Below are 101,166 nucleotides of genomic sequence, written 5' to 3'. Positions count from 1 at the left end.
TAACCTAAAAAACTTAAGGGGACTTCTTCCTATTTCGGGGAACGGAAACAAGGACAGGTGGCCTGGGAGGATGGGGACAAGGGGAGGGAAGCTGGGGACAAGGGTGGGAAAGCCAAGGCCCGGCTCGACTGGAGTCTGGCCGGAGCTCTTCAGGAGAACAGGAAGGGCCTCTACAGCTATCTTGCTAAAGACGGACTAGGGATAAGGTGGGCCCTCTCCAGAAGGAACTGGCAGACGTGGCTGTCCGGCACAAAGAGAAGGCTGAGGCTCTCGATGCCTTCTGTGCTTCAGCCTTGGACAGCAAGCGCTCCAGCCACGCCGCCCGAGTGGAGAAAGGCAAAGGCAGGGACTGGCAGAAGAAGAGCCCAAGTCCCCTGCAGCAGAGGATCAGGTTGGAGAGCGTGTAAGGAACCTGAATGTGCACAAGGCACCCGCTGAGGTTCATCCCCAGGTCCTGAGGGAGCTGGCAGACAAAGGGGCTAGTCCACTGCCCATGGTTTTGGAGCAATGGTGGCAGTCAGGTGAAGTCCTGGAGGACTGGGCAAAGGGCAATCCGAGCCAAGAGACCAGCAGGACTGGCCCCACCACTGAGCCCTGGGCGACACCACTGGTGACCGGCCATCAGGTGGATGTCAGTCTGGTCACCACCACAGCTTGGGAGCCGCCATCCCATCCCGCCAGGCAGGGCCAGCGGAACGCCCTGCCCAGAGCCCAGAGTGCCTCCCTGAAGAGAGAGGGCCGCTGTGCTGAGAGAGCTGTAGGTGAGGGCTTGACTTGCCAGCGCTCCAAAGACTGTCCGTCCCACGCCAGCAAGTCGTCCTCCCAGCAAGTGGCCCCCCTGAGGGTCTGCAGTTGCCCCAAGTTCTTCTTTGGGCTTTGTCTCGTTGGAAAAAGGCCTCTTCCTTCAAGTGCAGCTGCAGGTGGTAAGGCCACGTGCCAGCCTGCCCCCAGCAGCTCAGTCCGTGGAGGTGGAGGTGGAGGTGGCTGAGGAAGAGTCCCAGGGCTCTGCCCACTCCTCAGACGGGAGGGAGCCAGAACTACTTGCTCCGCCAGTACTCCAGCTTCGGGCTGTGTTTTCTTGCCCTTGGCAGCGCTCTAAGAGGCTGGAGATGTCCCAGAGACTCTCATCCTCAGAGCAGGCCCCCTCCTGGCTCTGTGGCAGGGGCAGGACCGTCTCTGCTGCTGCCCCTGCCCGCTGCCCCCTGCCAGCTTCCAGCTGGCCCGGCGAGAGGCTGGGGGGGCGGCAGGGGCCGCGCAGGGCAGCTGCCTGGCTCTCTGCCCCTGCTGCTGGGGCTGTTGCCAGCATGGCTGCATCCATGCCTTGAGCCGGGTGCTGCTGTTCCCCCGGCCGCCGGCCCCGTCGCCGGATCACAGCTGCGATCCTGCTCAGGGTGGCACGTGCCGTGCGCTGCAGCGTGTCCAGCACGGCGGGGCAGCAGCCTGTGGGGCGCTGCGGGGCAGCAGCCGTTGGCCGGCTGTGCCTGGGACCCGCCGGGGCAGGAGATGTGCCGCGCGGGTCCCCGACTGCCTCTTGGGCCGCCTCTGCGCAGATGACGCAGGGACATTTGGGCCCTTCCGGGCCAGCAGGCTGAGGCTCCAGCAGCACCGGAATGAGGGAGGGCTTGACCCAGATGGTGTATATTTGGACGCCTTGCCCTTTGTTCTCTGACAGCTCCTCGCCGTGGCTGTCTTCTTCCGGGGACAGCGGTGGGTCTGCGTTTTCTTGCCCTCGGGACTCCCTGGAGACGTGCGGGAGCCCTGCCCACTGCCCACTGGGAGCTGACAGCTGGCTTGGCGAGGGGCTGGGGGGGCAGGCGTCCGGGCTCGGGGCCTGTGGCCTGGTGGAAGGGCTGCCGAGGCACGGGCGAACTGGGGCACGGGCTGTCGCTGTGGGCACTTGAAGGCCCCAGGGCTCTGACCATGCCTCCCGTGGCATGGGCACGGGGAGCCTCTTTTCTCTCCTCCTCCACCTTTGGTCTCCGCTGCGTTCTTCTTGGGGCAGCTCTAGGAGGCTGCAGATGTCTGAGAGCTCCTCGCAGCACGCCCCATCCTCGCTCGCTGCCACTGGCAGGACGGCCTCGGCTGCTGTCCCTGCCCACTGCCCACTGAGAGCTTCCAGGTCACTTGGCAAGGGGCTGAGGGCGCAGCGGTCTGGAAAGCCGTCCGGGGTGGGGGTCTTTGCCCTGGTGGAAGGGCTTGTGAGACTGAGCCCTGGGCCGTGGACTGGGGTTGTGCCTGCTTGAGAGCTCCCGGGCTCTGCCCATGCCTGGCACGGGAGGGACCCTGAGCTACATTCTTGCCCACTGCTCCAGCTTTCCTCTGGGCTTTCATCCCCCGTTGACAGCTCGAAGAGGCTGTAGATGTCCCAGAGGCTCTCGTCCTCGGAGCAGGCCTGGTCCTCCCTCTCTGCCACTGGCAGCACTGCCCCCGCTGCTGCCCCGGCCCACTGCCCACGGAGGGCTTCCAGATGGCTTGGGAAGGGGCTGGGGGGACAGCAGGGGCTTTGCAGGGCAGAGTCCTGCCTCTCTGACCCTGCTGCTGCGGATGTTCCTGCTCTGGCTGCCTCCCTACCTTGTTCCACCTCCCTCTGTGGCTCCGGCTTCTGGCCACGTCGCCGCATCCCAACCGCCAGCCTGCTGCGGGCGGCGCGTGCCACGCGCTGCAGGGTGCCCAGCACAGCGCGGCCGCGGCCTCTGGGGCTGCGCGGGGCAGCTGCCTGGCTCTCTGCCCCTGCTGCTCTCACCTGCTCAGCTGCGGCAGCAGCAGAAGAGGCGCTCTTCTCCTCTTCCTGCGCTGCTGCCTGCGTCTGCCAGTTGTCCACCTGCGGCGAGGAGGAGGAGGAGAAGGCGCTGTGAGAGGCAGGCGGTTGCCATGGCACGGCAGGCCCCTCCGTGCCCACAAGCCCAGCCCTGGCCCCAAGGCAGCTCTCTGCTCCCCCATCCTTCACCTTGTGCTTCCTCTGCCAGCTCGACAGCCACTTGCGTGGCTGCAAGTCGGTGAACTTCTTCGTCGTCCACATCTTCCGCGTCGGCTACTTCCTCTGCCGCTGAGGTCCCCGAGAGAGATGCTGCCTCGTGAGACAGATGCTCTCCTGGGAGAAAGAGGGTACTGCAGGGCTCTGCCCTCCTAAATAGCCTCCCGGGCAGGGCGGGGCCCCGCGCTGTCACAATGGCCCGCGGGCCCAAGGAGGCCCCGCATCACAAAGGGCCCGGCAACGCGCCGCCGCTGTCACAATGGGCCGTTTCCCGGCGCCCCGAGGACGGCAGCGCAGGGGGCGCACAACTGGCTGTGGCTGGCTGCAACTACTTGCAACCGCCTGTGCCCGGCACAGGGCTCCCCCGCTTTCCCCTCACAGACGCTCCAGCCGGCCCCAGCCAACAGCTCCCGCACGACCCCGCTGCCCGCGGCCTCCCCGCACTTCAGCCCTGTCTGCATCCCGCAGCTGGCGCTGCCACCGCCCTGGGCAGCCAGCCGTGGCCGCGGGATGTCCCAGGCTCGGAGAGACAAGTCACTTGTGGCTCGAATTGCCTTGCGAAGGTTTCGGGATTGCCAACCAGCACGCCCTTCTGTGCACAACTGGCAATAAAGCAAACCCCTCGACCGCGTGTGTGTGGATCGGCCTCTTGCACTCAGCGGGAAAGAACCCGCTTTGGGACAACGGGGGGTCCTGGGGACTTGCGGGGGCAGGACACGTGCTGTGCAGCTCAGCGTCTCTGCCCACACTGCTGGGGGAACTGGGCCCCTCCTGGCAACCAGTGCGGGGCTTCAGCAACACGGCCGGCTACAAGGGCCCAACCCAGACAGCGTGCCCTTGGCTGGCTTTCCTGCTTTCCTGAGACAGCTTTTTCTCCTTCTTTCTTCCCCGTGGGACACCGCTTGCTCTCAGATTTCTTGCCCTTGGCACAGCTCTAGGAGGCTGCAGATGTCCCAGAGCCACTGCCATCAGGCCCCATCCTGGGGGCTCGGGGCCACTGGCAGCACTGCCTCCACTGCTGCCCCTGCCCGCTGCCCACTGCGAGCTTCCAATGGCCTTGGCGACGGCCTGGAGGTCCAGCAGGAAAAGTTGGGCGGAGTCAGAGCCTTTGCCCACAGGGGAGGCCTTCTGATGGGAGAGCTGGGCCATTGACTGTGGGGCTGCACCGTTGAAGGTGCCAGGGCTCTGCCCATGCCTGGCGCTGGAAGGAAACTCAGCTCCCCTCCTGCCCAGTGCTCCAGCTTGGCTGTGGGTTTTCTTCCCCTTTGGGACAGCTCTAGCAGCATGCAGATGGAAACAAAGTAACCAGAGGGTAGAACATCCTAGCTAGCACTCCTAGATCCGGGGGAGATCCACCTAACACCAATCCCCAGAGGTCAGAGCCACCAGCACCAAAGGGCCGCCTGGTGCTGCTTTTCTTTGCTCTGGCCTCCTGTGGCCACTGCCGCCCCTCAGGCAGCGCTTCCAGGGTGCCAGCCATTCTCAGACTGGCTTAGGGGCTGCGGGGGCTGTGCTGTGGGGCGGTGCTCCCGGGCTGCTTCGGACTTCAGCTGCTCCAGGCAGCAGCTCCAAGAGCCTCCCAAGGAGGCTCCAAGGGGCTGCATTGGGGCAGGGCATCCTTTCACCCTCCTGCCATTCCACCTCTCCATTCCCCACACGGACACACTTGACTTGCTCAGTCCCCTCTGGCACCGCCGGCCGGGATCCCCCCACTCACAGGCCCAGCCCCGTGTGGCCACTCTGCCCCAGCCCGCAGCAGGACTTCCCCCTCTCCTCCACGCATCCCTCCCACCCCAGGCAGCGCCCTTCTCCTTCGCCCCACCCAACGCACGCCGGCCCCAGCAACTAAAAGCCTTGGGTCTTCAGGAGGCTTTCTTGCCCCCAAATCAAGGACTACAGCCTGACCAAAAGAACCACCAGCGCTGCTTGTGGATCAAACCACTAGTTTTATTTCAAGAAAGGCATCTAGATATTCTGTTGTCCTTTAGCAGCGGCCCAGCCCCGCAAGACACCTCTTCCAAGAACTCCTCCTTCTAAAAGGGAGGGCAGCAACACACGAACTTCGGGAGATCCTGAAAAACTAACTTCTACTTCCAAGAAAGGAAGACCCACTCGCTGGCTGTTCCCCAGCTCTGCTTACAGACGTCCCTGGGCTGCCTTCAGCCTCCAGGACAGCTCTATTGCACACACCCGCACCAAGGGACACAGCTCAGCTGCCTAAGGAACAAGTCCTAGCCCAACCCCCAAATATTATTCGCTTTCAAAACACAACCTTCCTGAGCCTTTTCTTTCCAAACCAATCTTTATTTTAAACTTCCACAAGTCTATCTTAAATACTAGGCTCTCCTAGGTCAGCGCCCATGCTAAAGCACCCTTTGTCATTTTGGTCATGAAACGGGACTAGAAAGCATGAGGCGGCCTTTAGCTTGTCCTTTGAAATTCCAGTGGAGAGCACTGCTAACACCTAGCCCTACTTTATCCTACGCAACTTAACTCGACTAATTCTTCCCTACCCCTACTTTAACCTAAAAAACTTAAGGGGACTTCTTCCTATTTCGGGGAACGGAAACAAGGACAGGTGGCCTGGGAGGATGGGGACAAGGGGAGGGAAGCTGGGGACAAGGGTGGGAAAGCCAAGGCCCGGCTCGACTGGAGTCTGGCCGGAGCTCTTCAGGAGAACAGGAAGGGCCTCTACAGCTATCTTGCTAAAGACGGACTAGGGATAAGGTGGGCCCTCTCCAGAAGGAACTGGCAGACGTGGCTGTCCGGCACAAAGAGAAGGCTGAGGCTCTCGATGCCTTCTGTGCTTCAGCCTTGGACAGCAAGCGCTCCAGCCACGCCGCCCGAGTGGAGAAAGGCAAAGGCAGGGACTGGCAGAAGAAGAGCCCAAGTCCCCTGCAGCAGAGGATCAGGTTGGAGAGCGTGTAAGGAACCTGAATGTGCACAAGGCACCCGCTGAGGTTCATCCCCAGGTCCTGAGGGAGCTGGCAGACAAAGGGGCTAGTCCACTGCCCATGGTTTTGGAGCAATGGTGGCAGTCAGGTGAAGTCCTGGAGGACTGGGCAAAGGGCAATCCGAGCCAAGAGACCAGCAGGACTGGCCCCACCACTGAGCCCTGGGCGACACCACTGGTGACCGGCCATCAGGTGGATGTCAGTCTGGTCACCACCACAGCTTGGGAGCCGCCATCCCATCCCGCCAGGCAGGGCCAGCGGAACGCCCTGCCCAGAGCCCAGAGTGCCTCCCTGAAGAGAGAGGGCCGCTGTGCTGAGAGAGCTGTAGGTGAGGGCTTGACTTGCCAGCGCTCCAAAGACTGTCCGTCCCACGCCAGCAAGTCGTCCTCCCAGCAAGTGGCCCCCCTGAGGGTCTGCAGTTGCCCCAAGTTCTTCTTTGGGCTTTGTCTCGTTGGAAAAAGGCCTCTTCCTTCAAGTGCAGCTGCAGGTGGTAAGGCCACGTGCCAGCCTGCCCCCAGCAGCTCAGTCCGTGGAGGTGGAGGTGGAGGTGGCTGAGGAAGAGTCCCAGGGCTCTGCCCACTCCTCAGACGGGAGGGAGCCAGAGCTACTTGCTCCGCCAGTACTCCAGCTTCGGGCTGTGTTTTCTTGCCCTTGGCAGCGCTCTAAGAGGCTGGAGATGTCCCAGAGACTCTCATCCTCAGAGCAGGCCCCCTCCTGGCTCTGTGGCAGGGGCAGGACCGTCTCTGCTGCTGCCCCTGCCCGCTGCCCCCTGCCAGCTTCCAGCTGGCCCGGCGAGAGGCTGGGGGGGCGGCAGGGGCCGCGCAGGGCAGCTGCCTGGCTCTCTGCCCCTGCTGCTGGGGCTGTTGCCAGCATGGCTGCATCCATGCCTTGAGCCGGGTGCTGCTGTTCCCCCGGCCGCCGGCCCCGTCGCCGGATCACAGCTGCGATCCTGCTCAGGGTGGCACGTGCCGTGCGCTGCAGCGTGTCCAGCACGGCGGGGCAGCAGCCTGTGGGGCGCTGCGGGGCAGCAGCCGTTGGCCGGCTGTGCCTGGGAGCCGCCGGGGCAGGAGATGTGCCGCGCGGGTCCCCGACTGCCTCTTGGGCCGCCTCTGCGCAGATGACGCAGGGACATTTGGGCCCTTCCGGGCCAGCAGGCTGAGGCTCCAGCAGCACCGGAATGAGGGAGGGCTTGACCCAGATGGTGTATATTTGGACGCCTTGCCCTTTGTTCTCTGACAGCTCCTCGCCGTGGCTGTCTTCTTCCGGGGACAGCGGTGGGTCTGCGTTTTCTTGCCCTCGGGACTCCCTGGAGACGTGCGGGAGCCCTGCCCACTGCCCACTGGGAGCTGACAGCTGGCTTGGCGAGGGGCTGGGGGGGCAGGCGTCCGGGCTCGGGGCCTGTGGCCTGGTGGAAGGGCTGCCGAGGCACGGGCGAACTGGGGCACGGGCTGTCGCTGTGGGCACTTGAAGGCCCCAGGGCTCTGACCATGCCTCCCGTGGCATGGGCACGGGGAGCCTCTTTTCTCTCCTCCTCCACCTTTGGTCTCCGCTGCGTTCTTCTTGGGGCAGCTCTAGGAGGCTGCAGATGTCTGAGAGCTCCTCGCAGCACGCCCCATCCTCGCTCGCTGCCACTGGCAGGACGGCCTCGGCTGCTGTCCCTGCCCACTGCCCACTGAGAGCTTCCAGGTCACTTGGCAAGGGGCTGAGGGCGCAGCGGTCTGGAAAGCCGTCCGGGGTGGGGGTCTTTGCCCTGGTGGAAGGGCTTGTGAGACTGAGCCCTGGGCCGTGGACTGGGGTTGTGCCTGCTTGAGAGCTCCCGGGCTCTGCCCATGCCTGGCACGGGAGGGACCCTGAGCTACATTCTTGCCCACTGCTCCAGCTTTCCTCTGGGCTTTCATCCCCCGTTGACAGCTCGAAGAGGCTGGAGATGTCCCAGAGGCTCTCGTCCTCGGAGCAGGCCTGGTCCTCCCTCTCTGCCACTGGCAGCACTGCCCCCGCTGCTGCCCCGGCCCACTGCCCACGGAGGGCTTCCAGATGGCTTGGGAAGGGGCTGGGGGGACAGCAGGGGCTTTGCAGGGCAGAGTCCTGCCTCTCTGACCCTGCTGCTGCGGATGTTCCTGCTCTGGCTGCCTCCCTACCTTGTTCCACCTCCCTCTGTGGCTCCGGCTTCTGGCCACGTCGCCGCATCCCAACCGCCAGCCTGCTGCGGGCGGCGCGTGCCACGCGCTGCAGGGTGCCCAGCACAGCGCGGCCGCGGCCTCTGGGGCTGCGTGGGGCAGCTGCCTGGCTCTCTGCCCCTGCTGCTCTCACCTGCTCAGCTGCGGCAGCAGCAGAAGAGGCGCTCTTCTCCTCTTCCTGCGCTGCTGCCTGCGTCTGCCAGTTGTCCACCTGCGGCGAGGAGGAGGAGGAGAAGGCGCTGTGAGAGGCAGGCGGTTGCCATGGCACGGCAGGCCCCTCCGTGCCCACAAGCCCAGCCCTGGCCCCAAGGCAGCTCTCTGCTCCCCCATCCTTCACCTTGTGCTTCCTCTGCCAGCTCGACAGCCACTTGCGTGGCTGCAAGTCGGTGAACTTCTTCGTCGTCCACATCTTCCGCGTCGGCTACTTCCTCTGCCGCTGAGGTCCCCGAGAGAGATGCTGCCTCGTGAGACAGATGCTCTCCTGGGAGAAAGAGGGTACTGCAGGGCTCTGCCCTCCTAAATAGCCTCCCGGGCAGGGCGGGGCCCCGCGCTGTCACAATGGCCCGCGGGCCCAAGGAGGCCCCGCATCACAAAGGGCCCGGCAACGCGCCGCCGCTGTCACAATGGGCCGTTTCCCGGCGCCCCGAGGACGGCAGCGCAGGGGGCGCACAACTGGCTGCGGCTGGCTGCAACTACTTGCAACCGCCTGTGCCCGGCACAAGGCTCCCCCGCTTTCCCCTCACAGACGCTCCAGCCGGCCCCAGCCAACAGCTCCCGCACGGCCCCGCTGCCCGCGGCCTCCCCGCACTTCAGCCCTGTCTGCATCCCGCAGCTGGCGCTGCCACCGCCCTGGGCAGCCAGCCGTGGCCGCGGGATGTCCCAGGCTCGGAGAGACAAGTCACTTGTGGCTCGAATTGCCTTGCGAAGGTTTCGGGATTGCCAACCAGCACGCCCTTCTGTGCACAACTGGCAATAAAGCAAACCCCTCGACCGCGTGTGTGTGGATCGGCCTCTTGCACTCAGCGGGAAAGAACCCGCTTTGGGACAACGGGGGGTCCTGGGGACTTGCGGGGGCAGGACACGTGCTGTGCAGCTCAGCGTCTCTGCCCACACTGCTGGGGGAACTGGGCCCCTCCTGGCAACCAGTGCGGGGCTTCAGCAACACGGCCGGCTACAAGGGCCCAACCCAGACAGCGTGCCCTTGGCTGGCTTTCCTGCTTTCCTGAGACAGCTTTTTCTCCTTCTTTCTTCCCCGTGGGACACCGCTTGCTCTCAGATTTCTTGCCCTTGGCACAGCTCTAGGAGGCTGCAGATGTCCCAGAGCCACTGCCATCAGGCCCCATCCTGGGGGCTCGGGGCCACTGGCAGCACTGCCTCCACTGCTGCCCCTGCCCGCTGCCCACTGCGAGCTTCCAATGGCCTTGGCGACGGCCTGGAGGTCCAGCAGGAAAAGTTGGGCGGAGTCAGAGCCTTTGCCCACAGGGGAGGCCTTCTGATGGGAGAGCTGGGCCATTGACTGTGGGGCTGCACCGTTGAAGGTGCCAGGGCTCTGCCCATGCCTGGCGCTGGAAGGAAACTCAGCTCCCCTCCTGCCCAGTGCTCCAGCTTGGCTGTGGGTTTTCTTCCCCTTTGGGACAGCTCTAGCAGCATGCAGATGGAAACAAAGTAACCAGAGGGTAGAACATCCTAGCTAGCACTCCTAGATCCGGGGGAGATCCACCTAACACCAATCCCCAGAGGTCAGAGCCACCAGCACCAAAGGGCCGCCTGGTGCTGCTTTTCTTTGCTCTGGCCTCCTGTGGCCACTGCCGCCCCTCAGGCAGCGCTTCCAGGGTGCCAGCCATTCTCAGACTGGCTTAGGGGCTGCGGGGGCTGTGCTGTGGGGCGGTGCTCCCGGGCTGCTTCGGACTTCAGCTGCTCCAGGCAGCAGCTCCAAGAGCCTCCCAAGGAGGCTCCAAGGGGCTGCATTGGGGCAGGGCATCCTTTCACCCTCCTGCCATTCCACCTCTCCATTCCCCACACGGACACACTTGACTTGCTCAGTCCCCTCTGGCACCGCCGGCCGGGATCCCCCCACTCACAGGCCCAGCCCCGTGTGGCCACTCTGCCCCAGCCCGCAGCAGGACTTCCCCCTCTCCTCCACACATCCCTCCCACCCCAGGCAGCGCCCTTCTCCTTCGCCCCACCCAACGCACGCCGGCCCCAGCAACTAAAAGCCTTGGGTCTTCAGGAGGCTTTCTTGCCCCCAAATCAAGGACTACAGCCTGACCAAAAGAACCACCAGCGCTGCTTGTGGATCAAACCACTAGTTTTATTTCAAGAAAGGCATCTAGATATTCTGTTGTCCTTTAGCAGCGGCCCAGCCCCGCAAGACACCTCTTCCAAGAACTCCTCCTTCTAAAAGGGAGGGCAGCAACACACGAACTTCGGGAGATCCTGAAAAACTAACTTCTACTTCCAAGAAAGGAAGACCCACTCGCTGGCTGTTCCCCAGCTCTGCTTACAGACGTCCCTGGGCTGCCTTCAGCCTCCAGGACAGCTCTATTGCACACACCCGCACCAAGGGACACAGCTCAGCTGCCTAAGGAACAAGTCCTAGCCCAACCCCCAAATATTATTCGCTTTCAAAACACAACCTTCCTGAGCCTTTTCTTTCCAAACCAATCTTTATTTTAAACTTCCACAAGTCTATCTTAAATACTAGGCTCTCCTAGGTCAGCGCCCATGCTAAAGCACCCTTTGTCATTTTGGTCATGAAACGGGACTAGAAAGCATGAGGCGGCCTTTAGCTTGTCCTTTGAAATTCCAGTGGAGAGCACTGCTAACACCTAGCCCTACTTTATCCTACGCAACTTAACTCGACTAATTCTTCCCTACCCCTACTTTAACCTAAAAAACTTAAGGGGACTTCTTCCTATTTCGGGGAACGGAAACAAGGACAGGTGGCCTGGGAGGATGGGGACAAGGGGAGGGAAGCTGGGGACAAGGGTGGGAAAGCCAAGGCCCGGCTCGACTGGAGTCTGGCCGGAGCTCTTCAGGAGAACAGGAAGGGCCTCTACAGCTATCTTGCTAAAGACGGACTAGGGATAAGGTGGGCCCTCTCCAGAAGGAACTGGCAGACGTGGCTGTCCGGCACAAAGAGAAGGCTGAGGCTCTCGATGCCTTCTGTGCTTCAGCCTTGGACAGCAAGCGCTCCAGCCACGCCGCCCGAGTGGAGAAAGGCAAAGGCAGGGACTGGCAGAAGAAGAGCCCAAGTCCCCTGCAGCAGAGGATCAGGTTGGAGAGCGTGTAAGGAACCTGAATGTGCACAAGGCACCCGCTGAGGTTCATCCCCAGGTCCTGAGGGAGCTGGCAGACAAAGGGGCTAGTCCACTGCCCATGGTTTTGGAGCAATGGTGGCAGTCAGGTGAAGTCCTGGAGGACTGGGCAAAGGGCAATCCGAGCCAAGAGACCAGCAGGACTGGCCCCACCACTGAGCCCTGGGCGACACCACTGGTGACCGGCCATCAGGTGGATGTCAGTCTGGTCACCACCACAGCTTGGGAGCCGCCATCCCATCCCGCCAGGCAGGGCCAGCGGAACGCCCTGCCCAGAGCCCAGAGTGCCTCCCTGAAGAGAGAGGGCCGCTGTGCTGAGAGAGCTGTAGGTGAGGGCTTGACTTGCCAGCGCTCCAAAGACTGTCCGTCCCACGCCAGCAAGTCGTCCTCCCAGCAAGTGGCCCCCCTGAGGGTCTGCAGTTGCCCCAAGTTCTTCTTTGGGCTTTGTCTCGTTGGAAAAAGGCCTCTTCCTTCAAGTGCAGCTGCAGGTGGTAAGGCCACGTGCCAGCCTGCCCCCAGCAGCTCAGTCCGTGGAGGTGGAGGTGGAGGTGGCTGAGGAAGAGTCCCAGGGCTCTGCCCACTCCTCAGACGGGAGGGAGCCAGAGCTACTTGCTCCGCCAGTACTCCAGCTTCGGGCTGTGTTTTCTTGCCCTTGGCAGCGCTCTAAGAGGCTGGAGATGTCCCAGAGACTCTCATCCTCAGAGCAGGCCCCCTCCTGGCTCTGTGGCAGGGGCAGGACCGTCTCTGCTGCTGCCCCTGCCCGCTGCCCCCTGCCAGCTTCCAGCTGGCCCGGCGAGAGGCTGGGGGGGCGGCAGGGGCCGCGCAGGGCAGCTGCCTGGCTCTCTGCCCCTGCTGCTGGGGCTGTTGCCAGCATGGCTGCATCCATGCCTTGAGCCGGGTGCTGCTGTTCCCCCGGCCGCCGGCCCCGTCGCCGGATCACAGCTGCGATCCTGCTCAGGGTGGCACGTGCCGTGCGCTGCAGCGTGTCCAGCACGGCGGGGCAGCAGCCTGTGGGGCGCTGCGGGGCAGCAGCCGTTGGCCGGCTGTGCCTGGGACCCGCCGGGGCAGGAGATGTGCCGCGCGGGTCCCCGACTGCCTCTTGGGCCGCCTCTGCGCAGATGACGCAGGGACATTTGGGCCCTTCCGGGCCAGCAGGCTGAGGCTCCAGCAGCACCGGAATGAGGGAGGGCTTGACCCAGATGGTGTATATTTGGACGCCTTGCCCTTTGTTCTCTGACAGCTCCTCGCCGTGGCTGTCTTCTTCCGGGGACAGCGGTGGGTCTGCGTTTTCTTGCCCTCGGGACTCCCTGGAGACGTGCGGGAGCCCTGCCCACTGCCCACTGGGAGCTGACAGCTGGCTTGGCGAGGGGCTGGGGGGGCAGGCGTCCGGGCTCGGGGCCTGTGGCCTGGTGGAAGGGCTGCCGAGGCACGGGCGAACTGGGGCACGGGCTGTCGCTGTGGGCACTTGAAGGCCCCAGGGCTCTGACCATGCCTCCCGTGGCATGGGCACGGGGAGCCTCTTTTCTCTCCTCCTCCACCTTTGGTCTCCGCTGCGTTCTTCTTGGGGCAGCTCTAGGAGGCTGCAGATGTCTGAGAGCTCCTCGCAGCACGCCCCATCCTCGCTCGCTGCCACTGGCAGGACGGCCTCGGCTGCTGTCCCTGCCCACTGCCCACTGAGAGCTTCCAGGTCACTTGGCAAGGGGCTGAGGGCGCAGCGGTCTGGAAAGCCGTCCGGGGTGGGGGTCTTTGCCCTGGTGGAAGGGCTTGTGAGACTGAGCCCTGGGCCGTGGACTGGGGTTGTGCCTGCTTGAGAGCTCCCGGGCTCTGCCCATGCCTGGCACGGGAGGGACCCTGAGCTACATTCTTGCCCACTGCTCCAGCTTTCCTCTGGGCTTTCATCCCCCGTTGACAGCTCGAAGAGGCTGGAGATGTCCCAGAGGCTCTCGTCCTCGGAGCAGGCCTGGTCCTCCCTCTCTGCCACTGGCAGCACTGCCCCCGCTGCTGCCCCGGCCCACTGCCCACGGAGGGCTTCCAGATGGCTTGGGAAGGGGCTGGGGGGACAGCAGGGGCTTTGCAGGGCAGAGTCCTGCCTCTCTGACCCTGCTGCTGCGGATGTTCCTGCTCTGGCTGCCTCCCTACCTTGTTCCACCTCCCTCTGTGGCTCCGGCTTCTGGCCACGTCGCCGCATCCCAACCGCCAGCCTGCTGCGGGCGGCGCGTGCCACGCGCTGCAGGGTGCCCAGCACAGCGCGGCCGCGGCCTCTGGGGCTGCGTGGGGCAGCTGCCTGGCTCTCTGCCCCTGCTGCTCTCACCTGCTCAGCTGCGGCAGCAGCAGAAGAGGCGCTCTTCTCCTCTTCCTGCGCTGCTGCCTGCGTCTGCCAGTTGTCCACCTGCGGCGAGGAGGAGGAGGAGAAGGCGCTGTGAGAGGCAGGCGGTTGCCATGGCACGGCAGGCCCCTCCGTGCCCACAAGCCCAGCCCTGGCCCCAAGGCAGCTCTCTGCTCCCCCATCCTTCACCTTGTGCTTCCTCTGCCAGCTCGACAGCCACTTGCGTGGCTGCAAGTCGGTGAACTTCTTCGTCGTCCACATCTTCCGCGTCGGCTACTTCCTCTGCCGCTGAGGTCCCCGAGAGAGATGCTGCCTCGTGAGACAGATGCTCTCCTGGGAGAAAGAGGGTACTGCAGGGCTCTGCCCTCCTAAATAGCCTCCCGGGCAGGGCGGGGCCCCGCGCTGTCACAATGGCCCGCGGGCCCAAGGAGGCCCCGCATCACAAAGGGCCCGGCAACGCGCCGCCGCTGTCACAATGGGCCGTTTCCCGGCGCCCCGAGGACGGCAGCGCAGGGGGCGCACAACTGGCTGCGGCTGGCTGCAACTACTTGCAACCGCCTGTGCCCGGCACAAGGCTCCCCCGCTTTCCCCTCACAGACGCTCCAGCCGGCCCCAGCCAACAGCTCCCGCACGGCCCCGCTGCCCGCGGCCTCCCCGCACTTCAGCCCTGTCTGCATCCCGCAGCTGGCGCTGCCACCGCCCTGGGCAGCCAGCCGTGGCCGCGGGATGTCCCAGGCTCGGAGAGACAAGTCACTTGTGGCTCGAATTGCCTTGCGAAGGTTTCGGGATTGCCAACCAGCACGCCCTTCTGTGCACAACTGGCAATAAAGCAAACCCCTCGACCGCGTGTGTGTGGATCGGCCTCTTGCACTCAGCGGGAAAGAACCCGCTTTGGGACAACGGGGGGTCCTGGGGACTTGCGGGGGCAGGACACGTGCTGTGCAGCTCAGCGTCTCTGCCCACACTGCTGGGGGAACTGGGCCCCTCCTGGCAACCAGTGCGGGGCTTCAGCAACACGGCCGGCTACAAGGGCCCAACCCAGACAGCGTGCCCTTGGCTGGCTTTCCTGCTTTCCTGAGACAGCTTTTTCTCCTTCTTTCTTCCCCGTGGGACACCGCTTGCTCTCAGATTTCTTGCCCTTGGCACAGCTCTAGGAGGCTGCAGATGTCCCAGAGCCACTGCCATCAGGCCCCATCCTGGGGGCTCGGGGCCACTGGCAGCACTGCCTCCACTGCTGCCCCTGCCCGCTGCCCACTGCGAGCTTCCAATGGCCTTGGCGACGGCCTGGAGGTCCAGCAGGAAAAGTTGGGCGGAGTCAGAGCCTTTGCCCACAGGGGAGGCCTTCTGATGGGAGAGCTGGGCCATTGACTGTGGGGCTGCACCGTTGAAGGTGCCAGGGCTCTGCCCATGCCTGGCGCTGGAAGGAAACTCAGCTCCCCTCCTGCCCAGTGCTCCAGCTTGGCTGTGGGTTTTCTTCCCCTTTGGGACAGCTCTAGCAGCATGCAGATGGAAACAAAGTAACCAGAGGGTAGAACATCCTAGCTAGCACTCCTAGATCCGGGGGAGATCCACCTAACACCAATCCCCAGAGGTCAGAGCCACCAGCACCAAAGGGCCGCCTGGTGCTGCTTTTCTTTGCTCTGGCCTCCTGTGGCCACTGCCGCCCCTCAGGCAGCGCTTCCAGGGTGCCAGCCATTCTCAGACTGGCTTAGGGGCTGCGGGGGCTGTGCTGTGGGGCGGTGCTCCCGGGCTGCTTCGGACTTCAGCTGCTCCAGGCAGCAGCTCCAAGAGCCTCCCAAGGAGGCTCCAAGGGGCTGCATTGGGGCAGGGCATCCTTTCACCCTCCTGCCATTCCACCTCTCCATTCCCCACACGGACACACTTGACTTGCTCAGTCCCCTCTGGCACCGCCGGCCGGGATCCCCCCACTCACAGGCCCAGCCCCGTGTGGCCACTCTGCCCCAGCCCGCAGCAGGACTTCCCCCTCTCCTCCACGCATCCCTCCCACCCCAGGCAGCGCCCTTCTCCTTCGCCCCACCCAACGCACGCCGGCCCCAGCAACTAAAAGCCTTGGGTCTTCAGGAGGCTTTCTTGCCCCCAAATCAAGGACTACAGCCTGACCAAAAGAACCACCAGCGCTGCTTGTGGATCAAACCACTAGTTTTATTTCAAGAAAGGCATCTAGATATTCTGTTGTCCTTTAGCAGCGGCCCAGCCCCGCAAGACACCTCTTCCAAGAACTCCTCCTTCTAAAAGGGAGGGCAGCAACACACGAACTTCGGGAGATCCTGAAAAACTAACTTCTACTTCCAAGAAAGGAAGACCCACTCGCTGGCTGTTCCCCAGCTCTGCTTACAGACGTCCCTGGGCTGCCTTCAGCCTCCAGGACAGCTCTATTGCACACACCCGCACCAAGGGACACAGCTCAGCTGCCTAAGGAACAAGTCCTAGCCCAACCCCCAAATATTATTCGCTTTCAAAACACAACCTTCCTGAGCCTTTTCTTTCCAAACCAATCTTTATTTTAAACTTCCACAAGTCTATCTTAAATACTAGGCTCTCCTAGGTCAGCGCCCATGCTAAAGCACCCTTTGTCATTTTGGTCATGAAACGTTCCAGTGGAGAGCACTGCTAACACCTAGCCCTACTTTATCCTACGCAACTTAACTCGACTAATTCTTTCCCTACCCCTACTTTAACCTAAAAAACTTAAGGGGACTTCTTCCTATTTCGGGGAACGGAAACAAGGACAGGTGGCCTGGGAGGATGGGGACAAGGGGAGGGAAGCTGGGGACAAGGGTGGGAAAACCAAGGCCCGGCTCGACTGGAGTCTGGCCGGAGCTCTTCAGGAGAACAGAAGGGGCCTCTACAGCTATCTTGCTAAAGACGGGACTAGGGATAAGGTGGGCCCTCTCCAGAAGGAACTGGCAGACGTGGCTGTCCGGCACAAAGAGAAGGCTGAGGCTCTCGATGCCTTCTGTGCTTCAGCCTTGGACAGCAAGCGCTCCAGCCACGCCGCCCGAGTGGAGAAAGGCAAAGGCAGGGACTGGCAGAAGAAGAGCCCAAGTCCCCTGCAGCAGAGGATCAGGTTGGAGAGCGTGTAAGGAACCTGAATGTGCACAAGGCACCCGCTGAGGTTCATCCCCAGGTCCTGAGGGAGCTGGCAGACAAAGGGGCTAGTCCACTGCCCATGGTTTTGGAGCAATGGTGGCAGTCAGGTGAAGTCCTGGAGGACTGGGCAAAGGGCAATCCGAGCCAAGAGACCAGCAGGACTGGCCCCACCACTGAGCCCTGGGGCGACACCACTGGTGACCGGCCATCCAGGTGGATGTCAGTCTGGTCACCACCACAGCTTGGGAGCCGCCATCCCATCCCGCCAGGCAGGGCCAGCGGAACGCCCTGCCCAGAGCCCAGAGTGCCTCCCTGAAGAGAGAGGGCCGCTGTGCTGAGAGAGCTGTAGGTGAGGGCTTGACTTGCCAGCGCTCCAAAGACTGTCCCGTCCCACGCCAGCAAGTCGTCCTCCCAGCAAGTGGCCCCCCCTGAGGTCTGCAGTTGCCCCAAGTTCTTCTTTTGGGCTTTGTCTCGTTGGAAAAAGGCCTCTTCCTTCAAGTGCAGCTGCAGGTGGTAAGGCCACGTTGCCAGCCTGCCCCCAGCAGCTCAGTCCGTGGAGGTGGAGGTGGAGGTGGCTGAGGAAGAGTCCCAGGGCTCTCGCCCACTCCTCAGACGGGAGGGAGCCAGAGCTACTTGCTCCGCCAGTACTCCCAGCTTCGGGCTGTGTTTTCTTGCCCTTGGCAGCGCTCTAAGAGGCTGGAGATGTCCCAGAGACTCTCATCCTCAGAGCAGGCCCCCTCCTGGCTCTGTGGCAGGGCAGGACCGTCTCTGCTGCTGCCCCTGCCCGCTGCCCCCTGCCAGCTTCCAGCTGGCCCGGCGAGAGGCTGGGGGGGCGGCAGGGGCCGCGCAGGGCAGCTGCCTGGCTCTCTGCCCCTGCTGCTGGGGCTGTTGCCAGCATGGCTGCATCCATGCCTTGAGCCGGGTGCTGCTGTTCCCACGGCCGCCGGCCCCGTCGCCGGATCACAGCTGCGATCCTGCTCAGGGTGGCACGTGCCGTGCGCTGCAGCGTGTCCAGCACGGCGGGGCAGCAGCCTGTGGGGCGCTGCGGGGCAGCAGCCGTTGGCCGGCTGTGCCTGGGACCCGCCGGGGCAGGAGATGTGCCGCGCGGGTCCCCGACTGCCTCTTGGGCCGCCCTCTGCGCAGATGACGCAGGGACATTTGGGGCCCTTCCGGCCAGCAGGCTGAGGCTCCAGCAGCACCGGAATGAGGGAAGGGCTTGGACCCAGATGGTGTAAATTTGGACGCCTTGCCCTTTGTTCTCTGACAGCTCCTCGCCGTGGCTGTCTTCTTCCGGGGACAGCGGTGGGTCTGCGTTTTCTTGCCCCTCGGGACTCCCCTGGAGACGTGCGGGAGCCCTGCCCACTGCCCCACTGGGAGCTGACAGCTGGCTTGGCGAGGGGCTGGGGGGGCAGGCGTCCGGGCTCGGGGCCTGTGGCCTGGTGGAAGGGCTGCCGAGGCACGGGCGAACTGGGGCACGGGCTGTCGCTGTGGGCACTTGAAGGGCCCCAGGGCTCTGACCATGCCTCCCGTGGCATGGGCACGGGGAGCCTCTTTTCTCTCCTCCTCCACTTTGGTCTCCGCTGCGTTCTTCTTGGGGCAGCTCTAGGAGGCTGCAGATGTCTGAGAGCTCCTCGCAGCACGCCCCATCCTCGCTCGCTGCCACTGGCAGGACGGCCTCGGGCTGCTGTCCCTGCCCACTTGCCCACTGAGAGCTTCCAGGTCACTTGGCAAGGGGCTGAGGGGCGCAGCGGTCTGGAAAGCCCGTCCGGGGTGGGGGTCTTTGCCCTGGTGGAAGGGCTTGTGAGACTGAGCCCTGGGCCGTGGACTGGGGTTGTGCCTGCTTGAGAGCTCCCGGGCTCTGCCCATGCCTGGCACGGGAGGGACCCTGAGCTACATTCTTGCCCACTGCTCCAGCTTTCCTCTGGGCTTTCATCCCCCGTTGACAGCTCGAAGAGCTGGAGGGGGGGGGGGGTGGAGGGGGATGTCCCAGAGGCTCTCGTCCCTCGGAGCAGGCCTGGTCCTCCCTCTCTGCCACTGGCAGCACTGCCCCCGCTGCTGCCCCGGCCCACTGCCCACGGAGGGCTTCCAGATGGCTTGGGAAGGGGCTGGGGGGACAGCAGGGGCTTTGCAGGGCAGAGTCCTGCCTCTCTGACCCTGCCTGCTGCGGATGTTCCTGCTCTGGCTGCCTCCCTACCTTGTTCCACCTCCCTCTGTGGCTCCGGCTTCTGGCCACGGTCGCCGCATCCCAACCGCCAGCCTGCTGCGGGCGGCGCGTGCCACGCGCTGCAGGGTGCCCAGCACAGCGCGGCCGCGGCCTCTGGGGCTGCGTGGGGCAGCTGCCTGGCTCTCTGCCCCCTGCCTGCTCTCACCTGCTCAGCTGCGGCAGCAGCAGAAGAGGCGCTCTTCTCCTCTTCCTGCGCTGCTGCCTGCGTCTGCCAGTTGTCCACCTGCGGCGAGGAGGAGGAGGAGAAGGCACTGTGAGAGGCAGGGCGGTTGCCATGGCACGGCCAGGCCCCTCCGTGCCCACAAGCCCAGCCCTGGCCCCAAGGCAGCTCTCTGCTCCCCCATCCTTCACCTTGTGCTTCCTCTGCAGCTCGACAGCCACTTGCGTGGCTGCAAGTCGGTGAACTTCTTCGTCGTCCACATCTTCCCGCGTCGGCTACTTCCTCTTGCCGCTGAGGTCCCCGAGAGAGATGCTGCCTCGTGAGACAGATGCTCTCCTGGGAGAAAGAGGGGTACTGCAGGGCTCTGCCCTCCTAAATAGCCTCCCGGGCAGGGCGGGGCCCCGCGCTGTCACAATGGCCCGCGGGCCCAAGGAGGCCCCCGCATCACAAAGGGCCCGGCAACGCGCCGCCGCTGTCACAATGGGCCGTTTCCCGGCGCCCCGAGGACGGCAGCGCAGGGGGCGCACAACTGGCTGCGGCTGGCTGCAACTACTTGCAACCGCCTGTGCCCGGCACAAGGCTCCCCCGCTTTCCCCTCACAGACGCTCCAGCCGGCCCCAGCCAACAGCTCCCGCACGACCCCGCTGCCCGCGGCCTCCCCGCACTTCAGCCCTGTCTGCATCCCGCAGCTGGCGCTGCCACCGCCCTGGGCAGCCAGCCGTGGCCGCGGGATGTCCCAGGCTCGGAGAGACAAGTCACTTGTGGCTCGAATTGCCTTGCGAAGGTTTCGGGATTGCCAACCAGCACGCCCTTCTGTGCACAACTGGCAATAAAGCAAACCCCTCGACCGCGTGTGTGTGGATCGGCCTCTTGCACTCAGCGGGAAAGAACCCACTTTGGGACAACGGGGGGTCCTGGGGACTTGCGGGGGCAGGACACGTGCTGTGCAGCTCAGCGTCTCTGCCCACACTGCTGGGGGAACTGGGCCCCTCCTGGCAACCAGTGCGGGGCTTCAGCAACACGGCCGGCTACAAGGGCCCAACCCAGACAGCGTGCCCTTGGCTGGCTTTCCTGCTTTCCTGAGACAGCTTTTTCTCCTTCTTTCTTCCCCGTGGGACACCGCTTGCTCTCAGATTTCTTGCCCTTGGCACAGCTCTAGGAGGCTGCAGATGTCCCAGAGCCACTGCCATCAGGCCCCATCCTGGGGGCTCGGGGCCACTGGCAGCACTGCCTCCACTGCTGCCCCTGCCCGCTGCCCACTGCGAGCTTCCAATGGCCTTGGCGACGGCCTGGAGGTCCAGCAGGAAAAGTTGGGCGGAGTCAGAACCTTTGCCCACAGGGGAGGCCTTCTGATGGGAGAGCTGGGCCATTGACTGTGGGGCTGCACCGTTGAAGGTGCCAGGGCTCTGCCCATGCCTGGCGCTGGAAGGAAACTCAGCTCCCCTCCTGCCCAGTGCTCCAGCTTGGCTGTGGGTTTTCTTCCCCTTTGGGACAGCTCTAGCAGCATGCAGATGGAAACAAAGTAACCAGAGGGTAGAACATCCTAGCTAGCACTCCTAGATCCGGGGGAGATCCACCTAACACCAATCCCCAGAGGCCAGAGCCACCAGCACCAAAGGGCCGCCTGGTGCTGCTTTTCTTTGCTCTGGCCTCCTGTGGCCACTGCCGCCCCTCAGGCAGCGCTTCCAGGGTGCCAGCCATTCTCAGACTGGCTTAGGGGCTGCGGGGGCTGTGCTGTGGGGCGGTGCTCCCGGGCTGCTTCGGACTTCAGCTGCTCCAGGCAGCAGCTCCAAGAGCCTCCCAAGGAGGCTCCAAGGGGCTGCATTGGGGCAGGGCATCCTTTCACCCTCCTGCCATTCCACCTCTCCATTCCCCACACGGACACACTTGACTTGCTCAGTCCCCTCTGGCACCGCCGGCCGGGATCCCCCCACTCACAGGCCCAGCCCCGTGTGGCCACTCTGCCCCAGCCCGCAGCAGGACTTCCCCCTCTCCTCCACGCATCCCTCCCACCCCAGGCAGCGCCCTTCTCCTTCGCCCCACCCAACGCACGCCGGCCCCAGCAACTAAAAGCCTTGGGTCTTCAGGAGGCTTTCTTGCCCCCAAATCAAGGACTACAGCCTGACCAAAAGAACCACCAGCGCTGCTTGTGGATCAAACCACTAGTTTTATTTCAAGAAAGGCATCTAGATATTCTGTTGTCCTTTAGCAGCGGCCCAGCCCCGCAAGACACCTCTTCCAAGAACTCCTCCTTCTAAAAGGGAGGGCAGCAACACACGAACTTCGGGAGATCCTGAAAAACTAACTTCTACTTCCAAGAAAGGAAGACCCACTCGCTGGCTGTTCCCCAGCTCTGCTTACAGACGTCCCTGGGCTGCCTTCAGCCTCCAGGACAGCTCTATTGCACACACCCGCACCAAGGGACACAGCTCAGCTGCCTAAGGAACAAGTCCTAGCCCAACCCCCAAATATTATTCGCTTTCAAAACACAACCTTCCTGAGCCTTTTCTTTCCAAACCAATCTTTATTTTAAACTTCCACAAGTCTATCTTAAATACTAGGCTCTCCTAGGTCAGCGCCCATGCTAAAGCACCCTTTGTCATTTTGGTCATGAAACGGGACTAGAAAGCATGAGGCGGCCTTTAGCTTGTCCTTTGAAATTCCAGTGGAGAGCACTGCTAACACCTAGCCCTACTTTATCCTACGCAACTTAACTCGACTAATTCTTCCCTACCCCTACTTTAACCTAAAAAACTTAAGGGGACTTCTTCCTATTTCGGGGAACGGAAACAAGGACAGGTGGCCTGGGAGGATGGGGACAAGGGGAGGGAAGCTGGGGACAAGGGTGGGAAAGCCAAGGCCCGGCTCGACTGGAGTCTGGCCGGAGCTCTTCAGGAGAACAGGAAGGGCCTCTACAGCTATCTTGCTAAAGACGGACTAGGGATAAGGTGGGCCCTCTCCAGAAGGAACTGGCAGACGTGGCTGTCCGGCACAAAGAGAAGGCTGAGGCTCTCGATGCCTTCTGTGCTTCAGCCTTGGACAGCAAGCGCTCCAGCCACGCCGCCCGAGTGGAGAAAGGCAAAGGCAGGGACTGGCAGAAGAAGAGCCCAAGTCCCCTGCAGCAGAGGATCAGGTTGGAGAGCGTGTAAGGAACCTGAATGTGCACAAGGCACCCGCTGAGGTTCATCCCCAGGTCCTGAGGGAGCTGGCAGACAAAGGGGCTAGTCCACTGCCCATGGTTTTGGAGCAATGGTGGCAGTCAGGTGAAGTCCTGGAGGACTGGGCAAAGGGCAATCCGAGCCAAGAGACCAGCAGGACTGGCCCCACCACTGAGCCCTGGGCGACACCACTGGTGACCGGCCATCAGGTGGATGTCAGTCTGGTCACCACCACAGCTTGGGAGCCGCCATCCCATCCCGCCAGGCAGGGCCAGCGGAACGCCCTGCCCAGAGCCCAGAGTGCCTCCCTGAAGAGAGAGGGCCGCTGTGCTGAGAGAGCTGTAGGTGAGGGCTTGACTTGCCAGCGCTCCAAAGACTGTCCGTCCCACGCCAGCAAGTCGTCCTCCCAGCAAGTGGCCCCCCTGAGGGTCTGCAGTTGCCCCAAGTTCTTCTTTGGGCTTTGTCTCGTTGGAAAAAGGCCTCTTCCTTCAAGTGCAGCTGCAGGTGGTAAGGCCACGTGCCAGCCTGCCCCCAGCAGCTCAGTCCGTGGAGGTGGAGGTGGAGGTGGCTGAGGAAGAGTCCCAGGGCTCTGCCCACTCCTCAGACGGGAGGGAGCCAGAGCTACTTGCTCCGCCAGTACTCCAGCTTCGGGCTGTGTTTTCTTGCCCTTGGCAGCGCTCTAAGAGGCTGGAGATGTCCCAGAGACTCTCATCCTCAGAGCAGGCCCCCTCCTGGCTCTGTGGCAGGGGCAGGACCGTCTCTGCTGCTGCCCCTGCCCGCTGCCCCCTGCCAGCTTCCAGCTGGCCCGGCGAGAGGCTGGGGGGGCGGCAGGGGCCGCGCAGGGCAGCTGCCTGGCTCTCTGCCCCTGCTGCTGGGGCTGTTGCCAGCATGGCTGCATCCATGCCTTGAGCCGGGTGCTGCTGTTCCCCCGGCCGCCGGCCCCGTCGCCGGATCACAGCTGCGATCCTGCTCAGGGTGGCACGTGCCGTGCGCTGCAGCGTGTCCAGCACGGCGGGGCAGCAGCCTGTGGGGCGCTGCGGGGCAGCAGCCGTTGGCCGGCTGTGCCTGGGAGCCGCCGGGGCAGGAGATGTGCCGCGCGGGTCCCCGACTGCCTCTTGGGCCGCCTCTGCGCAGATGACGCAGGGACATTTGGGCCCTTCCGGGCCAGCAGGCTGAGGCTCCAGCAGCACCGGAATGAGGGAGGGCTTGACCCAGATGGTGTATATTTGGACGCCTTGCCCTTTGTTCTCTGACAGCTCCTCGCCGTGGCTGTCTTCTTCCGGGGACAGCGGTGGGTCTGCGTTTTCTTGCCCTCGGGACTCCCTGGAGACGTGCGGGAGCCCTGCCCACTGCCCACTGGGAGCTGACAGCTGGCTTGGCGAGGGGCTGGGGGGGCAGGCGTCCGGGCTCGGGGCCTGTGGCCTGGTGGAAGGGCTGCCGAGGCACGGGCGAACTGGGGCACGGGCTGTCGCTGTGGGCACTTGAAGGCCCCAGGGCTCTGACCATGCCTCCCGTGGCATGGGCACGGGGAGCCTCTTTTCTCTCCTCCTCCACCTTTGGTCTCCGCTGCGTTCTTCTTGGGGCAGCTCTAGGAGGCTGCAGATGTCTGAGAGCTCCTCGCAGCACGCCCCATCCTCGCTCGCTGCCACTGGCAGGACGGCCTCGGCTGCTGTCCCTGCCCACTGCCCACTGAGAGCTTCCAGGTCACTTGGCAAGGGGCTGAGGGCGCAGCGGTCTGGAAAGCCGTCCGGGGTGGGGGTCTTTGCCCTGGTGGAAGGGCTTGTGAGACTGAGCCCTGGGCCGTGGACTGGGGTTGTGCCTGCTTGAGAGCTCCCGGGCTCTGCCCATGCCTGGCACGGGAGGGACCCTGAGCTACATTCTTGCCCACTGCTCCAGCTTTCCTCTGGGCTTTCATCCCCCGTTGACAGCTCGAAGAGGCTGGAGATGTCCCAGAGGCTCTCGTCCTCGGAGCAGGCCTGGTCCTCCCTCTCTGCCACTGGCAGCACTGCCCCCGCTGCTGCCCCGGCCCACTGCCCACGGAGGGCTTCCAGATGGCTTGGGAAGGGGCTGGGGGGACAGCAGGGGCTTTGCAGGGCAGAGTCCTGCCTCTCTGACCCTGCTGCTGCGGATGTTCCTGCTCTGGCTGCCTCCCTACCTTGTTCCACCTCCCTCTGTGGCTCCGGCTTCTGGCCACGTCGCCGCATCCCAACCGCCAGCCTGCTGCGGGCGGCGCGTGCCACGCGCTGCAGGGTGCCCAGCACAGCGCGGCCGCGGCCTCTGGGGCTGCGTGGGGCAGCTGCCTGGCTCTCTGCCCCTGCTGCTCTCACCTGCTCAGCTGCGGCAGCAGCAGAAGAGGCGCTCTTCTCCTCTTCCTGCGCTGCTGCCTGCGTCTGCCAGTTGTCCACCTGCGGCGAGGAGGAGGAGGAGAAGGCGCTGTGAGAGGCAGGCGGTTGCCATGGCACGGCAGGCCCCTCCGTGCCCACAAGCCCAGCCCTGGCCCCAAGGCAGCTCTCTGCTCCCCCATCCTTCACCTTGTGCTTCCTCTGCCAGCTCGACAGCCACTTGCGTGGCTGCAAGTCGGTGAACTTCTTCGTCGTCCACATCTTCCGCGTCGGCTACTTCCTCTGCCGCTGAGGTCCCCGAGAGAGATGCTGCCTCGTGAGACAGATGCTCTCCTGGGAGAAAGAGGGTACTGCAGGGCTCTGCCCTCCTAAATAGCCTCCCGGGCAGGGCGGGGCCCCGCGCTGTCACAATGGCCCGCGGGCCCAAGGAGGCCCCGCATCACAAAGGGCCCGGCAACGCGCCGCCGCTGTCACAATGGGCCGTTTCCCGGCGCCCCGAGGACGGCAGCGCAGGGGGCGCACAACTGGCTGCGGCTGGCTGCAACTACTTGCAACCGCCTGTGCCCGGCACAAGGCTCCCCCGCTTTCCCCTCACAGACGCTCCAGCCGGCCCCAGCCAACAGCTCCCGCACGGCCCCGCTGCCCGCGGCCTCCCCGCACTTCAGCCCTGTCTGCATCCCGCAGCTGGCGCTGCCACCGCCCTGGGCAGCCAGCCGTGGCCGCGGGATGTCCCAGGCTCGGAGAGACAAGTCACTTGTGGCTCGAATTGCCTTGCGAAGGTTTCGGGATTGCCAACCAGCACGCCCTTCTGTGCACAACTGGCAATAAAGCAAACCCCTCGACCGCGTGTGTGTGGATCGGCCTCTTGCACTCAGCGGGAAAGAACCCGCTTTGGGACAACGGGGGGTCCTGGGGACTTGCGGGGGCAGGACACGTGCTGTGCAGCTCAGCGTCTCTGCCCACACTGCTGGGGGAACTGGGCCCCTCCTGGCAACCAGTGCGGGGCTTCAGCAACACGGCCGGCTACAAGGGCCCAACCCAGACAGCGTGCCCTTGGCTGGCTTTCCTGCTTTCCTGAGACAGCTTTTTCTCCTTCTTTCTTCCCCGTGGGACACCGCTTGCTCTCAGATTTCTTGCCCTTGGCACAGCTCTAGGAGGCTGCAGATGTCCCAGAGCCACTGCCATCAGGCCCCATCCTGGGGGCTCGGGGCCACTGGCAGCACTGCCTCCACTGCTGCCCCTGCCCGCTGCCCACTGCGAGCTTCCAATGGCCTTGGCGACGGCCTGGAGGTCCAGCAGGAAAAGTTGGGCGGAGTCAGAGCCTTTGCCCACAGGGGAGGCCTTCTGATGGGAGAGCTGGGCCATTGACTGTGGGGCTGCACCGTTGAAGGTGCCAGGGCTCTGCCCATGCCTGGCGCTGGAAGGAAACTCAGCTCCCCTCCTGCCCAGTGCTCCAGCTTGGCTGTGGGTTTTCTTCCCCTTTGGGACAGCTCTAGCAGCATGCAGATGGAAACAAAGTAACCAGAGGGTAGAACATCCTAGCTAGCACTCCTAGATCCGGGGGAGATCCACCTAACAACAATCCCCAGAGGCCAGAGCCACCAGCACCAAAGGGCCGCCTGGTGCTGCTTTTCTTTGCTCTGGCCTCCTGTGGCCACTGCCGCCCCTCAGGCAGCGCTTCCAGGGTGCCAGCCATTCTCAGACTGGCTTAGGGGCTGCGGGGGCTGTGCTGTGGGGCGGTGCTCCCGGGCTGCTTCGGACTTCAGCTGCTCCAGGCAGCAGCTCCAAGAGCCTCCCAAGGAGGCTCCAAGGGGCTGCATTGGGGCAGGGCATCCTTTCACCCTCCTGCCATTCCACCTCTCCATTCCCCACACGGACACACTTGACTTGCTCAGTCCCCTCTGGCACCGCCGGCCGGGATCCCCCCACTCACAGGCCCAGCCCCGTGTGGCCACTCTGCCCCAGCCCGCAGCAGGACTTCCCCCTCTCCTCCACGCATCCCTCCCACCCCAGGCAGCGCCCTTCTCCTTCGCCCCACCCAACGCACGCCGGCCCCAGCAACTAAAAGCCTTGGGTCTTCAGGAGGCTTTCTTGCCCCCAAATCAAGGACTACAGCCTGACCAAAAGAACCACCAGCGCTGCTTGTGGATCAAACCACTAGTTTTATTTCAAGAAAGGCATCTAGATATTCTGTTGTCCTTTAGCAGCGGCCCAGCCCCGCAAGACACCTCTTCCAAGAACTCCTCCTTCTAAAAGGGAGGGCAGCAACACACGAACTTCGGGAGATCCTGAAAAACTAACTTCTACTTCCAAGAAAGGAAGACCCACTCGCTGGCTGTTCCCCAGCTCTGCTTACAGACGTCCCTGGGCTGCCTTCAGCCTCCAGGACAGCTCTATTGCACACACCCGCACCAAGGGACACAGCTCAGCTGCCTAAGGAACAAGTCCTAGCCCAACCCCCAAATATTATTCGCTTTCAAAACACAACCTTCCTGAGCCTTTTCTTTCCAAACCAATCTTTATTTTAAACTTCCACAAGTCTATCTTAAATACTAGGCTCTCCTAGGTCAGCGCCCATGCTAAAGCACCCTTTGTCATTTTGGTCATGAAACGGGACTAGAAAGCATGAGGCGGCCTTTAGCTTGTCCTTTGAAATTCCAGTGGAGAGCACTGCTAACACCTAGCCCTACTTTATCCTACGCAACTTAACTCGACTAATTCTTCCCTACCCCTACTTTAACCTAAAAAACTTAAGGGGACTTCTTCCTATTTCGGGGAACGGAAACAAGGACAGGTGGCCTGGGAGGATGGGGACAAGGGGAGGGAAGCTGGGGACAAGGGTGGGAAAGCCAAGGCCCGGCTCGACTGGAGTCTGGCCGGAGCTCTTCAGGAGAACAGGAAGGGCCTCTACAGCTATCTTGCTAAAGACGGACTAGGGATAAGGTGGGCCCTCTCCAGAAGGAACTGGCAGACGTGGCTGTCCGGCACAAAGAGAAGGCTGAGGCTCTCGATGCCTTCTGTGCTTCAGCCTTGGACAGCAAGCGCTCCAGCCACGCCGCCCGAGTGGAGAAAGGCAAAGGCAGGGACTGGCAGAAGAAGAGCCCAAGTCCCCTGCAGCAGAGGATCAGGTTGGAGAGCGTGTAAGGAACCTGAATGTGCACAAGGCACCCGCTGAGGTTCATCCCCAGGTCCTGAGGGAGCTGGCAGACAAAGGGGCTAGTCCACTGCCCATGGTTTTGGAGCAATGGTGGCAGTCAGGTGAAGTCCTGGAGGACTGGGCAAAGGGCAATCCGAGCCAAGAGACCAGCAGGACTGGCCCCACCACTGAGCCCTGGGCGACACCACTGGTGACCGGCCATCAGGTGGATGTCAGTCTGGTCACCACCACAGCTTGGGAGCCGCCATCCCATCCCGCCAGGCAGGGCCAGCGGAACGCCCTGCCCAGAGCCCAGAGTGCCTCCCTGAAGAGAGAGGGCCGCTGTGCTGAGAGAGCTGTAGGTGAGGGCTTGACTTGCCAGCGCTCCAAAGACTGTCCGTCCCACGCCAGCAAGTCGTCCTCCCAGCAAGTGGCCCCCCTGAGGGTCTGCAGTTGCCCCAAGTTCTTCTTTGGGCTTTGTCTCGTTGGAAAAAGGCCTCTTCCTTCAAGTGCAGCTGCAGGTGGTAAGGCCACGTGCCAGCCTGCCCCCAGCAGCTCAGTCCGTGGAGGTGGAGGTGGAGGTGGCTGAGGAAGAGTCCCAGGGCTCTGCCCACTCCTCAGACGGGAGGGAGCCAGAGCTACTTGCTCCGCCAGTACTCCAGCTTCGGGCTGTGTTTTCTTGCCCTTGGCAGCGCTCTAAGAGGCTGGAGATGTCCCAGAGACTCTCATCCTCAGAGCAGGCCCCCTCCTGGCTCTGTGGCAGGGGCAGGACCGTCTCTGCTGCTGCCCCTGCCCGCTGCCCCCTGCCAGCTTCCAGCTGGCCCGGCGAGAGGCTGGGGGGGCGGCAGGGGCCGCGCAGGGCAGCTGCCTGGCTCTCTGCCCCTGCTGCTGGGGCTGTTGCCAGCATGGCTGCATCCATGCCTTGAGCCGGGTGCTGCTGTTCCCCCGGCCGCCGGCCCCGTCGCCGGATCACAGCTGCGATCCTGCTCAGGGTGGCACGTGCCGTGCGCTGCAGCGTGTCCAGCACGGCGGGGCAGCAGCCTGTGGGGCGCTGCGGGGCAGCAGCCGTTGGCCGGCTGTGCCTGGGACCCGCCGGGGCAGGAGATGTGCCGCGCGGGTCCCCGACTGCCTCTTGGGCCGCCTCTGCGCAGATGACGCAGGGACATTTGGGCCCTTCCGGGCCAGCAGGCTGAGGCTCCAGCAGCACCGGAATGAGGGAGGGCTTGACCCAGATGGTGTATATTTGGACGCCTTGCCCTTTGTTCTCTGACAGCTCCTCGCCGTGGCTGTCTTCTTCCGGGGACAGCGGTGGGTCTGCGTTTTCTTGCCCTCGGGACTCCCTGGAGACGTGCGGGAGCCCTGCCCACTGCCCACTGGGAGCTGACAGCTGGCTTGGCGAGGGGCTGGGGGGGCAGGCGTCCGGGCTCGGGGCCTGTGGCCTGGTGGAAGGGCTGCCGAGGCACGGGCGAACTGGGGCACGGGCTGTCGCTGTGGGCACTTGAAGGCCCCAGGGCTCTGACCATGCCTCCCGTGGCATGGGCACGGGGAGCCTCTTTTCTCTCCTCCTCCACCTTTGGTCTCCGCTGCGTTCTTCTTGGGGCAGCTCTAGGAGGCTGCAGATGTCTGAGAGCTCCTCGCAGCACGCCCCATCCTCGCTCGCTGCCACTGGCAGGACGGCCTCGGCTGCTGTCCCTGCCCACTGCCCACTGAGAGCTTCCAGGTCACTTGGCAAGGGGCTGAGGGCGCAGCGGTCTGGAAAGCCGTCCGGGGTGGGGGTCTTTGCCCTGGTGGAAGGGCTTGTGAGACTGAGCCCTGGGCCGTGGACTGGGGTTGTGCCTGCTTGAGAGCTCCCGGGCTCTGCCCATGCCTGGCACGGGAGGGACCCTGAGCTACATTCTTGCCCACTGCTCCAGCTTTCCTCTGGGCTTTCATCCCCCGTTGACAGCTCGAAGAGGCTGGAGATGTCCCAGAGGCTCTCGTCCTCGGAGCAGGCCTGGTCCTCCCTCTCTGCCACTGGCAGCACTGCCCCCGCTGCTGCCCCGGCCCACTGCCCACGGAGGGCTTCCAGATGGCTTGGGAAGGGGCTGGGGGGACAGCAGGGGCTTTGCAGGGCAGAGTCCTGCCTCTCTGACCCTGCTGCTGCGGATGTTCCTGCTCTGGCTGCCTCCCTACCTTGTTCCACCTCCCTCTGTGGCTCCGGCTTCTGGCCACGTCGCCGCATCCCAACCGCCAGCCTGCTGCGGGCGGCGCGTGCCACGCGCTGCAGGGTGCCCAGCACAGCGCGGCCGCGGCCTCTGGGGCTGCGTGGGGCAGCTGCCTGGCTCTCTGCCCCTGCTGCTCTCACCTGCTCAGCTGCGGCAGCAGCAGAAGAGGCGCTCTTCTCCTCTTCCTGCGCTGCTGCCTGCGTCTGCCAGTTGTCCACCTGCGGCGAGGAGGAGGAGGAGAAGGCGCTGTGAGAGGCAGGCGGTTGCCATGGCACGGCAGGCCCCTCCGTGCCCACAAGCCCAGCCCTGGCCCCAAGGCAGCTCTCTGCTCCCCCATCCTTCACCTTGTGCTTCCTCTGCCAGCTCGACAGCCACTTGCGTGGCTGCAAGTCGGTGAACTTCTTCGTCGTCCACATCTTCCGCGTCGGCTACTTCCTCTGCCGCTGAGGTCCCCGAGAGAGATGCTGCCTCGTGAGACAGATGCTCTCCTGGGAGAAAGAGGGTACTGCAGGGCTCTGCCCTCCTAAATAGCCTCCCGGGCAGGGCGGGGCCCCGCGCTGTCACAATGGCCCGCGGGCCCAAGGAGGCCCCGCATCACAAAGGGCCCGGCAACGCGCCGCCGCTGTCACAATGGGCCGTTTCCCGGCGCCCCGAGGACGGCAGCGCAGGGGGCGCACAACTGGCTGCGGCTGGCTGCAACTACTTGCAACCGCCTGTGCCCGGCACAAGGCTCCCCCGCTTTCCCCTCACAGACGCTCCAGCCGGCCCCAGCCAACAGCTCCCGCACGGCCCCGCTGCCCGCGGCCTCCCCGCACTTCAGCCCTGTCTGCATCCCGCAGCTGGCGCTGCCACCGCCCTGGGCAGCCAGCCGTGGCCGCGGGATGTCCCAGGCTCGGAGAGACAAGTCACTTGTGGCTCGAATTGCCTTGCGAAGGTTTCGGGATTGCCAACCAGCACGCCCTTCTGTGCACAACTGGCAATAAAGCAAACCCCTCGACCGCGTGTGTGTGGATCGGCCTCTTGCACTCAGCGGGAAAGAACCCGCTTTGGGACAACGGGGGGTCCTGGGGACTTGCGGGGGCAGGACACGTGCTGTGCAGCTCAGCGTCTCTGCCCACACTGCTGGGGGAACTGGGCCCCTCCTGGCAACCAGTGCGGGGCTTCAGCAACACGGCCGGCTACAAGGGCCCAACCCAGACAGCGTGCCCTTGGCTGGCTTTCCTGCTTTCCTGAGACAGCTTTTTCTCCTTCTTTCTTCCCCGTGGGACACCGCTTGCTCTCAGATTTCTTGCCCTTGGCACAGCTCTAGGAGGCTGCAGATGTCCCAGAGCCACTGCCATCAGGCCCCATCCTGGGGGCTCGGGGCCACTGGCAGCACTGCCTCCACTGCTGCCCCTGCCCGCTGCCCACTGCGAGCTTCCAATGGCCTTGGCGACGGCCTGGAGGTCCAGCAGGAAAAGTTGGGCGGAGTCAGAGCCTTTGCCCACAGGGGAGGCCTTCTGATGGGAGAGCTGGGCCATTGACTGTGGGGCTGCACCGTTGAAGGTGCCAGGGCTCTGCCCATGCCTGGCGCTGGAAGGAAACTCAGCTCCCCTCCTGCCCAGTGCTCCAGCTTGGCTGTGGGTTTTCTTCCCCTTTGGGACAGCTCTAGCAGCATGCAGATGGAAACAAAGTAACCAGAGGGTAGAACATCCTAGCTAGCACTCCTAGATCCGGGGGAGATCCACCTAACACCAATCCCCAGAGGTCAGAGCCACCAGCACCAAAGGGCCGCCTGGTGCTGCTTTTCTTTGCTCTGGCCTCCTGTGGCCACTGCCGCCCCTCAGGCAGCGCTTCCAGGGTGCCAGCCATTCTCAGACTGGCTTAGGGGCTGCGGGGGCTGTGCTGTGGGGCGGTGCTCCCGGGCTGCTTCGGACTTCAGCTGCTCCAGGCAGCAGCTCCAAGAGCCTCCCAAGGAGGCTCCAAGGGGCTGCATTGGGGCAGGGCATCCTTTCACCCTCCTGCCATTCCACCTCTCCATTCCCCACACGGACACACTTGACTTGCTCAGTCCCCTCTGGCACCGCCGGCCGGGATCCCCCCACTCACAGGCCCAGCCCCGTGTGGCCACTCTGCCCCAGCCCGCAGCAGGACTTCCCCCTCTCCTCCACGCATCCCTCCCACCCCAGGCAGCGCCCTTCTCCTTCGCCCCACCCAACGCACGCCGGCCCCAGCAACTAAAAGCCTTGGGTCTTCAGGAGGCTTTCTTGCCCCCAAATCAAGGACTACAGCCTGACCAAAAGAACCACCAGCGCTGCTTGTGGATCAAACCACTAGTTTTATTTCAAGAAAGGCATCTAGATATTCTGTTGTCCTTTAGCAGCGGCCCAGCCCCGCAAGACACCTCTTCCAAGAACTCCTCCTTCTAAAAGGGAGGGCAGCAACACACGAACTTCGGGAGATCCTGAAAAACTAACTTCTACTTCCAAGAAAGGAAGACCCACTCGCTGGCTGTTCCCCAGCTCTGCTTACAGACGTCCCTGGGCTGCCTTCAGCCTCCAGGACAGCTCTATTGCACACACCCGCACCAAGGGACACAGCTCAGCTGCCTAAGGAACAAGTCCTAGCCCAACCCCCAAATATTATTCGCTTTCAAAACACAACCTTCCTGAGCCTTTTCTTTCCAAACCAATCTTTATTTTAAACTTCCACAAGTCTATCTTAAATACTAGGCTCTCCTAGGTCAGCGCCCATGCTAAAGCACCCTTTGTCATTTTGGTCATGAAACGGGACTAGAAAGCATGAGGCGGCCTTTAGCTTGTCCTTTGAAATTCCAGTGGAGAGCACTGCTAACACCTAGCCCTACTTTATCCTACGCAACTTAACTCGACTAATTCTTCCCTACCCCTACTTTAACCTAAAAAACTTAAGGGGACTTCTTCCTATTTCGGGGAACGGAAACAAGGACAGGTGGCCTGGGAGGATGGGGACAAGGGGAGGGAAGCTGGGGACAAGGGTGGGAAAACCAAGGCCCGGCTCGACTGGAGTCTGGCCGGAGCTCTTCAGGAGAACAGGAAGGGCCTCTACAGCTATCTTGCTAAAGACGGACTAGGGATAAGGTGGGCCCTCTCCAGAAGGAACTGGCAGACGTGGCTGTCCGGCACAAAGAGAAGGCTGAGGCTCTCGATGCCTTCTGTGCTTCAGCCTTGGACAGCAAGCGCTCCAGCCACGCCGCCCGAGTGGAGAAAGGCAAAGGCAGGGACTGGCAGAAGAAGAGCCCAAGTCCCCTGCAGCAGAGGATCAGGTTGGAGAGCGTGTAAGGAACCTGAATGTGCACAAGGCACCCGCTGAGGTTCATCCCCAGGTCCTGAGGGAGCTGGCAGACAAAGGGGCTAGTCCACTGCCCATGGTTTTGGAGCAATGGTGGCAGTCAGGTGAAGTCCTGGAGGACTGGGCAAAGGGCAATCCGAGCCAAGAGACCAGCAGGACTGGCCCCACCACTGAGCCCTGGGCGACACCACTGGTGACCGGCCATCAGGTGGATGTCAGTCTGGTCACCACCACAGCTTGGGAGCCGCCATCCCATCCCGCCAGGCAGGGCCAGCGGAACGCCCTGCCCAGAGCCCAGAGTGCCTCCCTGAAGAGAGAGGGCCGCTGTGCTGAGAGAGCTGTAGGTGAGGGCTTGACTTGCCAGCGCTCCAAAGACTGTCCGTCCCACGCCAGCAAGTCGTCCTCCCAGCAAGTGGCCCCCCTGAGGGTCTGCAGTTGCCCCAAGTTCTTCTTTGGGCTTTGTCTCGTTGGAAAAAGGCCTCTTCCTTCAAGTGCAGCTGCAGGTGGTAAGGCCACGTGCCAGCCTGCCCCCAGCAGCTCAGTCCGTGGAGGTGGAGGTGGAGGTGGCTGAGGAAGAGTCCCAGGGCTCTGCCCACTCCTCAGACGGGAGGGAGCCAGAGCTACTTGCTCCGCCAGTACTCCAGCTTCGGGCTGTGTTTTCTTGCCCTTGGCAGCGCTCTAAGAGGCTGGAGATGTCCCAGAGACTCTCATCCTCAGAGCAGGCCCCCTCCTGGCTCTGTGGCAGGGGCAGGACCGTCTCTGCTGCTGCCCCTGCCCGCTGCCCCCTGCCAGCTTCCAGCTGGCCCGGCGAGAGGCTGGGGGGGCGGCAGGGGCCGCGCAGGGCAGCTGCCTGGCTCTCTGCCCCTGCTGCTGGGGCTGTTGCCAGCATGGCTGCATCCATGCCTTGAGCCGGGTGCTGCTGTTCCCCCGGCCGCCGGCCCCGTCGCCGGATCACAGCTGCGATCCTGCTCAGGGTGGCACGTGCCGTGCGCTGCAGCGTGTCCAGCACGGCGGGGCAGCAGCCTGTGGGGCGCTGCGGGGCAGCAGCCGTTGGCCGGCTGTGCCTGGGACCCGCCGGGGCAGGAGATGTGCCGCGCGGGTCCCCGACTGCCTCTTGGGCCGCCTCTGCGCAGATGACGCAGGGACATTTGGGCCCTTCCGGGCCAGCAGGCTGAGGCTCCAGCAGCACCGGAATGAGGGAGGGCTTGACCCAGATGGTGTATATTTGGACGCCTTGCCCTTTGTTCTCTGACAGCTCCTCGCCGTGGCTGTCTTCTTCCGGGGACAGCGGTGGGTCTGCGTTTTCTTGCCCTCGGGACTCCCTGGAGACGTGCGGGAGCCCTGCCCACTGCCCACTGGGAGCTGACAGCTGGCTTGGCGAGGGGCTGGGGGGGCAGGCGTCCGGGCTCGGGGCCTGTGGCCTGGTGGAAGGGCTGCCGAGGCACGGGCGAACTGGGGCACGGGCTGTCGCTGTGGGCACTTGAAGGCCCCAGGGCTCTGACCATGCCTCCCGTGGCATGGGCACGGGGAGCCTCTTTTCTCTCCTCCTCCACCTTTGGTCTCCGCTGCGTTCTTCTTGGGGCAGCTCTAGGAGGCTGCAGATGTCTGAGAGCTCCTCGCAGCACGCCCCATCCTCGCTCGCTGCCACTGGCAGGACGGCCTCGGCTGCTGTCCCTGCCCACTGCCCACTGAGAGCTTCCAGGTCACTTGGCAAGGGGCTGAGGGCGCAGCGGTCTGGAAAGCCGTCCGGGGTGGGGGTCTTTGCCCTGGTGGAAGGGCTTGTGAGACTGAGCCCTGGGCCGTGGACTGGGGTTGTGCCTGCTTGAGAGCTCCCGGGCTCTGCCCATGCCTGGCACGGGAGGGACCCTGAGCTACATTCTTGCCCACTGCTCCAGCTTTCCTCTGGGCTTTCATCCCCCGTTGACAGCTCGAAGAGGCTGGAGATGTCCCAGAGGCTCTCGTCCTCGGAGCAGGCCTGGTCCTCCCTCTCTGCCACTGGCAGCACTGCCCCCGCTGCTGCCCCGGCCCACTGCCCACGGAGGGCTTCCAGATGGCTTGGGAAGGGGCTGGGGGGACAGCAGGGGCTTTGCAGGGCAGAGTCCTGCCTCTCTGACCCTGCTGCTGCGGATGTTCCTGCTCTGGCTGCCTCCCTACCTTGTTCCACCTCCCTCTGTGGCTCCGGCTTCTGGCCACGTCGCCGCATCCCAACCGCCAGCCTGCTGCGGGCGGCGCGTGCCACGCGCTGCAGGGTGCCCAGCACAGCGCGGCCGCGGCCTCTGGGGCTGCGTGGGGCAGCTGCCTGGCTCTCTGCCCCTGCTGCTCTCACCTGCTCAGCTGCGGCAGCAGCAGAAGAGGCGCTCTTCTCCTCTTCCTGCGCTGCTGCCTGCGTCTGCCAGTTGTCCACCTGCGGCGAGGAGGAGGAGGAGAAGGCGCTGTGAGAGGCAGGCGGTTGCCATGGCACGGCAGGCCCCTCCGTGCCCACAAGCCCAGCCCTGGCCCCAAGGCAGCTCTCTGCTCCCCCATCCTTCACCTTGTGCTTCCTCTGCCAGCTCGACAGCCACTTGCGTGGCTGCAAGTCGGTGAACTTCTTCGTCGTCCACATCTTCCGCGTCGGCTACTTCCTCTGCCGCTGAGGTCCCCGAGAGAGATGCTGCCTCGTGAGACAGATGCTCTCCTGGGAGAAAGAGGGTACTGCAGGGCTCTGCCCTCCTAAATAGCCTCCCGGGCAGGGCGGGGCCCCGCGCTGTCACAATGGCCCGCGGGCCCAAGGAGGCCCCGCATCACAAAGGGCCCGGCAACGCGCCGCCGCTGTCACAATGGGCCGTTTCCCGGCGCCCCGAGGACGGCAGCGCAGGGGGCGCACAACTGGCTGCGGCTGGCTGCAACTACTTGCAACCGCCTGTGCCCGGCACAAGGCTCCCCCGCTTTCCCCTCACAGACGCTCCAGCCGGCCCCAGCCAACAGCTCCCGCACGGCCCCGCTGCCCGCGGCCTCCCCGCACTTCAGCCCTGTCTGCATCCCGCAGCTGGCGCTGCCACCGCCCTGGGCAGCCAGCCGTGGCCGCGGGATGTCCCAGGCTCGGAGAGACAAGTCACTTGTGGCTCGAATTGCCTTGCGAAGGTTTCGGGATTGCCAACCAGCACGCCCTTCTGTGCACAACTGGCAATAAAGCAAACCCCTCGACCGCGTGTGTGTGGATCGGCCTCTTGCACTCAGCGGGAAAGAACCCGCTTTGGGACAACGGGGGGTCCTGGGGACTTGCGGGGGCAGGACACGTGCTGTGCAGCTCAGCGTCTCTGCCCACACTGCTGGGGGAACTGGGCCCCTCCTGGCAACCAGTGCGGGGCTTCAGCAACACGGCCGGCTACAAGGGCCCAACCCAGACAGCGTGCCCTTGGCTGGCTTTCCTGCTTTCCTGAGACAGCTTTTTCTCCTTCTTTCTTCCCCGTGGGACACCGCTTGCTCTCAGATTTCTTGCCCTTGGCACAGCTCTAGGAGGCTGCAGATGTCCCAGAGCCACTGCCATCAGGCCCCATCCTGGGGGCTCGGGGCCACTGGCAGCACTGCCTCCACTGCTGCCCCTGCCCGCTGCCCACTGCGAGCTTCCAATGGCCTTGGCGACGGCCTGGAGGTCCAGCAGGAAAAGTTGGGCGGAGTCAGAGCCTTTGCCCACAGGGGAGGCCTTCTGATGGGAGAGCTGGGCCATTGACTGTGGGGCTGCACCGTTGAAGGTGCCAGGGCTCTGCCCATGCCTGGCGCTGGAAGGAAACTCAGCTCCCCTCCTGCCCAGTGCTCCAGCTTGGCTGTGGGTTTTCTTCCCCTTTGGGACAGCTCTAGCAGCATGCAGATGGAAACAAAGTAACCAGAGGGTAGAACATCCTAGCTAGCACTCCTAGATCCGGGGGAGATCCACCTAACACCAATCCCCAGAGGTCAGAGCCACCAGCACCAAAGGGCCGCCTGGTGCTGCTTTTCTTTGCTCTGGCCTCCTGTGGCCACTGCCGCCCCTCAGGCAGCGCTTCCAGGGTGCCAGCCATTCTCCGACTGGCTTAGGGGCTGCGGGGGCTGTGCTGTGGGGCGGTGCTCCCGGGCTGCTTCGGACTTCAGCTGCTCCAGGCAGCAGCTCCAAGAGCCTCCCAAGGAGGCTCCAAGGGGCTGCATTGGGGCAGGGCATCCTTTCACCCTCCTGCCATTCCACCTCTCCATTCCCCACACGGACACACTTGACTTGCTCAGTCCCCTCTGGCACCGCCGGCCGGGATCCCCCCACTCACAGGCCCAGCCCCGTGTGGCCACTCTGCCCCAGCCCGCAGCAGGACTTCCCCCTCTCCTCCACGCATCCCTCCCACCCCAGGCAGCGCCCTTCTCCTTCGCCCCACCCAACGCACGCCGGCCCCAGCAACTAAAAGCCTTGGGTCTTCAGGAGGCTTTCTTGCCCCCAAATCAAGGACTACAGCCTGACCAAAAGAACCACCAGCGCTGCTTGTGGATCAAACCACTAGTTTTATTTCAAGAAAGGCATCTAGATATTCTGTTGTCCTTTAGCAGCGGCCCAGCCCCGCAAGACACCTCTTCCAAGAACTCCTCCTTCTAAAAGGGAGGGCAGCAACACACGAACTTCGGGAGATCCTGAAAAACTAACTTCTACTTCCAAGAAAGGAAGACCCACTCGCTGGCTGTTCCCCAGCTCTGCTTACAGACGTCCCTGGGCTGCCTTCAGCCTCCAGGACAGCTCTATTGCACACACCCGCACCAAGGGACACAGCTCAGCTGCCTAAGGAACAAGTCCTAGCCCAACCCCCAAATATTATTCGCTTTCAAAACACAACCTTCCTGAGCCTTTTCTTTCCAAACCAATCTTTATTTTAAACTTCCACAAGTCTATCTTAAATACTAGGCTCTCCTAGGTCAGCGCCCATGCTAAAGCACCCTTTGTCATTTTGGTCATGAAACGGGACTAGAAAGCATGAGGCGGCCTTTAGCTTGTCCTTTGAAATTCCAGTGGAGAGCACTGCTAACACCTAGCCCTACTTTATCCTACGCAACTTAACTCGACTAATTCTTCCCTACCCCTACTTTAACCTAAAAAACTTAAGGGGACTTCTTCCTATTTCGGGGAACGGAAACAAGGACAGGTGGCCTGGGAGGATGGGGACAAGGGGAGGGAAGCTGGGGACAAGGGTGGGAAAACCAAGGCCCGGCTCGACTGGAGTCTGGCCGGAGCTCTTCAGGAGAACAGGAAGGGCCTCTACAGCTATCTTGCTAAAGACGGACTAGGGATAAGGTGGGCCCTCTCCAGAAGGAACTGGCAGACGTGGCTGTCCGGCACAAAGAGAAGGCTGAGGCTCTCGATGCCTTCTGTGCTTCAGCCTTGGACAGCAAGCGCTCCAGCCACGCCGCCCGAGTGGAGAAAGGCAAAGGCAGGGACTGGCAGAAGAAGAGCCCAAGTCCCCTGCAGCAGAGGATCAGGTTGGAGAGCGTGTAAGGAACCTGAATGTGCACAAGGCACCCGCTGAGGTTCATCCCCAGGTCCTGAGGGAGCTGGCAGACAAAGGGGCTAGTCCACTGCCCATGGTTTTGGAGCAATGGTGGCAGTCAGGTGAAGTCCTGGAGGACTGGGCAAAGGGCAATCCGAGCCAAGAGACCAGCAGGACTGGCCCCACCACTGAGCCCTGGGCGACACCACTGGTGACCGGCCATCAGGTGGATGTCAGTCTGGTCACCACCACAGCTTGGGAGCCGCCATCCCATCCCGCCAGGCAGGGCCAGCGGAACGCCCTGCCCAGAGCCCAGAGTGCCTCCCTGAAGAGAGAGGGCCGCTGTGCTGAGAGAGCTGTAGGTGAGGGCTTGACTTGCCAGCGCTCCAAAGACTGTCCGTCCCACGCCAGCAAGTCGTCCTCCCAGCAAGTGGCCCCCCTGAGGGTCTGCAGTTGCCCCAAGTTCTTCTTTGGGCTTTGTCTCGTTGGAAAAAGGCCTCTTCCTTCAAGTGCAGCTGCAGGTGGTAAGGCCACGTGCCAGCCTGCCCCCAGCAGCTCAGTCCGTGGAGGTGGAGGTGGAGGTGGCTGAGGAAGAGTCCCAGGGCTCTGCCCACTCCTCAGACGGGAGGGAGCCAGAGCTACTTGCTCCGCCAGTACTCCAGCTTCGGGCTGTGTTTTCTTGCCCTTGGCAGCGCTCTAAGAGGCTGGAGATGTCCCAGAGACTCTCATCCTCAGAGCAGGCCCCCTCCTGGCTCTGTGGCAGGGGCAGGACCGTCTCTGCTGCTGCCCCTGCCCGCTGCCCCCTGCCAGCTTCCAGCTGGCCCGGCGAGAGGCTGGGGGGGCGGCAGGGGCCGCGCAGGGCAGCTGCCTGGCTCTCTGCCCCTGCTGCTGGGGCTGTTGCCAGCATGGCTGCATCCATGCCTTGAGCCGGGTGCTGCTGTTCCCCCGGCCGCCGGCCCCGTCGCCGGATCACAGCTGCGATCCTGCTCAGGGTGGCACGTGCCGTGCGCTGCAGCGTGTCCAGCACGGCGGGGCAGCAGCCTGTGGGGCGCTGCGGGGCAGCAGCCGTTGGCCGGCTGTGCCTGGGACCCGCCGGGGCAGGAGATGTGCCGCGCGGGTCCCCGACTGCCTCTTGGGCCGCCTCTGCGCAGATGACGCAGGGACATTTGGGCCCTTCCGGGCCAGCAGGCTGAGGCTCCAGCAGCACCGGAATGAGGGAGGGCTTGACCCAGATGGTGTATATTTGGACGCCTTGCCCTTTGTTCTCTGACAGCTCCTCGCCGTGGCTGTCTTCTTCCGGGGACAGCGGTGGGTCTGCGTTTTCTTGCCCTCGGGACTCCCTGGAGACGTGCGGGAGCCCTGCCCACTGCCCACTGGGAGCTGACAGCTGGCTTGGCGAGGGGCTGGGGGGGCAGGCGTCCGGGCTCGGGGCCTGTGGCCTGGTGGAAGGGCTGCCGAGGCACGGGCGAACTGGGGCACGGGCTGTCGCTGTGGGCACTTGAAGGCCCCAGGGCTCTGACCATGCCTCCCGTGGCATGGGCACGGGGAGCCTCTTTTCTCTCCTCCTCCACCTTTGGTCTCCGCTGCGTTCTTCTTGGGGCAGCTCTAGGAGGCTGCAGATGTCTGAGAGCTCCTCGCAGCACGCCCCATCCTCGCTCGCTGCCACTGGCAGGACGGCCTCGGCTGCTGTCCCTGCCCACTGCCCACTGAGAGCTTCCAGGTCACTTGGCAAGGGGCTGAGGGCGCAGCGGTCTGGAAAGCCGTCCGGGGTGGGGGTCTTTGCCCTGGTGGAAGGGCTTGTGAGACTGAGCCCTGGGCCGTGGACTGGGGTTGTGCCTGCTTGAGAGCTCCCGGGCTCTGCCCATGCCTGGCACGGGAGGGACCCTGAGCTACATTCTTGCCCACTGCTCCAGCTTTCCTCTGGGCTTTCATCCCCCGTTGACAGCTCGAAGAGGCTGGAGATGTCCCAGAGGCTCTCGTCCTCGGAGCAGGCCTGGTCCTCCCTCTCTGCCACTGGCAGCACTGCCCCCGCTGCTGCCCCGGCCCACTGCCCACGGAGGGCTTCCAGATGGCTTGGGAAGGGGCTGGGGGGACAGCAGGGGCTTTGCAGGGCAGAGTCCTGCCTCTCTGACCCTGCTGCTGCGGATGTTCCTGCTCTGGCTGCCTCCCTACCTTGTTCCACCTCCCTCTGTGGCTCCGGCTTCTGGCCACGTCGCCGCATCCCAACCGCCAGCCTGCTGCGGGCGGCGCGTGCCACGCGCTGCAGGGTGCCCAGCACAGCGCGGCCGCGGCCTCTGGGGCTGCGTGGGGCAGCTGCCTGGCTCTCTGCCCCTGCTGCTCTCACCTGCTCAGCTGCGGCAGCAGCAGAAGAGGCGCTCTTCTCCTCTTCCTGCGCTGCTGCCTGCGTCTGCCAGTTGTCCACCTGCGGCGAGGAGGAGGAGGAGAAGGCGCTGTGAGAGGCAGGCGGTTGCCATGGCACGGCAGGCCCCTCCGTGCCCACAAGCCCAGCCCTGGCCCCAAGGCAGCTCTCTGCTCCCCCATCCTTCACCTTGTGCTTCCTCTGCCAGCTCGACAGCCACTTGCGTGGCTGCAAGTCGGTGAACTTCTTCGTCGTCCACATCTTCCGCGTCGGCTACTTCCTCTGCCGCTGAGGTCCCCGAGAGAGATGCTGCCTCGTGAGACAGATGCTCTCCTGGGAGAAAGAGGGTACTGCAGGGCTCTGCCCTCCTAAATAGCCTCCCGGGCAGGGCGGGGCCCCGCGCTGTCACAATGGCCCGCGGGCCCAAGGAGGCCCCGCATCACAAAGGGCCCGGCAACGCGCCGCCGCTGTCACAATGGGCCGTTTCCCGGCGCCCCGAGGACGGCAGCGCAGGGGGCGCACAACTGGCTGCGGCTGGCTGCAACTACTTGCAACCGCCTGTGCCCGGCACAAGGCTCCCCCGCTTTCCCCTCACAGACGCTCCAGCCGGCCCCAGCCAACAGCTCCCGCACGACCCCGCTGCCCGCGGCCTCCCCGCACTTCAGCCCTGTCTGCATCCCGCAGCTGGCGCTGCCACCGCCCTGGGCAGCCAGCCGTGGCCGCGGGATGTCCCAGGCTCGGAGAGACAAGTCACTTGTGGCTCGAATTGCCTTGCGAAGGTTTCGGGATTGCCAACCAGCACGCCCTTCTGTGCACAACTGGCAATAAAGCAAACCCCTCGACCGCGTGTGTGTGGATCGGCCTCTTGCACTCAGCGGGAAAGAACCCACTTTGGGACAACGGGGGGTCCTGGGGACTTGCGGGGGCAGGACACGTGCTGTGCAGCTCAGCGTCTCTGCCCACACTGCTGGGGGAACTGGGCCCCTCCTGGCAACCAGTGCGGGGCTTCAGCAACACGGCCGGCTACAAGGGCCCAACCCAGACAGCGTGCCCTTGGCTGGCTTTCCTGCTTTCCTGAGACAGCTTTTTCTCCTTCTTTCTTCCCCGTGGGACACCGCTTGCTCTCAGATTTCTTGCCCTTGGCACAGCTCTAGGAGGCTGCAGATGTCCCAGAGCCACTGCCATCAGGCCCCATCCTGGGGGCTCGGGGCCACTGGCAGCACTGCCTCCACTGCTGCCCCTGCCCGCTGCCCACTGCGAGCTTCCAATGGCCTTGGCGACGGCCTGGAGGTCCAGCAGGAAAAGTTGGGCGGAGTCAGAACCTTTGCCCACAGGGGAGGCCTTCTGATGGGAGAGCTGGGCCATTGACTGTGGGGCTGCACCGTTGAAGGTGCCAGGGCTCTGCCCATGCCTGGCGCTGGAAGGAAACTCAGCTCCCCTCCTGCCCAGTGCTCCAGCTTGGCTGTGGGTTTTCTTCCCCTTTGGGACAGCTCTAGCAGCATGCAGATGGAAACAAAGTAACCAGAGGGTAGAACATCCTAGCTAGCACTCCTAGATCCGGGGGAGATCCACCTAACACCAATCCCCAGAGGCCAGAGCCACCAGCACCAAAGGGCCGCCTGGTGCTGCTTTTCTTTGCTCTGGCCTCCTGTGGCCACTGCCGCCCCTCAGGCAGCGCTTCCAGGGTGCCAGCCATTCTCAGACTGGCTTAGGGGCTGCGGGGGCTGTGCTGTGGGGCGGTGCTCCCGGGCTGCTTCGGACTTCAGCTGCTCCAGGCAGCAGCTCCAAGAGCCTCCCAAGGAGGCTCCAAGGGGCTGCATTGGGGCAGGGCATCCTTTCACCCTCCTGCCATTCCACCTCTCCATTCCCCACACGGACACACTTGACTTGCTCAGTCCCCTCTGGCACCGCCGGCCGGGATCCCCCCACTCACAGGCCCAGCCCCGTGTGGCCACTCTGCCCCAGCCCGCAGCAGGACTTCCCCCTCTCCTCCACGCATCCCTCCCACCCCAGGCAGCGCCCTTCTCCTTCGCCCCACCCAACGCACGCCGGCCCCAGCAACTAAAAGCCTTGGGTCTTCAGGAGGCTTTCTTGCCCCCAAATCAAGGACTACAGCCTGACCAAAAGAACCACCAGCGCTGCTTGTGGATCAAACCACTAGTTTTATTTCAAGAAAGGCATCTAGATATTCTGTTGTCCTTTAGCAGCGGCCCAGCCCCGCAAGACACCTCTTCCAAGAACTCCTCCTTCTAAAAGGGAGGGCAGCAACACACGAACTTCGGGAGATCCTGAAAAACTAACTTCTACTTCCAAGAAAGGAAGACCCACTCGCTGGCTGTTCCCCAGCTCTGCTTACAGACGTCCCTGGGCTGCCTTCAGCCTCCAGGACAGCTCTATTGCACACACCCGCACCAAGGGACACAGCTCAGCTGCCTAAGGAACAAGTCCTAGCCCAACCCCCAAATATTATTCGCTTTCAAAACACAACCTTCCTGAGCCTTTTCTTTCCAAACCAATCTTTATTTTAAACTTCCACAAGTCTATCTTAAATACTAGGCTCTCCTAGGTCAGCGCCCATGCTAAAGCACCCTTTGTCATTTTGGTCATGAAACGGGACTAGAAAGCATGAGGCGGCCTTTAGCTTGTCCTTTGAAATTCCAGTGGAGAGCACTGCTAACACCTAGCCCTACTTTATCCTACGCAACTTAACTCGACTAATTCTTCCCTACCCCTACTTTAACCTAAAAAACTTAAGGGGACTTCTTCCTATTTCGGGGAACGGAAACAAGGACAGGTGGCCTGGGAGGATGGGGACAAGGGGAGGGAAGCTGGGGACAAGGGTGGGAAAGCCAAGGCCCGGCTCGACTGGAGTCTGGCCGGAGCTCTTCAGGAGAACAGGAAGGGCCTCTACAGCTATCTTGCTAAAGACGGACTAGGGATAAGGTGGGCCCTCTCCAGAAGGAACTGGCAGACGTGGCTGTCCGGCACAAAGAGAAGGCTGAGGCTCTCGATGCCTTCTGTGCTTCAGCCTTGGACAGCAAGCGCTCCAGCCACGCCGCCCGAGTGGAGAAAGGCAAAGGCAGGGACTGGCAGAAGAAGAGCCCAAGTCCCCTGCAGCAGAGGATCAGGTTGGAGAGCGTGTAAGGAACCTGAATGTGCACAAGGCACCCGCTGAGGTTCATCCCCAGGTCCTGAGGGAGCTGGCAGACAAAGGGGCTAGTCCACTGCCCATGGTTTTGGAGCAATGGTGGCAGTCAGGTGAAGTCCTGGAGGACTGGGCAAAGGGCAATCCGAGCCAAGAGACCAGCAGGACTGGCCCCACCACTGAGCCCTGGGCGACACCACTGGTGACCGGCCATCAGGTGGATGTCAGTCTGGTCACCACCACAGCTTGGGAGCCGCCATCCCATCCCGCCAGGCAGGGCCAGCGGAACGCCCTGCCCAGAGCCCAGAGTGCCTCCCTGAAGAGAGAGGGCCGCTGTGCTGAGAGAGCTGTAGGTGAGGGCTTGACTTGCCAGCGCTCCAAAGACTGTCCGTCCCACGCCAGCAAGTCGTCCTCCCAGCAAGTGGCCCCCCTGAGGGTCTGCAGTTGCCCCAAGTTCTTCTTTGGGCTTTGTCTCGTTGGAAAAAGGCCTCTTCCTTCAAGTGCAGCTGCAGGTGGTAAGGCCACGTGCCAGCCTGCCCCCAGCAGCTCAGTCCGTGGAGGTGGAGGTGGAGGTGGCTGAGGAAGAGTCCCAGGGCTCTGCCCACTCCTCAGACGGGAGGGAGCCAGAGCTACTTGCTCCGCCAGTACTCCAGCTTCGGGCTGTGTTTTCTTGCCCTTGGCAGCGCTCTAAGAGGCTGGAGATGTCGCAGAGACTCTCATCCTCAGAGCAGGCCCCCTCCTGGCTCTGTGGCAGGGGCAGGACCGTCTCTGCTGCTGCCCCTGCCCGCTGCCCCCTGCCAGCTTCCAGCTGGCCCGGCGAGAGGCTGGGGGGGCGGCAGGGGCCGCGCAGGGCAGCTGCCTGGCTCTCTGCCCCTGCTGCTGGGGCTGTTGCCAGCATGGCTGCATCCATGCCTTGAGCCGGGTGCTGCTGTTCCCCCGGCCGCCGGCCCCGTCGCCGGATCACAGCTGCGATCCTGCTCAGGGTGGCACGTGCCGTGCGCTGCAGCGTGTCCAGCACGGCGGGGCAGCAGCCTGTGGGGCGCTGCGGGGCAGCAGCCGTTGGCCGGCTGTGCCTGGGACCCGCCGGGGCAGGAGATGTGCCGCGCGGGTCCCCGACTGCCTCTTGGGCCGCCTCTGCGCAGATGACGCAGGGACATTTGGGCCCTTCCGGGCCAGCAGGCTGAGGCTCCAGCAGCACCGGAATGAGGGAGGGCTTGACCCAGATGGTGTATATTTGGACGCCTTGCCCTTTGTTCTCTGACAGCTCCTCGCCGTGGCTGTCTTCTTCCGGGGACAGCGGTGGGTCTGCGTTTTCTTGCCCTCGGGACTCCCTGGAGACGTGCGGGAGCCCTGCCCACTGCCCACTGGGAGCTGACAGCTGGCTTGGCGAGGGGCTGGGGGGGCAGGCGTCCGGGCTCGGGGCCTGTGGCCTGGTGGAAGGGCTGCCGAGGCACGGGCGAACTGGGGCACGGGCTGTCGCTGTGGGCACTTGAAGGCCCCAGGGCTCTGACCATGCCTCCCGTGGCATGGGCACGGGGAGCCTCTTTTCTCTCCTCCTCCACCTTTGGTCTCCGCTGCGTTCTTCTTGGGGCAGCTCTAGGAGGCTGCAGATGTCTGAGAGCTCCTCGCAGCACGCCCCATCCTCGCTCGCTGCCACTGGCAGGACGGCCTCGGCTGCTGTCCCTGCCCACTGCCCACTGAGAGCTTCCAGGTCACTTGGCAAGGGGCTGAGGGCGCAGCGGTCTGGAAAGCCGTCCGGGGTGGGGGTCTTTGCCCTGGTGGAAGGGCTTGTGAGACTGAGCCCTGGGCCGTGGACTGGGGTTGTGCCTGCTTGAGAGCTCCCGGGCTCTGCCCATGCCTGGCACGGGAGGGACCCTGAGCTACATTCTTGCCCACTGCTCCAGCTTTCCTCTGGGCTTTCATCCCCCGTTGACAGCTCGAAGAGGCTGGAGATGTCCCAGAGGCTCTCATCCTCGGAGCAGGCCTGGTCCTCCCTCTCTGCCACTGGCAGCACTGCCCCCGCTGCTGCCCCGGCCCACTGCCCACGGAGGGCTTCCAGATGGCTTGGGAAGGGGCTGGGGGGACAGCAGGGGCTTTGCAGGGCAGAGTCCTGCCTCTCTGACCCTGCTGCTGCGGATGTTCCTGCTCTGGCTGCCTCCCTACCTTGTTCCACCTCCCTCTGTGGCTCCGGCTTCTGGCCACGTCGCCGCATCCCAACCGCCAGCCTGCTGCGGGCGGCGCGTGCCACGCGCTGCAGGGTGCCCAGCACAGCGCGGCCGCGGCCTCTGGGGCTGCGTGGGGCAGCTGCCTGGCTCTCTGCCCCTGCTGCTCTCACCTGCTCAGCTGCGGCAGCAGCAGAAGAGGCGCTCTTCTCCTCTTCCTGCGCTGCTGCCTGCGTCTGCCAGTTGTCCACCTGCGGCGAGGAGGAGGAGGAGAAGGCGCTGTGAGAGGCAGGCGGTTGCCATGGCACGGCAGGCCCCTCCGTGCCCACAAGCCCAGCCCTGGCCCCAAGGCAGCTCTCTGCTCCCCCATCCTTCACCTTGTGCTTCCTCTGCCAGCTCGACAGCCACTTGCGTGGCTGCAAGTCGGTGAACTTCTTCGTCGTCCACATCTTCCGCGTCGGCTACTTCCTCTGCCGCTGAGGTCCCCGAGAGAGATGCTGCCTCGTGAGACAGATGCTCTCCTGGGAGAAAGAGGGTACTGCAGGGCTCTGCCCTCCTAAATAGCCTCCCGGGCAGGGCGGGGCCCCGCGCTGTCACAATGGCCCGCGGGCCCAAGGAGGCCCCGCATCACAAAGGGCCCGGCAACGCGCCGCCGCTGTCACAATGGGCCGTTTCCCGGCGCCCCGAGGACGGCAGCGCAGGGGGCGCACAACTGGCTGCGGCTGGCTGCAACTACTTGCAACCGCCTGTGCCCGGCACAAGGCTCCCCCGCTTTCCCCTCACAGACGCTCCAGCCGGCCCCAGCCAACAGCTCCCGCACGGCCCCGCTGCCCGCGGCCTCCCCGCACTTCAGCCCTGTCTGCATCCCGCAGCTGGCGCTGCCACCGCCCTGGGCAGCCAGCCGTGGCCGCGGGATGTCCCAGGCTCGGAGAGACAAGTCACTTGTGGCTCGAATTGCCTTGCGAAGGTTTCGGGATTGCCAACCAGCACGCCCTTCTGTGCACAACTGGCAATAAAGCAAACCCCTCGACCGCGTGTGTGTGGATCGGCCTCTTGCACTCAGCGGGAAAGAACCCGCTTTGGGACAACGGGGGGTCCTGGGGACTTGCGGGGGCAGGACACGTGCTGTGCAGCTCAGCGTCTCTGCCCACACTGCTGGGGGAACTGGGCCCCTCCTGGCAACCAGTGCGGGGCTTCAGCAACACGGCCGGCTACAAGGGCCCAACCCAGACAGCGTGCCCTTGGCTGGCTTTCCTGCTTTCCTGAGACAGCTTTTTCTCCTTCTTTCTTCCCCGTGGGACACCGCTTGCTCTCAGATTTCTTGCCCTTGGCACAGCTCTAGGAGGCTGCAGATGTCCCAGAGCCACTGCCATCAGGCCCCATCCTGGGGGCTCGGGGCCACTGGCAGCACTGCCTCCACTGCTGCCCCTGCCCGCTGCCCACTGCGAGCTTCCAATGGCCTTGGCGACGGCCTGGAGGTCCAGCAGGAAAAGTTGGGCGGAGTCAGAGCCTTTGCCCACAGGGGAGGCCTTCTGATGGGAGAGCTGGGCCATTGACTGTGGGGCTGCACCGTTGAAGGTGCCAGGGCTCTGCCCATGCCTGGCGCTGGAAGGAAACTCAGCTCCCCTCCTGCCCAGTGCTCCAGCTTGGCTGTGGGTTTTCTTCCCCTTTGGGACAGCTCTAGCAGCATGCAGATGGAAACAAAGTAACCAGAGGGTAGAACATCCTAGCTAGCACTCCTAGATCCGGGGGAGATCCACCTAACAACAATCCCCAGAGGCCAGAGCCACCAGCACCAAAGGGCCGCCTGGTGCTGCTTTTCTTTGCTCTGGCCTCCTGTGGCCACTGCCGCCCCTCAGGCAGCGCTTCCAGGGTGCCAGCCATTCTCAGACTGGCTTAGGGGCTGCGGGGGCTGTGCTGTGGGGCGGTGCTCCCGGGCTGCTTCGGACTTCAGCTGCTCCAGGCAGCAGCTCCAAGAGCCTCCCAAGGAGGCTCCAAGGGGCTGCATTGGGGCAGGGCATCCTTTCACCCTCCTGCCATTCCACCTCTCCATTCCCCACACGGACACACTTGACTTGCTCAGTCCCCTCTGGCACCGCCGGCCGGGATCCCCCCACTCACAGGCCCAGCCCCGTGTGGCCACTCTGCCCCAGCCCGCAGCAGGACTTCCCCCTCTCCTCCACGCATCCCTCCCACCCCAGGCAGCGCCCTTCTCCTTCGCCCCACCCAACGCACGCCGGCCCCAGCAACTAAAAGCCTTGGGTCTTCAGGAGGCTTTCTTGCCCCCAAATCAAGGACTACAGCCTGACCAAAAGAACCACCAGCGCTGCTTGTGGATCAAACCACTAGTTTTATTTCAAGAAAGGCATCTAGATATTCTGTTGTCCTTTAGCAGCGGCCCAGCCCCGCAAGACACCTCTTCCAAGAACTCCTCCTTCTAAAAGGGAGGGCAGCAACACACGAACTTCGGGAGATCCTGAAAAACTAACTTCTACTTCCAAGAAAGGAAGACCCACTCGCTGGCTGTTCCCCAGCTCTGCTTACAGACGTCCCTGGGCTGCCTTCAGCCTCCAGGACAGCTCTATTGCACACACCCGCACCAAGGGACACAGCTCAGCTGCCTAAGGAACAAGTCCTAGCCCAACCCCCAAATATTATTCGCTTTCAAAACACAACCTTCCTGAGCCTTTTCTTTCCAAACCAATCTTTATTTTAAACTTCCACAAGTCTATCTTAAATACTAGGCTCTCCTAGGTCAGCGCCCATGCTAAAGCACCCTTTGTCATTTTGGTCATGAAACGGGACTAGAAAGCATGAGGCGGCCTTTAGCTTGTCCTTTGAAATTCCAGTGGAGAGCACTGCTAACACCTAGCCCTACTTTATCCTACGCAACTTAACTCGACTAATTCTTCCCTACCCCTACTTTAACCTAAAAAACTTAAGGGGACTTCTTCCTATTTCGGGGAACGGAAACAAGGACAGGTGGCCTGGGAGGATGGGGACAAGGGGAGGGAAGCTGGGGACAAGGGTGGGAAAGCCAAGGCCCGGCTCGACTGGAGTCTGGCCGGAGCTCTTCAGGAGAACAGGAAGGGCCTCTACAGCTATCTTGCTAAAGACGGACTAGGGATAAGGTGGGCCCTCTCCAGAAGGAACTGGCAGACGTGGCTGTCCGGCACAAAGAGAAGGCTGAGGCTCTCGATGCCTTCTGTGCTTCAGCCTTGGACAGCAAGCGCTCCAGCCACGCCGCCCGAGTGGAGAAAGGCAAAGGCAGGGACTGGCAGAAGAAGAGCCCAAGTCCCCTGCAGCAGAGGATCAGGTTGGAGAGCGTGTAAGGAACCTGAATGTGCACAAGGCACCCGCTGAGGTTCATCCCCAGGTCCTGAGGGAGCTGGCAGACAAAGGGGCTAGTCCACTGCCCATGGTTTTGGAGCAATGGTGGCAGTCAGGTGAAGTCCTGGAGGACTGGGCAAAGGGCAATCCGAGCCAAGAGACCAGCAGGACTGGCCCCACCACTGAGCCCTGGGCGACACCACTGGTGACCGGCCATCAGGTGGATGTCAGTCTGGTCACCACCACAGCTTGGGAGCCGCCATCCCATCCCGCCAGGCAGGGCCAGCGGAACGCCCTGCCCAGAGCCCAGAGTGCCTCCCTGAAGAGAGAGGGCCGCTGTGCTGAGAGAGCTGTAGGTGAGGGCTTGACTTGCCAGCGCTCCAAAGACTGTCCGTCCCACGCCAGCAAGTCGTCCTCCCAGCAAGTGGCCCCCCTGAGGGTCTGCAGTTGCCCCAAGTTCTTCTTTGGGCTTTGTCTCGTTGGAAAAAGGCCTCTTCCTTCAAGTGCAGCTGCAGGTGGTAAGGCCACGTGCCAGCCTGCCCCCAGCAGCTCAGTCCGTGGAGGTGGAGGTGGAGGTGGCTGAGGAAGAGTCCCAGGGCTCTGCCCACTCCTCAGACGGGAGGGAGCCAGAGCTACTTGCTCCGCCAGTACTCCAGCTTCGGGCTGTGTTTTCTTGCCCTTGGCAGCGCTCTAAGAGGCTGGAGATGTCCCAGAGACTCTCATCCTCAGAGCAGGCCCCCTCCTGGCTCTGTGGCAGGGGCAGGACCGTCTCTGCTGCTGCCCCTGCCCGCTGCCCCCTGCCAGCTTCCAGCTGGCCCGGCGAGAGGCTGGGGGGGCGGCAGGGGCCGCGCAGGGCAGCTGCCTGGCTCTCTGCCCCTGCTGCTGGGGCTGTTGCCAGCATGGCTGCATCCATGCCTTGAGCCGGGTGCTGCTGTTCCCCCGGCCGCCGGCCCCGTCGCCGGATCACAGCTGCGATCCTGCTCAGGGTGGCACGTGCCGTGCGCTGCAGCGTGTCCAGCACGGCGGGGCAGCAGCCTGTGGGGCGCTGCGGGGCAGCAGCCGTTGGCCGGCTGTGCCTGGGACCCGCCGGGGCAGGAGATGTGCCGCGCGGGTCCCCGACTGCCTCTTGGGCCGCCTCTGCGCAGATGACGCAGGGACATTTGGGCCCTTCCGGGCCAGCAGGCTGAGGCTCCAGCAGCACCGGAATGAGGGAGGGCTTGACCCAGATGGTGTATATTTGGACGCCTTGCCCTTTGTTCTCTGACAGCTCCTCGCCGTGGCTGTCTTCTTCCGGGGACAGCGGTGGGTCTGCGTTTTCTTGCCCTCGGGACTCCCTGGAGACGTGCGGGAGCCCTGCCCACTGCCCACTGGGAGCTGACAGCTGGCTTGGCGAGGGGCTGGGGGGGCAGGCGTCCGGGCTCGGGGCCTGTGGCCTGGTGGAAGGGCTGCCGAGGCACGGGCGAACTGGGGCACGGGCTGTCGCTGTGGGCACTTGAAGGCCCCAGGGCTCTGACCATGCCTCCCGTGGCATGGGCACGGGGAGCCTCTTTTCTCTCCTCCTCCACCTTTGGTCTCCGCTGCGTTCTTCTTGGGGCAGCTCTAGGAGGCTGCAGATGTCTGAGAGCTCCTCGCAGCACGCCCCATCCTCGCTCGCTGCCACTGGCAGGACGGCCTCGGCTGCTGTCCCTGCCCACTGCCCACTGAGAGCTTCCAGGTCACTTGGCAAGGGGCTGAGGGCGCAGCGGTCTGGAAAGCCGTCCGGGGTGGGGGTCTTTGCCCTGGTGGAAGGGCTTGTGAGACTGAGCCCTGGGCCGTGGACTGGGGTTGTGCCTGCTTGAGAGCTCCCGGGCTCTGCCCATGCCTGGCACGGGAGGGACCCTGAGCTACATTCTTGCCCACTGCTCCAGCTTTCCTCTGGGCTTTCATCCCCCGTTGACAGCTCGAAGAGGCTGGAGATGTCCCAGAGGCTCTCGTCCTCGGAGCAGGCCTGGTCCTCCCTCTCTGCCACTGGCAGCACTGCCCCCGCTGCTGCCCCGGCCCACTGCCCACGGAGGGCTTCCAGATGGCTTGGGAAGGGGCTGGGGGGACAGCAGGGGCTTTGCAGGGCAGAGTCCTGCCTCTCTGACCCTGCTGCTGTGGATGTTCCTGCTCTGGCTGCCTCCCTACCTTGTTCCACCTCCCTCTGTGGCTCCGGCTTCTGGCCACGTCGCCGCATCCCAACCGCCAGCCTGCTGCGGGCGGCGCGTGCCACGCGCTGCAGGGTGCCCAGCACAGCGCGGCCGCGGCCTCTGGGGCTGCGTGGGGCAGCTGCCTGGCTCTCTGCCCCTGCTGCTCTCACCTGCTCAGCTGCGGCAGCAGCAGAAGAGGCGCTCTTCTCCTCTTCCTGCGCTGCTGCCTGCGTCTGCCAGTTGTCCACCTGCGGCGAGGAGGAGGAGGAGAAGGCGCTGTGAGAGGCAGGCGGTTGCCATGGCACGGCAGGCCCCTCCGTGCCCACAAGCCCAGCCCTGGCCCCAAGGCAGCTCTCTGCTCCCCCATCCTTCACCTTGTGCTTCCTCTGCCAGCTCGACAGCCACTTGCGTGGCTGCAAGTCGGTGAACTTCTTCGTCGTCCACATCTTCCGCGTCGGCTACTTCCTCTGCCGCTGAGGTCCCCGAGAGAGATGCTGCCTCGTGAGACAGATGCTCTCCTGGGAGAAAGAGGGTACTGCAGGGCTCTGCCCTCCTAAATAGCCTCCCGGGCAGGGCGGGGCCCCGCGCTGTCACAATGGCCCGCGGGCCCAAGGAGGCCCCGCATCACAAAGGGCCCGGCAACGCGCCGCCGCTGTCACAATGGGCCGTTTCCCGGCGCCCCGAGGACGGCAGCGCAGGGGGCGCACAACTGGCTGCGGCTGGCTGCAACTACTTGCAACCGCCTGTGCCCGGCACAAGGCTCCCCCGCTTTCCCCTCACAGACGCTCCAGCCGGCCCCAGCCAACAGCTCCCGCACGGCCCCGCTGCCCGCGGCCTCCCCGCACTTCAGCCCTGTCTGCATCCCGCAGCTGGCGCTGCCACCGCCCTGGGCAGCCAGCCGTGGCCGCGGGATGTCCCAGGCTCGGAGAGACAAGTCACTTGTGGCTCGAATTGCCTTGCGAAGGTTTCGGGATTGCCAACCAGCACGCCCTTCTGTGCACAACTGGCAATAAAGCAAACCCCTCGACCGCGTGTGTGTGGATCGGCCTCTTGCACTCAGCGGGAAAGAACCCACTTTGGGACAACGGGGGGTCCTGGGGACTTGCGGGGGCAGGACACGTGCTGTGCAGCTCAGCGTCTCTGCCCACACTGCTGGGGGAACTGGGCCCCTCCTGGCAACCAGTGCGGGGCTTCAGCAACACGGCCGGCTACAAGGGCCCAACCCAGACAGCGTGCCCTTGGCTGGCTTTCCTGCTTTCCTGAGACAGCTTTTTCTCCTTCTTTCTTCCCCGTGGGACACCGCTTGCTCTCAGATTTCTTGCCCTTGGCACAGCTCTAGGAGGCTGCAGATGTCCCAGAGCCACTGCCATCAGGCCCCATCCTGGGGGCTCGGGGCCACTGGCAGCACTGCCTCCACTGCTGCCCCTGCCCGCTGCCCACTGCGAGCTTCCAATGGCCTTGGCGACGGCCTGGAGGTCCAGCAGGAAAAGTTGGGCGGAGTCAGAACCTTTGCCCACAGGGGAGGCCTTCTGATGGGAGAGCTGGGCCATTGACTGTGGGGCTGCACCGTTGAAGGTGCCAGGGCTCTGCCCATGCCTGGCGCTGGAAGGAAACTCAGCTCCCCTCCTGCCCAGTGCTCCAGCTTGGCTGTGGGTTTTCTTCCCCTTTGGGACAGCTCTAGCAGCATGCAGATGGAAACAAAGTAACCAGAGGGTAGAACATCCTAGCTAGCACTCCTAGATCCGGGGGAGATCCACCTAACACCAATCCCCAGAGGCCAGAGCCACCAGCACCAAAGGGCCGCCTGGTGCTGCTTTTCTTTGCTCTGGCCTCCTGTGGCCACTGCCGCCCCTCAGGCAGCGCTTCCAGGGTGCCAGCCATTCTCAGACTGGCTTAGGGGCTGCGGGGGCTGTGCTGTGGGGCGGTGCTCCCGGGCTGCTTCGGACTTCAGCTGCTCCAGGCAGCAGCTCCAAGAGCCTCCCAAGGAGGCTCCAAGGGGCTGCATTGGGGCAGGGCATCCTTTCACCCTCCTGCCATTCCACCTCTCCATTCCCCACACGGACACACTTGACTTGCTCAGTCCCCTCTGGCACCGCCGGCCGGGATCCCCCCACTCACAGGCCCAGCCCCGTGTGGCCACTCTGCCCCAGCCCGCAGCAGGACTTCCCCCTCTCCTCCACGCATCCCTCCCACCCCAGGCAGCGCCCTTCTCCTTCGCCCCACCCAACGCACGCCGGCCCCAGCAACTAAAAGCCTTGGGTCTTCAGGAGGCTTTCTTGCCCCCAAATCAAGGACTACAGCCTGACCAAAAGAACCACCAGCGCTGCTTGTGGATCAAACCACTAGTTTTATTTCAAGAAAGGCATCTAGATATTCTGTTGTCCTTTAGCAGCGGCCCAGCCCCGCAAGACACCTCTTCCAAGAACTCCTCCTTCTAAAAGGGAGGGCAGCAACACACGAACTTCGGGAGATCCTGAAAAACTAACTTCTACTTCCAAGAAAGGAAGACCCACTCGCTGGCTGTTCCCCAGCTCTGCTTACAGACGTCCCTGGGCTGCCTTCAGCCTCCAGGACAGCTCTATTGCACACACCCGCACCAAGGGACACAGCTCAGCTGCCTAAGGAACAAGTCCTAGCCCAACCCCCAAATATTATTCGCTTTCAAAACACAACCTTCCTGAGCCTTTTCTTTCCAAACCAATCTTTATTTTAAACTTCCACAAGTCTATCTTAAATACTAGGCTCTCCTAGGTCAGCGCCCATGCTAAAGCACCCTTTGTCATTTTGGTCATGAAACGGGACTAGAAAGCATGAGGCGGCCTTTAGCTTGTCCTTTGAAATTCCAGTGGAGAGCACTGCTAACACCTAGCCCTACTTTATCCTACGCAACTTAACTCGACTAATTCTTCCCTACCCCTACTTTAACCTAAAAAACTTAAGGGGACTTCTTCCTATTTCGGGGAACGGAAACAAGGACAGGTGGCCTGGGAGGATGGGGACAAGGGGAGGGAAGCTGGGGACAAGGGTGGGAAAGCCAAGGCCCGGCTCGACTGGAGTCTGGCCGGAGCTCTTCAGGAGAACAGGAAGGGCCTCTACAGCTATCTTGCTAAAGACGGACTAGGGATAAGGTGGGCCCTCTCCAGAAGGAACTGGCAGACGTGGCTGTCCGGCACAAAGAGAAGGCTGAGGCTCTCGATGCCTTCTGTGCTTCAGCCTTGGACAGCAAGCGCTCCAGCCACGCCGCCCGAGTGGAGAAAGGCAAAGGCAGGGACTGGCAGAAGAAGAGCCCAAGTCCCCTGCAGCAGAGGATCAGGTTGGAGAGCGTGTAAGGAACCTGAATGTGCACAAGGCACCCGCTGAGGTTCATCCCCAGGTCCTGAGGGAGCTGGCAGACAAAGGGGCTAGTCCACTGCCCATGGTTTTGGAGCAATGGTGGCAGTCAGGTGAAGTCCTGGAGGACTGGGCAAAGGGCAATCCGAGCCAAGAGACCAGCAGGACTGGCCCCACCACTGAGCCCTGGGCGACACCACTGGTGACCGGCCATCAGGTGGATGTCAGTCTGGTCACCACCACAGCTTGGGAGCCGCCATCCCATCCCGCCAGGCAGGGCCAGCGGAACGCCCTGCCCAGAGCCCAGAGTGCCTCCCTGAAGAGAGAGGGCCGCTGTGCTGAGAGAGCTGTAGGTGAGGGCTTGACTTGCCAGCGCTCCAAAGACTGTCCGTCCCACGCCAGCAAGTCGTCCTCCCAGCAAGTGGCCCCCCTGAGGGTCTGCAGTTGCCCCAAGTTCTTCTTTGGGCTTTGTCTCGTTGGAAAAAGGCCTCTTCCTTCAAGTGCAGCTGCAGGTGGTAAGGCCACGTGCCAGCCTGCCCCCAGCAGCTCAGTCCGTGGAGGTGGAGGTGGAGGTGGCTGAGGAAGAGTCCCAGGGCTCTGCCCACTCCTCAGACGGGAGGGAGCCAGAGCTACTTGCTCCGCCAGTACTCCAGCTTCGGGCTGTGTTTTCTTGCCCTTGGCAGCGCTCTAAGAGGCTGGAGATGTCCCAGAGACTCTCATCCTCAGAGCAGGCCCCCTCCTGGCTCTGTGGCAGGGGCAGGACCGTCTCTGCTGCTGCCCCTGCCCGCTGCCCCCTGCCAGCTTCCAGCTGGCCCGGCGAGAGGCTGGGGGGGCGGCAGGGGCCGCGCAGGGCAGCTGCCTGGCTCTCTGCCCCTGCTGCTGGGGCTGTTGCCAGCATGGCTGCATCCATGCCTTGAGCCGGGTGCTGCTGTTCCCCCGGCCACCGGCCCCGTCGCCGGATCACAGCTGCGATCCTGCTCAGGGTGGCACGTGCCGTGCGCTGCAGCGTGTCCAGCACGGCGGGGCAGCAGCCTGTGGGGCGCTGCGGGGCAGCAGCCGTTGGCCGGCTGTGCCTGGGACCCGCCGGGGCAGGAGATGTGCCGCGCGGGTCCCCGACTGCCTCTTGGGCCGCCTCTGCGCAGATGACGCAGGGACATTTGGGCCCTTCCGGGCCAGCAGGCTGAGGCTCCAGCAGCACCGGAATGAGGGAGGGCTTGACCCAGATGGTGTATATTTGGACGCCTTGCCCTTTGTTCTCTGACAGCTCCTCGCCGTGGCTGTCTTCTTCCGGGGACAGCGGTGGGTCTGCGTTTTCTTGCCCTCGGGACTCCCTGGAGACGTGCGGGAGCCCTGCCCACTGCCCACTGGGAGCTGACAGCTGGCTTGGCGAGGGGCTGGGGGGGCAGGCGTCCGGGCTCGGGGCCTGTGGCCTGGTGGAAGGGCTGCCGAGGCACGGGCGAACTGGGGCACGGGCTGTCGCTGTGGGCACTTGAAGGCCCCAGGGCTCTGACCATGCCTCCCGTGGCATGGGCACGGGGAGCCTCTTTTCTCTCCTCCTCCACCTTTGGTCTCCGCTGCGTTCTTCTTGGGGCAGCTCTAGGAGGCTGCAGATGTCTGAGAGCTCCTCGCAGCACGCCCCATCCTCGCTCGCTGCCACTGGCAGGACGGCCTCGGCTGCTGTCCCTGCCCACTGCCCACTGAGAGCTTCCAGGTCACTTGGCAAGGGGCTGAGGGCGCAGCGGTCTGGAAAGCCGTCCGGGGTGGGGGTCTTTGCCCTGGTGGAAGGGCTTGTGAGACTGAGCCCTGGGCCGTGGACTGGGGTTGTGCCTGCTTGAGAGCTCCCGGGCTCTGCCCATGCCTGGCACGGGAGGGACCCTGAGCTACATTCTTGCCCACTGCTCCAGCTTTCCTCTGGGCTTTCATCCCCCGTTGACAGCTCGAAGAGGCTGGAGATGTCCCAGAGGCTCTCGTCCTCGGAGCAGGCCTGGTCCTCCCTCTCTGCCACTGGCAGCACTGCCCCCGCTGCTGCCCCGGCCCACTGCCCACGGAGGGCTTCCAGATGGCTTGGGAAGGGGCTGGGGGGACAGCAGGGGCTTTGCAGGGCAGAGTCCTGCCTCTCTGACCCTGCTGCTGCGGATGTTCCTGCTCTGGCTGCCTCCCTACCTTGTTCCACCTCCCTCTGTGGCTCCGGCTTCTGGCCACGTCGCCGCATCCCAACCGCCAGCCTGCTGCGGGCGGCGCGTGCCACGCGCTGCAGGGTGCCCAGCACAGCGCGGCCGCGGCCTCTGGGGCTGCGTGGGGCAGCTGCCTGGCTCTCTGCCCCTGCTGCTCTCACCTGCTCAGCTGCGGCAGCAGCAGAAGAGGCGCTCTTCTCCTCTTCCTGCGCTGCTGCCTGCGTCTGCCAGTTGTCCACCTGCGGCGAGGAGGAGGAGGAGAAGGCGCTGTGAGAGGCAGGCGGTTGCCATGGCACGGCAGGCCCCTCCGTGCCCACAAGCCCAGCCCTGGCCCCAAGGCAGCTCTCTGCTCCCCCATCCTTCACCTTGTGCTTCCTCTGCCAGCTCGACAGCCACTTGCGTGGCTGCAAGTCGGTGAACTTCTTCGTCGTCCACATCTTCCGCGTCGGCTACTTCCTCTGCCGCTGAGGTCCCCGAGAGAGATGCTGCCTCGTGAGACAGATGCTCTCCTGGGAGAAAGAGGGTACTGCAGGGCTCTGCCCTCCTAAATAGCCTCCCGGGCAGGGCGGGGCCCCGCGCTGTCACAATGGCCCGCGGGCCCAAGGAGGCCCCGCATCACAAAGGGCCCGGCAACGCGCCGCCGCTGTCACAATGGGCCGTTTCCCGGCGCCCCGAGGACGGCAGCGCAGGGGGCGCACAACTGGCTGCGGCTGGCTGCAACTACTTGCAACCGCCTGTGCCCGGCACAAGGCTCCCCCGCTTTCCCCTCACAGACGCTCCAGCCGGCCCCAGCCAACAGCTCCCGCACGACCCCGCTGCCCGCGGCCTCCCCGCACTTCAGCCCTGTCTGCATCCCGCAGCTGGCGCTGCCACCGCCCTGGGCAGCCAGCCGTGGCCGCGGGATGTCCCAGGCTCGGAGAGACAAGTCACTTGTGGCTCGAATTGCCTTGCGAAGGTTTCGGGATTGCCAACCAGCACGCCCTTCTGTGCACAACTGGCAATAAAGCAAACCCCTCGACCGCGTGTGTGTGGATCGGCCTCTTGCACTCAGCGGGAAAGAACCCGCTTTGGGACAACGGGGGGTCCTGGGGACTTGCGGGGGCAGGACACGTGCTGTGCAGCTCAGCGTCTCTGCCCACACTGCTGGGGGAACTGGGCCCCTCCTGGCAACCAGTGCGGGGCTTCAGCAACACGGCCGGCTACAAGGGCCCAACCCAGACAGCGTGCCCTTGGCTGGCTTTCCTGCTTTCCTGAGACAGCTTTTTCTCCTTCTTTCTTCCCCGTGGGACACCGCTTGCTCTCAGATTTCTTGCCCTTGGCACAGCTCTAGGAGGCTGCAGATGTCCCAGAGCCACTGCCATCAGGCCCCATCCTGGGGGCTCGGGGCCACTGGCAGCACTGCCTCCACTGCTGCCCCTGCCCGCTGCCCACTGCGAGCTTCCAATGGCCTTGGCGACGGCCTGGAGGTCCAGCAGGAAAAGTTGGGCGGAGTCAGAGCCTTTGCCCACAGGGGAGGCCTTCTGATGGGAGAGCTGGGCCATTGACTGTGGGGCTGCACCGTTGAAGGTGCCAGGGCTCTGCCCATGCCTGGCGCTGGAAGGAAACTCAGCTCCCCTCCTGCCCAGTGCTCCAGCTTGGCTGTGGGTTTTCTTCCCCTTTGGGACAGCTCTAGCAGCATGCAGATGGAAACAAAGTAACCAGAGGGTAGAACATCCTAGCTAGCACTCCTAGATCCGGGGGAGATCCACCTAACAACAATCCCCAGAGGCCAGAGCCACCAGCACCAAAGGGCCGCCTGGTGCTGCTTTTCTTTGCTCTGGCCTCCTGTGGCCACTGCCGCCCCTCAGGCAGCGCTTCCAGGGTGCCAGCCATTCTCAGACTGGCTTAGGGGCTGCGGGGGCTGTGCTGTGGGGCGGTGCTCCCGGGCTGCTTCGGACTTCAGCTGCTCCAGGCAGCAGCTCCAAGAGCCTCCCAAGGAGGCTCCAAGGGGCTGCATTGGGGCAGGGCATCCTTTCACCCTCCTGCCATTCCACCTCTCCATTCCCCACACGGACACACTTGACTTGCTCAGTCCCCTCTGGCACCGCCGGCCGGGATCCCCCCACTCACAGGCCCAGCCCCGTGTGGCCACTCTGCCCCAGCCCGCAGCAGGACTTCCCCCTCTCCTCCACGCATCCCTCCCACCCCAGGCAGCGCCCTTCTCCTTCGCCCCACCCAACGCACGCCGGCCCCAGCAACTAAAAGCCTTGGGTCTTCAGGAGGCTTTCTTGCCCCCAAATCAAGGACTACAGCCTGACCAAAAGAACCACCAGCGCTGCTTGTGGATCAAACCACTAGTTTTATTTCAAGAAAGGCATCTAGATATTCTGTTGTCCTTTAGCAGCGGCCCAGCCCCGCAAGACACCTCTTCCAAGAACTCCTCCTTCTAAAAGGGAGGGCAGCAACACACGAACTTCGGGAGATCCTGAAAAACTAACTTCTACTTCCAAGAAAGGAAGACCCACTCGCTGGCTGTTCCCCAGCTCTGCTTACAGACGTCCCTGGGCTGCCTTCAGCCTCCAGGACAGCTCTATTGCACACACCCGCACCAAGGGACACAGCTCAGCTGCCTAAGGAACAAGTCCTAGCCCAACCCCCAAATATTATTCGCTTTCAAAACACAACCTTCCTGAGCCTTTTCTTTCCAAACCAATCTTTATTTTAAACTTCCACAAGTCTATCTTAAATACTAGGCTCTCCTAGGTCAGCGCCCATGCTAAAGCACCCTTTGTCATTTTGGTCATGAAACGGGACTAGAAAGCATGAGGCGGCCTTTAGCTTGTCCTTTGAAATTCCAGTGGAGAGCACTGCTAACACCTAGCCCTACTTTATCCTACGCAACTTAACTCGACTAATTCTTCCCTACCCCTACTTTAACCTAAAAAACTTAAGGGGACTTCTTCCTATTTCGGGGAACGGAAACAAGGACAGGTGGCCTGGGAGGATGGGGACAAGGGGAGGGAAGCTGGGGACAAGGGTGGGAAAGCCAAGGCCCGGCTCGACTGGAGTCTGGCCGGAGCTCTTCAGGAGAACAGGAAGGGCCTCTACAGCTATCTTGCTAAAGACGGACTAGGGATAAGGTGGGCCCTCTCCAGAAGGAACTGGCAGACGTGGCTGTCCGGCACAAAGAGAAGGCTGAGGCTCTCGATGCCTTCTGTGCTTCAGCCTTGGACAGCAAGCGCTCCAGCCACGCCGCCCGAGTGGAGAAAGGCAAAGGCAGGGACTGGCAGAAGAAGAGCCCAAGTCCCCTGCAGCAGAGGATCAGGTTGGAGAGCGTGTAAGGAACCTGAATGTGCACAAGGCACCCGCTGAGGTTCATCCCCAGGTCCTGAGGGAGCTGGCAGACAAAGGGGCTAGTCCACTGCCCATGGTTTTGGAGCAATGGTGGCAGTCAGGTGAAGTCCTGGAGGACTGGGCAAAGGGCAATCCGAGCCAAGAGACCAGCAGGACTGGCCCCACCACTGAGCCCTGGGCGACACCACTGGTGACCGGCCATCAGGTGGATGTCAGTCTGGTCACCACCACAGCTTGGGAGCCGCCATCCCATCCCGCCAGGCAGGGCCAGCGGAACGCCCTGCCCAGAGCCCAGAGTGCCTCCCTGAAGAGAGAGGGCCGCTGTGCTGAGAGAGCTGTAGGTGAGGGCTTGACTTGCCAGCGCTCCAAAGACTGTCCGTCCCACACCAGCAAGTCGTCCTCCCAGCAAGTGGCCCCCCTGAGGGTCTGCAGTTGCCCCAAGTTCTTCTTTGGGCTTTGTCTCGTTGGAAAAAGGCCTCTTCCTTCAAGTGCAGCTGCAGGTGGTAAGGCCACGTGCCAGCCTGCCCCCAGCAGCTCAGTCCGTGGAGGTGGAGGTGGAGGTGGCTGAGGAAGAGTCCCAGGGCTCTGCCCACTCCTCAGACGGGAGGGAGCCAGAGCTACTTGCTCCGCCAGTACTCCAGCTTCGGGCTGTGTTTTCTTGCCCTTGGCAGCGCTCTAAGAGGCTGGAGATGTCCCAGAGACTCTCATCCTCAGAGCAGGCCCCCTCCTGGCTCTGTGGCAGGGGCAGGACCGTCTCTGCTGCTGCCCCTGCCCGCTGCCCCCTGCCAGCTTCCAGCTGGCCCGGCGAGAGGCTGGGGGGGCGGCAGGGGCCGCGCAGGGCAGCTGCCTGGCTCTCTGCCCCTGCTGCTGGGGCTGTTGCCAGCATGGCTGCATCCATGCCTTGAGCCGGGTGCTGCTGTTCCCCCGGCCGCCGGCCCCGTCGCCGGATCACAGCTGCGATCCTGCTCAGGGTGGCACGTGCCGTGCGCTGCAGCGTGTCCAGCACGGCGGGGCAGCAGCCTGTGGGGCGCTGCGGGGCAGCAGCCGTTGGCCGGCTGTGCCTGGGACCCGCCGGGGCAGGAGATGTGCCGCGCGGGTCCCCGACTGCCTCTTGGGCCGCCTCTGCGCAGATGACGCAGGGACATTTGGGCCCTTCCGGGCCAGCAGGCTGAGGCTCCAGCAGCACCGGAATGAGGGAGGGCTTGACCCAGATGGTGTATATTTGGACGCCTTGCCCTTTGTTCTCTGACAGCTCCTCGCCGTGGCTGTCTTCTTCCGGGGACAGCGGTGGGTCTGCGTTTTCTTGCCCTCGGGACTCCCTGGAGACGTGCGGGAGCCCTGCCCACTGCCCACTGGGAGCTGACAGCTGGCTTGGCGAGGGGCTGGGGGGGCAGGCGTCCGGGCTCGGGGCCTGTGGCCTGGTGGAAGGGCTGCCGAGGCACGGGCGAACTGGGGCACGGGCTGTCGCTGTGGGCACTTGAAGGCCCCAGGGCTCTGACCATGCCTCCCGTGGCATGGGCACGGGGAGCCTCTTTTCTCTCCTCCTCCACCTTTGGTCTCCGCTGCGTTCTTCTTGGGGCAGCTCTAGGAGGCTGCAGATGTCTGAGAGCTCCTCGCAGCACGCCCCATCCTCGCTCGCTGCCACTGGCAGGACGGCCTCGGCTGCTGTCCCTGCCCACTGCCCACTGAGAGCTTCCAGGTCACTTGGCAAGGGGCTGAGGGCGCAGCGGTCTGGAAAGCCGTCCGGGGTGGGGGTCTTTGCCCTGGTGGAAGGGCTTGTGAGACTGAGCCCTGGGCCGTGGACTGGGGTTGTGCCTGCTTGAGAGCTCCCGGGCTCTGCCCATGCCTGGCACGGGAGGGACCCTGAGCTACATTCTTGCCCACTGCTCCAGCTTTCCTCTGGGCTTTCATCCCCCGTTGACAGCTCGAAGAGGCTGGAGATGTCCCAGAGGCTCTCGTCCTCGGAGCAGGCCTGGTCCTCCCTCTCTGCCACTGGCAGCACTGCCCCCGCTGCTGCCCCGGCCCACTGCCCACGGAGGGCTTCCAGATGGCTTGGGAAGGGGCTGGGGGGACAGCAGGGGCTTTGCAGGGCAGAGTCCTGCCTCTCTGACCCTGCTGCTGCGGATGTTCCTGCTCTGGCTGCCTCCCTACCTTGTTCCACCTCCCTCTGTGGCTCCGGCTTCTGGCCACGTCGCCGCATCCCAACCGCCAGCCTGCTGCGGGCGGCGCGTGCCACGCGCTGCAGGGTGCCCAGCACAGCGCGGCCGCGGCCTCTGGGGCTGCGTGGGGCAGCTGCCTGGCTCTCTGCCCCTGCTGCTCTCACCTGCTCAGCTGCGGCAGCAGCAGAAGAGGCGCTCTTCTCCTCTTCCTGCGCTGCTGCCTGCGTCTGCCAGTTGTCCACCTGCGGCGAGGAGGAGGAGGAGAAGGCACTGTGAGAGGCAGGCGGTTGCCATGGCACGGCAGGCCCCTCCGTGCCCACAAGCCCAGCCCTGGCCCCAAGGCAGCTCTCTGCTCCCCCATCCTTCACCTTGTGCTTCCTCTGCCAGCTCGACAGCCACTTGCGTGGCTGCAAGTCGGTGAACTTCTTCGTCGTCCACATCTTCCGCGTCGGCTACTTCCTCTGCCGCTGAGGTCCCCGAGAGAGATGCTGCCTCGTGAGACAGATGCTCTCCTGGGAGAAAGAGGGTACTGCAGGGCTCTGCCCTCCTAAATAGCCTCCCGGGCAGGGCGGGGCCCCGCGCTGTCACAATGGCCCGCGGGCCCAAGGAGGCCCCGCATCACAAAGGGCCCGGCAACGCGCCGCCGCTGTCACAATGGGCCGTTTCCCGGCGCCCCGAGGACGGCAGCGCAGGGGGCGCACAACTGGCTGCGGCTGGCTGCAACTACTTGCAACCGCCTGTGCCCGGCACAAGGCTCCCCCGCTTTCCCCTCACAGACGCTCCAGCCGGCCCCAGCCAACAGCTCCCGCACGGCCCCGCTGCCCGCGGCCTCCCCGCACTTCAGCCCTGTCTGCATCCCGCAGCTGGCGCTGCCACCGCCCTGGGCAGCCAGCCGTGGCCGCGGGATGTCCCAGGCTCGGAGAGACAAGTCACTTGTGGCTCGAATTGCCTTGCGAAGGTTTCGGGATTGCCAACCAGCACGCCCTTCTGTGCACAACTGGCAATAAAGCAAACCCCTCGACCGCGTGTGTGTGGATCGGCCTCTTGCACTCAGCGGGAAAGAACCCGCTTTGGGACAACGGGGGGTCCTGGGGACTTGCGGGGGCAGGACACGTGCTGTGCAGCTCAGCGTCTCTGCCCACACTGCTGGGGGAACTGGGCCCCTCCTGGCAACCAGTGCGGGGCTTCAGCAACACGGCCGGCTACAAGGGCCCAACCCAGACAGCGTGCCCTTGGCTGGCTTTCCTGCTTTCCTGAGACAGCTTTTTCTCCTTCTTTCTTCCCCGTGGGACACCGCTTGCTCTCAGATTTCTTGCCCTTGGCACAGCTCTAGGAGGCTGCAGATGTCCCAGAGCCACTGCCATCAGGCCCCATCCTGGGGGCTCGGGGCCACTGGCAGCACTGCCTCCACTGCTGCCCCTGCCCGCTGCCCACTGCGAGCTTCCAATGGCCTTGGCGACGGCCTGGAGGTCCAGCAGGAAAAGTTGGGCGGAGTCAGAGCCTTTGCCCACAGGGGAGGCCTTCTGATGGGAGAGCTGGGCCATTGACTGTGGGGCTGCACCGTTGAAGGTGCCAGGGCTCTGCCCATGCCTGGCGCTGGAAGGAAACTCAGCTCCCCTCCTGCCCAGTGCTCCAGCTTGGCTGTGGGTTTTCTTCCCCTTTGGGACAGCTCTAGCAGCATGCAGATGGAAACAAAGTAACCAGAGGGTAGAACATCCTAGCTAGCACTCCTAGATCCGGGGGAGATCCACCTAACACCAATCCCCAGAGGCCAGAGCCACCAGCACCAAAGGGCCGCCTGGTGCTGCTTTTCTTTGCTCTGGCCTCCTGTGGCCACTGCCGCCCCTCAGGCAGCGCTTCCAGGGTGCCAGCCATTCTCAGACTGGCTTAGGGGCTGCGGGGGCTGTGCTGTGGGGCGGTGCTCCCGGGCTGCTTCGGACTTCAGCTGCTCCAGGCAGCAGCTCCAAGAGCCTCCCAAGGAGGCTCCAAGGGGCTGCATTGGGGCAGGGCATCCTTTCACCCTCCTGCCATTCCACCTCTCCATTCCCCACACGGACACACTTGACTTGCTCAGTCCCCTCTGGCACCGCCGGCCGGGATCCCCCCACTCACAGGCCCAGCCCCGTGTGGCCACTCTGCCCCAGCCCGCAGCAGGACTTCCCCCTCTCCTCCACGCATCCCTCCCACCCCAGGCAGCGCCCTTCTCCTTCGCCCCACCCAACGCACGCCGGCCCCAGCAACTAAAAGCCTTGGGTCTTCAGGAGGCTTTCTTGCCCCCAAATCAAGGACTACAGCCTGACCAAAAGAACCACCAGCGCTGCTTGTGGATCAAACCACTAGTTTTATTTCAAGAAAGGCATCTAGATATTCTGTTGTCCTTTAGCAGCAGCCCAGCCCCGCAAGACACCTCTTCCAAGAACTCCTCCTTCTAAAAGGGAGGGCAGCAACACACGAACTTCGGGAGATCCTGAAAAACTAACTTCTACTTCCAAGAAAGGAAGACCCACTCGCTGGCTGTTCCCCAGCTCTGCTTACAGACGTCCCTGGGCTGCCTTCAGCCTCCAGGACAGCTCTATTGCACACACCCGCACCAAGGGACACAGTTCAGCTGCCTAAGGAACAAGTCCTAGCCCAACCCCCAAATATTATTCGCTTTCAAAACACAACCTTCCTGAGCCTTTTCTTTCCAAACCAATCTTTATTTTAAACTTCCACAAGTCTATCTTAAATACTAGGCTCTCCTAGGTCAGCGCCCATGCTAAAGCACCCTTTGTCATTTTGGTCATGAAACGGGACTAGAAAGCATGAGGCGGCCTTTAGCTTGTCCTTTGAAATTCCAGTGGAGAGCACTGCTAACACCTAGCCCTACTTTATCCTACGCAACTTAACTCGACTAATTCTTCCCTACCCCTACTTTAACCTAAAAAACTTAAGGGGACTTCTTCCTATTTCGGGGAACGGAAACAAGGACAGGTGGCCTGGGAGGATGGGGACAAGGGGAGGGAAGCTGGGGACAAGGGTGGGAAAGCCAAGGCCCGGCTCGACTGGAGTCTGGCCGGAGCTCTTCAGGAGAACAGGAAGGGCCTCTACAGCTATCTTGCTAAAGACGGACTAGGGATAAGGTGGGCCCTCTCCAGAAGGAACTGGCAGACGTGGCTGTCCGGCACAAAGAGAAGGCTGAGGCTCTCGATGCCTTCTGTGCTTCAGCCTTGGACAGCAAGCGCTCCAGCCACGCCGCCCGAGTGGAGAAAGGCAAAGGCAGGGACTGGCAGAAGAAGAGCCCAAGTCCCCTGCAGCAGAGGATCAGGTTGGAGAGCGTGTAAGGAACCTGAATGTGCACAAGGCACCCGCTGAGGTTCATCCCCAGGTCCTGAGGGAGCTGGCAGACAAAGGGGCTAGTCCACTGCCCATGGTTTTGGAGCAATGGTGGCAGTCAGGTGAAGTCCTGGAGGACTGGGCAAAGGGCAATCCGAGCCAAGAGACCAGCAGGACTGGCCCCACCACTGAGCCCTGGGCGACACCACTGGTGACCGGCCATCAGGTGGATGTCAGTCTGGTCACCACCACAGCTTGGGAGCCGCCATCCCATCCCGCCAGGCAGGGCCAGCGGAACGCCCTGCCCAGAGCCCAGAGTGCCTCCCTGAAGAGAGAGGGCCGCTGTGCTGAGAGAGCTGTAGGTGAGGGCTTGACTTGCCAGCGCTCCAAAGACTGTCCGTCCCACACCAGCAAGTCGTCCTCCCAGCAAGTGGCCCCCCTGAGGGTCTGCAGTTGCCCCAAGTTCTTCTTTGGGCTTTGTCTCGTTGGAAAAAGGCCTCTTCCTTCAAGTGCAGCTGCAGGTGGTAAGGCCACGTGCCAGCCTGCCCCCAGCAGCTCAGTCCGTGGAGGTGGAGGTGGAGGTGGCTGAGGAAGAGTCCCAGGGCTCTGCCCACTCCTCAGACGGGAGGGAGCCAGAGCTACTTGCTCCGCCAGTACTCCAGCTTCGGGCTGTGTTTTCTTGCCCTTGGCAGCGCTCTAAGAGGCTGGAGATGTCCCAGAGACTCTCATCCTCAGAGCAGGCCCCCTCCTGGCTCTGTGGCAGGGGCAGGACCGTCTCTGCTGCTGCCCCTGCCCGCTGCCCCCTGCCAGCTTCCAGCTGGCCCGGCGAGAGGCTGGGGGGGCGGCAGGGGCCGCGCAGGGCAGCTGCCTGGCTCTCTGCCCCTGCTGCTGGGGCTGTTGCCAGCATGGCTGCATCCATGCCTTGAGCCGGGTGCTGCTGTTCCCCCGGCCGCCGGCCCCGTCGCCGGATCACAGCTGCGATCCTGCTCAGGGTGGCACGTGCCGTGCGCTGCAGCGTGTCCAGCACGGCGGGGCAGCAGCCTGTGGGGCGCTGCGGGGCAGCAGCCGTTGGCCGGCTGTGCCTGGGACCCGCCGGGGCAGGAGATGTGCCGCGCGGGTCCCCGACTGCCTCTTGGGCCGCCTCTGCGCAGATGACGCAGGGACATTTGGGCCCTTCCGGGCCAGCAGGCTGAGGCTCCAGCAGCACCGGAATGAGGGAGGGCTTGACCCAGATGGTGTATATTTGGACGCCTTGCCCTTTGTTCTCTGACAGCTCCTCGCCGTGGCTGTCTTCTTCCGGGGACAGCGGTGGGTCTGCGTTTTCTTGCCCTCGGGACTCCCTGGAGACGTGCGGGAGCCCTGCCCACTGCCCACTGGGAGCTGACAGCTGGCTTGGCGAGGGGCTGGGGGGGCAGGCGTCCGGGCTCGGGGCCTGTGGCCTGGTGGAAGGGCTGCCGAGGCACGGGCGAACTGGGGCACGGGCTGTCGCTGTGGGCACTTGAAGGCCCCAGGGCTCTGACCATGCCTCCCGTGGCATGGGCACGGGGAGCCTCTTTTCTCTCCTCCTCCACCTTTGGTCTCCGCTGCGTTCTTCTTGGGGCAGCTCTAGGAGGCTGCAGATGTCTGAGAGCTCCTCGCAGCACGCCCCATCCTCGCTCGCTGCCACTGGCAGGACGGCCTCGGCTGCTGTCCCTGCCCACTGCCCACTGAGAGCTTCCAGGTCACTTGGCAAGGGGCTGAGGGCGCAGCGGTCTGGAAAGCCGTCCGGGGTGGGGGTCTTTGCCCTGGTGGAAGGGCTTGTGAGACTGAGCCCTGGGCCGTGGACTGGGGTTGTGCCTGCTTGAGAGCTCCCGGGCTCTGCCCATGCCTGGCACGGGAGGGACCCTGAGCTACATTCTTGCCCACTGCTCCAGCTTTCCTCTGGGCTTTCATCCCCCGTTGACAGCTCGAAGAGGCTGGAGATGTCCCAGAGGCTCTCGTCCTCGGAGCAGGCCTGGTCCTCCCTCTCTGCCACTGGCAGCACTGCCCCCGCTGCTGCCCCGGCCCACTGCCCACGGAGGGCTTCCAGATGGCTTGGGAAGGGGCTGGGGGGACAGCAGGAGCTTTGCAGGGCAGAGTCCTGCCTCTCTGACCCTGCTGCTGCGGATGTTCCTGCTCTGGCTGCCTCCCTACCTTGTTCCACCTCCCTCTGTGGCTCCGGCTTCTGGCCACGTCGCCGCATCCCAACCGCCAGCCTGCTGCGGGCGGCGCGTGCCACGCGCTGCAGGGTGCCCAGCACAGCGCGGCCGCGGCCTCTGGGGCTGCGTGGGGCAGCTGCCTGGCTCTCTGCCCCTGCTGCTCTCACCTGCTCAGCTGCGGCAGCAGCAGAAGAGGCGCTCTTCTCCTCTTCCTGCGCTGCTGCCTGCGTCTGCCAGTTGTCCACCTGCGGCGAGGAGGAGGAGGAGAAGGCGCTGTGAGAGGCAGGCGGTTGCCATGGCACGGCAGGCCCCTCCGTGCCCACAAGCCCAGCCCTGGCCCCAAGGCAGCTCTCTGCTCCCCCATCCTTCACCTTGTGCTTCCTCTGCCAGCTCGACAGCCACTTGCGTGGCTGCAAGTCGGTGAACTTCTTCGTCGTCCACATCTTCCGCGTCGGCTACTTCCTCTGCCGCTGAGGTCCCCGAGAGAGATACTGCCTCGTGAGACAGATGCTCTCCTGGGAGAAAGAGGGTACTGCAGGGCTCTGCCCTCCTAAATAGCCTCCCGGGCAGGGCGGGGCCCCGCGCTGTCACAATGGCCCGCGGGCCCAAGGAGGCCCCGCATCACAAAGGGCCCGGCAACGCGCCGCCGCTGTCACAATGGGCCGTTTCCCGGCGCCCCGAGGACGGCAGCGCAGGGGGCGCACAACTGGCTGCGGCTGGCTGCAACTACTTGCAACCGCCTGTGCCCGGCACAAGGCTCCCCCGCTTTCCCCTCACAGACGCTCCAGCCGGCCCCAGCCAACAGCTCCCGCACGGCCCCGCTGCCCGCGGCCTCCCCGCACTTCAGCCCTGTCTGCATCCCGCAGCTGGCGCTGCCACCGCCCTGGGCAGCCAGCCGTGGCCGCGGGATGTCCCAGGCTCGGAGAGACAAGTCACTTGTGGCTCGAATTGCCTTGCGAAGGTTTCGGGATTGCCAACCAGCACGCCCTTCTGTGCACAACTGGCAATAAAGCAAACCCCTCGACCGCGTGTGTGTGGATCGGCCTCTTGCACTCAGCGGGAAAGAACCCGCTTTGGGACAACGGGGGGTCCTGGGGACTTGCGGGGGCAGGACACGTGCTGTGCAGCTCAGCGTCTCTGCCCACACTGCTGGGGGAACTGGGCCCCTCCTGGCAACCAGTGCGGGGCTTCAGCAACACGGCCGGCTACAAGGGCCCAACCCAGACAGCGTGCCCTTGGCTGGCTTTCCTGCTTTCCTGAGACAGCTTTTTCTCCTTCTTTCTTCCCCGTGGGACACCGCTTGCTCTCAGATTTCTTGCCCTTGGCACAGCTCTAGGAGGCTGCAGATGTCCCAGAGCCACTGCCATCAGGCCCCATCCTGGGGGCTCGGGGCCACTGGCAGCACTGCCTCCACTGCTGCCCCTGCCCGCTGCCCACTGCGAGCTTCCAATGGCCTTGGCGACGGCCTGGAGGTCCAGCAGGAAAAGTTGGGCGGAGTCAGAGCCTTTGCCCACAGGGGAGGCCTTCTGATGGGAGAGCTGGGCCATTGACTGTGGGGCTGCACCGTTGAAGGTGCCAGGGCTCTGCCCATGCCTGGCGCTGGAAGGAAACTCAGCTCCCCTCCTGCCCAGTGCTCCAGCTTGGCTGTGGGTTTTCTTCCCCTTTGGGACAGCTCTAGCAGCATGCAGATGGAAACAAAGTAACCAGAGGGTAGAACATCCTAGCTAGCACTCCTAGATCCGGGGGAGATCCACCTAACACCAATCCCCAGAGGTCAGAGCCACCAGCACCAAAGGGCCGCCTGGTGCTGCTTTTCTTTGCTCTGGCCTCCTGTGGCCACTGCCGCCCCTCAGGCAGCGCTTCCAGGGTGCCAGCCATTCTCAGACTGGCTTAGGGGCTGCGGGGGCTGTGCTGTGGGGCGGTGCTCCCGGGCTGCTTCGGACTTCAGCTGCTCCAGGCAGCAGCTCCAAGAGCCTCCCAAGGAGGCTCCAAGGGGCTGCATTGGGGCAGGGCATCCTTTCACCCTCCTGCCATTCCACCTCTCCATTCCCCACACGGACACACTTGACTTGCTCAGTCCCCTCTGGCACCGCCGGCCGGGATCCCCCCACTCACAGGCCCAGCCCCGTGTGGCCACTCTGCCCCAGCCCGCAGCAGGACTTCCCCCTCTCCTCCACGCATCCCTCCCACCCCAGGCAGCGCCCTTCTCCTTCGCCCCACCCAACGCACGCCGGCCCCAGCAACTAAAAGCCTTGGGTCTTCAGGAGGCTTTCTTGCCCCCAAATCAAGGACTACAGCCTGACCAAAAGAACCACCAGCGCTGCTTGTGGATCAAACCACTAGTTTTATTTCAAGAAAGGCATCTAGATATTCTGTTGTCCTTTAGCAGCGGCCCAGCCCCGCAAGACACCTCTTCCAAGAACTCCTCCTTCTAAAAGGGAGGGCAGCAACACACGAACTTCGGGAGATCCTGAAAAACTAACTTCTACTTCCAAGAAAGGAAGACCCACTCGCTGGCTGTTCCCCAGCTCTGCTTACAGACGTCCCTGGGCTGCCTTCAGCCTCCAGGACAGCTCTATTGCACACACCCGCACCAAGGGACACAGCTCAGCTGCCTAAGGAACAAGTCCTAGCCCAACCCCCAAATATTATTCGCTTTCAAAACACAACCTTCCTGAGCCTTTTCTTTCCAAACCAATCTTTATTTTAAACTTCCACAAGTCTATCTTAAATACTAGGCTCTCCTAGGTCAGCGCCCATGCTAAAGCACCCTTTGTCATTTTGGTCATGAAACGGGACTAGAAAGCATGAGGCGGCCTTTAGCTTGTCCTTTGAAATTCCAGTGGAGAGCACTGCTAACACCTAGCCCTACTTTATCCTACGCAACTTAACTCGACTAATTCTTCCCTACCCCTACTTTAACCTAAAAAACTTAAGGGGACTTCTTCCTATTTCGGGGAACGGAAACAAGGACAGGTGGCCTGGGAGGATGGGGACAAGGGGAGGGAAGCTGGGGACAAGGGTGGGAAAGCCAAGGCCCGGCTCGACTGGAGTCTGGCCGGAGCTCTTCAGGAGAACAGGAAGGGCCTCTACAGCTATCTTGCTAAAGACGGACTAGGGATAAGGTGGGCCCTCTCCAGAAGGAACTGGCAGACGTGGCTGTCCGGCACAAAGAGAAGGCTGAGGCTCTCGATGCCTTCTGTGCTTCAGCCTTGGACAGCAAGCGCTCCAGCCACGCCGCCCGAGTGGAGAAAGGCAAAGGCAGGGACTGGCAGAAGAAGAGCCCAAGTCCCCTGCAGCAGAGGATCAGGTTGGAGAGCGTGTAAGGAACCTGAATGTGCACAAGGCACCCGCTGAGGTTCATCCCCAGGTCCTGAGGGAGCTGGCAGACAAAGGGGCTAGTCCACTGCCCATGGTTTTGGAGCAATGGTGGCAGTCAGGTGAAGTCCTGGAGGACTGGGCAAAGGGCAATCCGAGCCAAGAGACCAGCAGGACTGGCCCCACCACTGAGCCCTGGGCGACACCACTGGTGACCGGCCATCAGGTGGATGTCAGTCTGGTCACCACCACAGCTTGGGAGCCGCCATCCCATCCCGCCAGGCAGGGCCAGCGGAACGCCCTGCCCAGAGCCCAGAGTGCCTCCCTGAAGAGAGAGGGCCGCTGTGCTGAGAGAGCTGTAGGTGAGGGCTTGACTTGCCAGCGCTCCAAAGACTGTCCGTCCCACGCCAGCAAGTCGTCCTCCCAGCAAGTGGCCCCCCTGAGGGTCTGCAGTTGCCCCAAGTTCTTCTTTGGGCTTTGTCTCGTTGGAAAAAGGCCTCTTCCTTCAAGTGCAGCTGCAGGTGGTAAGGCCACGTGCCAGCCTGCCCCCAGCAGCTCAGTCCGTGGAGGTGGAGGTGGAGGTGGCTGAGGAAGAGTCCCAGGGCTCTGCCCACTCCTCAGACGGGAGGGAGCCAGAGCTACTTGCTCCGCCAGTACTCCAGCTTCGGGCTGTGTTTTCTTGCCCTTGGCAGCGCTCTAAGAGGCTGGAGATGTCCCAGAGACTCTCATCCTCAGAGCAGGCCCCCTCCTGGCTCTGTGGCAGGGGCAGGACCGTCTCTGCTGCTGCCCCTGCCCGCTGCCCCCTGCCAGCTTCCAGCTGGCCCGGCGAGAGGCTGGGGGGGCGGCAGGGGCCGCGCAGGGCAGCTGCCTGGCTCTCTGCCCCTGCTGCTGGGGCTGTTGCCAGCATGGCTGCATCCATGCCTTGAGCCGGGTGCTGCTGTTCCCCCGGCCGCCGGCCCCGTCGCCGGATCACAGCTGCGATCCTGCTCAGGGTGGCACGTGCCGTGCGCTGCAGCGTGTCCAGCACGGCGGGGCAGCAGCCTGTGGGGCGCTGCGGGGCAGCAGCCGTTGGCCGGCTGTGCCTGGGACCCGCCGGGGCAGGAGATGTGCCGCGCGGGTCCCCGACTGCCTCTTGGGCCGCCTCTGCGCAGATGACGCAGGGACATTTGGGCCCTTCCGGGCCAGCAGGCTGAGGCTCCAGCAGCACCGGAATGAGGGAGGGCTTGACCCAGATGGTGTATATTTGGACGCCTTGCCCTTTGTTCTCTGACAGCTCCTCGCCGTGGCTGTCTTCTTCCGGGGACAGCGGTGGGTCTGCGTTTTCTTGCCCTCGGGACTCCCTGGAGACGTGCGGGAGCCCTGCCCACTGCCCACTGGGAGCTGACAGCTGGCTTGGCGAGGGGCTGGGGGGGCAGGCGTCCGGGCTCGGGGCCTGTGGCCTGGTGGAAGGGCTGCCGAGGCACGGGCGAACTGGGGCACGGGCTGTCGCTGTGGGCACTTGAAGGCCCCAGGGCTCTGACCATGCCTCCCGTGGCATGGGCACGGGGAGCCTCTTTTCTCTCCTCCTCCACCTTTGGTCTCCGCTGCGTTCTTCTTGGGGCAGCTCTAGGAGGCTGCAGATGTCTGAGAGCTCCTCGCAGCACGCCCCATCCTCGCTCGCTGCCACTGGCAGGACGGCCTCGGCTGCTGTCCCTGCCCACTGCCCACTGAGAGCTTCCAGGTCACTTGGCAAGGGGCTGAGGGCGCAGCGGTCTGGAAAGCCGTCCGGGGTGGGGGTCTTTGCCCTGGTGGAAGGGCTTGTGAGACTGAGCCCTGGGCCGTGGACTGGGGTTGTGCCTGCTTGAGAGCTCCCGGGCTCTGCCCATGCCTGGCGCGGGAGGGACCCTGAGCTACATTCTTGCCCACTGCTCCAGCTTTCCTCTGGGCTTTCATCCCCCGTTGACAGCTCGAAGAGGCTGGAGATGTCCCAGAGGCTCTCGTCCTCGGAGCAGGCCTGGTCCTCCCTCTCTGCCACTGGCAGCACTGCCCCCGCTGCTGCCCCGGCCCACTGCCCACGGAGGGCTTCCAGATGGCTTGGGAAGGGGCTGGGGGGACAGCAGGGGCTTTGCAGGGCAGAGTCCTGCCTCTCTGACCCTGCTGCTGCGGATGTTCCTGCTCTGGCTGCCTCCCTACCTTGTTCCACCTCCCTCTGTGGCTCCGGCTTCTGGCCACGTCGCCGCATCCCAACCGCCAGCCTGCTGCGGGCGGCGCGTGCCACGCGCTGCAGGGTGCCCAGCACAGCGCGGCCGCGGCCTCTGGGGCTGCGTGGGGCAGCTGCCTGGCTCTCTGCCCCTGCTGCTCTCACCTGCTCAGCTGCGGCAGCAGCAGAAGAGGCGCTCTTCTCCTCTTCCTGCGCTGCTGCCTGCGTCTGCCAGTTGTCCACCTGCGGCGAGGAGGAGGAGGAGAAGGCGCTGTGAGAGGCAGGCGGTTGCCATGGCACGGCAGGCCCCTCCGTGCCCACAAGCCCAGCCCTGGCCCCAAGGCAGCTCTCTGCTCCCCCATCCTTCACCTTGTGCTTCCTCTGCCAGCTCGACAGCCACTTGCGTGGCTGCAAGTCGGTGAACTTCTTCGTCGTCCACATCTTCCGCGTCGGCTACTTCCTCTGCCGCTGAGGTCCCCGAGAGAGATGCTGCCTCGTGAGACAGATGCTCTCCTGGGAGAAAGAGGGTACTGCAGGGCTCTGCCCTCCTAAATAGCCTCCCGGGCAGGGCGGGGCCCCGCGCTGTCACAATGGCCCGCGGGCCCAAGGAGGCCCCGCATCACAAAGGGCCCGGCAACGCGCCGCCGCTGTCACAATGGGCCGTTTCCCGGCGCCCCGAGGACGGCAGCGCAGGGGGCGCACAACTGGCTGCGGCTGGCTGCAACTACTTGCAACCGCCTGTGCCCGGCACAAGGCTCCCCCGCTTTCCCCTCACAGACGCTCCAGCCGGCCCCAGCCAACAGCTCCCGCACGGCCCCGCTGCCCGCGGCCTCCCCGCACTTCAGCCCTGTCTGCATCCCGCAGCTGGCGCTGCCACCGCCCTGGGCAGCCAGCCGTGGCCGCGGGATGTCCCAGGCTCGGAGAGACAAGTCACTTGTGGCTCGAATTGCCTTGCGAAGGTTTCGGGATTGCCAACCAGCACGCCCTTCTGTGCACAACTGGCAATAAAGCAAACCCCTCGACCGCGTGTGTGTGGATCGGCCTCTTGCACTCAGCGGGAAAGAACCCGCTTTGGGACAACGGGGGGTCCTGGGGACTTGCGGGGGCAGGACACGTGCTGTGCAGCTCAGCGTCTCTGCCCACACTGCTGGGGGAACTGGGCCCCTCCTGGCAACCAGTGCGGGGCTTCAGCAACACGGCCGGCTACAAGGGCCCAACCCAGACAGCGTGCCCTTGGCTGGCTTTCCTGCTTTCCTGAGACAGCTTTTTCTCCTTCTTTCTTCCCCGTGGGACACCGCTTGCTCTCAGATTTCTTGCCCTTGGCACAGCTCTAGGAGGCTGCAGATGTCCCAGAGCCACTGCCATCAGGCCCCATCCTGGGGGCTCGGGGCCACTGGCAGCACTGCCTCCACTGCTGCCCCTGCCCGCTGCCCACTGCGAGCTTCCAATGGCCTTGGCGACGGCCTGGAGGTCCAGCAGGAAAAGTTGGGCGGAGTCAGAGCCTTTGCCCACAGGGGAGGCCTTCTGATGGGAGAGCTGGGCCATTGACTGTGGGGCTGCACCGTTGAAGGTGCCAGGGCTCTGCCCATGCCTGGCGCTGGAAGGAAACTCAGCTCCCCTCCTGCCCAGTGCTCCAGCTTGGCTGTGGGTTTTCTTCCCCTTTGGGACAGCTCTAGCAGCATGCAGATGGAAACAAAGTAACCAGAGGGTAGAACATCCTAGCTAGCACTCCTAGATCCGGGGGAGATCCACCTAACACCAATCCCCAGAGGCCAGAGCCACCAGCACCAAAGGGCCGCCTGGTGCTGCTTTTCTTTGCTCTGGCCTCCTGTGGCCACTGCCGCCCCTCAGGCAGCGCTTCCAGGGTGCCAGCCATTCTCAGACTGGCTTAGGGGCTGCGGGGGCTGTGCTGTGGGGCGGTGCTCCCGGGCTGCTTCGGACTTCAGCTGCTCCAGGCAGCAGCTCCAAGAGCCTCCCAAGGAGGCTCCAAGGGGCTGCATTGGGGCAGGGCATCCTTTCACCCTCCTGCCATTCCACCTCTCCATTCCCCACACGGACACACTTGACTTGCTCAGTCCCCTCTGGCACCGCCGGCCGGGATCCCCCCACTCACAGGCCCAGCCCCGTGTGGCCACTCTGCCCCAGCCCGCAGCAGGACTTCCCCCTCTCCTCCACACATCCCTCCCACCCCAGGCAGCGCCCTTCTCCTTCGCCCCACCCAACGCACGCCGGCCCCAGCAACTAAAAGCCTTGGGTCTTCAGGAGGCTTTCTTGCCCCCAAATCAAGGACTACAGCCTGACCAAAAGAACCACCAGCGCTGCTTGTGGATCAAACCACTAGTTTTATTTCAAGAAAGGCATCTAGATATTCTGTTGTCCTTTAGCAGCGGCCCAGCCCCGCAAGACACCTCTTCCAAGAACTCCTCCTTCTAAAAGGGAGGGCAGCAACACACGAACTTCGGGAGATCCTGAAAAACTAACTTCTACTTCCAAGAAAGGAAGACCCACTCGCTGGCTGTTCCCCAGCTCTGCTTACAGACGTCCCTGGGCTGCCTTCAGCCTCCAGGACAGCTCTATTGCACACACCCGCACCAAGGGACACAGCTCAGCTGCCTAAGGAACAAGTCCTAGCCCAACCCCCAAATATTATTCGCTTTCAAAACACAACCTTCCTGAGCCTTTTCTTTCCAAACCAATCTTTATTTTAAACTTCCACAAGTCTATCTTAAATACTAGGCTCTCCTAGGTCAGCGCCCATGCTAAAGCACCCTTTGTCATTTTGGTCATGAAACGGGACTAGAAAGCATGAGGCGGCCTTTAGCTTGTCCTTTGAAATTCCAGTGGAGAGCACTGCTAACACCTAGCCCTACTTTATCCTACGCAACTTAACTCGACTAATTCTTCCCTACCCCTACTTTAACCTAAAAAACTTAAGGGGACTTCTTCCTATTTCGGGGAACGGAAACAAGGACAGGTGGCCTGGGAGGATGGGGACAAGGGGAGGGAAGCTGGGGACAAGGGTGGGAAAGCCAAGGCCCGGCTCGACTGGAGTCTGGCCGGAGCTCTTCAGGAGAACAGGAAGGGCCTCTACAGCTATCTTGCTAAAGACGGACTAGGGATAAGGTGGGCCCTCTCCAGAAGGAACTGGCAGACGTGGCTGTCCGGCACAAAGAGAAGGCTGAGGCTCTCGATGCCTTCTGTGCTTCAGCCTTGGACAGCAAGCGCTCCAGCCACGCCGCCCGAGTGGAGAAAGGCAAAGGCAGGGACTGGCAGAAGAAGAGCCCAAGTCCCCTGCAGCAGAGGATCAGGTTGGAGAGCGTGTAAGGAACCTGAATGTGCACAAGGCACCCGCTGAGGTTCATCCCCAGGTCCTGAGGGAGCTGGCAGACAAAGGGGCTAGTCCACTGCCCATGGTTTTGGAGCAATGGTGGCAGTCAGGTGAAGTCCTGGAGGACTGGGCAAAGGGCAATCCGAGCCAAGAGACCAGCAGGACTGGCCCCACCACTGAGCCCTGGGCGACACCACTGGTGACCGGCCATCAGGTGGATGTCAGTCTGGTCACCACCACAGCTTGGGAGCCGCCATCCCATCCCGCCAGGCAGGGCCAGCGGAACGCCCTGCCCAGAGCCCAGAGTGCCTCCCTGAAGAGAGAGGGCCGCTGTGCTGAGAGAGCTGTAGGTGAGGGCTTGACTTGCCAGCGCTCCAAAGACTGTCCGTCCCACGCCAGCAAGTCGTCCTCCCAGCAAGTGGCCCCCCTGAGGGTCTGCAGTTGCCCCAAGTTCTTCTTTGGGCTTTGTCTCGTTGGAAAAAGGCCTCTTCCTTCAAGTGCAGCTGCAGGTGGTAAGGCCACGTGCCAGCCTGCCCCCAGCAGCTCAGTCCGTGGAGGTGGAGGTGGAGGTGGCTGAGGAAGAGTCCCAGGGCTCTGCCCACTCCTCAGACGGGAGGGAGCCAGAGCTACTTGCTCCGCCAGTACTCCAGCTTCGGGCTGTGTTTTCTTGCCCTTGGCAGCGCTCTAAGAGGCTGGAGATGTCCCAGAGACTCTCATCCTCAGAGCAGGCCCCCTCCTGGCTCTGTGGCAGGGGCAGGACCGTCTCTGCTGCTGCCCCTGCCCGCTGCCCCCTGCCAGCTTCCAGCTGGCCCGGCGAGAGGCTGGGGGGGCGGCAGGGGCCGCGCAGGGCAGCTGCCTGGCTCTCTGCCCCTGCTGCTGGGGCTGTTGCCAGCATGGCTGCATCCATGCCTTGAGCCGGGTGCTGCTGTTCCCCCGGCCGCCGGCCCCGTCGCCGGATCACAGCTGCGATCCTGCTCAGGGTGGCACGTGCCGTGCGCTGCAGCGTGTCCAGCACGGCGGGGCAGCAGCCTGTGGGGCGCTGCGGGGCAGCAGCCGTTGGCCGGCTGTGCCTGGGACCCGCCGGGGCAGGAGATGTGCCGCGCGGGTCCCCGACTGCCTCTTGGGCCGCCTCTGCGCAGATGACGCAGGGACATTTGGGCCCTTCCGGGCCAGCAGGCTGAGGCTCCAGCAGCACCGGAATGAGGGAGGGCTTGACCCAGATGGTGTATATTTGGACGCCTTGCCCTTTGTTCTCTGACAGCTCCTCGCCGTGGCTGTCTTCTTCCGGGGACAGCGGTGGGTCTGCGTTTTCTTGCCCTCGGGACTCCCTGGAGACGTGCGGGAGCCCTGCCCACTGCCCACTGGGAGCTGACAGCTGGCTTGGCGAGGGGCTGGGGGGGCAGGCGTCCGGGCTCGGGGCCTGTGGCCTGGTGGAAGGGCTGCCGAGGCACGGGCGAACTGGGGCACGGGCTGTCGCTGTGGGCACTTGAAGGCCCCAGGGCTCTGACCATGCCTCCCGTGGCATGGGCACGGGGAGCCTCTTTTCTCTCCTCCTCCACCTTTGGTCTCCGCTGCGTTCTTCTTGGGGCAGCTCTAGGAGGCTGCAGATGTCTGAGAGCTCCTCGCAGCACGCCCCATCCTCGCTCGCTGCCACTGGCAGGACGGCCTCGGCTGCTGTCCCTGCCCACTGCCCACTGAGAGCTTCCAGGTCACTTGGCAAGGGGCTGAGGGCGCAGCGGTCTGGAAAGCCGTCCGGGGTGGGGGTCTTTGCCCTGGTGGAAGGGCTTGTGAGACTGAGCCCTGGGCCGTGGACTGGGGTTGTGCCTGCTTGAGAGCTCCCGGGCTCTGCCCATGCCTGGCACGGGAGGGACCCTGAGCTACATTCTTGCCCACTGCTCCAGCTTTCCTCTGGGCTTTCATCCCCCGTTGACAGCTCGAAGAGGCTGGAGATGTCCCAGAGGCTCTCGTCCTCGGAGCAGGCCTGGTCCTCCCTCTCTGCCACTGGCAGCACTGCCCCCGCTGCTGCCCCGGCCCACTGCCCACGGAGGGCTTCCAGATGGCTTGGGAAGGGGCTGGGGGGACAGCAGGGGCTTTGCAGGGCAGAGTCCTGCCTCTCTGACCCTGCTGCTGCGGATGTTCCTGCTCTGGCTGCCTCCCTACCTTGTTCCACCTCCCTCTGTGGCTCCGGCTTCTGGCCACGTCGCCGCATCCCAACCGCCAGCCTGCTGCGGGCGGCGCGTGCCACGCGCTGCAGGGTGCCCAGCACAGCGCGGCCGCGGCCTCTGGGGCTGCGTGGGGCAGCTGCCTGGCTCTCTGCCCCTGCTGCTCTCACCTGCTCAGCTGCGGCAGCAGCAGAAGAGGCGCTCTTCTCCTCTTCCTGCGCTGCTGCCTGCGTCTGCCAGTTGTCCACCTGCGGCGAGGAGGAGGAGGAGAAGGCGCTGTGAGAGGCAGGCGGTTGCCATGGCACGGCAGGCCCCTCCGTGCCCACAAGCCCAGCCCTGGCCCCAAGGCAGCTCTCTGCTCCCCCATCCTTCACCTTGTGCTTCCTCTGCCAGCTCGACAGCCACTTGCGTGGCTGCAAGTCGGTGAACTTCTTCGTCGTCCACATCTTCCGCGTCGGCTACTTCCTCTGCCGCTGAGGTCCCCGAGAGAGATGCTGCCTCGTGAGACAGATGCTCTCCTGGGAGAAAGAGGGTACTGCAGGGCTCTGCCCTCCTAAATAGCCTCCCGGGCAGGGCGGGGCCCCGCGCTGTCACAATGGCCCGCGGGCCCAAGGAGGCCCCGCATCACAAAGGGCCCGGCAACGCGCCGCCGCTGTCACAATGGGCCGTTTCCCGGCGCCCCGAGGACGGCAGCGCAGGGGGCGCACAACTGGCTGCGGCTGGCTGCAACTACTTGCAACCGCCTGTGCCCGGCACAAGGCTCCCCCGCTTTCCCCTCACAGACGCTCCAGCCGGCCCCAGCCAACAGCTCCCGCACGACCCCGCTGCCCGCGGCCTCCCCGCACTTCAGCCCTGTCTGCATCCCGCAGCTGGCGCTGCCACCGCCCTGGGCAGCCAGCCGTGGCCGCGGGATGTCCCAGGCTCGGAGAGACAAGTCACTTGTGGCTCGAATTGCCTTGCGAAGGTTTCGGGATTGCCAACCAGCACGCCCTTCTGTGCACAACTGGCAATAAAGCAAACCCCTCGACCGCGTGTGTGTGGATCGGCCTCTTGCACTCAGCGGGAAAGAACCCGCTTTGGGACAACGGGGGGTCCTGGGGACTTGCGGGGGCAGGACACGTGCTGTGCAGCTCAGCGTCTCTGCCCACACTGCTGGGGGAACTGGGCCCCTCCTGGCAACCAGTGCGGGGCTTCAGCAACACGGCCGGCTACAAGGGCCCAACCCAGACAGCGTGCCCTTGGCTGGCTTTCCTGCTTTCCTGAGACAGCTTTTTCTCCTTCTTTCTTCCCCGTGGGACACCGCTTGCTCTCAGATTTCTTGCCCTTGGCACAGCTCTAGGAGGCTGCAGATGTCCCAGAGCCACTGCCATCAGGCCCCATCCTGGGGGCTCGGGGCCACTGGCAGCACTGCCTCCACTGCTGCCCCTGCCCGCTGCCCACTGCGAGTTTCCAATGGCCTTGGCGACGGCCTGGAGGTCCAGCAGGAAAAGTTGGGCGGAGTCAGAGCCTTTGCCCACAGGGGAGGCCTTCTGATGGGAGAGCTGGGCCATTGACTGTGGGGCTGCACCGTTGAAGGTGCCAGGGCTCTGCCCATGCCTGGCGCTGGAAGGAAACTCAGCTCCCCTCCTGCCCAGTGCTCCAGCTTGGCTGTGGGTTTTCTTCCCCTTTGGGACAGCTCTAGCAGCATGCAGATGGAAACAAAGTAACCAGAGGGTAGAACATCCTAGCTAGCACTCCTAGATCCGGGGGAGATCCACCTAACACCAATCCCCAGAGGCCAGAGCCACCAGCACCAAAGGGCCGCCTGGTGCTGCTTTTCTTTGCTCTGGCCTCCTGTGGCCACTGCCGCCCCTCAGGCAGCGCTTCCAGGGTGCCAGCCATTCTCAGACTGGCTTAGGGGCTGCGGGGGCTGTGCTGTGGGGCGGTGCTCCCGGGCTGCTTCGGACTTCAGCTGCTCCAGGCAGCAGCTCCAAGAGCCTCCCAAGGAGGCTCCAAGGGGCTGCATTGGGGCAGGGCATCCTTTCACCCTCCTGCCATTCCACCTCTCCATTCCCCACACGGACACACTTGACTTGCTCAGTCCCCTCTGGCACCGCCGGCCGGGATCCCCCCACTCACAGGCCCAGCCCCGTGTGGCCACTCTGCCCCAGCCCGCAGCAGGACTTCCCCCTCTCCTCCACGCATCCCTCCCACCCCAGGCAGCGCCCTTCTCCTTCGCCCCACCCAACGCACGCCGGCCCCAGCAACTAAAAGCCTTGGGTCTTCAGGAGGCTTTCTTGCCCCCAAATCAAGGACTACAGCCTGACCAAAAGAACCACCAGCGCTGCTTGTGGATCAAACCACTAGTTTTATTTCAAGAAAGGCATCTAGATATTCTGTTGTCCTTTAGCAGCGGCCCAGCCCCGCAAGACACCTCTTCCAAGAACTCCTCCTTCTAAAAGGGAGGGCAGCAACACACGAACTTCGGGAGATCCTGAAAAACTAACTTCTACTTCCAAGAAAGGAAGACCCACTCGCTGGCTGTTCCCCAGCTCTGCTTACAGACGTCCCTGGGCTGCCTTCAGCCTCCAGGACAGCTCTATTGCACACACCCGCACCAAGGGACACAGCTCAGCTGCCTAAGGAACAAGTCCTAGCCCAACCCCCAAATATTATTCGCTTTCAAAACACAACCTTCCTGAGCCTTTTCTTTCCAAACCAATCTTTATTTTAAACTTCCACAAGTCTATCTTAAATACTAGGCTCTCCTAGGTCAGCGCCCATGCTAAAGCACCCTTTGTCATTTTGGTCATGAAACGGGACTAGAAAGCATGAGGCGGCCTTTAGCTTGTCCTTTGAAATTCCAGTGGAGAGCACTGCTAACACCTAGCCCTACTTTATCCTACGCAACTTAACTCGACTAATTCTTCCCTACCCCTACTTTAACCTAAAAAACTTAAGGGGACTTCTTCCTATTTCGGGGAACGGAAACAAGGACAGGTGGCCTGGGAGGATGGGGACAAGGGGAGGGAAGCTGGGGACAAGGGTGGGAAAGCCAAGGCCCGGCTCGACTGGAGTCTGGCCGGAGCTCTTCAGGAGAACAGGAAGGGCCTCTACAGCTATCTTGCTAAAGACGGACTAGGGATAAGGTGGGCCCTCTCCAGAAGGAACTGGCAGACGTGGCTGTCCGGCACAAAGAGAAGGCTGAGGCTCTCGATGCCTTCTGTGCTTCAGCCTTGGACAGCAAGCGCTCCAGCCACGCCGCCCGAGTGGAGAAAGGCAAAGGCAGGGACTGGCAGAAGAAGAGCCCAAGTCCCCTGCAGCAGAGGATCAGGTTGGAGAGCGTGTAAGGAACCTGAATGTGCACAAGGCACCCGCTGAGGTTCATCCCCAGGTCCTGAGGGAGCTGGCAGACAAAGGGGCTAGTCCACTGCCCATGGTTTTGGAGCAATGGTGGCAGTCAGGTGAAGTCCTGGAGGACTGGGCAAAGGGCAATCCGAGCCAAGAGACCAGCAGGACTGGCCCCACCACTGAGCCCTGGGCGACACCACTGGTGACCGGCCATCAGGTGGATGTCAGTCTGGTCACCACCACAGCTTGGGAGCCGCCATCCCATCCCGCCAGGCAGGGCCAGCGGAACGCCCTGCCCAGAGCCCAGAGTGCCTCCCTGAAGAGAGAGGGCCGCTGTGCTGAGAGAGCTGTAGGTGAGGGCTTGACTTGCCAGCGCTCCAAAGACTGTCCGTCCCACACCAGCAAGTCGTCCTCCCAGCAAGTGGCCCCCCTGAGGGTCTGCAGTTGCCCCAAGTTCTTCTTTGGGCTTTGTCTCGTTGGAAAAAGGCCTCTTCCTTCAAGTGCAGCTGCAGGTGGTAAGGCCACGTGCCAGCCTGCCCCCAGCAGCTCAGTCCATGGAGGTGGAGGTGGAGGTGGCTGAGGAAGAGTCCCAGGGCTCTGCCCACTCCTCAGACGGGAGGGAGCCAGAGCTACTTGCTCCGCCAGTACTCCAGCTTCGGGCTGTGTTTTCTTGCCCTTGGCAGCGCTCTAAGAGGCTGGAGATGTCCCAGAGACTCTCATCCTCAGAGCAGGCCCCCTCCTGGCTCTGTGGCAGGGGCAGGACCGTCTCTGCTGCTGCCCCTGCCCGCTGCCCCCTGCCAGCTTCCAGCTGGCCCGGCGAGAGGCTGGGGGGGCGGCAGGGGCCGCGCAGGGCAGCTGCCTGGCTCTCTGCCCCTGCTGCTGGGGCTGTTGCCAGCATGGCTGCATCCATGCCTTGAGCCGGGTGCTGCTGTTCCCCCGGCCGCCGGCCCCGTCGCCGGATCACAGCTGCGATCCTGCTCAGGGTGGCACGTGCCGTGCGCTGCAGCGTGTCCAGCACGGCGGGGCAGCAGCCTGTGGGGCGCTGCGGGGCAGCAGCCGTTGGCCGGCTGTGCCTGGGACCCGCCGGGGCAGGAGATGTGCCGCGCGGGTCCCCGACTGCCTCTTGGGCCGCCTCTGCGCAGATGACGCAGGGACATTTGGGCCCTTCCGGGCCAGCAGGCTGAGGCTCCAGCAGCACCGGAATGAGGGAGGGCTTGACCCAGATGGTGTATATTTGGACGCCTTGCCCTTTGTTCTCTGACAGCTCCTCGCCGTGGCTGTCTTCTTCCGGGGACAGCGGTGGGTCTGCGTTTTCTTGCCCTCGGGACTCCCTGGAGACGTGCGGGAGCCCTGCCCACTGCCCACTGGGAGCTGACAGCTGGCTTGGCGAGGGGCTGGGGGGGCAGGCGTCCGGGCTCGGGGCCTGTGGCCTGGTGGAAGGGCTGCCGAGGCACGGGCGAACTGGGGCACGGGCTGTCGCTGTGGGCACTTGAAGGCCCCAGGGCTCTGACCATGCCTCCCGTGGCATGGGCACGGGGAGCCTCTTTTCTCTCCTCCTCCACCTTTGGTCTCCGCTGCGTTCTTCTTGGGGCAGCTCTAGGAGGCTGCAGATGTCTGAGAGCTCCTCGCAGCACGCCCCATCCTCGCTCGCTGCCACTGGCAGGACGGCCTCGGCTGCTGTCCCTGCCCACTGCCCACTGAGAGCTTCCAGGTCACTTGGCAAGGGGCTGAGGGCGCAGCGGTCTGGAAAGCCGTCCGGGGTGGGGGTCTTTGCCCTGGTGGAAGGGCTTGTGAGACTGAGCCCTGGGCCGTGGACTGGGGTTGTGCCTGCTTGAGAGCTCCCGGGCTCTGCCCATGCCTGGCACGGGAGGGACCCTGAGCTACATTCTTGCCCACTGCTCCAGCTTTCCTCTGGGCTTTCATCCCCCGTTGACAGCTCGAAGAGGCTGGAGATGTCCCAGAGGCTCTCGTCCTCGGAGCAGGCCTGGTCCTCCCTCTCTGCCACTGGCAGCACTGCCCCCGCTGCTGCCCCGGCCCACTGCCCACGGAGGGCTTCCAGATGGCTTGGGAAGGGGCTGGGGGGACAGCAGGGGCTTTGCAGGGCAGAGTCCTGCCTCTCTGACCCTGCTGCTGCGGATGTTCCTGCTCTGGCTGCCTCCCTACCTTGTTCCACCTCCCTCTGTGGCTCCGGCTTCTGGCCACGTCGCCGCATCCCAACCGCCAGCCTGCTGCGGGCGGCGCGTGCCACGCGCTGCAGGGTGCCCAGCACAGCGCGGCCGCGGCCTCTGGGGCTGCGTGGGGCAGCTGCCTGGCTCTCTGCCCCTGCTGCTCTCACCTGCTCAGCTGCGGCAGCAGCAGAAGAGGCGCTCTTCTCCTCTTCCTGCGCTGCTGCCTGCGTCTGCCAGTTGTCCACCTGCGGCGAGGAGGAGGAGGAGAAGGCGCTGTGAGAGGCAGGCGGTTGCCATGGCACGGCAGGCCCCTCCGTGCCCACAAGCCCAGCCCTGGCCCCAAGGCAGCTCTCTGCTCCCCCATCCTTCACCTTGTGCTTCCTCTGCCAGCTCGACAGCCACTTGCGTGGCTGCAAGTCGGTGAACTTCTTCGTCGTCCACATCTTCCGCGTCGGCTACTTCCTCTGCCGCTGAGGTCCCCGAGAGAGATGCTGCCTCGTGAGACAGATGCTCTCCTGGGAGAAAGAGGGTACTGCAGGGCTCTGCCCTCCTAAATAGCCTCCCGGGCAGGGCGGGGCCCCGCGCTGTCACAATGGCCCGCGGGCCCAAGGAGGCCCCGCATCACAAAGGGCCCGGCAACGCGCCGCCGCTGTCACAATGGGCCGTTTCCCGGCGCCCCGAGGACGGCAGCGCAGGGGGCGCACAACTGGCTGCGGCTGGCTGCAACTACTTGCAACCGCCTGTGCCCGGCACAAGGCTCCCCCGCTTTCCCCTCACAGACGCTCCAGCCGGCCCCAGCCAACAGCTCCCGCACGGCCCCGCTGCCCGCGGCCTCCCCGCACTTCAGCCCTGTCTGCATCCCGCAGCTGGCGCTGCCACCGCCCTGGGCAGCCAGCCGTGGCCGCGGGATGTCCCAGGCTCGGAGAGACAAGTCACTTGTGGCTCGAATTGCCTTGCGAAGGTTTCGGGATTGCCAACCAGCACGCCCTTCTGTGCACAACTGGCAATAAAGCAAACCCCTCGACCGCGTGTGTGTGGATCGGCCTCTTGCACTCAGCGGGAAAGAACCCACTTTGGGACAACGGGGGGTCCTGGGGACTTGCGGGGGCAGGACACGTGCTGTGCAGCTCAGCGTCTCTGCCCACACTGCTGGGGGAACTGGGCCCCTCCTGGCAACCAGTGCGGGGCTTCAGCAACACGGCCGGCTACAAGGGCCCAACCCAGACAGCGTGCCCTTGGCTGGCTTTCCTGCTTTCCTGAGACAGCTTTTTCTCCTTCTTTCTTCCCCGTGGGACACCGCTTGCTCTCAGATTTCTTGCCCTTGGCACAGCTCTAGGAGGCTGCAGATGTCCCAGAGCCACTGCCATCAGGCCCCATCTTGGGGGCTCGGGGCCACTGGCAGCACTGCCTCCACTGCTGCCCCTGCCCGCTGCCCACTGCGAGCTTCCAATGGCCTTGGCGACGGCCTGGAGGTCCAGCAGGAAAAGTTGGGCGGAGTCAGAGCCTTTGCCCACAGGGGAGGCCTTCTGATGGGAGAGCTGGGCCATTGACTGTGGGGCTGCACCGTTGAAGGTGCCAGGGCTCTGCCCATGCCTGGCGCTGGAAGGAAACTCAGCTCCCCTCCTGCCCAGTGCTCCAGCTTGGCTGTGGGTTTTCTTCCCCTTTGGGACAGCTCTAGCAGCATGCAGATGGAAACAAAGTAACCAGAGGGTAGAACATCCTAGCTAGCACTCCTAGATCCGGGGGAGATCCACCTAACACCAATCCCCAGAGGTCAGAGCCACCAGCACCAAAGGGCCGCCTGGTGCTGCTTTTCTTTGCTCTGGCCTCCTGTGGCCACTGCCGCCCCTCAGGCAGCGCTTCCAGGGTGCCAGCCATTCTCAGACTGGCTTAGGGGCTGCGGGGGCTGTGCTGTGGGGCGGTGCTCCCGGGCTGCTTCGGACTTCAGCTGCTCCAGGCAGCAGCTCCAAGAGCCTCCCAAGGAGGCTCCAAGGGGCTGCATTGGGGCAGGGCATCCTTTCACCCTCCTGCCATTCCACCTCTCCATTCCCCACACGGACACACTTGACTTGCTCAGTCCCCTCTGGCACCGCCGGCCGGGATCCCCCCACTCACAGGCCCAGCCCCGTGTGGCCACTCTGCCCCAGCCCGCAGCAGGACTTCCCCCTCTCCTCCACGCATCCCTCCCACCCCAGGCAGCGCCCTTCTCCTTCGCCCCACCCAACGCACGCCGGCCCCAGCAACTAAAAGCCTTGGGTCTTCAGGAGGCTTTCTTGCCCCCAAATCAAGGACTACAGCCTGACCAAAAGAACCACCAGCGCTGCTTGTGGATCAAACCACTAGTTTTATTTCAAGAAAGGCATCTAGATATTCTGTTGTCCTTTAGCAGCGGCCCAGCCCCGCAAGACACCTCTTCCAAGAACTCCTCCTTCTAAAAGGGAGGGCAGCAACACACGAACTTCGGGAGATCCTGAAAAACTAACTTCTACTTCCAAGAAAGGAAGACCCACTCGCTGGCTGTTCCCCAGCTCTGCTTACAGACGTCCCTGGGCTGCCTTCAGCCTCCAGGACAGCTCTATTGCACACACCCGCACCAAGGGACACAGCTCAGCTGCCTAAGGAACAAGTCCTAGCCCAACCCCCAAATATTATTCGCTTTCAAAACACAACCTTCCTGAGCCTTTTCTTTCCAAACCAATCTTTATTTTAAACTTCCACAAGTCTATCTTAAATACTAGGCTCTCCTAGGTCAGCGCCCATGCTAAAGCACCCTTTGTCATTTTGGTCATGAAACGGGACTAGAAAGCATGAGGCGGCCTTTAGCTTGTCCTTTGAAATTCCAGTGGAGAGCACTGCTAACACCTAGCCCTACTTTATCCTACGCAACTTAACTCGACTAATTCTTCCCTACCCCTACTTTAACCTAAAAAACTTAAGGGGACTTCTTCCTATTTCGGGGAACGGAAACAAGGACAGGTGGCCTGGGAGGATGGGGACAAGGGGAGGGAAGCTGGGGACAAGGGTGGGAAAGCCAAGGCCCGGCTCGACTGGAGTCTGGCCGGAGCTCTTCAGGAGAACAGGAAGGGCCTCTACAGCTATCTTGCTAAAGACGGACTAGGGATAAGGTGGGCCCTCTCCAGAAGGAACTGGCAGACGTGGCTGTCCGGCACAAAGAGAAGGCTGAGGCTCTCGATGCCTTCTGTGCTTCAGCCTTGGACAGCAAGCGCTCCAGCCACGCCGCCCGAGTGGAGAAAGGCAAAGGCAGGGACTGGCAGAAGAAGAGCCCAAGTCCCCTGCAGCAGAGGATCAGGTTGGAGAGCGTGTAAGGAACCTGAATGTGCACAAGGCACCCGCTGAGGTTCATCCCCAGGTCCTGAGGGAGCTGGCAGACAAAGGGGCTAGTCCACTGCCCATGGTTTTGGAGCAATGGTGGCAGTCAGGTGAAGTCCTGGAGGACTGGGCAAAGGGCAATCCGAGCCAAGAGACCAGCAGGACTGGCCCCACCACTGAGCCCTGGGCGACACCACTGGTGACCGGCCATCAGGTGGATGTCAGTCTGGTCACCACCACAGCTTGGGAGCCGCCATCCCATCCCGCCAGGCAGGGCCAGCGGAACGCCCTGCCCAGAGCCCAGAGTGCCTCCCTGAAGAGAGAGGGCCGCTGTGCTGAGAGAGCTGTAGGTGAGGGCTTGACTTGCCAGCGCTCCAAAGACTGTCCGTCCCACGCCAGCAAGTCGTCCTCCCAGCAAGTGGCCCCCCTGAGGGTCTGCAGTTGCCCCAAGTTCTTCTTTGGGCTTTGTCTCGTTGGAAAAAGGCCTCTTCCTTCAAGTGCAGCTGCAGGTGGTAAGGCCACGTGCCAGCCTGCCCCCAGCAGCTCAGTCCGTGGAGGTGGAGGTGGAGGTGGCTGAGGAAGAGTCCCAGGGCTCTGCCCACTCCTCAGACGGGAGGGAGCCAGAGCTACTTGCTCCGCCAGTACTCCAGCTTCGGGCTGTGTTTTCTTGCCCTTGGCAGCGCTCTAAGAGGCTGGAGATGTCCCAGAGACTCTCATCCTCAGAGCAGGCCCCCTCCTGGCTCTGTGGCAGGGGCAGGACCGTCTCTGCTGCTGCCCCTGCCCGCTGCCCCCTGCCAGCTTCCAGCTGGCCCGGCGAGAGGCTGGGGGGGCGGCAGGGGCCGCGCAGGGCAGCTGCCTGGCTCTCTGCCCCTGCTGCTGGGGCTGTTGCCAGCATGGCTGCATCCATGCCTTGAGCCGGGTGCTGCTGTTCCCCCCGGCCGCCGGCCCCGTCGCCGGATCACAGCTGCGATCCTGCTCAGGGTGGCACGTGCCGTGCGCTGCAGCGTGTCCAGCACGGCGGGGCAGCAGCCTGTGGGGCGCTGCGGGGCAGCAGCCGTTGGCCGGCTGTGCCTGGGACCCGCCGGGGCAGGAGATGTGCCGCGCGGGTCCCCGACTGCCTCTTGGGCCGCCTCTGCGCAGATGACGCAGGGACATTTGGGCCCTTCCGGGCCAGCAGGCTGAGGCTCCAGCAGCACCGGAATGAGGGAGGGCTTGACCCAGATGGTGTATATTTGGACGCCTTGCCCTTTGTTCTCTGACAGCTCCTCGCCGTGGCTGTCTTCTTCCGGGGACAGCGGTGGGTCTGCGTTTTCTTGCCCTCGGGACTCCCTGGAGACGTGCGGGAGCCCTGCCCACTGCCCACTGGGAGCTGACAGCTGGCTTGGCGAGGGGCTGGGGGGGCAGGCGTCCGGGCTCGGGGCCTGTGGCCTGGTGGAAGGGCTGCCGAGGCACGGGCGAACTGGGGCACGGGCTGTCGCTGTGGGCACTTGAAGGCCCCAGGGCTCTGACCATGCCTCCCGTGGCATGGGCACGGGGAGCCTCTTTTCTCTCCTCCTCCACCTTTGGTCTCCGCTGCGTTCTTCTTGGGGCAGCTCTAGGAGGCTGCAGATGTCTGAGAGCTCCTCGCAGCACGCCCCATCCTCGCTCGCTGCCACTGGCAGGACGGCCTCGGCTGCTGTCCCTGCCCACTGCCCACTGAGAGCTTCCAGGTCACTTGGCAAGGGGCTGAGGGCGCAGCGGTCTGGAAAGCCGTCCGGGGTGGGGGTCTTTGCCCTGGTGGAAGGGCTTGTGAGACTGAGCCCTGGGCCGTGGACTGGGGTTGTGCCTGCTTGAGAGCTCCCGGGCTCTGCCCATGCCTGGCACGGGAGGGACCCTGAGCTACATTCTTGCCCACTGCTCCAGCTTTCCTCTGGGCTTTCATCCCCCGTTGACAGCTCGAAGAGGCTGGAGATGTCCCAGAGGCTCTCGTCCTCGGAGCAGGCCTGGTCCTCCCTCTCTGCCACTGGCAGCACTGCCCCCGCTGCTGCCCCGGCCCACTGCCCACGGAGGGCTTCCAGATGGCTTGGGAAGGGGCTGGGGGGACAGCAGGGGCTTTGCAGGGCAGAGTCCTGCCTCTCTGACCCTGCTGCTGCGGATGTTCCTGCTCTGGCTGCCTCCCTACCTTGTTCCACCTCCCTCTGTGGCTCCGGCTTCTGGCCACGTCGCCGCATCCCAACCGCCAGCCTGCTGCGGGCGGCGCGTGCCACGCGCTGCAGGGTGCCCAGCACAGCGCGGCCGCGGCCTCTGGGGCTGCGTGGGGCAGCTGCCTGGCTCTCTGCCCCTGCTGCTCTCACCTGCTCAGCTGCGGCAGCAGCAGAAGAGGCGCTCTTCTCCTCTTCCTGCGCTGCTGCCTGCGTCTGCCAGTTGTCCACCTGCGGCGAGGAGGAGGAGGAGAAGGCGCTGTGAGAGGCAGGCGGTTGCCATGGCACGGCAGGCCCCTCCGTGCCCACAAGCCCAGCCCTGGCCCCAAGGCAGCTCTCTGCTCCCCCATCCTTCACCTTGTGCTTCCTCTGCCAGCTCGACAGCCACTTGCGTGGCTGCAAGTCGGTGAACTTCTTCGTCGTCCACATCTTCCGCGTCGGCTACTTCCTCTGCCGCTGAGGTCCCCGAGAGAGATGCTGCCTCGTGAGACAGATGCTCTCCTGGGAGAAAGAGGGTACTGCAGGGCTCTGCCCTCCTAAATAGCCTCCCGGGCAGGGCGGGGCCCCGCGCTGTCACAATGGCCCGCGGGCCCAAGGAGGCCCCGCATCACAAAGGGCCCGGCAACGCGCCGCCGCTGTCACAATGGGCCGTTTCCCGGCGCCCCGAGGACGGCAGCGCAGGGGGCGCACAACTGGCTGCGGCTGGCTGCAACTACTTGCAACCGCCTGTGCCCGGCACAAGGCTCCCCCGCTTTCCCCTCACAGACGCTCCAGCCGGCCCCAGCCAACAGCTCCCGCACGGCCCCGCTGCCCGCGGCCTCCCCGCACTTCAGCCCTGTCTGCATCCCGCAGCTGGCGCTGCCACCGCCCTGGGCAGCCAGCCGTGGCCGCGGGATGTCCCAGGCTCGGAGAGACAAGTCACTTGTGGCTCGAATTGCCTTGCGAAGGTTTCGGGATTGCCAACCAGCACGCCCTTCTGTGCACAACTGGCAATAAAGCAAACCCCTCGACCGCGTGTGTGTGGATCGGCCTCTTGCACTCAGCGGGAAAGAACCCGCTTTGGGACAACGGGGGGTCCTGGGGACTTGCGGGGGCAGGACACGTGCTGTGCAGCTCAGCGTCTCTGCCCACACTGCTGGGGGAACTGGGCCCCTCCTGGCAACCAGTGCGGGGCTTCAGCAACACGGCCGGCTACAAGGGCCCAACCCAGACAGCGTGCCCTTGGCTGGCTTTCCTGCTTTCCTGAGACAGCTTTTTCTCCTTCTTTCTTCCCCGTGGGACACCGCTTGCTCTCAGATTTCTTGCCCTTGGCACAGCTCTAGGAGGCTGCAGATGTCCCAGAGCCACTGCCATCAGGCCCCATCCTGGGGGCTCGGGGCCACTGGCAGCACTGCCTCCACTGCTGCCCCTGCCCGCTGCCCACTGCGAGCTTCCAATGGCCTTGGCGACGGCCTGGAGGTCCAGCAGGAAAAGTTGGGCGGAGTCAGAGCCTTTGCCCACAGGGGAGGCCTTCTGATGGGAGAGCTGGGCCATTGACTGTGGGGCTGCACCGTTGAAGGTGCCAGGGCTCTGCCCATGCCTGGCGCTGGAAGGAAACTCAGCTCCCCTCCTGCCCAGTGCTCCAGCTTGGCTGTGGGTTTTCTTCCCCTTTGGGACAGCTCTAGCAGCATGCAGATGGAAACAAAGTAACCAGAGGGTAGAACATCCTAGCTAGCACTCCTAGATCCGGGGGAGATCCACCTAACACCAATCCCCAGAGGCCAGAGCCACCAGCACCAAAGGGCCGCCTGGTGCTGCTTTTCTTTGCTCTGGCCTCCTGTGGCCACTGCCGCCCCTCAGGCAGCGCTTCCAGGGTGCCAGCCATTCTCAGACTGGCTTAGGGGCTGCGGGGGCTGTGCTGTGGGGCGGTGCTCCCGGGCTGCTTCGGACTTCAGCTGCTCCAGGCAGCAGCTCCAAGAGCCTCCCAAGGAGGCTCCAAGGGGCTGCATTGGGGCAGGGCATCCTTTCACCCTCCTGCCATTCCACCTCTCCATTCCCCACACGGACACACTTGACTTGCTCAGTCCCCTCTGGCACCGCCAACCGGGATCCCCCCACTCACAGGCCCAGCCCCGTGTGGCCACTCTGCCCCAGCCCGCAGCAGGACTTCCCCCTCTCCTCCACGCATCCCTCCCACCCCAGGCAGCGCCCTTCTCCTTCGCCCCACCCAACGCACGCCGGCCCCAGCAACTAAAAGCCTTGGGTCTTCAGGAGGCTTTCTTGCCCCCAAATCAAGGACTACAGCCTGACCAAAAGAACCACCAGCGCTGCTTGTGGATCAAACCACTAGTTTTATTTCAAGAAAGGCATCTAGATATTCTGTTGTCCTTTAGCAGCGGCCCAGCCCCGCAAGACACCTCTTCCAAGAACTCCTCCTTCTAAAAGGGAGGGCAGCAACACACGAACTTCGGGAGATCCTGAAAAACTAACTTCTACTTCCAAGAAAGGAAGACCCACTCGCTGGCTGTTCCCCAGCTCTGCTTACAGACGTCCCTGGGCTGCCTTCAGCCTCCAGGACAGCTCTATTGCACACACCCGCACCAAGGGACACAGCTCAGCTGCCTAAGGAACAAGTCCTAGCCCAACCCCCAAATATTATTCGCTTTCAAAACACAACCTTCCTGAGCCTTTTCTTTCCAAACCAATCTTTATTTTAAACTTCCACAAGTCTATCTTAAATACTAGGCTCTCCTAGGTCAGCGCCCATGCTAAAGCACCCTTTGTCATTTTGGTCATGAAACGGGACTAGAAAGCATGAGGCGGCCTTTAGCTTGTCCTTTGAAATTCCAGTGGAGAGCACTGCTAACACCTAGCCCTACTTTATCCTACGCAACTTAACTCGACTAATTCTTCCCTACCCCTACTTTAACCTAAAAAACTTAAGGGGACTTCTTCCTATTTCGGGGAACGGAAACAAGGACAGGTGGCCTGGGAGGATGGGGACAAGGGGAGGGAAGCTGGGGACAAGGGTGGGAAAGCCAAGGCCCGGCTCGACTGGAGTCTGGCCGGAGCTCTTCAGGAGAACAGGAAGGGCCTCTACAGCTATCTTGCTAAAGACGGACTAGGGATAAGGTGGGCCCTCTCCAGAAGGAACTGGCAGACGTGGCTGTCCGGCACAAAGAGAAGGCTGAGGCTCTCGATGCCTTCTGTGCTTCAGCCTTGGACAGCAAGCGCTCCAGCCACGCCGCCCGAGTGGAGAAAGGCAAAGGCAGGGACTGGCAGAAGAAGAGCCCAAGTCCCCTGCAGCAGAGGATCAGGTTGGAGAGCGTGTAAGGAACCTGAATGTGCACAAGGCACCCGCTGAGGTTCATCCCCAGGTCCTGAGGGAGCTGGCAGACAAAGGGGCTAGTCCACTGCCCATGGTTTTGGAGCAATGGTGGCAGTCAGGTGAAGTCCTGGAGGACTGGGCAAAGGGCAATCCGAGCCAAGAGACCAGCAGGACTGGCCCCACCACTGAGCCCTGGGCGACACCACTGGTGACCGGCCATCAGGTGGATGTCAGTCTGGTCACCACCACAGCTTGGGAGCCGCCATCCCATCCCGCCAGGCAGGGCCAGCGGAACGCCCTGCCCAGAGCCCAGAGTGCCTCCCTGAAGAGAGAGGGCCGCTGTGCTGAGAGAGCTGTAGGTGAGGGCTTGACTTGCCAGCGCTCCAAAGACTGTCCGTCCCACGCCAGCAAGTCGTCCTCCCAGCAAGTGGCCCCCCTGAGGGTCTGCAGTTGCCCCAAGTTCTTCTTTGGGCTTTGTCTCGTTGGAAAAAGGCCTCTTCCTTCAAGTGCAGCTGCAGGTGGTAAGGCCACGTGCCAGCCTGCCCCCAGCAGCTCAGTCCGTGGAGGTGGAGGTGGAGGTGGCTGAGGAAGAGTCCCAGGGCTCTGCCCACTCCTCAGACGGGAGGGAGCCAGAGCTACTTGCTCCGCCAGTACTCCAGCTTCGGGCTGTGTTTTCTTGCCCTTGGCAGCGCTCTAAGAGGCTGGAGATGTCCCAGAGACTCTCATCCTCAGAGCAGGCCCCCTCCTGGCTCTGTGGCAGGGGCAGGACCGTCTCTGCTGCTGCCCCTGCCCGCTGCCCCCTGCCAGCTTCCAGCTGGCCCGGCGAGAGGCTGGGGGGGCGGCAGGGGCCGCGCAGGGCAGCTGCCTGGCTCTCTGCCCCTGCTGCTGGGGCTGTTGCCAGCATGGCTGCATCCATGCCTTGAGCCGGGTGCTGCTGTTCCCCCGGCCGCCGGCCCCGTCGCCGGATCACAGCTGCGATCCTGCTCAGGGTGGCACGTGCCGTGCGCTGCAGCGTGTCCAGCACGGCGGGGCAGCAGCCTGTGGGGCGCTGCGGGGCAGCAGCCGTTGGCCGGCTGTGCCTGGGACCCGCCGGGGCAGGAGATGTGCCGCGCGGGTCCCCGACTGCCTCTTGGGCCGCCTCTGCGCAGATGACGCAGGGACATTTGGGCCCTTCCGGGCCAGCAGGCTGAGGCTCCAGCAGCACCGGAATGAGGGAGGGCTTGACCCAGATGGTGTATATTTGGACGCCTTGCCCTTTGTTCTCTGACAGCTCCTCGCCGTGGCTGTCTTCTTCCGGGGACAGCGGTGGGTCTGCGTTTTCTTGCCCTCGGGACTCCCTGGAGACGTGCGGGAGCCCTGCCCACTGCCCACTGGGAGCTGACAGCTGGCTTGGCGAGGGGCTGGGGGGGCAGGCGTCCGGGCTCGGGGCCTGTGGCCTGGTGGAAGGGCTGCCGAGGCACGGGCGAACTGGGGCACGGGCTGTCGCTGTGGGCACTTGAAGGCCCCAGGGCTCTGACCATGCCTCCCGTGGCATGGGCACGGGGAGCCTCTTTTCTCTCCTCCTCCACCTTTGGTCTCCGCTGCGTTCTTCTTGGGGCAGCTCTAGGAGGCTGCAGATGTCTGAGAGCTCCTCGCAGCACGCCCCATCCTCGCTCGCTGCCACTGGCAGGACGGCCTCGGCTGCTGTCCCTGCCCACTGCCCACTGAGAGCTTCCAGGTCACTTGGCAAGGGGCTGAGGGCGCAGCGGTCTGGAAAGCCGTCCGGGGTGGGGGTCTTTGCCCTGGTGGAAGGGCTTGTGAGACTGAGCCCTGGGCCGTGGACTGGGGTTGTGCCTGCTTGAGAGCTCCCGGGCTCTGCCCATGCCTGGCACGGGAGGGACCCTGAGCTACATTCTTGCCCACTGCTCCAGCTTTCCTCTGGGCTTTCATCCCCCGTTGACAGCTCGAAGAGGCTGGAGATGTCCCAGAGGCTCTCGTCCTCGGAGCAGGCCTGGTCCTCCCTCTCTGCCACTGGCAGCACTGCCCCCGCTGCTGCCCCGGCCCACTGCCCACGGAGGGCTTCCAGATGGCTTGGGAAGGGGCTGGGGGGACAGCAGGGGCTTTGCAGGGCAGAGTCCTGCCTCTCTGACCCTGCTGCTGCGGATGTTCCTGCTCTGGCTGCCTCCCTACCTTGTTCCACCTCCCTCTGTGGCTCCGGCTTCTGGCCACGTCGCCGCATCCCAACCGCCAGCCTGCTGCGGGCGGCGCGTGCCACGCGCTGCAGGGTGCCCAGCACAGCGCGGCCGCGGCCTCTGGGGCTGCGTGGGGCAGCTGCCTGGCTCTCTGCCCCTGCTGCTCTCACCTGCTCAGCTGCGGCAGCAGCAGAAGAGGCGCTCTTCTCCTCTTCCTGCGCTGCTGCCTGCATCTGCCAGTTGTCCACCTGCGGCGAGGAGGAGGAGGAGAAGGCGCTGTGAGAGGCAGGCGGTTGCCATGGCACGGCAGGCCCCTCCGTGCCCACAAGCCCAGCCCTGGCCCCAAGGCAGCTCTCTGCTCCCCCATCCTTCACCTTGTGCTTCCTCTGCCAGCTCGACAGCCACTTGCGTGGCTGCAAGTCGGTGAACTTCTTCGTCGTCCACATCTTCCGCGTCGGCTACTTCCTCTGCCGCTGAGGTCCCCGAGAGAGATGCTGCCTCGTGAGACAGATGCTCTCCTGGGAGAAAGAGGGTACTGCAGGGCTCTGCCCTCCTAAATAGCCTCCCGGGCAGGGCGGGGCCCCGCGCTGTCACAATGGCCCGCGGGCCCAAGGAGGCCCCGCATCACAAAGGGCCTGGCAACGCGCCGCCGCTGTCACAATGGGCCGTTTCCCGGCGCCCCGAGGACGGCAGCGCAGGGGGCGCACAACTGGCTGCGGCTGGCTGCAACTACTTGCAACCGCCTGTGCCCGGCACAAGGCTCCCCCGCTTTCCCCTCACAGACGCTCCAGCCGGCCCCAGCCAACAGCTCCCGCACGACCCCGCTGCCCGCGGCCTCCCCGCACTTCAGCCCTGTCTGCATCCCGCAGCTGGCGCTGCCACCGCCCTGGGCAGCCAGCCGTGGCCGCGGGATGTCCCAGGCTCGGAGAGACAAGTCACTTGTGGCTCGAATTGCCTTGCGAAGGTTTCGGGATTGCCAACCAGCACGCCCTTCTGTGCACAACTGGCAATAAAGCAAACCCCTCGACCGCGTGTGTGTGGATCGGCCTCTTGCACTCAGCGGGAAAGAACCCGCTTTGGGACAACGGGGGGTCCTGGGGACTTGCGGGGGCAGGACACGTGCTGTGCAGCTCAGCGTCTCTGCCCACACTGCTGGGGGAACTGGGCCCCTCCTGGCAACCAGTGCGGGGCTTCAGCAACACGGCCGGCTACAAGGGCCCAACCCAGACAGCGTGCCCTTGGCTGGCTTTCCTGCTTTCCTGAGACAGCTTTTTCTCCTTCTTTCTTCCCCGTGGGACACCGCTTGCTCTCAGATTTCTTGCCCTTGGCACAGCTCTAGGAGGCTGCAGATGTCCCAGAGCCACTGCCATCAGGCCCCATCCTGGGGGCTCGGGGCCACTGGCAGCACTGCCTCCACTGCTGCCCCTGCCCGCTGCCCACTGCGAGCTTCCAATGGCCTTGGCGACGGCCTGGAGGTCCAGCAGGAAAAGTTGGGCGGAGTCAGAGCCTTTGCCCACAGGGGAGGCCTTCTGATGGGAGAGCTGGGCCATTGACTGTGGGGCTGCACCGTTGAAGGTGCCAGGGCTCTGCCCATGCCTGGCGCTGGAAGGAAACTCAGCTCCCCTCCTGCCCAGTGCTCCAGCTTGGCTGTGGGTTTTCTTCCCCTTTGGGACAGCTCTAGCAGCATGCAGATGGAAACAAAGTAACCAGAGGGTAGAACATCCTAGCTAGCACTCCTAGATCCGGGGGAGATCCACCTAACACCAATCCCCAGAGGCCAGAGCCACCAGCACCAAAGGGCCGCCTGGTGCTGCTTTTCTTTGCTCTGGCCTCCTGTGGCCACTGCCGCCCCTCAGGCAGCGCTTCCAGGGTGCCAGCCATTCTCAGACTGGCTTAGGGGCTGCGGGGGCTGTGCTGTGGGGCGGTGCTCCCGGGCTGCTTCGGACTTCAGCTGCTCCAGGCAGCAGCTCCAAGAGCCTCCCAAGGAGGCTCCAAGGGGCTGCATTGGGGCAGGGCATCCTTTCACCCTCCTGCCATTCCACCTCTCCATTCCCCACACGGACACACTTGACTTGCTCAGTCCCCTCTGGCACCGCCGGCCGGGATCCCCCCACTCACAGGCCCAGCCCCGTGTGGCCACTCTGCCCCAGCCCGCAGCAGGACTTCCCCCTCTCCTCCACGCATCCCTCCCACCCCAGGCAGCGCCCTTCTCCTTCGCCCCACCCAACGCACGCCGGCCCCAGCAACTAAAAGCCTTGGGTCTTCAGGAGGCTTTCTTGCCCCCAAATCAAGGACTACAGCCTGACCAAAAGAACCACCAGCGCTGCTTGTGGATCAAACCACTAGTTTTATTTCAAGAAAGGCATCTAGATATTCTGTTGTCCTTTAGCAGCGGCCCAGCCCCGCAAGACACCTCTTCCAAGAACTCCTCCTTCTAAAAGGGAGGGCAGCAACACACGAACTTCGGGAGATCCTGAAAAACTAACTTCTACTTCCAAGAAAGGAAGACCCACTCGCTGGCTGTTCCCCAGCTCTGCTTACAGACGTCCCTGGGCTGCCTTCAGCCTCCAGGACAGCTCTATTGCACACACCCGCACCAAGGGACACAGCTCAGCTGCCTAAGGAACAAGTCCTAGCCCAACCCCCAAATATTATTCGCTTTCAAAACACAACCTTCCTGAGCCTTTTCTTTCCAAACCAATCTTTATTTTAAACTTCCACAAGTCTATCTTAAATACTAGGCTCTCCTAGGTCAGCGCCCATGCTAAAGCACCCTTTGTCATTTTGGTCATGAAACGGGACTAGAAAGCATGAGGCGGCCTTTAGCTTGTCCTTTGAAATTCCAGTGGAGAGCACTGCTAACACCTAGCCCTACTTTATCCTACGCAACTTAACTCGACTAATTCTTCCCTACCCCTACTTTAACCTAAAAAACTTAAGGGGACTTCTTCCTATTTCGGGGAACGGAAACAAGGACAGGTGGCCTGGGAGGATGGGGACAAGGGGAGGGAAGCTGGGGACAAGGGTGGGAAAGCCAAGGCCCGGCTCGACTGGAGTCTGGCCGGAGCTCTTCAGGAGAACAGGAAGGGCCTCTACAGCTATCTTGCTAAAGACGGACTAGGGATAAGGTGGGCCCTCTCCAGAAGGAACTGGCAGACGTGGCTGTCCGGCACAAAGAGAAGGCTGAGGCTCTCGATGCCTTCTGTGCTTCAGCCTTGGACAGCAAGCGCTCCAGCCACGCCGCCCGAGTGGAGAAAGGCAAAGGCAGGGACTGGCAGAAGAAGAGCCCAAGTCCCCTGCAGCAGAGGATCAGGTTGGAGAGCGTGTAAGGAACCTGAATGTGCACAAGGCACCCGCTGAGGTTCATCCCCAGGTCCTGAGGGAGCTGGCAGACAAAGGGGCTAGTCCACTGCCCATGGTTTTGGAGCAATGGTGGCAGTCAGGTGAAGTCCTGGAGGACTGGGCAAAGGGCAATCCGAGCCAAGAGACCAGCAGGACTGGCCCCACCACTGAGCCCTGGGCGACACCACTGGTGACCGGCCATCAGGTGGATGTCAGTCTGGTCACCACCACAGCTTGGGAGCCGCCATCCCATCCCGCCAGGCAGGGCCAGCGGAACGCCCTGCCCAGAGCCCAGAGTGCCTCCCTGAAGAGAGAGGGCCGCTGTGCTGAGAGAGCTGTAGGTGAGGGCTTGACTTGCCAGCGCTCCAAAGACTGTCCGTCCCACGCCAGCAAGTCGTCCTCCCAGCAAGTGGCCCCCCTGAGGGTCTGCAGTTGCCCCAAGTTCTTCTTTGGGCTTTGTCTCGTTGGAAAAAGGCCTCTTCCTTCAAGTGCAGCTGCAGGTGGTAAGGCCACGTGCCAGCCTGCCCCCAGCAGCTCAGTCCGTGGAGGTGGAGGTGGAGGTGGCTGAGGAAGAGTCCCAGGGCTCTGCCCACTCCTCAGACGGGAGGGAGCCAGAGCTACTTGCTCCGCCAGTACTCCAGCTTCGGGCTGTGTTTTCTTGCCCTTGGCAGCGCTCTAAGAGGCTGGAGATGTCCCAGAGACTCTCATCCTCAGAGCAGGCCCCCTCCTGGCTCTGTGGCAGGGGCAGGACCGTCTCTGCTGCTGCCCCTGCCCGCTGCCCCCTGCCAGCTTCCAGCTGGCCCGGCGAGAGGCTGGGGGGGCGGCAGGGGCCGCGCAGGGCAGCTGCCTGGCTCTCTGCCCCTGCTGCTGGGGCTGTTGCCAGCATGGCTGCATCCATGCCTTGAGCCGGGTGCTGCTGTTCCCCCGGCCGCCGGCCCCGTCGCCGGATCACAGCTGCGATCCTGCTCAGGGTGGCACGTGCCGTGCGCTGCAGCGTGTCCAGCACGGCGGGGCAGCAGCCTGTGGGGCGCTGCGGGGCAGCAGCCGTTGGCCGGCTGTGCCTGGGACCCGCCGGGGCAGGAGATGTGCCGCGCGGGTCCCCGACTGCCTCTTGGGCCGCCTCTGCGCAGATGACGCAGGGACATTTGGGCCCTTCCGGGCCAGCAGGCTGAGGCTCCAGCAGCACCGGAATGAGGGAGGGCTTGACCCAGATGGTGTATATTTGGACGCCTTGCCCTTTGTTCTCTGACAGCTCCTCGCCGTGGCTGTCTTCTTCCGGGGACAGCGGTGGGTCTGCGTTTTCTTGCCCTCGGGACTCCCTGGAGACGTGCGGGAGCCCTGCCCACTGCCCACTGGGAGCTGACAGCTGGCTTGGCGAGGGGCTGGGGGGGCAGGCGTCCGGGCTCGGGGCCTGTGGCCTGGTGGAAGGGCTGCCGAGGCACGGGCGAACTGGGGCACGGGCTGTCGCTGTGGGCACTTGAAGGCCCCAGGGCTCTGACCATGCCTCCCGTGGCATGGGCACGGGGAGCCTCTTTTCTCTCCTCCTCCACCTTTGGTCTCCGCTGCGTTCTTCTTGGGGCAGCTCTAGGAGGCTGCAGATGTCTGAGAGCTCCTCGCAGCACGCCCCATCCTCGCTCGCTGCCACTGGCAGGACGGCCTCGGCTGCTGTCCCTGCCCACTGCCCACTGAGAGCTTCCAGGTCACTTGGCAAGGGGCTGAGGGCGCAGCGGTCTGGAAAGCCGTCCGGGGTGGGGGTCTTTGCCCTGGTGGAAGGGCTTGTGAGACTGAGCCCTGGGCCGTGGACTGGGGTTGTGCCTGCTTGAGAGCTCC

The 101,166-nt window shown here is 63.5% G+C and overlaps 13 protein-coding genes across 13 annotated transcripts; all 13 read right to left on the bottom strand.

Moving 5' to 3' along the window:
• Nucleotides 1-5,679: 5,679 nt before the first annotated feature.
• On the bottom strand, nucleotides 5,680-8,763 carry LOC135408914 (uncharacterized). Its single transcript, XM_064643847.1, has 3 exons — nucleotides 8,443-8,763; nucleotides 6,796-8,316; nucleotides 5,680-5,907 (listed from the first exon to the last, which is right to left on the bottom strand). The coding sequence occupies exons 1-3, from the start codon at nucleotides 8,512-8,514 to the stop codon at nucleotides 5,680-5,682; spliced, it is 1,821 nt and encodes a 606-aa protein (XP_064499917.1). The 5' UTR covers nucleotides 8,515-8,763.
• Nucleotides 8,724-14,258, bottom strand: LOC135408913 (uncharacterized). The gene is made up of 3 exons (XM_064643845.1): nucleotides 13,938-14,258; nucleotides 12,258-13,811; nucleotides 8,724-9,023 (listed from the first exon to the last, which is right to left on the bottom strand). The coding sequence occupies exons 1-3, from the start codon at nucleotides 14,007-14,009 to the stop codon at nucleotides 8,724-8,726; spliced, it is 1,926 nt and encodes a 641-aa protein (XP_064499915.1). The 5' UTR covers nucleotides 14,010-14,258.
• A 5,460-nt stretch (nucleotides 14,259-19,718) lies between these two features.
• On the bottom strand, nucleotides 19,719-25,253 carry LOC135408912 (uncharacterized). The gene is made up of 3 exons (XM_064643844.1): nucleotides 24,933-25,253; nucleotides 23,286-24,806; nucleotides 19,719-20,018 (listed from the first exon to the last, which is right to left on the bottom strand). Exons 1-3 carry the CDS (start codon nucleotides 25,002-25,004, stop codon nucleotides 19,719-19,721), a joined length of 1,893 nt encoding a protein of 630 aa, XP_064499914.1. The 5' UTR covers nucleotides 25,005-25,253.
• On the bottom strand, nucleotides 25,214-30,748 carry LOC135408911 (uncharacterized). Its single transcript, XM_064643843.1, has 3 exons — nucleotides 30,428-30,748; nucleotides 28,748-30,301; nucleotides 25,214-25,513 (listed from the first exon to the last, which is right to left on the bottom strand). The coding sequence occupies exons 1-3, from the start codon at nucleotides 30,497-30,499 to the stop codon at nucleotides 25,214-25,216; spliced, it is 1,926 nt and encodes a 641-aa protein (XP_064499913.1). The 5' UTR covers nucleotides 30,500-30,748.
• Nucleotides 30,709-36,243, bottom strand: LOC135408909 (uncharacterized). Its single transcript, XM_064643841.1, has 3 exons — nucleotides 35,923-36,243; nucleotides 34,243-35,796; nucleotides 30,709-31,008 (listed from the first exon to the last, which is right to left on the bottom strand). The coding sequence occupies exons 1-3, from the start codon at nucleotides 35,992-35,994 to the stop codon at nucleotides 30,709-30,711; spliced, it is 1,926 nt and encodes a 641-aa protein (XP_064499911.1). The 5' UTR covers nucleotides 35,995-36,243.
• LOC135408908 (uncharacterized) lies at nucleotides 36,204-41,738 on the bottom strand. Its single transcript, XM_064643840.1, has 3 exons — nucleotides 41,418-41,738; nucleotides 39,738-41,291; nucleotides 36,204-36,503 (listed from the first exon to the last, which is right to left on the bottom strand). The coding sequence occupies exons 1-3, from the start codon at nucleotides 41,487-41,489 to the stop codon at nucleotides 36,204-36,206; spliced, it is 1,926 nt and encodes a 641-aa protein (XP_064499910.1). The 5' UTR covers nucleotides 41,490-41,738.
• Nucleotides 41,739-49,644: 7,906 nt separating this feature from the next.
• LOC135408907 (uncharacterized) lies at nucleotides 49,645-52,728 on the bottom strand. The gene is made up of 3 exons (XM_064643839.1): nucleotides 52,408-52,728; nucleotides 50,728-52,281; nucleotides 49,645-49,872 (listed from the first exon to the last, which is right to left on the bottom strand). The coding sequence occupies exons 1-3, from the start codon at nucleotides 52,477-52,479 to the stop codon at nucleotides 49,645-49,647; spliced, it is 1,854 nt and encodes a 617-aa protein (XP_064499909.1). The 5' UTR covers nucleotides 52,480-52,728.
• LOC135408906 (uncharacterized) lies at nucleotides 52,689-58,223 on the bottom strand. The gene is made up of 3 exons (XM_064643838.1): nucleotides 57,903-58,223; nucleotides 56,256-57,776; nucleotides 52,689-52,988 (listed from the first exon to the last, which is right to left on the bottom strand). The coding sequence occupies exons 1-3, from the start codon at nucleotides 57,972-57,974 to the stop codon at nucleotides 52,689-52,691; spliced, it is 1,893 nt and encodes a 630-aa protein (XP_064499908.1). The 5' UTR covers nucleotides 57,975-58,223.
• Nucleotides 58,184-63,718, bottom strand: LOC135408905 (uncharacterized). The gene is made up of 3 exons (XM_064643837.1): nucleotides 63,398-63,718; nucleotides 61,718-63,271; nucleotides 58,184-58,483 (listed from the first exon to the last, which is right to left on the bottom strand). The coding sequence occupies exons 1-3, from the start codon at nucleotides 63,467-63,469 to the stop codon at nucleotides 58,184-58,186; spliced, it is 1,926 nt and encodes a 641-aa protein (XP_064499907.1). The 5' UTR covers nucleotides 63,470-63,718.
• LOC135408904 (uncharacterized) lies at nucleotides 63,679-68,997 on the bottom strand. Its single transcript, XM_064643836.1, has 3 exons — nucleotides 68,893-68,997; nucleotides 67,213-68,766; nucleotides 63,679-63,978 (listed from the first exon to the last, which is right to left on the bottom strand). The coding sequence occupies exons 1-3, from the start codon at nucleotides 68,962-68,964 to the stop codon at nucleotides 63,679-63,681; spliced, it is 1,926 nt and encodes a 641-aa protein (XP_064499906.1). The 5' UTR covers nucleotides 68,965-68,997.
• A 5,671-nt stretch (nucleotides 68,998-74,668) lies between these two features.
• On the bottom strand, nucleotides 74,669-80,203 carry LOC135408902 (uncharacterized). Its single transcript, XM_064643835.1, has 3 exons — nucleotides 79,883-80,203; nucleotides 78,203-79,756; nucleotides 74,669-74,968 (listed from the first exon to the last, which is right to left on the bottom strand). The coding sequence occupies exons 1-3, from the start codon at nucleotides 79,952-79,954 to the stop codon at nucleotides 74,669-74,671; spliced, it is 1,926 nt and encodes a 641-aa protein (XP_064499905.1). The 5' UTR covers nucleotides 79,955-80,203.
• On the bottom strand, nucleotides 80,164-85,698 carry LOC135408901 (uncharacterized). The gene is made up of 3 exons (XM_064643834.1): nucleotides 85,378-85,698; nucleotides 83,698-85,251; nucleotides 80,164-80,463 (listed from the first exon to the last, which is right to left on the bottom strand). Exons 1-3 carry the CDS (start codon nucleotides 85,447-85,449, stop codon nucleotides 80,164-80,166), a joined length of 1,926 nt encoding a protein of 641 aa, XP_064499904.1. The 5' UTR covers nucleotides 85,450-85,698.
• Nucleotides 85,699-88,546: 2,848 nt separating this feature from the next.
• Nucleotides 88,547-91,194, bottom strand: LOC135408900 (uncharacterized). The gene is made up of 3 exons (XM_064643833.1): nucleotides 90,874-91,194; nucleotides 89,246-90,747; nucleotides 88,547-88,649 (listed from the first exon to the last, which is right to left on the bottom strand). Exons 1-3 carry the CDS (start codon nucleotides 90,943-90,945, stop codon nucleotides 88,547-88,549), a joined length of 1,677 nt encoding a protein of 558 aa, XP_064499903.1. The 5' UTR covers nucleotides 90,946-91,194.
• Nucleotides 91,195-101,166: the final 9,972 nt, after the last annotated feature.

Source organism: Pseudopipra pipra, unplaced genomic scaffold (assembly GCF_036250125.1).
Source record: "Pseudopipra pipra isolate bDixPip1 unplaced genomic scaffold, bDixPip1.hap1 HAP1_SCAFFOLD_84, whole genome shotgun sequence".
NCBI classification, from domain to species: Eukaryota; Metazoa; Chordata; class Aves; order Passeriformes; family Pipridae; genus Pseudopipra; species Pseudopipra pipra.
The sequence above is the reverse complement of the archived record's forward strand: the minus strand, read 5'-3'. Positions and strand labels throughout refer to the sequence as shown.

What these genes read in the sequence shown, in the direction of transcription:
- LOC135408900 (XM_064643833.1), bottom strand. Translation starts at nt 90,945, where the DNA reads ATGTGGACGACGAAGAAGTTCACCGACTTGCAGCCACGCAAGTGGCTG. An exon ending in GCTGGCAGAGGAAGCACAAG is followed by an intron (nt 90,748 to 90,873) that starts GTGAAGGATGGG and finishes TCCTCGCCGCAG; the next exon opens with GTGGACAACTGGCAGACGCA. An exon ending in ACAGCAGCACCCGGCTCAAG is followed by an intron (nt 88,650 to 89,245) that starts GCATGGATGCAG and finishes CTCTCTCTTCAG; the next exon opens with GGAGGCACTCTGGGCTCTGG.
- LOC135408909 (XM_064643841.1), bottom strand. Translation starts at nt 35,994, where the DNA reads ATGTGGACGACGAAGAAGTTCACCGACTTGCAGCCACGCAAGTGGCTG. An exon ending in GCTGGCAGAGGAAGCACAAG is followed by an intron (nt 35,797 to 35,922) that starts GTGAAGGATGGG and finishes TCCTCGCCGCAG; the next exon opens with GTGGACAACTGGCAGACGCA. An exon ending in CAGCAGGGGCAGAGAGCCAG is followed by an intron (nt 31,009 to 34,242) that starts GCAGCTGCCCTG and finishes AACCTTCGCAAG; the next exon opens with GCAATTCGAGCCACAAGTGA.
- LOC135408902 (XM_064643835.1), bottom strand. Translation starts at nt 79,954, where the DNA reads ATGTGGACGACGAAGAAGTTCACCGACTTGCAGCCACGCAAGTGGCTG. An exon ending in GCTGGCAGAGGAAGCACAAG is followed by an intron (nt 79,757 to 79,882) that starts GTGAAGGATGGG and finishes TCCTCGCCGCAG; the next exon opens with GTGGACAACTGGCAGACGCA. An exon ending in CAGCAGGGGCAGAGAGCCAG is followed by an intron (nt 74,969 to 78,202) that starts GCAGCTGCCCTG and finishes AACCTTCGCAAG; the next exon opens with GCAATTCGAGCCACAAGTGA.
- LOC135408906 (XM_064643838.1), bottom strand. Translation starts at nt 57,974, where the DNA reads ATGTGGACGACGAAGAAGTTCACCGACTTGCAGCCACGCAAGTGGCTG. An exon ending in GCTGGCAGAGGAAGCACAAG is followed by an intron (nt 57,777 to 57,902) that starts GTGAAGGATGGG and finishes TCCTCGCCGCAG; the next exon opens with GTGGACAACTGGCAGACGCA. An exon ending in GCATGGATGCAGCCATGCTG is followed by an intron (nt 52,989 to 56,255) that starts GCAACAGCCCCA and finishes AACCTTCGCAAG; the next exon opens with GCAATTCGAGCCACAAGTGA.
- LOC135408914 (XM_064643847.1), bottom strand. Translation starts at nt 8,514, where the DNA reads ATGTGGACGACGAAGAAGTTCACCGACTTGCAGCCACGCAAGTGGCTG. An exon ending in GCTGGCAGAGGAAGCACAAG is followed by an intron (nt 8,317 to 8,442) that starts GTGAAGGATGGG and finishes TCCTCGCCGCAG; the next exon opens with GTGGACAACTGGCAGACGCA. An exon ending in GCATGGATGCAGCCATGCTG is followed by an intron (nt 5,908 to 6,795) that starts GCAACAGCCCCA and finishes GTGCACATTCAG; the next exon opens with GTTCCTTACACGCTCTCCAA.
- LOC135408904 (XM_064643836.1), bottom strand. Translation starts at nt 68,964, where the DNA reads ATGTGGACGACGAAGAAGTTCACCGACTTGCAGCCACGCAAGTGGCTG. An exon ending in GCTGGCAGAGGAAGCACAAG is followed by an intron (nt 68,767 to 68,892) that starts GTGAAGGATGGG and finishes TCCTCGCCGCAG; the next exon opens with GTGGACAACTGGCAGACGCA. An exon ending in CAGCAGGGGCAGAGAGCCAG is followed by an intron (nt 63,979 to 67,212) that starts GCAGCTGCCCTG and finishes AACCTTCGCAAG; the next exon opens with GCAATTCGAGCCACAAGTGA.
- LOC135408908 (XM_064643840.1), bottom strand. Translation starts at nt 41,489, where the DNA reads ATGTGGACGACGAAGAAGTTCACCGACTTGCAGCCACGCAAGTGGCTG. An exon ending in GCTGGCAGAGGAAGCACAAG is followed by an intron (nt 41,292 to 41,417) that starts GTGAAGGATGGG and finishes TCCTCGCCGCAG; the next exon opens with GTGGACAACTGGCAGACGCA. An exon ending in CAGCAGGGGCAGAGAGCCAG is followed by an intron (nt 36,504 to 39,737) that starts GCAGCTGCCCTG and finishes AACCTTCGCAAG; the next exon opens with GCAATTCGAGCCACAAGTGA.
- LOC135408911 (XM_064643843.1), bottom strand. Translation starts at nt 30,499, where the DNA reads ATGTGGACGACGAAGAAGTTCACCGACTTGCAGCCACGCAAGTGGCTG. An exon ending in GCTGGCAGAGGAAGCACAAG is followed by an intron (nt 30,302 to 30,427) that starts GTGAAGGATGGG and finishes TCCTCGCCGCAG; the next exon opens with GTGGACAACTGGCAGACGCA. An exon ending in CAGCAGGGGCAGAGAGCCAG is followed by an intron (nt 25,514 to 28,747) that starts GCAGCTGCCCTG and finishes AACCTTCGCAAG; the next exon opens with GCAATTCGAGCCACAAGTGA.
- LOC135408905 (XM_064643837.1), bottom strand. Translation starts at nt 63,469, where the DNA reads ATGTGGACGACGAAGAAGTTCACCGACTTGCAGCCACGCAAGTGGCTG. An exon ending in GCTGGCAGAGGAAGCACAAG is followed by an intron (nt 63,272 to 63,397) that starts GTGAAGGATGGG and finishes TCCTCGCCGCAG; the next exon opens with GTGGACAACTGGCAGACGCA. An exon ending in CAGCAGGGGCAGAGAGCCAG is followed by an intron (nt 58,484 to 61,717) that starts GCAGCTGCCCTG and finishes AACCTTCGCAAG; the next exon opens with GCAATTCGAGCCACAAGTGA.
- LOC135408912 (XM_064643844.1), bottom strand. Translation starts at nt 25,004, where the DNA reads ATGTGGACGACGAAGAAGTTCACCGACTTGCAGCCACGCAAGTGGCTG. An exon ending in GCTGGCAGAGGAAGCACAAG is followed by an intron (nt 24,807 to 24,932) that starts GTGAAGGATGGG and finishes TCCTCGCCGCAG; the next exon opens with GTGGACAACTGGCAGACGCA. An exon ending in GCATGGATGCAGCCATGCTG is followed by an intron (nt 20,019 to 23,285) that starts GCAACAGCCCCA and finishes AACCTTCGCAAG; the next exon opens with GCAATTCGAGCCACAAGTGA.
- LOC135408901 (XM_064643834.1), bottom strand. Translation starts at nt 85,449, where the DNA reads ATGTGGACGACGAAGAAGTTCACCGACTTGCAGCCACGCAAGTGGCTG. An exon ending in GCTGGCAGAGGAAGCACAAG is followed by an intron (nt 85,252 to 85,377) that starts GTGAAGGATGGG and finishes TCCTCGCCGCAG; the next exon opens with GTGGACAACTGGCAGACGCA. An exon ending in CAGCAGGGGCAGAGAGCCAG is followed by an intron (nt 80,464 to 83,697) that starts GCAGCTGCCCTG and finishes AACCTTCGCAAG; the next exon opens with GCAATTCGAGCCACAAGTGA.
- LOC135408913 (XM_064643845.1), bottom strand. Translation starts at nt 14,009, where the DNA reads ATGTGGACGACGAAGAAGTTCACCGACTTGCAGCCACGCAAGTGGCTG. An exon ending in GCTGGCAGAGGAAGCACAAG is followed by an intron (nt 13,812 to 13,937) that starts GTGAAGGATGGG and finishes TCCTCGCCGCAG; the next exon opens with GTGGACAACTGGCAGACGCA. An exon ending in CAGCAGGGGCAGAGAGCCAG is followed by an intron (nt 9,024 to 12,257) that starts GCAGCTGCCCTG and finishes AACCTTCGCAAG; the next exon opens with GCAATTCGAGCCACAAGTGA.
- LOC135408907 (XM_064643839.1), bottom strand. Translation starts at nt 52,479, where the DNA reads ATGTGGACGACGAAGAAGTTCACCGACTTGCAGCCACGCAAGTGGCTG. An exon ending in GCTGGCAGAGGAAGCACAAG is followed by an intron (nt 52,282 to 52,407) that starts GTGAAGGATGGG and finishes TCCTCGCCGCAG; the next exon opens with GTGGACAACTGGCAGACGCA. An exon ending in CAGCAGGGGCAGAGAGCCAG is followed by an intron (nt 49,873 to 50,727) that starts GCAGCTGCCCTG and finishes GTGCACATTCAG; the next exon opens with GTTCCTTACACGCTCTCCAA.